At 43.7% G+C, this 144,179-nt stretch overlaps 1 long non-coding RNA gene across 1 annotated transcript; it reads right to left on the reverse strand.

Annotated features, from left to right (window-relative positions):
* Positions 1-2,242: 2,242 nt before the first annotated feature.
* On the reverse strand, positions 2,243-89,200 carry LOC128897292 (uncharacterized). Its single transcript, XR_008462301.1, has 4 exons — positions 88,638-89,200; positions 87,554-87,642; positions 45,537-45,623; positions 2,243-2,344 (listed from the first exon to the last, which is right to left on the reverse strand). It is a non-coding gene; the product is annotated as an uncharacterized LOC128897292 (long non-coding RNA).
* Between the last annotated feature and the right edge of the window lie 54,979 nt (positions 89,201-144,179).

Below are 144,179 nucleotides of genomic sequence, written 5' to 3' on the forward strand. Positions count from 1 at the left end.
CCATGCTGAAAGCATAGCCAGCAGAACTAGGGAAACAATGGTCTCCCTGTGCTCAGAACTGGTGCGGCTGCACCTTGAATACGGTGTTCAGTTTTGTGTCCCTCACTACAAGGAGGACATTGAGGTGATAGAACATGTCCAGAGAATGGCAATAAAACTTTTGAGGGGGTTCTTGAGCACAAGTCTCATGAGGAGCAGCTAAGGGAACTGGGGTTGTCTAGTCTGAAGAAAATGAGGTCAAGGGGAAACGTTTTCACTCTCTACAACTAACCCAAAAAGAGGTTGTAGTGAGGTGGGTGTTGGTCTATTCTCTCAAACAAGAAACAGGACAAGAGAAAACAGCCAGAAGTTGTACCAGGGGAGGGTTAGATTGGACATTTAGAAAAATTTATTCATTGAAATGATTGCCTGCCCAGGGAAGTGATTGAGTGACCATGCCTGGAGGTATTTACAAGATGTTTAGATGTGGCACTGAGGGACATGGCTTAGTGGTGGATTTGGCAGTACTAAGTTTACAGTCAGACTCAATGTCTTTGTATTTTCCAGCCTAAATGATTCTATAATTTTATGAATTAAGTGGTGACTTGGGTGAGGATGTATGTTCCAGAAGGAGATAGACCATATACAGGCAGGATGCTGAAAACAAATGTTTTGTCTTGTTCTGAATTTCTAATTAGAAAACCTTCTAAGAGCTTAGATTTTTCCAAGCCCTGATTTCCCTTATTTGCCATAGCTGAGATGTCCCACTACTGACAGTAAATGGGTTCTTTTTTCACTTCATTCACATTAACCCATGCAGAACTGGTCTGGTAGAGCAAGGATGAAACAGCAAACAGTGCATCTGGCAGGTAACTGCTGGCAAAGCGGAGACCAGGATTTTTCTCCAGCACAACCTCACCCTGATGATCCATAAATAAGAAACCTATTCCAAAAGACTGACTGAAACTACTTTATTTTTGTGTTTGAAGGACTCAGTGATTAGCATATTTTTATCTTTTAAAATATAGTTTTATATTGCACAGCAAATGTGACCTGTAGAGAATTATTTTTGCAAGATGCTAAGGAGTGTGAGCAGTCTGTAGATGCTTAATCTGATGTCTCAGTTACTAACTTTCACCTTTGCTCCCTGGAGCAACCATACTATGAGAGGCCATTTGAAGGGAAATGCACTCAAGTCATAAATACTTGTCATAAGCTGCATCAGTAGCAGCAGGAAAAAAATGGAAGGCAATATAAAAAGAAATGCAAGTTGTAAAATTTCAGGTCAGAAACATCCCCAAATGGAATATGCTTTCAAAAGGAACTGTACAAATGATGTGATGAAGGTTCCTTGGTGTACCCTCTTAAAATTTTCTAGGATTTCCACCATGAGTGTGGTGAGACACTGGAACAGGTTACCCAGGGAGGTGGTAGAAGCCTTATCCCTGGAGGTTTTTAAGGCCAGGCTGGATGTGGCTCTGAGCAACCTGATCTAGTATGAGGTGTTCCTGCCCATGGTAGGGGGCTTGGAACTAGATAGTCCCTTCCAACCCTAACAATTCTATGAATCTATGAATTCTATGATGTTATTATTTTAAAGTGCAAATGTTCTCACTGCTGTAATCAATGCAATTGGCTTACAGCATGAAATGGGATCTTTTTCAATGACATGCACTCATCATGGAGACAGATGCAGCAAATCCACTGCTCTTCACAGCCTGCTGAGGTTTCCTAGTCGCACACACAGCATGTCTGAACAGACAAACCAGTGATCTTTTCAGATCGCTTATGGCAGCTGTTAATGGACTATTTCAAACTGAGTTAAGTAGATCATGGTTTATGAAATTCTCTACAAAGTATTTGCCCTATCAGGGCTATACCAGCACAGCTAAAACGCTGAAGTGTGACAGTCCAGGCATGGATGAAGACTCAAAAAAATGTGTGCACCACAGAGTGAATGGCAAAATAGATCCACAGCTATGTTGCCATAGTTCTTTCTAGGTTTACATGTAGCTGCCTGCTCTCAGAAGTGTTCAGTTACTGTGCTGGGGAGTTTTAGAGCAAGTCAGCAAAGAGCTTTGAAAGGTCTTTAGCTCTGTGCTTCAGACGTGGGAGTGCTCATGTTCCCACATACAGTGATACTGTCTGGTAGATGTTGGGAGTAAAACTATGAAATCATAAGGAACAATCAGAACATCTAAGAAGTGCCTCAAAACTGAAGAAACTATTTGATGCTACTCTTGCAAAAATACTTACTTAGAATGTGGTCCTGGAAGCAATTTCCAAGCAAGTCAACGGCTGCTCTAGACGGTCTACTGGATGGTGTGGCTCGGCTCTTTCATTCAAGCAGCACCTATAGTTGTATCTAGAAAAGGATACAAAACCAAAATTCTTTGTGAGCAAATACATACCTTTCCTTTTAGAACCATAACCAGGTTAAAACTAGCTTTAGTGGAACTCAATAAAGTTCTCATTTCAAGCCTCCTCATGTGCTGCCCACTTGCAGGAACAAGCTCCAAGGTGCAATCAAAGCCTACTTAGGATGCTGAAGCTGTGAGAGCAACTTTGCTTGAGAAAAAAGCCCCATGCTGGGCATATCAAAGCACTGAACAAATGCACACAGCTGTTTTTCTCATCGAGTTCTACTTAAAACATTTGCAGGAAATGCAAGATGAAATACTGGCCTTAGCACCAAAAAATGTAGGTGCTTTCAGCAAGGCCAGGAATTCTAGGCACCAACTTCTTTCTTTTCTCTGTTGAGTGGGTGTTCACTTCGAAGTTGTAGACATGTTAGCAATTCAACAACTGTGCAAATTAATATTCAACTTAACAGTCATTGCTAGGTTGGGAGCTTATTATTGCTTGTTCTGCTAAAGTGTCAGGTTAAAATAGTTGTACTCTGCAATACAGACCCTTTGGCTTTTTGTACCAAATAATTTCCTTCCATCTCATCAACTCCCATTGTATGAACCATCATGCTCCACCACTGCAGCTAGGATAGGCAAGGAGAAACAGTGAGGGGACAGGTGAGGAAGAGAGAGATCTCAGCCCTCATAATTTCTCTTTGAGCTGCATATTTTATTCACCCCACCCCAGGCATTTATTGCTGTTTATGTGACTTCTCAAGAAAGCAGCATGCTCGCGTTTGCAGGACATGGTCTGCTTTTAAAGCGAGCAAGTAAAGGCAAAACCCAGGAGTAAAGAGAGGGCTCTACATCTAGCCATGAACCTCAGAAAGCTGTTTCCTATCAGGCACAGGATGGACAGTTGTGATTTCCCAGCTTTGCAGGTGATTATCCTTATGGAAAACACCCTGTTTTCCAGGTTGAGCTGACTGGTATGGAGAAGGAAAAAAACACCCAAACCGCCACATGTTGAAATTTTGCAGACTCAGATCCATTTTGTAACTAGTAAATGAGCTTGTATCCCTCCCTCCTTTGCTTCTTTTTTTTTTTCCCCTTTTTTTTTCTTTTTTTCTTTTGGGATAGCTCACAAGCTGCTGACAACTCACACTGTACTAAGAGCTGTTCACACTGCACAAAGTGTTTACCACTCACAACTGATGCTAAAAATTAATTTACAGCACCACTACAGCAAGCTTTGACAAACTGTCATGTGTTGACACAGTCATAAGTTGTTGGTTAAAAAAAGTAACACTTCCCTCTTCTGCCACCTCGTATTTAAGACCAGGGATGGGCACATTATGCAAAGTTTGAGGGTTTGTAAGCTTCACAAATGTTTGGGCTTAACAAAACAAGCTTAGTTGTGAAAGTTTTTTCTCTTACAGTTAGTCGTGTGTTTATTGCCAAAAAGACTCCAGTAAGGGGGGGGGGGGGGGGGGGGGAAGCAAGCATTAAAACCAGAAAAATCTTTTCCCATCTACAAGATCTGAGTGTGTTATGCAGAATGAGGAGAAAAGGCTGCAAGATAAATAATCTAGAACAAGTATCATTCAAGGTAATATCAGACCAGTGACAAATATCCTGTAACAACTACTCAGAGCTGCAGACACCACCCACCTACTGTAAAAAAAGGAAGGAAAAGAAAAGATATTGCTTCGAGTAAGGGTTTTAATTGTTCTCAGCTGTCACACAATGTTATCTTGAGCAAAGCCTTTTACTTCTCGATTCTTCTGTATAGCTCCATATGGAAATAAAGAGCGGCGGCACTCATCAGACAGGGTCCAAATTGATTTCTGTGTACTCAAGATAGTAAGTGTTACTCAGCACTCGTGCCCTCGAGTGGCAGCTCTTACATTTTAATGCCCCTTCTTACTCAGGGCAGGTTAAACAACCCGTCTAGTTTACACCCTGGAATCAGTACAGAACACAAAGGTGGGCTCAGCTGAAACGCCCACTGTTTCAGTGGTCATGCTAACTTAAAACATTAGCCCCACTCTAGCCAAATCAAGATAAGGAAACAAGGCCAAGACTGGAGAGAACAAAACCAGCAAGAGAAAACCACGGAATCCATTTGGCTGAGGTGCCAATAACTTCAAATTATCTTCATTTTTCTTGTTTTCTGAGGTTTAAGTTCCTCTGCACTTCTGTAGAGACACCCAGGTAAGCTAGGGACTGTCACCTAGCAGCAATGACCCTGCTATTTGCAAGGCATTAGAAGGAAGACATAAAGATGACACTTGCCCCTGCAAGCCCTCACAAAGATTGCAAAAGAGAATATATGAAGCTGTCCTACTCTCTTGATAATGCACACAGGCAACCAATGGGATAAATATGTATCTATATCTCTATCTATTTATCTGTACCTGCAAAACATGTGTGCTGGGCAGTCAGAGCCTGCATGGGATGCAGACTGTGTGAAACAAACTGTCTGGATAGAAATTTAAAAAAAAAAAAGGAAAGTTGCAGCTTTCTTATTCTCTGCACCACTTTTCCAATAAGCCAGGGCAGGACACTAAACCAAACTCTTCAGGGCTCCTCGGGTTTAAGAGTACCTCTCCTCTCCCAAAGCAAGTGGCACCGCTGACTAACCACATTAACTGTGGGCAATTTCCCTGTCTCTGCTCTATGCCTGCCTTCACGTCACTGCAAAGGTCACCACGTCATATCTGGTACACTGAGGTCTGCCGCCCACCAGCAAACAGGGAAGCAGCTTATTTGGACAGTCTGGCAGCATCTCCTGTGAGTATTTGGGGGTGGGGGGAAACTTTCAGCTTTCCACTTGGGGAGGGGCACTCCAAAAATGGTTGCAGTTCTTAACCTTCAGAATGGGCTGAGGTGCTCAAATTGCCTTCATTTGAAGGGATCTCAGCCTGCACCAGCTTTACACAGCAATGCCCAAGTCCTAAAGAAGCTATTACTTTCCCGGCTCTGCCTCTCTGGTTCAGGAGAGGAAGCAATGGGAAGCAACATCTCTATAAGCATGAAACAGTGTGAAAAGGTGTCAGATCTTTCTCTGTGGAGCACACCTTCACTTTCAGCCGTTTCAAGCTGAAAATACTTGGTGGCTCTACAGAGACTTTAGCCATTTGAAAGCCAGCATCTATGTTCCCCCTTTGCCATTCCATCAAAAAAGAAGTGCAAGGACCCCTCAGGAGGCAAACTAGGAACTGCCAGCCCCGTGCACATGGGCATCCCTCCCTTTTGCTTTACCATTTTTTCTAACTGTATACATTAACATATTTTTCATTGCTTTCTTAGCATTACATCTGCTGCATGGTTCATAACTATCACTGCCAGCATTACCTACAGCATCAGTGCAGAAGCATATGATTATCTGAAATAGGACTTTCTTCTTGTCTGACTTCTCATAGCCAGTTTTGTTAAATAAATCCATCTGGTTTCTTGCTTGTGTCAAACCCCAAAACATGTCCTAACTCAGACAATGGGCTAAGCATATGTGAATGTGGGAACCTGGACGCTTCCTGGCGTCCAGTTGGTCCAGATAAATGTGTAGCACATGCAAGTAACCTTGTAACACATCTGTGAACTGCGTGTGCCCCTCGCCATGTTTGGATATGCCCCATTCTATAGGTTCAGCTATCAGGTTCCTCTGTTACCAAAGGGCATTAATTGTCATGGGACATTATTCAAACCAGCAGAGAAGACAGGCAGTTTGCCTTGTTCACACCAAGCAAGCAACAAGAGCCAAATGCTGCCAGATTTGCAGCTGAAGAGCCTGCACCAGCAGGCCAACTACACCCGTGCTTTGTCCTCACCTAGACAGCAAAAAGAGCCAAATACTGCTGGAGTAGCATCTGCAGAGGCTGTCCTAACAGGCCACAAATTATTCCTGGGCCTTGTATCTGGACCAAGGCAGAAAGGGGAAAAGCTCCAAGAGAACCGAATCCCCGAAGAGTCACAGAAAGGCTACAGACTGGCGATGGAGCATGCGAGAGAGAGGCCCCTTAGCCAAGGAAAGCTACAACCTGTGAACTGGGCATGAGAGGAGAGAGGCCCCTTAGCCCTCTCCAAGCCAAGGGCAAGCTCCAGACTGTGAACTGGGCACAAGAGAAGAGAGGCCCCTAGCCCTCTCCAAGCCAAGAGCCGCTTGAATTATAGTCACAGCGTCTGGGAAGATACCAGACAAAGGAGCAAGCTGTGAGTTCCCGGCTAATTTTGGTACAGAATCCCGCTTGTGGGAAACCACAGACTGCGGCACCTTTATTTCCAATCTGAATCTCTGTATTGGAAAGTCTTAGATCTGTGCTTCAGTTGTTTAACTGTCTTCACATGTGGAATGTAACCGAGTAACAGAACCTATAAATATGTTTTGTAACTAAGCTACGGCAGTGCTTGAAGATACTGCCATCCAAAATACTGAATAGTAAAGTATAGAAATATATAGCTTTTATTACACTTGGCCTGTGTCTGCTCAGATCAAACCTTTACCAAAGCTAGAAGCATTTTGTTTCTAACAAATATATTCACATCCTCCCAAATTAAGTCTACTTCTGGCTGAAAAAAATCATCCAACTTTTACTACAGTGCAATGCTTTCAAACAAATGAACTTAAAAATTTAGTTACAGGGCAATGTGCACCTCAAAGACTTTGGAGGTTTATCTATCACATGGCAAAAATCTCTCCTTGTACAGCATTTGTATAGATGACCACAGGATTCTCTGGATGTTTTTCACAGAATCACAAAGGTTGGAAGAGACCTCGAAGATCATCAAGTCCAACCTGTCACCCAACACCTCATATCTAAACCATGGCACCAACTGCCACGTCCAATCCCTTCTTGAACACCTCCAGGGATGGTGACTCCACCAGCAACCTGGGCAGCCCATTCCAACGGCTAACTCTCAGTGAAGAACTTTCTCCTCACCACGAGCCTAAAATTCCCCTGGTGCAGCTTGAGACTGTGTCCTCTTGTTCTGTCACAGGTTGCCTGGGACAAGAGACCAACCCCACCCTGGCTACAACCACCCTTCAGGTAGTTGTAGACAGCAACAAGGTCACCCCTGAGCCTCCTCTTCTCCAGGCTAAACAATCCCAGCTCCCTCAGCCTCTCCTCATAGGGCTTGTGTTCAAGGCCTCTCCCCAGTCTTGCTGCCCTTCTCTGGACGTGTTCAAATGTCTCAATGTCCTTCTTAAACTGAGGCACCTCAGGCCAGAAAGGTAACTAGATAACAAATTACATCATACTAAGTTTTATGAGATCTTTAGCAAAAATGTTTGCATCAGACCATGGTGGTTAATGCATTCTCTCGTAGACAGGATATCTAGCAGATATCCTATCTAATCAGTGTGGCATTACCTTGGGTGTGCCACCTGGTTACGAGTCAGGACAAAGAAACAGCTTGAGTTTTTCAGAGATTTGTCTCACCAACAGCATTGCAGATGGAAACCTTGCTTGACCTCCTGATCCATAGTCACTTCTACAGGAGAAATCACTGCAGGAAAGGTACCAGTTAAAGTAGTTGACTAGTGGTGTATGATCCATCTTTTACACCCAACAATGAATCAACTCAATTAAAAGATGAACATACTCCCTGTTTGAGGCATATTTTTTTTCAAGGGGTGATCAAGGAGCCACTACCTTCTTTATCAGCTGTTTGGTATTTCCCCCCAAATTACAGAAACATTCCAGTCTGCTGGGCTGCAGTAAGGATGTGCTGAAAGCAATGTCTGTTCAGCAATGTAGATGCCAGCACTGGTAATACAAATGTTGAAGTGGGTGTGTGCAGAAATGTATTTCAGCACAAAGCAAAGCAAGACCAGGACACAAGGATCCTAAATAAATCCAGTTCCTGTCTTCCCAATGGCTTCCTTCACCATTGGAAAGACTTTGGTTTGGATTTTAGTCAAGTCTGGTTTACAGTGCTCAATTTCAGCTGTCAGAAAAACAACCCCCAGCCCTGCTGGAACGCCTTACTCATTACGCAGCCTTGCAAAAATTATTAGCTATGTTACAAGGCATTTCCCTTTGGGGACCAGAAGGGGTGAAGAAAGGGTATGGAGAGTGACAGTCTGTGGTTTCTAATGTAGCAGCAAAAAAATAAATAAGTAAGAGGAATACAGGATATAATGTGTTTACATTTGTCAAAACAAGTTTCCTGGAGACACAGAGGGTTCATGCTGCTGAGCTGTCACTTCTGCTACAAACTGCTGCCTCATGCTATCAGGAGGTCAGTCGCTGACCTACTTTCTGATAGAACTGAATTAATTTGCTACTTCTGTACACAAACCTCTTTTTTTTTTTTTTTTTTTTTTTTTTTGAAGGAATACTCAAACCCATAAAAAGCTGCCTTCTCTCCAACTTGGAGCTTCGGCTGATGCTGTGCAAGGCTATTACATACCTTGGCATGGGTCCCACTGCGCTTGGTCTGCTTATTCTTTTGGAAAAAATCTCTACAGAATATTTTTAATGAGTTGACGCTGCAAATAAAACCTTTCCTTTTTGAACTCCTGCATTACACTAATACCAGAAACATAACCCACTACAGACTATTGTCTGCAGTCTATAACGGAGACTGCCTCTCGAATATGCTGTGCTTTGTCTAGGCTGCTCCTGAAATAGAAGCCTACTACAATAGGATTAGCTCCCCAAACAGACAGATGCGTGGCACAATATATATTTATCGGATTAAAATACAAAGTCAGTAATAGAAAGTAAGATGAGTAAGTGAAACTTATAAACTGAATACCTATTGTTTTGATCATCCCTTGCACAAAGACAGTTAACAAACACGCTTACCTGGAGATGGTGGTATGGTAGAAACACTGAAACTAAAGCACTATACTCAGAAAGTGAAGTGACAGAAGTAGTATCATAAGAGATGCCACCTACTTGCTCTCTTTGCTTAGTGACTACATGCACATAGATTGAATGTTGCTGCTCTAATGTCGCTACACAAATCCTTTCATTAAAAATAAAACATCCTTGCACCACCAAAATATCAGAAATCAGCTCTTGAAATCATCCCTAGCAATTACATAATTGAAAGCTTCATTGCTTGGGTGGATTGACCTTTCCAGGTCTCTCAATGGTAGCAGCACTGCTGTTTGGAAAGAGAAAAGCAGTGCACCAATCTGTGAAAGGAGGGTCATTCTGCATCAAGGCTCTGGACTAACATCTAGAATATGAGAAACCCCCAACTAACACTTGCCTCAGACCTCTTCAGCAGCTTGATCCAATACATTCATCTCACCCTCCATCTGCAAAGTGAAAATAGGGACTTTCTCCAAGTGCTTGGCTTGCTTTGTACCAAAACACTGTGGGTGAGACTTGCACTTTCCTTTGCATTACCCCAGGGTCCAATCCAACAATGGCAGCACTGACTACTGCAGTACAAGACAACTATCAGTATCACAACAGATTTATGATCACTTGAGTTCCTGGGCTTGATGAGGCTCATGCTGCCAAAGATAACGCTTGCAAACGTAGCCCTTGGAGCTGCAAGTGCACTTTTGCCAGCTTTTTTTAGCTTTCTTCTGTGCATATTTACAAGCCTTGAATCTGAAGTTCAAGTAAATCAAATAATTCACTCAAACCCACCAGGATTTGAAAACATTAGGAAGGTGTCAAGATGTCATCAAGCTTGTTCTGCAGAAAAGAGTGTTTTATAGTTTCAGAAAGAAATAGACAAGGGAGCTATTTAACAAGATGGTAGCATATTGAAACATGGATAGATAAGTAATTAAGAGCTACCTTCTCTAAGTGAAAACTTTTCTGAGTGAAATACCAGTTCACATGAAAAACTACAAGTCAAATGCTGCCATTTTTGGGTGGATAAGAACTGTCACACACATCAGTATCTCCATTACTATGAAGGATTTTACTCCTTTAAGCAACTCACAAAGACCTTCACATAAAAGAGTATGTGGGAAGCAAGGAACTCGCAGAAGGAGACACCAAAGAACTGCTGACGTTTGTGACTAGTTCTAATGAAATGTGTTACCAGGAATCCATGAAAATGGGAGAGAGCTTCTGCCACAAGAAGCTGAAGCTAAAGGAACAGCTACATTTTAGTCCTTCAGGAGCAAGACTAATTGCATGGTTGTCTAGGGGCTTCCTTAGAATGCAGAATATCAGCCAATGAACTTCTTTGTGGTGGCAGCCCAAAACATTTTTCTGTTAAAAAGGTCCAATATTCAACTGGCAGATGACCTGATTCTGAACCCTCTTAACCATGACGTGTGAGTTTCTTTACCAAATTTCTATACAGCTTTAAGTGCAACATACGGCACCTTAGAGTAAACAAAACAGGAGAGACCAAAAATAATCATGCTCCAAGAAACAGGAAGTATAAATGCTTTAATTAAGCACTTAATTCTTTTCATCCCTCATGTCTGTCTTCATAGTTTAAAGTCTCTCTTGGCAATCAACCAATTTTGGGATTCACTGCTGTCATGCCAGTCGTGGCAGTACTTCAGCTAAAAAAGCACTGTCAAACATAATGAAGTTTTCCTTCAGCTTGTACCCACACTGGTGCTGTGCACAGACACATGCTGCCTGGTGAGGGAAGATGGGGCATAGGACTTTATCTGCCCTAGTTCCCAAGGACTGCAGGCCAGCCCTGAGTGGCAAAGACACAACTGATGGCTGAGACTACATATGACGGAAATCATCTCACACCCTCCTATAGCACCCAGTGGTCTTTCGAAACACATTGGAGAATTTTAAACTGTGTTCTTGTACTTTCTTTCTAACTTTCCTATTTTCTTTTCCAATCCATACACATCTAGGACTAAGGCATACTATAAACAAGGAAAAATTTCCTAGCACTTTGCTGTTAGGAGCTCAACCTCTCCCTTTGCCTACGGACACCATTCCCTGCCTTTCACCCAGGGATGCTGTGCATAGAGCACAGGGAAGGATAGGGCAGAGAGATTCCCCACTAGGAAGAAGACAATATATCTCTCCAATCTGTATTTCTGTTTCTAACAGTTTGTTTTCACACTGGCCCTACTGGAATTGGTGCTGGCAGAGACCAAATTGTAGGCCAAAGCTTATAGGGCTTTGCAATATATAATGATAGCCACTGACACAATGGGCTGTACATTCGTATCTGCTGACTCAGGCAAAGAAGGCAGCAATAGACATGTCCTGACTGTAAACTACATTTCCAATGCACATTTGGCTTCCTACCCTGAATTACTACCCCTGCTGTATAAAACCCTGCTAAGCTCCAGCCCAGCAGCCAATGCTCCCGAGCAGCTGGTAGCAAGAGCCATCTGAAACCAGTAAACCAGGCTGCTGGCTCCCTGGGCAGGGGCTGTCACTATGCATTCTCCCAACACATAGTGCAGCAGTGCCCCAACCTACTTGGTTTCTGGGCATCACTGCAACATAAACGAGGATAACCAATGCCAAAGAAAGGCAAATACTCAGTTCTGGGAACATGGCATGGCCCAGAGCTTGCAACAGGAATTTATGTGAAAAAACTTCATGACACATAAGTCTGCATCAAAAAACCTACAAGCTGCACTGTTTGGCATCTTGATTTCCAGCCCTTGAGAAGTTCAAATAACTCAAACACAAGACTGTAATACCACTCTCTGAGTAAAAGCTATTTTAAACCTATTTTGGCAGCCACTGATAGTCATAACCAAGATGCCAACTGTATGGTTTCTTACCTCCTTCTTCTGGCTCCAACTGGCCAGCAGTGGTCAGGGGACACCTGACTGCTCTGCTAGGGAAACTCTGATGCTGTCCAAAGACAGACAAAGAATATTACCAATAAAAATCAGAATCTTCAAAGTTTCAAAAGTTCCCTTTCCATAAACCAAGCTTTAGACAGAGAATAACTGCTAATGAGGTGCAAAGCCCTTTTTTATAGGCACCCACTTGAGATGACCCACATTACTCATCCACTTTGCCTCTGAGCATTTCCACATTTACAGCAGCATAAGCGCTTTTACAATCAAACATGATCATATCATCTTTTTTTTTCTCCCTGTGTATAAAAGGGTTTAGTTTATTTTTTCATTTTTCAGCAAAAATTAACATGTCCACATAAACATGTGGACTGTGATATCTATTTATGAATGCCCAAACATCTAGCATTTGATGATCCTGGTCCCGTCTGTGCACCTCCTTACATTTACTATCAGCCTGCCCTGAAAGATCTGAACATGTTTCAGCTTTCCAAACACCAGCCAACACAGAACTGCAGCTGGAGTACAATCTGCCATTTAGCAGAGCTTCTTTTCCTTGGCTCCTAGGCTACTCAAAGTTCCTGTCCTGGTTTTCTACCTGGGAGTGCCTGATGAGAGGGCAAGATTAAGCCTCATGACAGAGGCCACAACACACTAAACTAAATACAACAAAACATAAACAAACATAAGGAAAGGTCCACAATAAACAAATTCCATTTTCCCAACATACACCTCAGGAGCATACATATCTGCTGAGGGGGGCAGTGTACTGCATCTGTGTTAGAAGAGTGAGGTGGCAAGATCACGTCAGGAAATTTTGGGAAGCAAAAGCCAGGCTACCTGACATGGAGATGGCCCTGCAGAAAGAGAGGAACAACCACAGTGAGGCCTGCAGGGCCAGGAACGTGCAAAGAAAGCGGTGGGGGTGGGAAGCAATGCTGTTCAAACGACACTGCTGGCAGAGCATGAGGCCAGTCAAAGGAGGTTATGTCATTCCTGCAGAAAATCCCGCCAGAATTATCCTACTGGGCAAGAATAATTATCCCTCACAGAAAGAGCACAACGCAGAGGCTTGGTCAACCTAAGTGACCCAGGACTTGGGCTATGGAAAAACAAATCCTAGGAAGCAAGGCCATTACCAACTAACTGGACAACATAGACTGCAGCTGCTGAAACACATAACCAGAGTGACATAATATTAGAACATATTTTTATGCTTACTGACACAACAACAGACCGAATTCTGAAGTTGTATTTTAGGCACACTAGCTCAGACTATCTTTAGACAGGAAAAGTGTGTGTGTACAGATGTTCCAGCAGGCACGGAGAGCAGAGCTGGAAAAAGCACTCGCTCACTTCCGAGCCTCATAAAAAATGCCTGTTGTAAATAAGGGTGGGAACAGACACACCAGGCAATGCTGAACCAGAATCATTTAAAAAGCAGGCATGAAATCAGTAGTCAGCCAGGGACTGCTGAGGTTTAGCGGCTGCATAGCTTCCCCAGCTTTGCTTTACTTTGCTGATGGATGTTTTCATGTGTTACCCTCTCCTGCAGTCCCCCCTATGTCTTACTCCTCTTGCCAGCTCTTTCATCCGGCTTTCTATCTCACTTTCACACATGCTCTCTTGGAAGCATAATTGAAGCTATAAATTCACGTCTGCACATCTGTAACAAAAATAGTTTTTCTAAGAGCTATTCTTCTTACCTATTGATGGTGACACAAATGCTACAGAGTTGCTGGCAATTCAGGGGGCTCGCTGCAGCTTTAAACACTGACAGAGAGCTATGCTCTGAAGCACAAGGAAAACAAGCAGTAATGCAACTTCTCTCTCTCTCTATATATATATATAATATATTGTTATTTATGTATTTATACAAATATATATTTATGGAGCTGTGATTCTTGGAATAAATTCTATTTGTGAAATATCAAAAAACACAAGAAATAGCTTCAAAAACCACAAGAAATAGCTATAAAGCTCTTGTTCTGTGAAACAATCTTTATTTTTGAAGTAAAACATAGTTAGCACTTTGCTCCAGAAAAAAACCCCTTGGAGTCCATCAATGCAAGGACAGATTTAATTTACCATGATCACTGTCCAGCTTGCAGTAGTAGAAAGATGAGGGTAGCAACTATGCAAAGAAGGATTTAGACCTCCTTGATCCTATATAAATAAGACATAGAAGACTGGGATGCTTCCATGTTAGGTTATGACTGAGCCCTGCTTTTAGCAACAAAATCCCTAATACTGCGTGGCAAAGAGCTGAATTAAACCTCAGACACAGAAGGCCCTGCACCTGGGGGGCTTTCTGCCACAGGCAGGACACCTCTGCTGCAGTCCACAGGCCCAAGGTCCAGACACAGCAAGGACAGGGTCTGTGCATATGTCATGCACATGTCTAGGTATGTTTTCACTTGCTCCTTCTGGATGAAAGGAAATCCTTGGTGCCATGATCAAAGCAATGCTTGCAATGTCTCAAGAGGTGACCTGAGTGTACTAAAGGTACAAAAGGCCCTGCTCACCTCACAATTTCCAAATTTTTCTCTACCCCAAGCCTGTAGCAAAGCATAAGCCCCAAAGTTTGTGCTTTGGGTGTGACACAGAAGTGACTGCTCCTGCAAGCAGTGCTTGTACAGAACAACAGTGATTTCCATGGAGACTCATCTCCTTTGGGCTCAACTTGATTTCCTTTATGGCAAATAAATGAATTGTAGGCAATTATTGGGTTAATATCAGCACTGCAAATTCCAGGCATGAAGACACCGCAGAAAGAACACAGGTTTGGGTGACAGAGACAGGCCACCAGCCTGCTGGTGATAGGGGAACCAGACACAAAGGAAACCAAAAAATCTGTGAAAAGGAGCAAAGAGAGAGCAGAGATTGAAAAGAAAAAAAGGGGGAAAAAAGAAAGCAAGCCAGAAGCTTGCAGACAGTGTCAGCACTTGTGGAGGAAGCTCTACACGGTATTTTTGAAACAAAGACAGGGAAGCAGGAGCAGAGTTTAGCACTGGACCTGGAAGGGACTGATGCACCCTGGCGAATGCCTCTGTCTCCAGGGCAGCCTGGGAGCCTTCCTAAGCTCCTCTCCTTTATGTGAAGCCAGCACAACAAAGCTCTGCTTGCAATGGGCACATGGTGCCACTGCTACTACAGCATGAGAGCAGCTTTCCAAGATGTAAGAAGGTGCCCATCATTCTCTCTTTGCCATGGTTTTTTTTATATTTAGCAAAGCTAGTACTGTTTTTATTGAAAGTCACACACACACATGGTGCTTAGAAAGACTGGGGGGGAGGGGGAACCAAAGCTAAATTGAAAGTTCAGCTTCTTTCAGCTGAATTTGTTAGTAGGTTCATCATCATTTTTTGACAGAATAATCTTTCCATTGTGAATTATTTCCACTGGATAAAATAGGAGACCAACAAATTGCTAGATATAATTTGTGCCTTAAATAATAAAGCAATTAATGGCATTTTAGCAGGAACACATTCTTCTCTTCAGAAATAAACCCCCTATTTCATCTCATCTAAATTGCTTGGTCAGCTTCAAATGAGAGCAATATAAATCTCCTTCCCATACTGCTTCTGTTATCTATGATAAAGGGAAGAGACAGAAGGTAATCTTGTGTTCTGTATTCACTGACACATCATTTTCATGCTACACTACACTGTAATTTATTTCTAATGGGATAAACCTCTTGTAGTCTTCCTGCATTGTTCAGCCACACACACGTCCCCAACTGGTACGGAGATTGTGGAACTGTCAGGTGCAAGATCCAAGGGCCGCGCTCAGTGGAATTAGGATATCTGCTGCACATTTCAGCTGTGCTACAGCTGTGAAAATAAACAGCTAGGCTGTGTAATTAAGGTATGCTTTTATTCCTTCCCATCCCCTGCCTCCTGGAAGCAAGGCACTCAAAGAGTACAACACTTTTCAGCACTTCTTGCAACCATCAACTAAACTTTTAATTCTGCATCTAATTGGTTTGATACAATCCAAAAAGACTTGCGGAGCCCGGCAAGACTATAAGGGCACGAAAGCCAACTGAAACTGAGAAGTCCTTACAATCTTTGCCATAACAGAGGAAAGTATCTTTAATGAAAACAAAGGAAATATCTTTAAAGCTCTTTCTGCTGTCCTGATCAAGGAGGATACAAGAAATAAGTAAAACAACATAGGAAAATCAAACTGGGGCTCTGAAGCGCCCCATGTATTATTTTTCGTTTACAAACAGTTATATTCACAAGATTTAAGAGGACAAGAAGATGATAAAACCTGTGGCTTTCAGTTTATGCAAGCTTTCTTCAAAGTGAAAAAGCTTGGAACTTCAGGCCCAACTGAGGACCCAGTTATTCTTGATGCAATCATGCAATGGCTAGATGCAAACAGAAAGTTACCCGTGACATTCCTGCAGAACTCAATACACTTTCAGAAAACATTTAGGTTTATTTACAAAACACACTTCCTTGTTAAAATGTGTAACACTATCACAGAACAGCTAATAAACAGTTATCAAGCACCAAAACTTAAGAGAGACAAGCATCTCAGCACTACTATGCCTTCCACACTCACCTCTCTACTTCAGCTGATCACTATGCTCGCTGAGTGCACCTTACAAAGGAAAATACTATCTAATGAGCTGTCTAGTTATCTAGCTAGTTCTATGGCCCCATCACTCCAGCAGTTTACAATAGGATTAATCTCATCTGAATCAGATACAAGGTAGAAACTTGCAGCCAAGACATCTCTCCAGATCTTCTTTACCACTGATATAAAGTGACAATCCCTTCCAGGGCACACGTCACACCATTTCAGGTACTCATCCTAAAGAAGGTGAACAAACCATTTTGCTGCCTACAGAAGGGACTAAGAGCTCCACTGTGGCCATCTGGACAAATTCCTGCTCTAAGGCAGCTGGGCAGCAGAAGAGCTGGGTCTGGTGGCATAGCCCAAGGTTGTTTGCAGTAGCATTTCAACAGCTTTGCCCTCTCCAGCTGGACTGGGGTCCTCGGTGTGCCCCAAGCCCCCACGTAGGATGGTGACAGCAAGTGTGCAGAGAAAGGGCAGAATAATCTATCGCCAGGCACTGGCAGTGGGGTTGCAGCTGCTCTATACAGCTCTCGCTGCAGATTACGAATCTGCCCTGTTAGCTCTGGTTTACCAACAGTTCACGCTTCAGAAATTTGACAAAATACCCCAAAGGCTAACTCTGGCTGAACTCCATCCCTGCTGCCATGACCAATTTGCATTACGACTTTGTTCTAGGGACGTATCTGCAACCATTTACGCCAAGGGCCCAAATGATTTGATTCAGCCTAGCTAGGCAAAGCAGCGCTGCTCATGTCCATGTTGGGTCATGGGGGAGGAGAAGTGGGCTCAAGAAGACTGGCTGCCACTTTAACAGGGTTTCCAGCTGAGATCCTGCAAGCGAACCTACCCGTAGATACCATCAAACAGCTTCACCATACACTCCTGTGGCTCTGGGCAAGCCCTCGGGGGATCCAGAGATGCCCTCTGGCAAGCTCCCAATTCCCACAACTGGCCTCTGCAGCATCTCAACCTATCTACAGGGTTCAGTGCCAACCCATATTCTTATGTTTGCTAATGTCCAAATTTCAAATACAGTAGGTCCTGTGTTCATTCAGGTTCCTCTCATCCAAAACTCCCTCTGAAGTGCAACCCACCTGAGCTCCTACATGTGGATAGCACATGAAGTGGCTGCCCTCACTGTCTGCAGCCCCATTCAGCAGATTGCTTTCAAAAGAGAGCAGAAGCATCTTAGATAGACTGCCTTTCACTGTGGTTTGAAAGGGGCTGCTTAATCATGTTTCCAAGCTCGGAGCCTGTTTTCTGAGTATCTCTGGAGAGGGAGGGCACGCCACTAATAATGCAGGAAAACACTGTGCATTCACTTAGCTGCTTCCAATGTTTATCCTTTCTCATGGGGAAAATGCATGACTTAGCTCTCAGCTGGCAAACAGATGACTCTACATGAAGGATGGTGTCACATGAAGTGCAAAGGTCTAGCTGCACCTACTGCCATGGCTCACCCTGCTGCAGGGGTGCTCCACTGCACAGAAGAGGGCAGACAGAAAGCAAACCCTCAACAGCCATGCTCAGTCACAGGCTTCTCACTTGCAGAAGCCACAGTTATCCTTCAAGGCTACTGAGGAAGACTGTTAGAGGAAGAACTAAAAGGACTAAACCTGACTACATGAGAAGATCATGGTAAATGGTAATAAATGCCCTTAAAGCAAGCAAACCAGCAAGATTAAATCCAGGAGGCAGATACTAGAATTCTCACTGGAAACAACTCCATGTCAGAAAGCTCAGCAATGGGTGCTAAAACTTACTCCACAGGGATCCTACCTCAGTATTTTAAAGTTAGGTTTGGATGAGAAATAATAGAAGGCTGGCAGGGAAAGCATGAACAGGTGATCAAATAAGCCTTTTCTGCCTTAAATTTCTAACTCTGGAAAAAAACAGCTTCTGGTTCAACAGGCTGCTTCAACCATGGTGCGCAAGAAGGTGCTAAGCTGCAGTGATAAAAACAGGGAGAATGAACAGGGTCTGTCTTTTCTATGAAAGTAGAGTTTGCATAAAGGAACCAGAGTTATAAAGAACAGACAACTGAACTGCTATTTGTACAAATGAAGAAAGGATTAAAATAAAAAGAGCTGGGGATGTTATTGTTGCCCCTGTGTTCTACAAAGTGGTCTAAACCTCAGCAATCTAAATGTTTTGGGGTTTTTTTACTGTAGTAACTGCCAATGACCATCAAATGAAAAAGCCACAGAACTAAATCAAGCATGCAAACACCCATAAATGAGGAAGATCAAGGCCAACATTCACCTCTGAAGATGATCTGTAGCCCCAGTTACATCATCTTAGGTCACTTTTAAAATAAAGCTACAAGTTCTTCACTCGTAGCACAGTGTGTCAGACACGTGCTTGTGCTCTTTTCCTATTTCCACCTACTAGTCCCTGCAGACAGCTGTGAAATCAGAAAAAAAAGTAGAGTGTTGTCCACTGTTCCCAATTAAAATCCCATAGTCTTGTGGTCAGAGAGCTCTGGAGGACTGGCAGGGTCGCGTGATTTGCTTGAGGTCAGACAGAAAAGGCATGCTAGACCAGAGATGACGGATCTCTTGGCTCATGTGTGCAATGCAGCACTCCACAGCCAGGGCCAGAAAAGCAGTCACCAGGAAGCTCTGATTCCTTTCAGTAACCCAACCTTAAATAGACTAAATTTGCAAAAGGGGAAACACTATGTAAAACCCCCCTCACATCAGCTGAATTAAGAGTAACTTTTTCCCCCTTAATGCCTTCTTGCACCCTGTTGTGGGCTTAAGACTGGGCTTATGACCATTGAGAAAAGTCCTTCAAGACTACCAGAGAAGTACAAGGAGGTGGACACTGGAAAAGTGTAATCAGGTGGAGAACTGGGCTGAGGTTGAACATGAATTTGTGTGTTTTGCATTTTTGTATATATTTGTGAATAGTATTTCCATTTAAATTTCCAATTGTGTGGAGTGCTTTTTACATCTTCAGGGATGTGTGTCTGTGTAAAATAGCCCTCTGTCTGCTCAAACCAAGACACACCCACAGATGCTGCTCTGGAAGCCAAGAGGGCTCTGCAGTCTGTGTCAATCTCTAGTAGCTCTCTGCAGTTTTTCTGCATCATCGAGTGCCAGTAAGCGTTCACACTCCAAGTAGTATCTGGTCTGACCATTTGCATGTTCCTCCAGCTGCTCAAGAGCCCATCTGCTTGGACAGGCTTGCTGGCTTCACTCTTTGCACATGACCCAAGCAATTTCATCACTGACCCTGGAGAACTTGGGGGACACACTGGTGACAAAGTGACAGATCTTTGCATTTGTGACAAACTCACTCCGTCTGTTACCTACTATTTCCCCCAGGTATTTACTTCTGGAGGCATGAGGCGTCTGTGTCTTTGGTGAGTTTCCAATACTCACATCCACATGTTAAAATGGAAATAACATCTGAGTGGAAGACTTGTAGTTTGGTCTTTACATTTGTATTTTCAATGACTAATTTTGTTTAAGTTGGTAAACGCAGCTGTTGCCTTGCCAGTTGGTGACATTTCCTTTTGGACTTCCCCACTGGTTGGTGTGTTTCTGCCAAGACATGTAAATTGACTCATTCCTTGTATTCCTTTGCCTTTTTATACAATGCTTCAGTTAGGATTTGCCAAAGGTCTCCTGAGATTTGTTTTCCCAAGTAATTATTAGCCCTTCAATGCCAGGCAGTCTTTACTTAGATGTTTTCTGAATCGTCACTTAAGCATCCCATGCTCAAGGTGCTGGAACTAACTGATGTAACGCTTCACAGTATTATACCTAGCTGTACTTTTTCTCATGGCGATTTGGTCATGTCAACAAGTCAAGAGCAACCATAAAGAGGTGACAGAATGCATGCCCTTTCATACAGCAGCATTATCTGTGATGAACCATTCACTCAGCTGTCCACTTGCTTCAATGGCTCAAGCTTGTTGAGACTGAGCAATTATCCCTCAGAACCACCAAAACCCCAGCTGTATCAGATTGGCAGGTACCCTGCTTCAAGCTACAGAGCAGGAGAGGCTGTCCAAGACTCTGGCCATTCCTTTACCTCCTGAAGAGAAATGGCTGAGCTGAAGCTGTAAATGAAAAACTGGAATCTGTGGTTTTGGTTTGTTTTTTTTCATCCATTTTCCATGGACTGTACCACTGAAAGGAATAGAGCTTCCCTTCAACTGTTGCAGTCACTTATATTATCTTTCCAGGATATTTTCACTGGAATGCAACTTCTCCATCAGTCAGATTGTTATGTTTTTTCATAGTCTGCTGTTTCTCAAAGAACTCAACAACTACTCATTCAATAATTTTCCAGAAATACTCTCTACCTGTACCTTTTTGGTCTTAGTGAGTTATGGTTTCTGCCTTTGTTCTGTGAGACAGCATCTCTCCTCTAGCATTTTCAGTACCTTTGGCAAAATCATAGTGCTCCTCCCATCAAATCCTTCTCTCCGTGTCACTAAACAGTTTTCAACTCTTCAGATAACCCCAGGCAGGCCCACTGGGTGGTGGCACCTTACCTGTTGAGCTGATGCAAACAACAGCAAAGGGGAAAGCTTTTCTGGGAATTATATCAGCTTCTTGAGCAAGGCTTTACTTCTCTTGATCTGAAACCGACTAACCTGCTGCTTTCACTGGCTGCATTCAAATGCCTGGTGTTGCCTTTGATATATCTATCCTTGGAAAGCTCACTACTTGAGCTTGCTTAGCTGAAAATCAGCTACATTTTTTGCAACCTATGCTTTGTTCACTTGGTAGTGAAAACAAAAGAAACACCTCTATTACTATTTCTCCTGTGGAGGTTTTTGCTTTGTTCTTTTTGGTCCTGTCACAAAAAATAGCCATCACTTCCACTGCATGCGGGTATCTGCTGAAGATATCCACTGTGTTCTCCTCCAATACACTCAGACCACAACAATTCCACCAGCTGCTCTGGGGACATCTTTACACTATGCCCACACATCACCAAGAGCCTTGATAGCAGACACGTTGAGCCAGGCCCCACGTTACTGCTTTGGATGATGCTTGGCCATTGATTCCTCCATTCTGTCACCATCTCTAACTCCAAGAAAGAAGTCTCCCCATTAGTAAGCAGATGTCAGGCTGAAGAATGTGGTCCAAATCTGCTGACAGCTCTTATCTCATCACAGTAGTTGTCTGTTGGTAACACTGTATAATTGTCATTTCATGTACTGTGCTTGAAATCTAGTTCAGAGCAATTGACCACTAATTGGTTCCCAGTCTATAAGCTATTTTTCTCTCTTGGAAGTAATAATTAACACTACACCCTCAGAGTTATAATCATCTTGCTTCATGAATATATTATAGCTTTGTTTTCATTCTTAGATTGCACTTTGTCAATTTCTGGTCACAGGCATTTTGCTTACTCGAAAGATTTTACTTCATGTATTCATCCATCTCGTTCACCTCCACCTCTTTTAAGGTTGCAACCTTTATTCTGGTCTTCTAGAAACCTGCTTGCAGTGGTTGGGTTTTTTTCCAAAACCTTCTCTGAGGAATTTCTCAGAGGCTTGCCTTCCCAACAGTTTTCACCAAAACAGGTCATACCATTTCACCTAAGACAGAATCTGTTACTCACCTGGCATGTGCTTTGCTGTAACAGCTACTTCGCTGTCTTCCTCTAATTGCCTCTTGTCCAAGGACAGATTTTTACCAGGAGCTGAAGCCAAAACACCGAGTGTTGTATTACTGCCTTGCATCTCAACCATGTTGCTTGGCTAGGTCAGTTTGAGCCATGAGACACTATAACCTCAGCCTCTGCAAGTTCAGTTGCAACCTTGGTTTTGGTCATTGGGTTAGGTGGTACACACACACTACCAACAACTGAGAGAACACAGCAGTTTTTCTGTCACCTACATTCTACTCGATAAGGATGCTGCAAGATGAAAAGATTGCAGAGTACTCACATTTTACAGTAATAGCAGCCATTTCAATACCTGGCTTAAAAAAGAAACCACATCTTAGATTTCAGAAGCAGCTGTGTTCTGTCTCCAGAGCTGCTGTGAATTGTTCATACATTCCTCAGCATGACATTTTGCTTTGTCTCCCACCCTCATCCCCAGCACACTAATACGTTAGTAGTTATCACCACTCAAATCTTATGCAGGTTCACATTAGGACTCCCTAGATCCAGAGAAACATAGAAACTGAACACCTACCAGAGCTGGAGAAAAAAAATTCAGGAAAAAAAAAATTTTGGCTGCTGAGCTAGCTCAGATTCATCTGTACTTATGGTGCTATTTAGTTCAGCAGATGGAGAATGAAAGGGAAGGTGTCTTTTGCCAACGATTTATACTACCTCACGTGAGAGATGTTATCTATACTCAGGCCCCATGTGACAAGTCATTCTGGACCTGACAGTGGGCAAACTGTAAGGGAAGAGAAGACTTTGCACTTGGATAGCCAAGCCACAGACCTGAAATACTAACATTCAAAAGTCAGGATCCAGGAGAGAACCCAAAATGGGCCAGAAAGACTGAAAAGAAGAGTAGATCATCACTGCAAAAAGCCCAGTTCTGTAGGAAGACAGGCTCCACACAGGGGAAAATATAACCCAGAGGACCAGTACCTAGGACTTGCTATCTTACTTTTTCAGAGTAAAATTATGGGGGGTACCTATCAATCAAACAAGGGATGTAGGAGCTGGACCAAACCTGGATGTTATGAGCTGCTCTGCAGGATGGTCAACTGATTAGATCAGTGCACTATTTACACTGGTGGTGTCATCCTGGGGTGGGAGATGGGATAGGGAGAGGGGAGAAGGAAAAAAAAAAGAGTTCAGGATTACAAGAGTCATCTGGTCAAAAAAATTAGACCAAAAATGCTTTTATCCAAGATATTGAGAAATCAGTGCCAGCCTTTCAATCTTGCTAAATAAAGACAGAAGACACTGACATGGAAGACAAAGAAAAGACATTCAGAAGAACATAAAAATACAAATACAGCTTTAGGATGTTTGTAGATAACCAGCTCTCAAGCAGTATAAATACAGATTGAGCAAGTGCAACCAACTTATAGCTTGCCTTAGAAAAGACAAACCATGTACATTTCACCATTACAAACAGCCAGCCATGTAAAGGCTAAAACAAACAGCAAGGGACCTGGGTTGTGTTAGAAACCTTCTTGTATAACCCTGAGCAACTTTGTGCTTCATCTTGCAGACAAGTAAAAGCTGTCTATACAGCAGCAGATGCCTGTGAGATTTGTTTGATACACTTTGCTGAGAAAGAGCCATCAGAGGTGGCTACAGGACATAGCTGGTACTGCTCTGTGCTACCGCACCAAGTCTCCATGAGAGACCTTCTAATGTACTTTTTTTTCTAGTGAAGAGCAGGTGCCTGAGTAAATAAGAGATGTTACAAAAATCTGTAGCTCTCACAAATCTGTAGGTCTCAGGTGAAGAAAAGAGGAAGCTGAAGGAAGACTGAAATAACTACCTCAGATTTGCAGCTAGCTTCTGTGGCCCCAAGCAATGACAATAATGCTTCATTTGCTTTGATTTTGAATTTTAATTTTTGTGATACCTAACTTTCTTTGCTTGGTCTTATAAAGGCTAGACAACAAATCTGTACACGATTGCGCTGCGGTTTCATTTCTGCCTCTTGAAAATTAACTCTCTTTGACGGAGCATGTTTTAATATCACCTGTAGTTGCAGATAAGATGGGCTGCCACTGCATGCAAGATCGGGTTTGCTGTCAGCTTTTGATTTTATTGCTGTGAAAAAGCAGTATGTGCAGACACAGAAAGGCAAGAATTGAAGCTTCAGCTCAAACAGGAGTTTGCCCCAATCCCTCTTCCCAACAGCAAGCACTGAAGACACCTGGGAAGCCCAAAAAGCACACAGGGTCATCTCCTTAGTTTAACTCCCCCACTTCTGTATTTCTTTTGTCTTTCATAGAAGTGCTTGCTTAGCATAGAGAAGAATCACTCGGGGGATGAACACCAAGGGAAGACTTCCTTGCTGAACATTTTTGTTTCATTCCTCATTAGCAGGTGGGCGACAGCCATACATACTGACGTGGGTGAGCACATGGGGGTTTCATGGAAGACAGAGCACCAACGTTCATTCCCAGGAGGTTCAATCTCACTTACATGACGCCTACATTCACACTGCAATCACAACTGCACCAGCTACAATCTTGTTAGAGCCTCTGCTCACAGGATGCTGGTTAAAGATATCTTAAATCCTGAATGTATTTCTCATTATACCAAGTACACTGACAGCAGACTCAAACTCAGGCTCTCGAAAGCTTTACCAACAGCTTTACCATTAATATCATCTGCAAGAAAGTACTTTTCATTACGTGCTTTTAACAATCTGATAATTTATTCCTTACCAAACTCATAAAACAACAGCACTAAAGATAACCAGTGGCACAGGAGCTTTTGATGATGGCTGCTTGCTTACAGGACCCAAATCTAGAAGACAGCATCACTGCACTGAGAAATGTCACATCAAGCTTTCCACTAGTTTCAACATTTCCCATTCCATTAAATAAAAAAGGGGGTGGAGAAAGGAGGAAACCATATTTCTGCTCCACTTACTTGACAAACGCAAGAAACTGTGCATAGAAGAAATCATCTGTCATAATCTCTCTGAGTCTTGCTGAAACACACAAAGTAACCAGAATTTGCCTCCACGGTTTAGGCAACTGGTTTCAAAATCAGAGTTTCTGGATACCTTGGCTGAATGCTTCTAAATAACAAGTACCTGCATGTGAGGATACTCACCAATAAACAGCAGGTTTCAGAATTCAGAGCCTCTCTACACCACTTCAGTCTTTCAACAGATTAACTCCATATGACAACTTAGCTACAAGTCTCAGCCTGGAAGCACTTCCCTTCCCCCCTCCACCTAAATCACAGTCAGAAACGCTCTGAAGGGAGATTAGGGAGACAGTTTTGCAAAGCACAAAGCACTGACCTAAATGTGTTCCCGTTTAAGTAGGTGGAGGTTCTGAATGTTCGGTCCAGCCCTTTGTGTTTTTCAAGATCTGCGTAAGCTTTTAAAGCCTCTCATTTCATTTAATGCAGGTTTTACCTTCTCTGGAGATGTTTTCTACTCTTTGCCTATTTTGCTATAAATATACTGACAGATTGCACATACGCATATTCTGCTGAATCTAGAGAAATGAAAGGTTTTGTGCTTCACCTGCTAGCTCTGAAACAGCAACAGCTGCACGCGATGCACTGGCTTGTGCCAGCGTTTGGTAGCGGTACCCCGGCATACAGGAGGGATGGCTGCTTCAAACAACGCGCTCTGTAAGCTTTCACACTAGCCAAGGCGATCGCAAAATATAGGCCAGCTGCGTTTCTTATTTTTATGCACACAACACTGTTAGATCAATGGGATTTGCATGGATTAGCAAAGGACAAAATTAGCCTATTTTAGTAATGGTAAAAATGGCATTAAGATTATAAACCATCTCACACTCCCAAGACTAATTACTTCCCAACTTAATGTATCAAAAGGCCCTTTCTGTCTAACGGAGTCATGTCAAATGAAAACAAAATAGTTCTTTCCTTTTCCTTTTCTCTCTCTTAGACATGATACATTTTAAAACTGAAAGAATTAATCACCTCATTTATTTTAAAGAGTGAAAAAGGAGCACAGGCTGCTGTGCTGCTTGATTAGAAACACTGGACTGGGAGGCTTCTGACAGCTCACTGAACACTGAGCTATGATATCACAGTTGGCATGATGTAATTCCTTTCAGAAGATGGAGCTCTCTTATACATCAGGGAGGTTGCTCTTCCTCCCAGTTACTCCTGAGATTCTCACATGTGAATGACAGCACTTGTATGGGAACATTCAAATAACACATCACAAAGATTTTGCAATGATAATCAGTTCTGCTAAACATTATAAAAGCCTAAATTTTAGGTTCCAGTCTGCAAGGCTGACTTTCCCCAGAATGAAATAACTGGTGTCTTGAAATAAAAAGAAAATAGTTTTGTTGTCCTCTCACCAATACTTTATGTCCCTGTCCTAGGTCAAGCTAGGACTTCAAGCTTCCAGGGCAAACACCCACTGGAGAGAATGTGTATTACCCCCACTCCCCCTCCTTCTTCCCCTGTAGGGAAAAGGTAGGCTGGGGAAGGTAAAAGGAGTAAATAAAACCATTTGCACAGAATTGGAAATTAACAAAAGGAGTATTAACAAAAGTACAAGGTAGTAAGGCAAAAGGAATACATATACAAAACACGGTTTGCTGGATGGAAGTGGAATAGGCCCCACAGCATAATAAAGCAGCTCCCAGCCAGCAAGAACCTCCCCAACAGCCAGCAAAGTGAAAGCAAGATAGAGCTCCCTGGAAAGCCCTGCCTCTTATATAGAGGATAAGTGGGAAAGGGAAGGGAATAACATGATGCATATTCCGGTGCCACCCCTGAGTAGGGTTTTCCACCCTAGGGTCCAGCAGTTAACCCTCATCCTACAATGGTCCAGTACAACTGCTTTGACCAGTGGCAACTTCTGCTCTCTATGCTGGTCCTGGTGCATGGCTGCCACACATTCAGCCAAGCCCACCTTAGTCTACAGATGAAGCAGGCAACTCTGTTTGTAGCTGCTGACAAAGGAAGGGGTTATTTGCTTCTAAGGGAGCAAAGATTACTACAGGCAACACATTATTAACACAGACCCCACATGGATACTTGTGCAACAATTGCCTCTCCAAATATCTGTCCTGAGATGATGGTCTGGGGCCATACCTGCAGCTGTGGCAAACCCCGGGATGGCTCAAGCTGGCCAGGGTCCCACTGCAGGTCTGCACATTGCTTAGCCATCCCAGGGTGGGCAACTCCAACAGCATCCCGAGCTGAACCCCAGACTGACGATTTGCACAGCATTTTCCTCCAGAAGGCAGTTTATTCTGGCTGCTTTGTTCCAAGCTGCTCACTTCCACAGTTCCCTGAAGCCTCAGCAAATGCAGGGCTGGTTTACAGCCTCTGTTCAAGGGACTGCACCTCGACTGGGCTGCAGGCATGCACTGCAGTTTCAGTGCTCTGGGACTCCTCAGAGTGAAATGCATAAAATGCTAATGTACTACAAGACTCCTACAAATATTTTTAAACAGCATCTCCAGTATATGGAACTATTTTACAGGCAAGTCAGTGTTCTATGACACCAGAGATTATTATTTTTTTTTTAGCTTTTAGAGTTTAGATTTCACAGAAAAGTGGGTGTTGATAGGCTCTGCCAGCAGCACAAACAAAATGTACTGATCCAGACTACAAATGAAACAATCTCTGCAATGAGCAAATTAAGGCAAAACAATGGGGGAAAAAAAAAGAATCCATAATATACAGCACTTTAAAAGTATTGAACAAGGAAGCAGAACAAAGATTTGGACATGTCCTTCTTCAGGCAACGTGTCAAAACCGCTTCTTCTCCCCTTCTCTTTGACAGACGGTCTGACTGGGCCTGAAGCCACACCACCAACCTGTGAGCCTGGCAAAACCCACAAGGTAAATAATGTTGGGCACAAAGTGCAATTGGATGGGAGGTATGAGAGTGCTGAAGGATGAGATGCTGGCAACTGAGCACAAACTTCTCTGAAACAATGCTCCAGCACAATGCCAAGAGCGCTCTGGAGGTAAATGCTACATAGCCAGGGCTACATCCATCTCCAGTTGAGGCCCTTGTGTATTTAAAAGCTAAACACTCCAAATTTCTTGTGCAATTCCCAATTCTGTCCATTTTGATTCAGCTACTAAAAAAAAAACCCTAAACCAACAAGCCTTCAATTATTTAGCTAACATTTAGTGATTTTTGTTTTCTTTTGTGATGTTAATATGGCATGAAGACGCGAAAAAGTGGTACCCTGCTCTTTTGCAAGGCAGGATGTATTTCACAAGGACCAAACCACCTATATGCGTGCTTTGTGAGAGCAGATGATTCCCTCACAGCTAAAAAACACTGAGGGGATGCCAAGTGACATTACTTGGGCCTTTTCTTCTGTTTTAGCATTGTGTAGTAGAACCATGTGCGCGAGACCAAATCGATAATCAAAGCCAGTCACAGCCAGTGACAAATCTCTCTGATTCTACAAGTTTAAATGTCAAATTACCGATGCCACTTGAATTCTGGTTTGCTTTTAACTTCAGATCAAAGCTAACAGAGCTGGGAAGACAATGCTTTCCACCCTCTGCCTTCCCCCCTCCTTGCTGCTCTGAAATCATCTGTCTCCAAGCCAGAAGTCTAAATGGAGTGTAGGGCGAGTTCAAAACTGAGAAGGTTGATGAGAGTCTACTGCCAATTCCGCTCTGCAGTCACAGCTTGCTCCCACAGCTCCATTAGCTGCCTGCAATCAAGGGCAGCCGACTCAGTCCTGCTTGCTGTCCAGGTTTAATAGGTTCAGCTAGTTAATGAGCAACAGCTAGATTGCATTCCAAGACTTCACATCATTCACAAAGCAATTAAGTGTACACTTCTTGGTCCCCTCCAGGAGCCCAAGAGGAGTGCCTCATTCTACTGAGAGGATAAATGTAAGCTGCAATTTTCAAAACTGAATAGCGTGACACAGTGGGGAACTGTCAGAATGTTCACCTTCTCCGAGTATCACACTGAACACACCACTCCTTTTCCAAAAGGCCCTTACCTGTACAACCTTGGATTATAGATTGCTCTTGCCAGATGAAACCGAGAGCTGTACGCCGCTGGGGGAAGTATCTCAGTGAGCTACTGACAAAGCAGGCTAGGGAGTTGTCGTGTTAGCAAAACAAAAGATACTTAATTCGAAAGCCACTTGTAAAGGCTGGAGTACTTTTTGTATGCGTATGTTTTACATGTTCCCAGTGGAGGACTGCAAGGCACCTTACAAACAACAAAATGCTTATCCCCAGATTTACAAAGCTCAGGAGCTAAGTGGCTTTGAGCCCTGGGGCATCCCTCTCAAAACTAGGAGTGCGTCCCCAGAGGATAAGGCTACGGCTACCTCCAAGGGCAGAGCTGAGAGAAAAGCAAGCATTTTCTTTTTCACTTGCACAGGCCCATTTCCCTTCTCCATGCTCTCACACAATTTTACTGCTGCCATTATATGTACCACTACTGCTCCAAAGCCCCTTCCAAATGCGTGTGTCCTTTCAAGCTCTTGCTTCCCAGCCAAGCATCCTGCTGTTAGAGAGTGGCAATTTCTCCAGAAGTGCAAAGGATCTTCAGCCTTGAGTGGTGTGGTAGTACGTGTTGGGGGGAATTTTCAACCCACCACAAGTGGTTTATTCACAGATGGACAACTTCTTATGTGTGCAGGCTGCATTTTCCAGGGTGTGCAGCTGAACCCAAGGGAGAAAGGACCTGGTTTTGCTCTCCACAAAAGGACTGAAAAGACATGCTGCTTCTATCTTACACCAAACGTTAAGAGCCAGGATCACAGAGCCACTAAGCAGATCACAGCCACATCTAGAGAACAATGAAAGAGAAATGCTGGGCATACGCTCTTCTCTCCTCATCTCACATACAGTGCTCACATATGAAATTGAAAAAGGTTTACTGGCTTGTAACACCATTAATGAAAAGGAAAGAATAACCAAAAAAATCCCCAAATACTCAATATCCCTTCACAACCTATTTCTGTAAACCAGGAATCAAATAAAACTACCCTGGACAAAGGGATCTTTTGAGTTTTAAAGCATCAGATTACTCAAATCACTAAATCCACACAGATTTGGTTTCTTTGAATGAAGACACACAGAAGTATCCACTGTCTAAACTGGAGATGAGTTTAAGGAAAACAAAACAAAACAAAAAATCAATCCAACCCTTCATTCACTTACCAAAAGACTCATCACTGAACTTTAAAAAGACTTACACAATAACACAGACTGGTTGTTTTAATTTAAATGCAAAACCTTGGTATGGAAAGGAAGCACAGCTCAGGAGTTAAATTTAAGTGTTTTCTTCTATTATTCTCCATTTCCTTCACGTATGCCAGTCAAAACTATAAAATACTTGTGGGAGAAATGCAGAAGGCACGGTTTCACATTCCAGAAGATCTGTTTCCATGTGCTGCATACAAGCCAGACGACCACCCAGGAAAGTCAGGCAAACATGATTTGGCCCAGCAGTGCTGCAACTGCACACTAGCAGCCTTCCTCCACCAACAATTTGTCCTGGATTTGCCATGAGAGGTAACCACCAAGCACTATGAACGGCTAAGCCTGCGACATGATCACCTCTGCGCCTGCTCTGAAACAATACTAATGACAGGCTCTGCATTTTCTCCTTTAATAAAGCTGTGCCTAGTTCAGATGCACTGCTAAAATAGTTTGAATACATCATCCACCACAAATAAAGGGTAGACGATACAGGAGTCTGTAATATCAACAGCTCTTTGCTTTTCATACTCTTCCATCCCCTGTCCCTTTGCCCTCTATCATAATACTTTCACCTCAGTTTTACTGGGGAAAGGAGAGCAAAGTTGGGTCATCTGCAGTCTTAGGAAAGGGTACGATCAGCTGTTTTCTCTCCTTAGAGCCCATGACTATTACTGACTTTTCACATGTTGATCACAGAAAGATTTGGTAACTGTTTCAAAGTCACTAAAAAGGAATCAGTCCCCTGGAAGCCAAGCTGGTTGAGAAACTTTGCTGGCTGGAGCAACAGAAGTAGGCATGGCTAGCATTTAACAAAGCAGAAGGCATTTGTTTTTACTTAACTGGGTAAAAGGCAGCACAACTCAGCCAAGGATTTATTTATCGGACTGGAGTGCCTGCAGCAAGAGGAGGGTGAGATGTCTGTAAGGTTTCTGCAATCCCTAACTGGGAATGGAGGTAAGTGAACTTTGGTTTCACTGTTTGAGTAAGATAGTACAGAATGCCTGTGCTATGTGAGGTGGAAACGCTGATTTATAAAAGGGATGTCCTGGGGGCCACGTGGAGGGGAAAGCAAAAAAAAGGTCTTTAGAGATCTCTGAAGACGATACCTTTTCGACATCTGTTGGCCAATACTTTCCACCAGTTCAAGACTGTCACCAGCACGAAGGGACAACAAACCGTTGGTGAGATTCTTGCTTTGCAGGAACTATGCTTTCATTTCAGCAGTGAGGAATGCTGACTTGAACTCTGGGTACCCCTCTGACCTCTTCAGCAGGAGTGCCAATTAAATTAACAAAAGTAACAAGTATTAACCTAGCCTGGACCCAAACCTACACTCAGCAGTGTTACTGCAAGACCATACCTCAGACTGTGCTAATAATTGGCTCCACCAGCTGTGAGCTTATTTGGCTCTCAGTCGCTACTTTCAGGCCGTGCAAGGGGACACATGAGAGGGGTGGGCAATGAGACCTCAACTTTGGATTAGTATCAATTCTGCTCTGGTGAGACCTCAACTGGAGTACTGTGTGCAGGTTTGGAGACCTCAATATAGGAAGGACATGGACCTGATGGAGAGGGTCCAGAGGAGAGCCATGAAAATGATCTGGTGGTTGGAGCACCTCTGCTACGACATCAGGCTGAGGAAGCTGGGGCTGTTCAGCCTGGAGAACAGGAGGCTCTGGGAAGACCTAATAGCCTTCCAGTACCTGAAGGGTAGAGAGAGACTGTTTAAAATGGCTTGCAGTGACAGGACGAGGGGCAACGGCTCCCAGCTAGAGAAGGGCAGATTTAGATTGGTTATCAGTAAGTTCTTCACTATGAGGGTGGTGGAACAGGTGGCCCAAGGAGGTGGTTGAGGCCCCCTCCCTGGAGGTATTCAAGGTGAGGCTCAATGAGGCCCTGGGCATGCTGATCTAGTTGGGAACGTCCCTGCTGACTGTGGGGAGGTCGGACTGGACAACCTTTGGAGGTCTCTTCTGGCCTGGACCATTCTGTGATTCTATGACACGCATAACTGACTCAGGTCATGGCAGGGCAAAACCATGGAGAGGTCTTCCAATAGGGATATTAGTACCTGGAGCTGCTGCAGAGTCTCACTGGGTGTGGAAAGGAGAAAAAAAAAAAGGGTTAAAATTGGATGACCTTGCAGACTTATCTGGAGTTGTCAGGCAACAGTTAATGCTGAGGAATCTTGCAATTCTGTTTATATTCTTTCACCACAAGCAGGTGTTGGGAAGCCCAGCATGGGAGGGGCATGCAGATAAAAAAAGAAAGAGGAACCACTCTTTTTCTCTGATGTGCATGATCTATTCAGATGAATCCCTTTACCGACAGGCTCTTTTCCTGGAATCAGCACGGGTGCCCAAGCCTTGCTCCCAGGCTCTCTGATGAGCAGACAGCATGCCTCAAATGTTTAGGTTGTTACCTTTTTGTGGATGATGTGGTTTCGGTAGGAGTCTGGAGGAATCAAGTAATTTTTCCACAGAGATATTATTAAAAACTCCAGGCTTTTTCAAATTTGGATTAATTTTGCCTCTGTGAGTGTTTTTTGTTGTTGCTGATGTTATTTTCATAGCATTATAGTCACATGCTGTCGTGTTTACCATCTGAAAAGCGAGGAATAAAAGACAATTGTCCATTGACATCCATCTCATTCCTTTCTTTGGTTACCTCGCATATTACTGTGCATCTGATTTTTACACTGATGGATTCTGTACAGAGAAATACTTAGACCAGCAGATTTCCCCACGTGTGCTGCTGCTCCTTGTCCAGTGCCGCAGCCACCTCACTCCTTCCTTTCTTCTGCAGCTCTTTGTTGCTGAATGTCAGGGTCATCAGTGCCACCGGCTGACATGATTAGTGTGGCTGACATTACACCACTGCTCTAAAGGAAGCAGGCAGAGGGCAAGGGTGTGTGGGGGGAAACCCTAAAACACCCAAAACAAAGACTGCAGTGATTTTAGGCAGAAGAAATCAGGCTCAAGCAGACATTAACAGCCTCACTCTTTCCAATTAAAGAGGTCCTCGCGCCGCGATGGATGTATGCGGCATTTCAATGTGGTCCCATGCTCGTACAAACAGTTCTTTTCTGTCTGCCCCAGCACATATCCTGGAGGTATGCTCCAGGTCTCAGAGATCATAGGCAAAGATTAGGGATGGAGAAAAACAAAATGGCTTTATAAAAAAGCCAAACCAAACCAAACAAAAAAAACCCCAGCGACAAACCCCAAACAAACCAAAATCCAGCATCAGACAGGAGATAAAGCCTGACCTGTGATTCAGCAGATTCAAATGCTCAGAAATACAACAGCCTGTGCACTACTGAAAGACAGCAGCAGTCCATTACACTTATTGATTTTCAGCACTTTGTCAGCACTAATGATGTTACCTCATTAAAAGAGATAAATGCCCTACTGTTCTACCAAAAGCATCTGCTCCTTCTTGCCTGTTGTCCTCCAGCAGCGCCCTCAGCTGCAGCACAGGGAAACAGAACCAAAATCCAATGCTAAACTCACTTAGAGCTTGCTAAGGTTGCTCTTTTGTCTTACTCTTTCAGTTACTTATTTTTGATGGGGTTATTCCACATTTCTTATCAGTCATCTCTTCTCTTGGCACCGAACAGGTGCATCAAAGGCAAACAAAGCCCTGTGAGCCAACATGGCCTTCCTGCCAGTAAAGTCTACCTGAAACAACTCATTCACTGTTGGTAAAACAATACAGGCTGCAACTTGGACTGCAACAGGTGAAGAGCTAGGTAAGGTAGTGATAATGACTGCTGCCCCTTAACACTCAGCAATGCGATGCCACGTATTGCACATCTGTTTTATTTCAACAGATTCCTTGTTACATGCAAAAGTAGCAGTTTACCATAATGAATGTTTTATGCATTATTCCTTTGTGTACAGGGTCTCTAAAGCACACATTATTAGAGTCTATTAAACTCTCTATTTAGCAGAATTACCAATGTGCCTTTGGGGAAATTACTACGATGAAGCTGCACCGGTATTTAAATTCCAGTTGTTTAACAATCTTTTCTTAATCACCAATTCAGGTATCTACATTAAAGTGCAGGCAGACTTCTTCCAGCATGGTACAAACCTGTCTAGGAGCTGCTTATGGAAATTAATATATTTATTTTTTTAAAAATAAATGCAATTTGGCATGTTTTTCACAGCTTTGAATGGCTACTGCTTTAAAATAACAGGAACTCCTGATCCTCTTCACTGAGCAGAGCGCTTCAGAGTTAAACCTGGTTACGGAAACAGCTGACTTAGTTTCAAATTTGTAATTGTGTGTCCATGCCTCCCACAATAAGAAGAGATTTTTTATTTTTAAATTTTTTTTTTTTTATTTCAATAGGAAGAATCTGGTGCATTCCAAGGGAGATAAATGTAACTTCATCATTAGAAATCACAGGATCCAGCTTCCTGGGGTGGGGTGGAAGAAACCTAGATTCCAAGCTTTTACATTAGAATAGAATAAAGCAGGTTGGAAAAGACTTTCAAGATCATCGAGTCGAACCTATCATCCAACACCATCTAATCAACTAAACCATGGCACCAAGTGCCCCATCCAGTCTCTTCCTAAACACCTCCAGTGATGGTGACTCCACCACCTCCCCGGACAGCCCATTCCAATGACCAATCACTCTTTCTATGAAGAACTTATATTCAGTATTCAGTATCACTAAGGTTCTTCCGAACATCCAACCTAAACCTCCCCTGGTGCAGCTTGAGACTGTGTCCTCTTGTTCTGTTGGTGGTTGCCTGGGAGAAGAGACCAACCCCAACCTGGCTACAACCTCCCTTCAGGTAGTTGTAGACAGCAGAAGATTTCCTCCATGACCTCTGATAAATCATTGTGTTCCTGCTTACATTTCTCATGACTTCAAGGGCATAATCTCAGATGCCTGGAAGTGCTCAGGTTCCATCTATGGGGTAGTCAGGCTCTCCAGCAAAGACAAGTGAGCAAGTACCCTAACAGATGTCTTGTCCTTGCCACTATATCACAATAACAGTTTCACAGTTTCAGCACCAGTTAAATTTTCATTCACTTTTAATAACAAAACCAACAAAAATCTTAAGAAACCAGTGGGCACAGAAACAGAATATAAGTAATGAAGGGGAGTTGCTCAACAAGGCTTCACATCAAACACACACACACAATTTAGACCACCATACGACGTGTGTTTTGATCTGCCAGAATTCAAAGTTTATGTCCAAGTACAGATGAAAGGAGGATTAAAGTCATCATTGGCAGCTGATACATATAGTAAAGGCTCCTCTGACAAGTATAAATCAAATACTGCCTGCTCTTTTTTTTTGCTTTAAGGTAAATTCAATGCCCTCTGGCAGGCCTACACAGGGAATGTTTCCATCACGACCAGAAGTCCTTCAGAGAGCAATCCTTGGGAAAAAACAAGAGCAAACGTGTGGGCTGATTTTATCCATACACTAATTCCCTATAAATAGATGGAAAAAGTACTTCCTTTCTTCAGTTACAAATGCTGAGCTACATCACCTTCTTTGTTTCACAACTATAACCTTATTGACTTTGCTCAAGTTACATGTGCACCAGAGCAGATTTTGTCCTTGTGTGCAATGGGAGGCCAAATCTTCCACAAGTAAGAGAGGAAACAATCCGTTCATCTTAAATGAAGTAGGATAAGGAACATTTCTTTCACTTTTAAAAAGGAGATGCATGTCTATGAAACAGAAGAGAAAACACCACTAATTTCACTACTTCAGTCTGCGTCTCCAATAGGAACGACTTTTGTATGCCTAGAAAAGACCTCTTTTTCAGGCTTTTGAGATTACTTTATCTGACTGCAGATCAAAAGTCTGAGAGTATCAAAGTTGGCTTAGAACAGTCTCCAGTACCTACTTCGCTATCCATTAAAAAAGTACCTCTTCCAACCCGTTTGTCGGGAGTTTGATCAAGAGTGCAGCTCTACTCTAGCCTGAAGCTTCCAATCCCTTTTTCTTATCACTTGTTCCTTTGCCTCAAACCTTGGCTTCATGACCATGAGGTGAGATGATTTTGTTGAGCTGCACAAAATTCAGTCACGTCTTTAGTTGGTTGATGGCTGGATTCACGCCATCACGCAGCTCATGCCACGGCTTGATAAGCACCAGCGCTGGCGCAAGAGGAATGGGGAAAGTCCTGAGCAAGGACATTGTGTGGAGAGAGAGGATGAGCAGCGCTAACTGGGACTGGTTTAGGTTTCCATGAAACCTCCAGTTGCTGACACCTATCAGGAGATGTCACAGAAACACAGGACATATTAAATGCCACACTGTGCACTATTGGCACTGCAGTATGTGTATCCAATGTTCCCATCTTATTATGTCCTTATAGTTATCGTGCCAGATGACAGACCTCACACAAGCATCTGGCAATACAGCACTACTTCTTTTTCCAGGGTATTGGGTATAGATGTGATACAGCCTTCATTTGTTCTTGAGGCATCTGGGCAAGCAGCTACCTCAGCCAAGCTGTCGCTTTGCCTCTCCTGCCACCTACTGTACTGAAAATCAAAATATATGGCACCAACTCACATGCATCTTCACTTCTGTTTGGAAAGACCAACCTTTGATTCTTCTAGAAGTACCATTGCACACATGTGGGAACTCTCTGCTGTCACAACTTCTCCAGTGATGCTATCCAATGTTTCCTCACCAAGGGTAAATGCAGCGCTTTGGAGTCTACTTAACGCACCAGTGATTCAGGGTTAAAATTGTCACTGAATACTTAAAGTTCTCAAGAGTTTAAGGAAAAGAAACTCTTCTCCCCTTTTGCTGCATGGACAATTAATCACAGAGTGTTTATTTCAAACAATGAACAAACCATGATGACCCATAAACCTCTACCTCTTTATTTGCTGTTTCTTCCAAAGACAACACTCATAAGGGCCAAGACCCAGCAAGAAAATAACTTCCATAGAGTGTGCAACTGTCAGCATGTGCACAGAGGTAAAAATCCCTTCACTTGAGCTGCATGACTAAATGAGCATCACCTAAGAACTGACCCATCAGATGGAAGAGTCTGCTTCAGACCATAGTTCACCCTTGGTTTAACCTCTTGCTCTTGAACAAAGCCGATCGAGACTGGCTGTGCCACTCATACACTTGGCAGCAAAGTGCTACCCACATGAGATGTCCTTCCTCAGAAGCAGCATGTGGGCCTCCTGCCTCTGACATCACCGTCTGCAGAAAGCACTTCCCTAACATTTGTGCCCAAGTGGCACATCCAAGGGGAAGACAATTATTTTGTCATAACCATCTGGGTTCTGCCATCCATCCAGACATTGTTAATCCCAGTGAATGGCACTAAGGAGGACAGCAAAAAGCCTGAGCTTTTCCAGCACAGTCCAAACCCACTGCAGGGGCTCCAAACCCATTCACAGTACTACGTGGAAGCTAATAAGCAATCAACCCAGAAATGAACAGACAGATATTTCACGTTAATTATTTATGCCATCCTCCTGGAAAGCATGACAATTTTATTTTTTAGCATCTTATTATTGATTCCAAAGAAGCATTCAAATATAAACCAGCAAGCTGAAGTCACTAAAAGAAACCTCATTATTTTCTAGTAAGAAGCTACCGTGTGAGTGCTGGTTTATCTTCCCCTATACAGCATTCCCTTCTACCTAATCAACAACTTGGGGCTCTATGACAGCAGAAACCTTTGATAAAAGGAGTATTCTGATGAAGGTATAAGACAATCAACATTTGCATGATCAAGTAAGCTATCAAATGTATTTATTTATGCTGTGACCATAGCAATCAAGGGGCATCAAATGTGGAACTGAATATCAGTTAAATGCATTTTAAATCTGGTTTTTGCACTGTGTAAATTGTTGACTAGCAGGACTCTGGGGTTTTTACAGGCTGCAATTACAGAAGCTGATACAGAAGATAAATTGCTCTACTTCTGCAGAAGCAAGTCTTACTTTTGCAAGCAACAGTGGGCCTTTCATCTCAGCACTCAGAATTTGAACAACTGAGAAAAAATATTAATGTAATTCCACTCACTCGCAGATAAACATCTCTGAGACATGAGGATGTCTCTTTTCCTTAAAGAAATCTGGCAAGGGTGTAACTAAAAATATTTGTGTAACACACATAGTTTGGTATGGACACAGGAAAATAACTGGCATGAATAACCAGAGTGTCTAATCCCAGCTATTTACCCATCAAAATGCTTCAAGAGCTCTGCTATGTCCACTTAGAGTCAAATATGGCCAACAAGTATCTATTAAACATGGATGAATTTATCAAGGAGCAACAGTATGTCCCCATTAATTGCACAAAGGCTGCAAACAGGTCCTGTGATCAGAAGTGGCTTTTGCTGACATCAATTTAATTTATAACTGAATCAAACCAACCAACCAACCCCCATGTTAGCAGTTAGTAAGACTGCAGGAACTGTCACTGAGAAGCTAATGGAGTAAACAGAGCTTTAAAACAACTTCATATTTAACACAGACTGGAAAAACTTGCTACTCCAAGGGCAGTGCCAGAGGGTGCTTGCACATTCTTGCTAGAAACTCTGACAACTCTCCAGGATCCCTAAGGATGTTCCAAAGGAATTAAAGAAGCCAATGTTATACATGCTATGCTGTCTGGATTGACATCTCACTAAAGCAATGGGCAAAGTTTAGCCTCCAAAAGGACTTCTACTTCTGCTGCACTCCAACCAAATGAAAGGGAACAAGATTTAAGCTTGTTTGCTGTATGGCTGACAGAGACTTTCCAGCAGAAATGGAAGTCAGCTGGTGAGCAGGTGATAAGCCTCTCAGAGATTCCCTTGTTTTGAGAGGAGTGGAGTGGCTGGGAGATTTTCAGAGCAGATTCTCCAAACAAGCTGTTAAGAGAAGCCACTATCCAGAAGGCTTGACAGGAGGAAAAGGAAGCAGGGAAATCACAGTTAATGGGATTTGGCCACAACTAGAAAACAGCTATGTTTCCGAATACATTACAAACAGTCCTGTGCTTCACTACTGCAGTAGTTCATTGCTGGATAAGAAACATTTACATAGATTCAATGCTTTAGAAAGCTCCATGGAAATTTTGATTAATCTGTTTAGAACAAATTTCACCTCTCCCCTGGGATGCTCTCTAGATGCACTCATGAAGTGGAAATTGCCACCACTCCACCATAACTTCTATGATTTTCTGCTAGGGAGAAGCTGTTAGGCTAGAGATTTCTTTTCAGATTATTTTGTTAGTCCCATAAATGAATGTTCGTAATACAGGCAGGTTACCATGCCTCTCATCTTAGAGACCACCACAGAGAACTATACAGTCTGCCCAAGTTATCTGTAGGTGGGAATTGCTATGTGATACAGTCAAGCAAAATAGTTTGAGCTCAAACATAGAGGGTTACCTCGCTCCCAGAGCATCTCTTCTTGGCATAACTTCAGATCAAGGAAGGTTATACAATTAGGGCACAGAATAAGGTCTTTGGAAGAAAAACAGAGCCTTTATGCCTGGAGGAAAGTAAGCAAACCCCAGGCTACGGGTTGCATCACTTTGGAAATAGTAACCTCAGCAGGAGGTTGAGCAACTGCAGCAGGACTCTACTGCCTTGATGAGGGAGGAACTAAGGACCTCCTGCTCATCCTCCAATCTAGGTGGAAAGTTGGTTGCTTAAAGTGGCAATGAAAGAAATATTATACAGATGATGCCCTCTACCTGTGCAAACTGAAGCCAAGCATAGAACATGACACAACACGTATGAACTCTGAACTCATCCTTCCTCAAATCCCAAAGGAGGCAGCGCCACAGTATGTGCAAGGAAGGAAAATGCCTGCAGCAGAGAAATTTCTGGTCTAATTGTGAGACAGAGGAAGAGGAGGTAGGTACAGAAGAACTGAAACGATAGGAGAAGTGAGATAAAAGAATTATGGGGCTGACAGCATCTTACAGACAACATACTTTTAGAAGAACAGGAGGAAGCTGAGCAGCTCTAAAAGATGGGGAAGGAAGAGTAGGCTGATTTTCTCAACAGTCAGGTCATGAACAGTTCCTAAAACCTGTGCAGTTGGGCTGGTTGTCCAATGTAAAGATGCAAAAAGCAACACAGGCGGCATCTTCAGAGGGCAAAAAGGAGCTACTGAGGAGTGGGGCACTCTGCAGGGGAATGAAAACACTACAGGTCTGCTAAGGGCCATACACAGAGATGACTATGCAGCTCTCAGCTGGTGACAAATGTAAATAGTTAACAGAGGAGTTAGGCAGAACTGTCCACGAAGGCACAAAAGCTTACAAATTTTGGCTCCTCACAAATGTCTTGTCTTTTGGAAATCCCACAGTCACTGCTGGGAGATTAGCTCTATCAAGTGAGAATTTAACTGAAATTGCAGCTCTGAGTAACCACGGGAAATGTCGCTCTCAGCAACAGCAAATGTAGGATAATTAGGTATTCTAAGGAAGAAGGGAAAGAAAGTCACAATAACTGTGCAAACAAAGTAACAACACTGTCCTTCTCTGGGACCTTTCGGAGGATCTCAGAGCAATCTATTGCCACTCCTCATTAGAAGTTGCCTTTCTACAACCAGAGCCCATTGCATGGTTCTAGGTCCCATGCCTGACCATATTTTCATCCTTATTATCTTATCCTCCTCCTGCTCATCCTCCTATCAGACAATAGCTACAAGCTGAGGGGTATGGACCCCATCAGGAGTTCACGCAGTGCAGGACCCCAGCTGGGACTCAGGGTGCTGCCAAGTGCTCCTTCAACAGAATTACCAAGATCAAGAGACACAGGAGACGAAAGATTCCCACCAAGTGAGAAAACTATTACGCACGAGAAATGAAGGCTCTTCCCATGCTGAATGTGCTCGGCAGCACCGCCTGGCAAGGCGAGGGGACTGAGAAAGCCAGCTGTCTCTCAGACAAAAGTGTAAAAAAGAAGCATGAGAAGAAAAAAAGGAAAGACAAGGTCAAGCAGAGGGAGGCAGGCTCCAGACAAACCCTTCCCTCCCCACAGGAAAGCACCTCAGTGGACACCACTGTGGAGTCTGCAGAAGATGCTGCTCAGCAGGGAAAAGGTTCAAGTTAAAATACAAACCCACATTTACACACTCCCACGAGTTCCTTAACTGCAGCTGAGAATTTAATGATATGCTTTGCAAAGGACTTGTTTGATTGCACATGTTTTCCACCAATTTCCAGTTCCAGTTTCTGCTCCTACCCTGCTTTTTAATCATCATTGGGACAAAACATTAATATGCAGGTATTGCCTTGCTAAGAAAATTGGAGTAATCGGAAGTTTTATTAGCAATATTCAAAACACAGTCCATGTCTATTTAAAGGTTTGAATGGATCTCGTTAGAACACTGCATAAATTAACCCAACCCAATTCTCCAGGATGCATCAAGATCTAAAAAACCCCAAGTTTGATGTTCTCTCTTACCACCCACTTAAAAAACTCAAACGCAACACACTGGGGTTAGCTTAGGTTGCAAACAGCAACAAAATCAACGTTCATCTGAATAAATGCAATTTACTCCTCGATGGAATGAAGATCATACCATAACCAGTTCAAAACCAAAACAAGAAGAGGCTCCCCCACAGCCCCCCTCCATGCACAACCGCCCTCTCCTTCTCGCTGTTATCAATGCCCCAGCGCAGCCTGCCCGCTCGGGGTCCCGCATCATTCCCTCCATCCCTCCCCACCGCCTGAAACCGTCCCTGGACAGCACGAAGCACATTGCTGCCGCCGCCACCGCTGCCGGGCTCCCTGTCCCCACCGCCCCGCTCGTGCTGGCGGCCAGACAAAGCAAACTCTGGTTGCATCACGGAGCAAACTCATTTTCCAGCAACCTCCCAGCCCGGAGTTTACCGCTACTGTAATCCGGTGCTGTCAACAACGCCGCCTTTGTTGCGCGCTCGTGCGCACAGCTTGCTTGTTGGCTGCTTTGGTGCTCTTTTTTTTTTATTATTATTTTTTAAAAATCATTACTATTATTATTTATTTTAAGGAGAATTTTTGTTTAAAATGAGTAATCTGTTTTCAAGTGATTTCTCCTCCGTGCTGGCTCCACCCTGTACTGTAAACGAGACATTACCTTATACAAGAATGAATCTGCTGCATTCCTCTGTCTAGCTGCCTCGCAGCACATTTCCTACGCTCACAGCAGCCCCGGCAGCGCAAGCTCTCCCACCCCTTCCCCCCCACCTTTTTTTCCTTTTTTTTTTTTTTTTCCTTTCCTCCCCCCCCCCCCCCTTTTCTTTTCACTGCCTCGCTGTGTTTTTGTGTAAATGATCTCACATGACTCAACAAATCCATCTGCCTGGAGCAGGCCAAGTTTGGAGCCTTCCCAGGAGGGAGGAGAAGAATTGCTTTGTGGAAAGGACCTGGAGCTTTGCCCTTTCTCTGGCTCAAATTACCCGCCTGTCAGGCCTGACGGATTTGGCTAAAAATAAAAGGAAGCGGGCCATGAAAAGGAGATGAATGAGCTCAGCAGTTCCTTAGATAACATGGGCCTGGTGTCGCCCAAAGATCCCAGAGCAGGAACTTCAGATGCCAGGCATGTAAGTGTGGTGCTGCAGCTGAGGCATACTTGGCTGTTTGGGGACCAAATCAAAAAGGCACAGAAAAGGGGCAAACCCAACCATACGTTGCTGGAAATAAACAGATAAAGACATGCAGAATGGCAGAACTGTCTGCTGGAGGGTTCAGGTTGTAAAAGGCGAGATTTACGGTGTTTCCAGTGGGGAAAGGGGACGTGGGGGGGTGTGGCAGGGGGATGCACGTGATGTCAGCCTCCCGCCCTGCCTGTGGAGCCTCAGCATCCTCCCTGCAAATGCCTGCCCAGCGCCCGCAGCGGGTATTAAGCACTTAGTTTGGCAATGTAATGACACACTGCAACAATCTGTAATGCGAGGCAGTCAGCAAAGCCCTGGCTTGCAAAGCTCTTTCTCCTAACCATTAACCATATGTTTGGCTCCGCCACCGCCTGAGCGAGCGGGTGTTCCAGCGCACCATCTGGTTTCTATCCACACAAGCAACTGCAAAGCACAGAGTATTTCCCTCTGGAGCCGTGTCTTCCTCCCCAGATCCCCCTTCCCTGCCTAGCCCCCTACTCCACTGCTCCCCATCTTCCTCCTTCATCCCCTTTCAAGCAGCAGCCTCACTCCCACAGCATGATGCTCAAGCACTGAGGACTGTGGTCACCCCACTGAGGGTACAGCAGAAGAGTGGGGATGCTGTATCAACCACCCCTCCATGAGCTTGCACCCCCGTGAGTGCGCACGTAGATGGAGGGACTCCATGCCTCACCACTGAAGCTTGGGGTACCAAGTCAAAACCATGGGATACCTTGACCCATCCAGGAGCTGCCGCAGCGCCCATCACATCTCACTCACGCACACATGCGCACAGGGACTGTTCAGTTTGGATTATAGCAACTCCATGCCAACACTGCAGAAGGACTTCAAGAATGAACCTAACAACAGGAGGACAATTAGCAGTGTTTATCTCCTGCTTCCAAGTAGGTCTTTCTAGGCACACTGGGTGTTGGTTCCCCATCCCACCAAATCAAGAAGATTCTGAGGAGGAAAAAAGGGAGGAAAAGGAGAACAAAGGAGATAGGTGAAGAAAAAGAAATGAAAATATTTACTTTTCCTGTGATAACTAAAAAAGCTCTTTCTGAAACTAGAAAAAACACACCCTTTCAACTGCTATATTTCAGAAGACCTTGCACCATATGTTTGCTTTATGATTTTATGAATTCCAACTACTATTTGTGTTTTTAAAGCACTTCCATCCTTCTGTTTGTTTCTGAAGTCACCTATGGGAGACCAGCAGTAATTTTCCTCTCAAGTTGGCCAGTTTAAGATTAATCATGACCTAATGCATGTATTCAGGGTTGCAAGCAATAGGATATTCAGCAAATCCCACACTTGCTCCTTTAAAAGAAGTTTATACTCTACAATGAGTCACACATACAGTGTTTATCCAAGTTACCAGTGCTACAAGGGGGAAAAAAAAGCGCCCATTACATTTGCAAATACATACAAATCGCAGCTGTAAGCACCCAACTGCTTACACCATGACTTGTTTCTATGACTGGATATTGATTTTTTAATAATGTGTCATTATACCAATGTTGATACAGCAACTATATTCCCAGAGTATGCAATTTAATACTAAAAAGAAGCTGGGTCTAGGAAATAGCAAATCCACACTTCTTCACATGATATTTAAATGTCCTTCTTGGTCATGACTGTAGCAAAGCCACAACTGTGTTTTTCCCACTGAGTGATGACTTCAGTGGGATTGCCTAGGAAGTCTGAGGGTAGGATCTGGCCCCAGCTATGAATGTGTAGTGCAATTAGCGCTGTAAACTCCTCATCTTCATCTTCCACTCCCCCTCAGTGAGGAAAATAAAATGATTAAAAACATAAGAGGTGCATTTAAGCCAGGAAATTAAACTTCCTACAAAATAGGACCTCAATATGTTAAAGACCACTGTTTTCATGTAAGATTGTTGCAAATGTATTAGTGGCACGGTTAAACGTCACATACTAGGTTTTCTACAGCCACGGAACAAATTGTCTTCATTCACACTCAAAATAACCAGCGGTAGTCCTCTAAAGCAGTAAAGGTCTAGGTCTGGGCCTTTTAGCAGATAATGATCTGCTCTGATCCAAAAATCTTTTAAAAAGGGGGAATTCAAGTGAAATATTCATAGATTCAGCGTTGTGCAGTCCAACGGGACAGCTAATCATTTGACCTCCTTCCATAAAACAGACATGGAGCTTCCCTGCCTACATCGATGCAGCTGTAAAGAGGTTAGGGTAAAAAAACCCAAACAAACCCAAAAGAAAGAAAGAAATTACAAAAGAACAGCCTCAGATTCAACAGCCTGATGTAAGGAGGGAAGCTACTGCACCACTGGTGCTGCTGGAACATTCACACCCTCTCACCTGGTCTGAATTAATTTAATAGCCAGCCACTAATTCTTGTTATACCTTGTCACCTTCCTCTACTCCTCAATCCCTGACAAAGGGCCACTGCCTCAAGCCTAGGCAGTTTGTAAAGCACAATAAAAAGCAGTGCCACATTATTACCTGAATCCACCGAGTCCTCCTGCCAACAATGATGTTTATGCAATCACATTTTTCTGCTTTTAAAAACTTCTCTCTTGCCTCATCGCTCTATGTGAAAAAGAAAACAACAAAAGAGAAAATTGATTAACTGCACACAAGTATCTATCAATTGCATTACAACAGTTGGCTTTTCCAGGAGGTATTTCAGTCTTTTGATTTCCGCCATTTGTCATAAAGATATTAAACAACAAAACATCCTTTTCCCCCCCCCGAGAACTGCTCGTTGACCAAACGAAGCAACAGAGGGCAAGGTACCACAGCCCATCTCTTGTAGAACTATGCAGGAGAATGCAGCTCTTCTGCCTCCAAATCCCCTGCCTGCCCCCTGGGACATCCTGCCTGGTGGTACAGAGACCAACACTAAGCAGACAGGACCACCAAAGGCAGAAATATGGGGGAAGAGAGAGGTGCCTAATTTTCTTTCAGTTTCAAAAGGAAACCCATGCCACTAATAACTGCTGCAGCAATGTAAAATTAATACTTGCAAAATGACATCAACAGTAAATTCATTGTAGGGTTTCCCTGAAATTTGCACCTATAACATTATTTAGTGACACCACTTAAAATTCTCAAAAGGGTTTTTCAGTGTCTGTGCTTAGTCCTCACTCCACATATTAGTAGCTTTAAGCTTCAGTGTCAAATTCTCCTGCCAATATATCAAATGAACCAAAATGTACAGTTCACAGAAGATGTTTTCACACTTAAATAAGGAAGAAAAAAAAGCCCTGGTGGTAGAAACCCAAGTGAAGATAAACCTCAAAAAACCCCACCAGCCTCTCTGAATGGTCAGAAAATACATTATGAGTAAAGAAGAAATGCAACTGGATTTTCAGTACTGGAAATACCATTAACATCACTACTTCATTGCTTTCCCTGAAAGCAAGTAAAAGAAACCCCTTCACTTCAGAAGATGTAACTTAGAGATCTGTATGTGATATCTTGCCTTCTTCCACAAGGGCATGCAAATTAAACCTAGCCACACAGCACAAGGTTGGGGATATGGCCCTGAGATTTCAGGGCTTGGGCATTTGGCATACTCTGTCCATCACTGACATGCCATGTCTGCCAGGAAGATTTGTTGCAAGGTTCTGGTCACAGCAGCCTGAATGAGCCATTCCTGAAAAAGTGGCTGGAAAGACTCAGTAAATTCCAGCAACATCTGGAACGCAGTTTAAACCTGGGACTAGCCAGGTACCACCCAAAGCAAAGAGCACAGTCTAGTCCAGGGCTGAGGAGGACAGAGATGCCCTTTGCATTTGCTCCTGACTGGGCATGGCCACCTCCCAAACCAAGGCAGGGATCAACTCTCTCTCCTGCTCCAGGTGACCTCTCTCCTGCAGCCCCAGCAGCCTGGAGCCATCTATGTTCAACACAGAGCAGGGAAGAACTGGGCCAGGGGATGGCAGGGAAAAACACATCAAAACTAGAAATGTCACCTAATGGGGATGGAAAATTTGAGGTAGGATGGGGAGAAAGTGACACACTGGTTAGGCATGGAGGGCTGTATCGTGGCTTTGCAGCTGCAGCACTGGCACTGAGTCATGCTGAAGCCTCTACGATGCCGGTGGGCACTGTTTGCCATTTGTTTGCTTTCTGCCTTTTGGTGTACCAAAGCTACGTTGCAAGAGCAAACACTGAACATTGATGAGTTGAAGCACTGAAAAGGGAGAGAAGTGTGGCAGGAGAGCACTGCCTACAGCAGCTCTCTTCACCTTCTCCTGCTGCACTCAGCACAAGAAACATACCTGAGCCATGCAACACAACTATGAGATTAAAGCCCAGGACAACTCTTGACAGCTGTTGGCAGTGAAGAGGGCAGCCACCCCGCTGCTCCCTGCCATCCCTCTCGGCATTCAGGCAGATGAGCTGTGCCTTGGAGAGCTGCCATGCAGCTCTGATGCAGCATCACTCTAGTCATTTAAACCTAGCATTTCCCAAGGGACCATTAATGGCAAGTTCCTAACCAACCTGAAACCCTGGCTTCTCTCAAGCACAACTAATGAACACTCACAGCAAAAGGGAACTGCATTTCCAGTACATGAAATACTACACAGTATGAAGACAACTCAGCAGCAAGGCTGTAAGGCCCTCAAGATCCTTTGTCCTCTTGCTTTAGCTCTCTTCCTGTACAGAAGCGGCGACGCTTCCCAAATAATTTGTCAAACTCCCAAGCCTGACACTGATAAACAGAAAAAGTTCGAGAGGAAATGACAAACTTCTTCAGTAGGATTTTAGTAGCGTGCCATAAATAAAAGCCTGAGGCCAGACAAGGAACAGCAGGGGGAAAAAACAAGATGCTGAAGAGGGCATTCGCCCAGGGCTCGCAGCTACAGCTACACGGCGGTAGGCAGCGAACTTGCAAAACAGAGAGGAGTGCCATCACGTAATTGAAAACTGTCCATGCATTCACAAGACTTACAATCAGGTCTGTACAAATCCTTTCTCTATCTCCCTGAGTCGCACTCTGACCTTAGTTACAATGTAGTAGTGTTCATGTGTACAAAAATAAAATTAACAGCAAACAGCTGGAGCCGCCCTGGATATGATGCTGCCTTGCGCATTCACGGCGTGCAACAGCACAGGTCTGCAGTCGACCAAATGTCTAAGGCAGGAAGACAGACCTTAAAGGTAAATAATTCAGGCCTTGACTTCTTTAAGGTAAATAATTTAGAGCTCTAATGTACTCACTGACTGCAAATAGGGAGTTCCGCTCCTAGGAACCCTCCAAACTGTCCTACATCCAATCCTCAGGAGTGCAGAGCAGAAGACTGTCAGCAACAACATGCCTCAAATATTCCTGGGTAGGGCAGCAAGGATGCCATCTAACACAAAGGGAATCTCAGATATGAAAAGGCAGCTTTGCAGACTGGTTCCAGTGCTCTGTACCATGCTCACGCGCTGCTGAAAAGGAGGAGCAATTTCAAGAACACCACTTGAAGCAGCAGTTAGGTGGTCTGTGAAGCAATGTGTGCCATGGAAGCGTTGGAGAAACTCTTCAAAGACAGTCAACACAGTAGTTTGGTCCAGAGGTGCTAAAAGCACACATGACTACGGGTGAGGCTGTAAGCTCTTGGCTAAATAAGACAGGCTGTACATGAAATGGAACCAGACAAACCTTTGACTCCTCACTTCACAGTCTCTCTTCCCTTTCATAAAATTGGCTATGGTCAAATGCTTTTATCAACACTTGGGAATTCCTGTGCATGTGCCAAAAAAACACCCCAGTCAGACAAAATCCATCAACAAAACACAGTATCAATCTTCATCAATTCTTAAATTACCAGCCTGCATCCTCTAGTTCCAAGGAGACATTCCCAAGCAACAGTTATTCCTGACCAAGAAAAGAAACTGCATTAAAATGCACATACAGCAAATTGTCAGTTATACAATGTTGTTGCTGCTGAAAAAACTCAGAGGGTTTTTATGCTGTCTCACACATACATAAAGTGGTGGTACATAAAAACACCCTGGAGTTGCCTCACACTCTCTTAAGAGACCTACATGAAACCAGACCAAGGAGGAAACCTCCACCTTTCACCACCAGACACAGCCACGTCAGCAGCAGTAGCCAAGGTGCTGCAAGGCTGCTGATGAGCCTGGAAACACCGTATGGGAACATGCCTGAAGATTAGCAGCTGAAAACACTATTACTGTTCTCACTCCATGCCCAGTGGAGATGAGATCTCATCGCCAGCAGAGATGTGGGTCACCATCAGGAAGCTGGCGTTATTCCAGCCCCATCTTCTAGGTAAATCTCCCAACTGGGGAAACAAATCTGCAGTGAGGTTGCATCTGACAAGATCCTGGGTGCAAAACAAAAACAACCATGGGCAGTTTCTTTGCTCCCTGGTGATACCATCCAACTGAAAAGAAACAAACCCCATCATGTGATGTCTTGGATGCAAACTACTTTGCAGAAAAAGCTTGCTGTAAATGTAGGGTTCAGACTGCAGTGTCTCAAAAGCTGGTAAAACCATCTTGATTGCCCAAGTGTGCCTCCTAAACACCCCAGAAGAAACTACTTGTTCACCTACCCTAAACTCAAATGTAGGGAAGGAGAAAGTATGAAAGACCATGAAGTATCAATTTCAAACCCATGATGTTTGGGGGTCGGGGGGGAAATAAAATGCTGATTTTCTACACAATCAAGAGCTGATACCCATCCAGGGGCAGGACTGAAAACCAAACCGGCTTCCCAACCTCGGCTAACCAAAGCTTTTGCAATCTTCCTGCACACCATTTCCTTGTTTACATCTCATGGCACTGGAGTTCAACTTTTAGAGAAATACAAATGGCAGACCTAGAGAGTGAAATGTGGTATTATTTACAGAAAAGAGAACACGCCGTCCACAAGAATTCATAGCCACACACATCCCAATCCTGTTCCTCAGTCCAACACCCACTCCTGAAATTCTGTACCAACCAGATTAGCCGATGTGCACATGCTTGCACTCTTGTGGAAACAATAGTCTCTTTCAGTCCCTACAATCTTCTGAAGAACCAGGCGAAAACGTCATGGGAAAAGTTAGGAAATATCTGCAGAAAACAGTCCACGAGATGAAAGGCAGAACAAACCTTTTAACTTGCACAAAGTACATAACATGGTTTAGAAAATAAAACACTCCAGTGGTGGAACAGCTCCCTTACAAACAGCACTGTGGGCGAAATCCAGCTTGGGGAGCTGCAAGGCAGATCTGGGAGCTGATACCTCACACACAGGAGGGATCTTGGCAAGCAGGATAGGTCCTCCTGCTCCCAGTGCACAGCGCTCTTTCCTTTGCTCCCCTCCCAAACAACGCTCTGCTGCTGTGGAGGGCATAGCACTATGTTTTAATTAATTCAGCACAAGGTTTGAAGTGCCTCAGGGTTAAGCTAAACACTTCTTCCATAGTGGTTAAAGACAGAAAATAACTATACGGAATAAAGCTCTGCCGTAAGTTTGGGGAATTGAGGGCAGGAAAGAAGCTGCAACGGAGCCACCCCTGACCTCTCCAAATTTCATATCCAGAGGACTCAAAAATAAGGAACCAAATTTTTAATCAGCAGGGAAATGGGGCAAGGACTCTTGTTTTCAGTGGCATTATGGTTGGGATAATCGCATAAAAGGCACTATGTGGTTGTAACACCCACTTTCTGTTCCAAACTGCAGGTCTCCAAAAAACCTATCAGAAATAAATTTCCCTCACCCAACTACCAGGACAGCACTAAGCGCTCAAGAGACATTTAAAATGAATAAACTTCTACAAATCCTTGTTTCTCCTCTTCCAAGGGGCTGCATAACTCCAGCAGGAAACAAATGCAGATGTTCTCTGAATGCACTCACAGTACTATTTTTTTTCTCTAGTATGCATCTTCCTAAAGGATTGCTTATAGTAAGGGAAATGCTGATGTAATCTTGACAAAAAAACACTGGGTCCTGCTCAGTGCAAGCACTACGAAGGTCAATAGCAGCACCATGGCTTGAACTCTGCCTTTGCCCTTTGCTGAGCAGGCCATATAACCATTGGCATCTTACCTCTCACTCATGCTTCCCCTCAAGTCATGCTCACTTTCTACAGGGTTTTACTAAGCAGTTCATCGAAACGTGATGGTAAGTATTTGACAGACTGGAGGAGCAAGTCAAAGTACAGTTTGATGTGTCTGATTGCACAGGCACCATATGAGAATGTGAGAGCTGATTGCAGAAGAACACACAGTGGTTTCTCATTTCACAGCTCCAAAAGAAGTGTGTAGGACCCTGATACATAACAGATGTTTCAAAGTAAAGTGGAAAGTGGCGTGGACACATTTGTCCATTGTGAAAGCTTCCCAGTGGCTACCAACTGTCCATGCTGTAGTGAGTGGGCTTGCCCTGCCTTTGAGAGATTACAAGCCTAACGGAACAACAGCACTCACAGCTTTCATGCACATGCATAATCCTCCTCTCAATCTTGCTCAGTTTTCCTGAAAATAAATTTGACAAGTCCATCAGTATGATGTGAGAAAGCCTCAAAACAGAACTCGCTTTGTTACACATATTCTTGTACCTATTTAAGAAAAATGGATTATTTTAAAGAAAAAAAAGTCTGGGCTGGAACACATCCATGGTTTCAACAAATTCCACATTCAACCCAAGAAACAAAAGAGCAAAGTCTTTTTCAGTGTTTCTGAGGAACTGGAATACGTATCTATTGTTTACATTGGCCCCTTGGGAGAAGCCCATTGGAGAGATCAAAAGTTGAAATTTGGGATGAAGTCTGGACAGCTCAAAATATTGCCAAGAAATTGCTGTCCTTGACTGTGATGTGAGGGGGTGTGAAGGTGAGACTCCTCCACCAGCTATAACGCCTCCTGGTACAAGTAGCCTGGGCACTGCTGGAAGCACGCTGGTACCACCACAGCTCACACTCATAAGAGCTTTCAGACAGTGTGGTGATACAACTCAAGATGCAGGGAAACTGACAACTTTCTTGTTGGTGATTCTGCAGCTCCTATTTCCACAGCCCATGCTAGTTCAAAGAACACCATAGAATGTGCTTGAAAGGAAAAGGAGTATCTCAGGCTAGGGACATGCAAATATATACACAGGTGAAGCAAGCCTGGGGGCTGGGATCTCACAAACCTCCCGTATTCAACCCAAAGCAACTTTCTTCACACAAGGTCTGCAATCATAAAAGGAGGGTTTGGAGGTTTACCTAGGGCTTGTGAGGTGCCAGGGTATTTTGCTCACAATCCAGTTGTTTTTATATTTCCTTGTGCATAAACACTGCCCCCTTCTTTCAGCCTGCCTCTGCCTGAGGAGCAGAAGCATCAACTCTTCTGGCTCTCAGAGCAAATCGCTGCCTATGGCAACCTCAAGCCCACCCACCGAAATCACTTACTCCTGCATGGGACCACAGAGATGATCCTTTGCCCACTTGTTTACTGCTCTGGAAGGATAGGAATGAATGAACTGCACTTTTTCACAGTATCACAGTATAACTAAGGTTGGAAGAGACCCCAAGGATCATCAAGTCCAACCTGAGCACCACCTTTTGAGTACTTCAGTTACTGGTTCCAGCTGCACCTCCTGGTCCTTCAAAGCATCTGTTAAGGTTGCTGGGTCTGATTTCCAAGTTCCCAGCTATAAGTCTATTTGAGGAAAAAAGGTTGGATGATCTTAGCCCTATGAGAATACATGCATTTAGTCCATCACCATGGGCTCCTGAAACACATCTGTTAAGTGCAAATTTCAGTTTCTGAAATTTTCTTTCTGTTGGCTCATTCTCTTCACTACATCCCAGCAGAAAGCAGAGTCCCAGCAGGCAGAGGGAGGAAGTCTTTATGCTTCCAGCTGCATCTAATGCTGGCTAGTCAACTAGATGCAAAATGTTGTATCAACCTCATAGTTCACTTTAGAGGTTTTTTTCTGTTACTACTGGGATTAGGTGCTCGTGGTTTGAGTGACCACTGGGGAAATGGAAACTCACAGCCAACACTTCAGATTACTTCCCAACACTGCCAGGCTGCCCTCAAAAGAAAAATCAACCAGATGATGTCAGACACAGAACTGCTTAAATCAGATGCCCAGAAAATACTCTGTAATAAACAAAGTTAATTGCAATTCATTCAAAAGAAGGCTGAAGCTCCTATCAAGCCATTGTTTTAAGAGTAGAACAGGATCCCTATGAAGTAGGAGGGAGCCCCTAAGAAGTCAAGGGGTCCTCATTAGTAAATTTAGTTCTGCAGGTGCTGACTTCATGTCATCGTTGTCTCCCAGCCAGACCATTCCAGTAAGCAGCCTTTAATATCTTCAGCAGAATCCATAGACTGAAACTCTACTTTTTAAAGTACAGTTATGCATGGGAAAAAAGAAAAGCTAACTTTTCAATGAAGAACAAAAATACCAGATCAATGAGCATACAGTCTTAGAAATAGAATCCTAATCTCTCACTTGCTAAGAAATCTCTTTCAAAGAAATGTTTATGTTAAAATTTAAACTTATGTTCAACATTAATCTTGGGGAATTTTACAACAGAACATACCAATTTTAAAAGGATTCTACAGTTTTAATGAATTCCTAGAACTCCTAGACAGAAATTAAATGGGGTTGGGGGGTGGGGGTGGGGGGACCAACAGTGTTGGCTAGACATATTTCAATATTTGTTACCATAGAAACAAGCCAGCAGATTTCGGTTTTGGAGTTATCCTTGCTATAAAATATTAAACTTCTTATAGTTTTTGCATATGTATATTATGGCAAGAACACTGACAAGTCTGATAAAGCTCAAAGCATCTTAATTATTTAACAGGATTTTATTTTTCTTTCTTTCTTTTTTTTTTTTTAAGAGTGTATTTTAATTATTTTTTTTTCCCCCCCTTAATAGACTGTATTTTAAAATCTTCCAGCACTTCCAGAACACCAAAGAGACACTTCTGGATGACAGAATAATACAAAGATGCACAATAAATAACAACTTATTTGTCCATGATGCTGTGGGGAAGTGGTAGATAAATGGAACACAAATGTATTCTGATAAAGAAGATTCAACAGTAATGATGAAAAAGTGATACCAATTAGCAACTGTGATAATTTTACCAGGTAAAAGTACATTCAATGTTATATGTAATTTGAAAGAGAGTTTGTACTTCAAATTTGCTGGTTTTGTTTTCAGCTCTAGCAACGGAGAAATGCTGAAGTAGAGAATTTAAGTGATTGAGATAACATCTCGACAATTGAATGCTATCAAATACTTCTGGCAGATGCCTGAGAAATGAAACAAGCACATCATCCTTTCATGCTTCAGAAGAGCATTGACAGTTGTGTTCAATCCACAGCACAACCAGCAAGCAAAAGGATCAGCAATTCAAATGAAGAAAAAGGACAGATGTTTACTCCAGTAAGATCCCTCAGAAAGGAAGGAGAAAAAGCTTGTTGGGACAGCTTAAACAGCAGAGGAGATGGAGAGCTCAGCTTGCCACCCAGAGGATTCCTGAACACCATTCACTGTTAGAACATGAGCTCAGCCAGAAGCAGTGAAGAAGATCAAGACTTGGACAAGCCCAAGTTCACTGCTGCCAGGACTGGATGTGTGCAAGTGACTTTGACCCCGATTTCACAGCCAAAACTGGTTGCATGTTGCAGTCCTCACTTTTTGTTTGGATTCAAGAGAATTTTACTGGAGGCCCAACATGAGGTTTCCACATGATGAAAAAATGCAAAACCATAAACAACAGAGTTATTTCAGTACCGTATTCCAGCACTGAAGGTGACCCACAAAAACACCAGCAGCTAAGCAAACCAGAACACAGCAAAAAAAAAATAGAGTGAGATTGAAACACCCTCTTCTTCCAAGAATTAAACAATGCTTTTTATGAAGTGTAAAGATAAGCAGTGGGACTACCATTTCCTAATGCTTCTGAGGTCAGCCCTCTAACACAGGTTCTCAAATAGCCAATTAAATGCACACAGTCTTCACACTTGCACATACACCATCATGTAGGAAAAAAAAAAAAACCAACAGCTCAAGTCTCCTAAAAAAGAAAAAAAAAAGAAAAGGGAAAGAGAAAAGGGAAAGAAAAAAGGCACAACTTAATTCTTAGAATACATAGAATAAACCAGGTTGGAAGAGACCTTCAAGATCATCGCGTCCAACCCATCAACCAATCCAACACCGCCCAAACAACTAACCCACAGCACCAAGCACCCCATCAAGTCTCCTCCTGAAAACCTCCAGTGATGGCGACTCCACCACCTCCCCAGGCAGCCCATTCCAATGGGCAATCACTCTTTCTGTATAGAACTTTTTCCTAACATCTAGCCTGAACCTCCCCTGGCGCAGCCTGAGACTGCGTCCTCTTGATGGCTTGCAAGGCAGACAACCCCTTAACTAATGGAAAATCTTCAACAATTTAAAAGAGGAAAATGGTAAGACTGCTTGATTTTAAATGAGCAAGAATTTAAATGTCACTTCCTGCATGTGACATCAATTTAAAGAACCTTGCATTTTTGTATTCTTTGGTGTGGTTAGTGGTGGAATCTTTGTAGAGTACATTTCTATGGCATTTACTGTTGTATGTTTATGTTTGGCAACTGCTTTGCATAATTCTGAACACAAGAAAAGGAGAGCGAGTCTTCCTCCATAAAGAGAGTGATCTAAAATGTAGCATGCTACTAGAGCTTTCAAAGAAAGAAACACTGGAGAAAAACTACCCCAGCACTCAAGGGAAAAAACCCCCACACAATTTCCTTTCACACTGACAGCTGCAGTGAGGTACAATGAATTTATTTTATCTGAGCACTTACATATACATGCTAAAGGCACAGCAATACTAGGTACTAGAGAGAATTCACCCATAAAAGCACCACTATCAACCTGCAGTTGAGAGGTAAGAAGGTATTTACATGTCTGTCAGTAAGTCTTAGAGTAAGAGATGCAGGCAGCATGCTGTCAAAGATAAGGTGCTGCACACACTCATTCAAAACAGAGCTATAAACCTCCTCGACACATCCTCTTGTAGGCTCTCTGGGTCAGATTTGTCCCTTAGTGAGCTGTACACTGCTGGACACAGAGCTCCAGGTCTTTCATTTCCAACTGCTGCAGCAGATGTCAACATCTCAGTATGCTCCCCCCCATCCTTCTCACAAGCATTTTTAAGTAAAAGGCTGGTTCAAAGAATCACTTAAACACAATGTCGCTCTTATAAAGTTTTCTGTACAATTCATATCTACACATAAAATGAAGCAGACAGGATCTATGCAGGTACTGCAGGCATGTTTTGGAACAAGAACTATCATTCAATCAGACTGCTCAACTGACAGACACATCTCCGGTGCTTTATCAAACTAACTTCTTTGACAGTTTGTGGCAGCACTGGAGGTGGCTTAGGTTGCCATCCTGGGATGGCAGGACGGCACATGGCCAGTGATCAGTCACCCCATACCAGGGCTCTGAATGAAGGTACCCCAGCACCAGGTGACAAAAAGAAAGGAGAGACAGCAAAACTCTGCAGCACTGCAGTTCTGGATAACATGCTTCTGCTGGACTGCTAAAAAGAGGTGGTAGAAGCCCCATCCCTGGAGGTTTTTAAGACCAGGCTGCATGTGGCCCTGAGCAACCTGGTCTAGTGTGAGGTGTCCCTGCCCATGGCAGGGGGGTGCAACTAGATGATCCTTGAGGTCCCTTCTATGATTCCATTATATGTTTTAGAAGCTAAAATAGGAGATTGCATTCCTGTGTCTCGTAACAGAAGAAGAAAATTAATTTCAAACAAATAAAAACACATGTAAAAGGAAACTCTACACAACATGCAATTTATACAATAGTAAGTCATTCCCCTTTACACCAGGAAGGCCAAGAATCCGGCTGGATTCAAACAGGGACTGGGCATGAATTTCCCGTCTCAGCAAAGCTTTGCAAAAGAACACAAATGTCTCATGCTCCAGTATTAACCCAATGATTAAAGGGTTAAAGGCACCACAGGCTGTCAGGATGTTCTATTTGCCATTTGAGGTGGGGCAGGAGCACTGCTTCTTCCTCTGGAGCATCTTGTAGCTGGTCACCAAAATAAAGAGAGGAAATTAAGAGTATATGGACATGGATCTGAACTGGCACAGAAATGCATACTACTCTTCTAATATTGGAAGATTAACATGCAAGAGAGTTGATGAATAGGAAGAATTAAATATAGAACATAAAAAAAATAAGAAAAATGATTAATTGCTAGGAAAAGGAACTGATGATTTATGGCAGAGAAAATTAGTGAGGATTTAGGAAACTGAAGGGGATAAGCAGCAAGTGAGCTGCAGGGTGGGACCATCTGGTGCATCCGAGCCACGGCAGTAGAGGGCACATGTCCCCAGCTTTGGCTGCCCCTCTTCTCCCAGCCTTGGCGTGTGGAGCAGACACAGACAAAATAGGCAGAGTTTAGAGGTTACTGGCTGAAAATAGCCAACTTCCAAAAAAACCCCAAAACCACCACCAAAAAAACCCACCAAGCTGCAATTTGTTTTAAATAATATCCTATAATCTGAAACAAAAGCGACTAGTCTCTCCACTCAAACACTTCCATGTGGGCTTGCAGCAGACTGGTAGCAGAGTCGTGCTCATGACCTCTTATTCCAGTGCTTTCTAGAGATTGCTAAAAATAAATGGATACTTCTTTACCTCTGTTTTAATTTATTTTAAGAAGGGATAAGTAGGAATGGAAGACATTTTCAGAATGTTTAAGCTTTGGGTTTTAACATCTCAATAGTAACACACGCTTTTTGGTCCTACGCTTCTCTGCTTTGCAGCTATTAAAACAGCCCAACTCTTTTGCAGCAGGCATGCAACCAACAGGCACCCCAAACCAGCATACTCAAGCAATATTCCAGCATCTTAAAGTCCATTATGATCAGCTGTTTGCTCAGTGTCTTCAATCCATTTGTTTTTGTAAGGAATGATAACATGAAGAAAACCCACACCAACATGCTATGAAACTGTAAATTAAACACTTCACATCCTGGCATGACACCTGCTTGAATTTTTTTTTCCTAACTTAATGCCATTTTAAAATCACTTACAAAAATATTTTTTCAGTTCAAACAAAAACCAACCAAACAAAAAAAAACACCCAACACACAACTGACTACATCCTCTTTGGGTTACACTCATGAATGAGCTACTGTCTGCATGAGAAACAAGCACCTGGATCAATTCATGGGCATCCAGCGAAGCCTGTCTGTTTCCTTTCCAAACGCTAATTTACAAAAGACACCACCAAGTCCCAGCCTGCAAGCAGCCTCACTACTAAATACAAAATCTCAGGGGTGGAAGTGATGACGTGCAGGCAGCAGAGGGGCCACACAGAGTAGTGGAACCCAAGGCTCTTGCTCACAGCAGCTATGCATGGGAAGGAGACCACTCCCTCTCCCAGAGATCTTAAGACATTGAGGCAAATACTCTTCATACTTTTCTGAAGGTTCATTATGAAACACTGTACCAAGGACTCATTAAGAAATAATTCTGAGCTATCATTGGGAGATCTTGCATTTCCTCACACCAGTCTCTATGTAGGCTCATCCTATTTACAGCTAAACACTTTCTACATAGAAGAAACAGCAAGACCTGGATTTGCACAGTCAGCCAACCAGGAAAGAAGTGGTCTGAGGCTGTGGGGAAGAATCAGCACATTTCAGTTTGAACACAGTCACTTTGCAAAACAAAACATCCAACGTTTCAGCAGCAACCCTTTCCAGCACCCTTTGTTTCACCCAGTCCAGCTCCCACAAAGTCCTAGGCAGAAGTTTTCCATCCTTCACTGCCCAGTGGAAAGAACAAGCTCAGAAGAGCTGTCCCTGTGTCACACACTGGGGTACTTCAAACTCTGTAAGAAGGCTGAGATAAAACTCACCACCAGTTTTCTGTGCCAAGCACTACACAGTGCCTTGCACCTTCTAAATTTTGCACCTTCCTCTCTCCCCCTCTGTCCTCCAGGAGTTTTGTTTTGGACATGAGGACACAGTACTATTTCAGAAGGACTCCAGCAACTGCTCCATCTCCACTGAAGGAAGATTTGCCTACACTTCAGAGTCAGGGTTTGAGAGACACACTACTCTCACACATTTTTCTTGCTGAAGTCCACTTTTATTCATTTACCTTTTGTAGGTGCATCTTTTCCTTCAATGCAAGTATGAAGAACTCTAAACCCCTCCCCCTATACAAAGGCTAAGATGTAGAGTAGCAGGCATGTGATGAAGGTCTGGATAAAGAGTGGCAATACATTTTTTTGAGAACCTGATATATGTAAGAATCAGCACATAAACCTCAAGTTTCAAGAAATACACCACCCTCAGTTTACTGCTATAGCCTTCAACAGTGTATTTTCACTCAGTAGCGCTATACAATCCCCCTATTAACCAAACTCCTGTATTTGATTTAATGGGAATCTGTTCTAAGCAAAATCTATAAAGCCAAAAAGGCTTACTGAAGTGACCAAGCACTTCAATGAAACTGAAAAGAAAAAAAAAAATCAGAACAGGCACAGCACATTTCACAAAAGGGCAGCTGTAACAATCATTTAAGGTGAAAAATGGCCAAGAGATGAGACACTGGAAAACTGGAAGCAATTAACATGTAATATTCAAGAAATAGTAAATCCCTGCTGCAGAGTCAACACAGCATTCCCACGACAGGGTGATGGAAAGCAGACACTCTGCATAATCAACAACAGGGCATTTCAAATGTAACCATCAAAATAGAGGAGACTCAGAATGCCACGCCGAGAAGGGCTGGCTGCAGAACAGCAGCACTGGTAGCGTAGGCAGGGAGGGACAGGGCACGGATGCCTGTGCATCACCTCTACCATCACAACAAGATGTAACAGCTACACACAGCCCTTCAGCTCTGCCCAGGTGACAACAGTATATGACTTAAGCAAGTACCCTCTCCCTGAAGAAACACCTCTTGGTAAAACCAGGAGAACCACAACCTGTGCAATCTGCAGAATCAAAGTGCCTTACCAATGCCCACACTTGCTGCTCTGGGAAGCTAACTTCACCCTCTAAGTTTGTCTTGACCCAAGTAGGTACCAACACTGGCCTCTCTTCTGATGACTCCTGAGGTCACTCTCCCCACTGGCCTCCTTCATAATGGGACAGTCCATACCTTCTCCATCCCCAGACCAGCACTGTCCTTTCAGGCTCCTGCCAAGCTTAAGCATGTGCTCAGCCAGAACTCAGTCCTAACTCCAGGTCCACAAGTTTACTTCTTCCAAGACACAGAGGTGTAACTCAGATGTAAGTTACACCTCTAAGGGGTTCTAGAAAACAACTTTTACTTCAGCAGACAGACAGAACAGCAGTTCTGCTGCACAGCAGACAGAACAGCAGTTTTCTACATGCTCTACCCTTTCATTCAGCTGATGTGAAGGGGGATATAGTGAGCACTCTTTGAACGGCATTTGTTCATCCAGAATCTCTATGTCAGGGATCAACATAGTCTGCCCTTCATGCCCTACTTCTTGCTCCAACAAGCCCTTAGGCTCAAGTGAGCCTGTTTACTACAGAACCACACCTCACAGCTCCAATTTGGACTCCTGCAATTGCTTGCACATTCTCCCAGAGCCTGTGAGCTGCAGTCTCTCCATTTATGCCACAAGGGAAAAGTAAGGAGCCTGCCAACCGCGTTTGAAAGAGACAAGAAGAAGCCTAATGATAATGAAGTGCCAGGGGTTTCTGTCTCACATTTAGGTAGAACTTCAAGATAACAAAGCAATCATCTGCCCCATCGCAGATGCAGCTGCCAAGAGAGCCTCTTCCTTTGTTTTTCTCCTGTGCTAATATCTCAAGAAGACGAAATTACGTCGTCGTCGTTTTTTTAAACTGAATTGTCAAGGGCTTTGAAGTACCACCACACTTATAGAGTGTAGGGCCTGGCAAACTCAGATGAAATGGCTTATGAATTTCAGATTTTTTGTTGTTTTGTTGTTCCTATGTTTGATGTTCACGTGTTGAAACCTGAAAATGCTGGAATGCGACCGCCATTCTTGCGTGATAATAAAGGCTGCTCCTTCCACAGCCCTGAAGTACTGCAGGGGTACACACAACGTGCACAGCTCTGTTACTTTACAGTATCAAGCCCAGGAAGTTGCTAGCTGCAGAAAAATCAATTCCTACATGTTAGTTATTACAGAACATTAATTTGCACAAGGAAAAAGGGTGTTCTCCCTAGACTTATAAAATGATGTTTTATTACTCCAGCCTTTTGTCTCCTTGGGAGAGATGAGGAACATTGAAAAAAAAAAAAAAAAGAGAGAGAGAGAGAGGGAAAAAAAAAAAGAAAAGGAATGAAGGTAATGTGAGAACTTGCTGGCTTTTAAACCAATGGAGGCAGTGCCCTGGAAGGCAGGGATGTGCTTGGGCATCTCTTCAGTCTGCACAGTGCAGGAGCTCTCTGCACCCCAGTTGTAGACCCTGCTTTATCTGTGGGCATTATCCAGCCTAATTACATAGAGTTAAATCTAAGAGGATGCAGAGAGGAATGGACAGGAAGGAGGATAAGCCCCTGCCAGAGATACCATGAGGAAGATCCTTAAGCAGAGATGGGGAAGACATTAATCAGGAGGGCAAGCATGGGACTCTGTCCTCTCACTGAAGAAGTAACAGGGACAACAGGGAGCCCAGGAGAAAAGAAATACCTTCAGCTAAGTGAGAAGAGGCAGGCAAGCATTCCCACCACTGATTCTGCTCTGTAAGGGTAATATGTCCTAAACCAGGTTTTTAATTTGTCTAGAAGCGAGCATGGAGCAGAGTTTTCCAAGGGAACACCGAATTTATGCTGGATCATGCTAAGTGTCAAGGATTTCCTTTACCAGGAGGCTTTTCAGGGGAGGCCCTGTCCAGACTGGGAGAAGGCTGTCCAGTGGAGCCCGAAGCCAGCATCCCCCACTCCAGTGCACGCACCCAGGGAGGACACAGGGACATGCACATGCGCACACCCACCCCACAAGCCCTGCACGTGCAGCTCTCAGTTCATTTCTCCTAAGCTGATTAAAGCCAACAGGTTTGTGCTCGTATTTACTGAAATGCTCTGGGTATTCTGCCTCCGCCTGTCTCTGTCTGCATGCTTTACAGAGCTGGCTGCAGGCATCCCAAAGGAGTGAGCCAGCCCCACGCAGCTCTGGTCAACCTGTGGCCGCTGGTGGCCTTCCCTCCACCCTCCACACACCCACGCAGGGGCTCTCCTGACCCCATCCTCACCAGTTCATGCTCCTCCCTCTCCCCAGCACTCCAGGGCCTCCCTTCCCATCTCTATCAGAACACATACGTCACGCTGCCCTGCTTAGGGCTTCTCCTCTCCAAAGCCAGCCATAAGGAGTAACTAATCCTCTCTAAGCCCTGGGAAGACAGGTAGCCTCCATTTTACACGTACAGAAATGGAAGCAGGGGTGAAGAAGGTCAGCCCATTTCTTCCAGTAGATCCCCAAAGATCAAGCACAGCACTGGTAAGCATTTTGACTTAAGCTCTTAGGCAATATAGGGTAGCCTACCAAGTAAACCCAACAAGCAGGCACTGCATGTTTACGTTACATTTGTTTACATGACACACAAAAAAATTTACTCTGGGCAATTTCTCTGGGTACATTCATTGCTCTGTAAGCTTGTGTGTGCATGCTTGTGGCTGTATCCTCTCCTCTAATCTTCAAGTTAATTTCAGCCAAAGAATTGACTGGAGGCAACAGGAGCAATTCATGCAGCCATGTGAGCTTTCTTCAGAAATCTCTGCATGGACTACATGAGCCACACTTCCCACTTCTGCACTTTCATTGCTATACAAGAAAGTTGGGAGGGCAAAGTAAAGCTGGAGAACATCCTTTGCAGAAACCATGAGGCAGCTAGCTGCAAACCTCTCTGGCACACTCACCAGCCTGCTGCCAGCATCAGCACTGGACATCCCATGGACTACCTGCCCTCTGGGCTTCCCACATGCATGGTTATTATGTAAGGTCACATGGTCCAACACGTGTATTCCTCGAAGTGATAGGCTCTCTGGATTCCATCCAGAGGATCAAGGAAAGCTTTAAGAGAGCACTGCCGTTTGGTTGGTCATATCCTGTTTGGACACTTAACGGAGATGACCCTGCTCTTCTAGGAGGGTCATCCAAGACCTCAGTGGAATTAATTAATTAACACAGTGGAACTCCACATCCACATCATACATTACAGAAGAATGATTTCCAGTACCAATACTGGTAGATATTATCCAGATGGAATATAAAAGTTCCTTTACAGAGATATGAACCTTTTAAAACGGCTTCATAATGAGATTTAACGTGACTGAAATAAACGCTATCCACTAACAAAAACATTTAAAGCAGGTGGCAATCCTGGTTCCAGCACACTTAAGCTTTGCATCAGAACAAAACTATCACAAATTGGTTAAAAACCACAGTGATATGCAGTTGACACCCACGTACGTTATACTGGTGCCCAAGAACAAATAATATGGTTATAATATATCTCAATATGCTCCACGTAGTCTTGCTGTTAAGAATAATGCAAAGTACTTTAAAGCCAAGGAAAAAAAATAAATTCTAATGCTGTCAAAAAAACCCCAAATAAATGTAAGCCTCTCTTGCACACTTATTCCTTTCCATTCATTATAAAATTGGCATTGTTTAATACAACATTCGATAGCAAAAGATTAACAAAGGATGGTCAAGTAAGAGAATATAAATGAAAGCATATTTATCACACAGAATCACAAAGAATTCCAGGGGCTGGAAAGGACCTCGAAAGATCATCCAGTCCAACCCTCCTGCCAGAGCAGGATCACCTACACCAGATGACACAGGAATGCATCCAGGTGAGTTTTGAGTATCTCCAGAGAGGGAGAGTTCACAATCCCCTTGGGCAGCCTGTTCCAGTGCTCCATCACCCTCACAGTGAAAATTTTTTTTCCTCATATTTAAGTGCAATTTCCTATACCTCAACTTCCACCCATTGCCCCTTGTCCTGTCATTGGGTACCATCAAGAAGAACCTGGCTCCATCCTCTTGGGACTCACCCTTTACATATTTATAAACATTGATGAGGTCACCTCTCAGTCTCCTCCAAGCTAAAGAGCCCCAGCTCCCTCAGTCTCTTCTCGTACGGAGATGTTCCACTCCTTTAATCATCCCCTCAGCTACTTTCAAGTAGCTCACTGTCTTTCTTGAGCATTGTCTTCTTGGGCCCATTATAACTATGATGTCTTCCAGTCCCCTATGTTCTCAACGTAATACATATGCTAAGAAATGAAAACGTTATTTACAGATACAATACATAGATGTGCAAATACCACCTGATACAAAACATTAAGCTGCCAGATGTGTCCTCTGAATAACAGTGACTCCTTTGGATATTCCAAGTAACTGCAGCAACTGGAAACCAACTAACAAAAATCACCTTGGTCAGAAGCATCTGTGCTCAAAGGCAGTAAATACTATGGGTTTGAAAATATGGTACATCATTCCTTCCTTTTTTTGTAAAGAAGTAAGTCTTGGCTGACTGCTCACCTGTGTCTCTGAGATATTGCTGTTCTGAATGACAAACTCATCTGATTTCCAATCTAAAGTTTGCTTTATCTCAGGCTGCAGAATTGCAGAGATGCTTCTCCTATGAAAAATTAAATCCAGCCTGCGCAGCTGACGCTTAGCTGGTAATCCCAAAAGGAAGAACAGTGGACCCTTTTCAGTTTAGAAAACTACGCCTTCCTGCTAGAACCTAAGTATTAGTTCTGACAAAGTGCTAGATGAAATCATCCATCTTGCTTGAGGAAGAAAAGCTCTGCAGGCTTTACTCAACACACACCCCTTGGAGCGGCCAAGCAGCCCCTCACCTGCTGGTGCAGGGCATCTGCTAGGGGGAAGGTTCTCTGCCCTCATCTGCGTGCCAAGGGTTTCCAGTGTGTCAGCTTTTTTCCTTCAGGAGCAGTGAACAGCCCCTCAGCAGAAGATGCAAGTAAACTAACAGCCTTTATCCCCCTTCGTTATTTGTTTTTCTTCTGCAAAGCACACTCCAGCAGGTGATACTGCCACTAAATTTCTCTGTGTTTTAACAACCCGCGAACACATTAGCAAAATTAATGAAGAGGAAATGGCATTTCAAATGTCTTGTTTCCCTGGGATTCTTTCTGCCACAGAGTAACATTTCACTAGGAAAAGAACATCTGTATCAGTGTTTGGAACTACAAGTTGAACTAAACCTCAGAACTAAACTTGGACAGAAAAAAACCCAGATCTTTCAGCAAAATCTTCATGAAAGGGAACTGATTATTAGCTTGCATAATCTCAAACCTCTGGTTAAACAAGACATTTAAGACAGAGCACAGGCAAAAATCAAGACACCTACTGAGACAAAAAGCAAAGGCAAGAAAAAGAATCTTTTAAGACAATTGTATTAAATGCACATATACCCCCTTCTCTCAAAGCCTAACACTTACATTCCCTGCATTTATTTCCCCACATTTAGCAGATAATTACCCTAACATCTTTGAAAAGATGAACACTAATTCTAGACATTATTAATGATCACTGACTACAATCATTCTAGGCTGAACTGCATGTAGGAAGCATTGCATTCAGACTGATGAGCCAGCTTTCAGATAAACATGCTTACTTAAATATCAAGTATTAACACCCTATGGCAATCCAAGTCCACGCACAGTGACTCAGAGCAATTATTTCAAGTGTAACAACAAGTGGGCAGTCATGCAGATTTGTACCTTATTGGTTTAAGCATGAAATTAAGCAAGAAAAAAAAACCACTAATGAAAACTATTCAATTTTAGAGCGAACTGGGTTAAAAAATATGAGTAAGTATTTATAAATGTGACATAATCTCATTTCAAGAAACTGTATAACACGTAGGTTTTACAAATATTTACAGACATTAATCTTGTTAAGTTGATTTACAGAGTTTTATTCAGTAACAGGATTGATTGGCTGGAGAAACACAGGCTCAGGGGAAAAAGAAAAAAAAAAAAGAAGAAGAAAAAAAACCCCAACAACACAACAGCTGAAAGCTCTACTTTTGTCAGCATGATGGATTCTTTTCCTAAGTAACTTGTTTCGTTGTCTTTTGTTCCAAGCCTATAAACGTTAGTAGCAGTTCTCCAATTGGCAAGAAAGGCTGAGATGTTTTGTCTTCACTATTCTGGATTGCTTTTTGTTTTCTTCTGGTCCAAGAGTCACAAGAAAGGCAAGAACCTTGATCTCCCTTCCCTGTAAGATCACCTTTCTTTTGCCCCAAACTGGATCTTGCCTCTGAAGCAGTGCATATACATCTACTCCATGGGCTCACACTTGCTCTGATAAGAGATGGGTTGCAGATCCTGATAAGCAGGACTATGGCAACCAACATGAGTTTACATATCTGATACAACCAACATTAACATCCAGTTCCCTGTTGTTTATTTGCTTCCCATCATCGCTGACTTCCCACAGCCAAGCCTCCCTACAGCTTTCATGTGGCCACAGTTATTTCTGTTTGCATTGAGAAGTCATTTCATATGCTGCTAGCAGAAGGGATACTGGTTTCTTCTGTGACTTCAGGCATCTTTTAGGAAACACAGATTTCCTGCTCCCTTTCCAACTAAATACAAAGGTCAGAGAGTTTAACAATGAAGTGCAGTGTTGTAGCTTGATACTTTAGTGCTGAAAAATTTACACACAAAAGCAAAGAGGACAATCGCTTTATAAAACTCCATTCACGGTAACCAAAACACGTCCTGTTCAAAATGTGCTCGTGGCCCAAGCAAGGACTTGTACTCACTAAAACAATGCTATTGTGTATAGGTTTTCCCAGAAAGACAGTATGTTACCTAGCAGAGGTCCAGGATGCTGAAATTGGCACATCTGCTTTTTTCAAAGACATTAGAAGTACAATATATGCAATACGAACAACATAGTCTCGTTGGACTTTCATGTTATGATCTGCCCCAACCTCTCTGCCTCTCTATCAAAATCATTACACCAAAGTCACTACTTTTTCTTTTTCACATCTACATTGCTAGGACAATTACTGTTCTCTTTTTGCTAATAGGGCAACATCTAATGTACAATCCTGGCTCTATAGTGTTCCCATGATATTCAGGATCCAAGGGGAAATACATTGGATGTGCTTTGCCCTAAGTTTCTCATAGCAGTGTAATCATAGAATCACAGAATTGTTAGGGTTAGAAGGGACCTCAAAGATCATCCAGTTCCAACCCCACTGCCATGGGCAGAGACAATTCACACTAGATCAGGCTGCTCAGAGCTACATGCAGCCTGGCCTTAAAAACCTCCACGGATGGGGCTTCCATCACCTCCCTGGGCGACCTCTTCCAGTGTCTCACCACCCTCATGGTGAAGAATTTCTTCCTAACATCCAATCTGAATCTGAATGAAGCTGGAGGTGGGGAGATTCAGGCTGGATGTGAGGAGGAAGTTCTTCACCATGAGAGTGGTGAAGCCCTGGAATGGGTTGTCCAGGGAGATGGTTGGGAGATGGATGTCCCTGGAGGTGTTTAAGACCAGGCTGGATGAGGCTCTGGCCAGCCTGATCTAGTGTGGGGTGTCCCTGCCCATGGCAGGGGGGTTGGAACTAGATGATCCTTGTGGTCCCTTCCAACCCTGACTGATACTATGATACAACTACGTGAAGGGAGGTTGTAGACAGGCAGATGTTGGTCTCTTCTCCCAGGCACCCAGCACCAGAACAAGAGGACACAGTCTCAGGCTGCATCAGGGGAGGTTTAGGCTGGATGTTAGGAGGAAGTTCTATACAGAGAGAGTGATTGCCCATTGGAAGGGGCTGCCCAGGGAGGTGGTGGAGTCACCATCATTGGAGGTTTTCAGGAGAACACTTGATGGGGTGCTTGGTGCCATGGGTTAGTTGTTTAGGTGGGTTGGATTGGTTGATGGGTTGGATGCGATGATCTTGAGGGTCTCTTCCAACCTGGTGTACTCTATGCTATGCTATGCTATTCTAATTCTCTTGAACAGCTTCTATCTGGGAAGGCCTCACTGCTTTGGGTCAATCTCCAAACTGCAGAAAAGGCTCATGCAAACCTCCTAAAATGAAGCTAGGCCAGCTTCTCTGCCCCAGACATTCAGGCATGCTTCATTTTGCAGCCTCTGCGATAAGCATCCAGCCACTCACACAGGTGACAAAACCCACCCTGTCAGGTGCTCACCACAGCACATCCCAAACTAGTCAAGCGTGGGGTGGAATAAGGACATATGCAGAACAGAAATTCAGCTGCTTTTCCTGAATGGGTTCAGTGGAATTAAAACTCTCCATCTACTTGCCAGCTTCCTCCAGTTAAGCACAACTGCTTAAAATTACCACACCAGAGTAGCAAACAGGTGTGTCATACCCAGGGGTTAGAGAAAGACAAAAAATATTTACTATACAGACAGACTGCCTGCATAAAAACAAACTGGTATAGACTGCTTATGCTTGAATAGCCAAGAAAGAATAATTAGGAATGAATGGGGAAACTTTTACGCTTGCCGCTTCAGCCAGGCAGAAGTGTGAAGAAAGGCCTCTGGCAGGTTGATCAGATGACTTCTTTTCTGACTACTCTCCAAGTAAGGAGAATGGCAGGAAAGGAAGCACAAAGCCTACTACCAGAAGAGTAAAAGCATGCTCTTTTCATGCTCCACCCTCTGAAGATCTGCTGCCTGTCCTGCAGCACACCATTATTTTTAGTAGTACTCCATCTCCCAGCTCTTGCTCTACACAATTACTGGCTCATGCTCAAGCCCTCCATCCTCACATTTCTTGTCCAGCCCTTCCACACCTTGGTCAGAATGGCAGAGGAAATTACACAGATGGCTGTAGAGTGGTTGCAAAGCTCCTAGGATTCCTTCACTGAGACCTAGCAACTGGGAATCCATTCTCCAGCCCAGGCAAGCCACTACAGAGTGGTGGCATGGGCTCCCTGAATGACTGGAAGGCCTGCCAAACTCAAACACTACTCTAGCATATTGTTGTTCTGCCCAAGGGAAATAATTTCCCCTACAGTGATTCACTGGTTTACAGCTGGTTAAATACTCTGCCCCTGCCTCCTTGGTGAACATGCACACATACACATACATGGTCTGCAGCTGCAGGGAGAAACCCCAGGGGAGGCAGAGCTATTGATGTGCTATATATGGTCTGCCATCAGTTGAGAAAGTTCCCATCTGAAAGGACAAATTGATTATCTTCAGTGTCAGATGTTCTTAGCAGTGTCTTAGATGAAGGACCAGTCCCATGTGCAAGCCAAACCCCTCCCTATCCACAAAATTCACACAGATATATAAAGAAAGCAAGCTCCACGACTGCAACAGGCTCCGCTGCTTGGTCCATGCAAGACTTTCCCCAGCCTTGCTGCCTTTCTCATTTAAGTACCAGGAACCATGAGTTTTCACCTTGGGTTTCTCCTCTTTCGAGGCCAGAGAAGGGCAGTTGAAGAGCCCTTCTTCCTATCACCTTTGTTTTGGCATGGGACAGGCTTACACTGCTGCCACAGCGGCTGCAACCACAGAAGTGCTCTGCATGGGGGGCAGCCTGGGCTATGCAAATCTGACTCCCGCTGAATAGCGAGTATTTTGGTTGGACCTCCATGGTACCCAAATCAACCTGGTTTTGGTTAGGCTGGCAGCTTCAGCATAACACTTCTCACCATCTTAACTGGATACTGATTTCAAGGTGGGGGTGATGGCTGGTTTGTGGCAAAGCAGAGAACAAAAGACGCTATGGTAGGAACAGGACAGGAATACGACAGCAACACTAACCCACTTGACTGGTGGAGTCCAAGCATAGTAGACTGGCCCACATCCTCACAGCCAGGAAGAGACTCACTGGTTGAGGGTAGATTCTTGCATCTCAGGAGACTACTGATGAGAATGCCAGTAAGAGAAAAATGAATTAAAAAGCTAGGTCACTGAGACTACTAAATGCCAAGAGGCACAAGAAACATATGCAGAAAGACTCATTAATTATAAAACACCCTCGCTGCTCCCTCCTGCACCTTGCATTGGGGAGCCAAGATAAACACTGGAGTTTTAATCTCTTTTCATGAAATTGCACCAAATGACACAAATTCTTCATTTCTCCATGTTTGGCTATCTAAGCAGTAAGACTTCAGTATAACTATTCCACACCAGGTACTAGTTTTAAAATGGAAGTCAGACCTCCTTGAGATCTACTGGCGGGAGGTCTGAGATACCGCAGGTGAGAAAATAAGTCTACGTCTCCAAAGATGCTGTGGGATTTCCCCCCTCCCCATTTATATGAGAAGTAGCTGCTTCTTTTTGTTGTTGGTTGTGTGTTTTAAACATATTTCTCCTTCTCCAGAAAATGTCCCCAGGGTATCAAGGCACTCTGAGAATAAGTGTTGCAGTGCATCTTGCTTGAAGGGAAAAAACCAAAGCTTTCTCCTACAGAGAACTGAGGAGAGTCCATGGTAAGGATCCTCTCAGAGAAGACTAACAACATGCTTCCAGGGCAAAGTAGAGGCCAGGGGCTCAGGAGCGACCTCAGGATTTTCAGGCTCCCTATGTAATTGCTACTATGCTAGCACAATACATTGCTGCAAATCTGAGATGTAAAAAGAAGGTCCCTACAATCAAATGCTGAATTAAGCTATGATGAAGCATCTAAAAAGAAGGATCCCACTACATCAGAGTTTTGGACAATTACACAAGTGCATGGTTCCTTATACAAGGTCTACTTTTAAAGTACAGTTATCACACAGAGACATAAGAACAGTTTTCTTTCTCTCTTTTGCCCTTAATGGAGACTCCAGGGAGAAGGTTCTTTTCCCCAGGGAGCAAATGGCATTGCTGCAGACTAAGATGACAAAACAACACTGAATGGTGCAAGCCCCTCTCCGGGTACCTGCAGCTCAACACATTTCCATCCTCCCCTGCCTGCTTGATCCCATTTCTCCTCTACCAGTACTCACTGACTCTACTTTTTCCACTTTAGATTTCTGCAGCCTTGGTGATGAGCAACACAGTGAAATGACTGAGTTTAAAATATCTTTTAAAAAAAGTTGTTCTTTCTTCCTAGCCTGAATGTTTTACTGATAGGGGCTTTATTAGAATAATTGAATCATTTAGGTTGGAAAAGACATTTAAGACCATCAAATCCACTCATTAACCTAGCACTGCCAAGACCACCACTAAACCATATCCCTACGTGCCACATAAAAGACAAGTCTTTTAAATACCTTCAGGGATGGTGACTGTATCACCCTGTTAGGCAGCCTGATCTAATGATTAACAGACCCTTCAATGAAGAAATGTTTCCTAATACCCAATCTAAACATCCCCTGGCACGACTTGAGGCCATTTCCTCTTGTCCTGTCACTTGTTACTTGGCAGGACAGACCCCCATCTCCCTACAACCTCCTTTCGGATAGTCATAGAAGGCAAGAAGGTCTCCCTTGACCATCCTTGTCCCCACACTAAACTTCAGTTTCCTCAGCCACTTCTTTGGACATGCTCCAGATCTTTGATGTCATTCTTATAGCGACTGGCCCAAAACTGAATACCGTATTCAAGATGTGGCCTCACCAGTGCTGAGTACAGGGGGACAATCACTTCCCTAAGTCCTGCTATTAACAGCTATTCTGGTACAAGTGGATGGTTGCAGAGAGGGCAGGGTGAAACAGGAGCCTTGAGATGGACAACTTTTTGGTCCCATATGAATCCACATTTTCAGCGCAAGTTATCAGCTATAGATGACTGCAAAACCATGAGATTTTGGCTTAGCCTAGCACTAATACGACTACCCTACCTAAGGCTTCATAGCAGCAGGTATGCCTTAACACAAGGCATATTAAGGTTCCATCAGAAGATGTTCTTAATTCTGGCACAGACCAGCATTGCCTGACCACAGAGGAGTGGATCAAAGAGGAGAAAAGGCCTTTTTTCATCTCCTGGAAATCTACCAGAAAAATAACCACCTCATAAAGGGCACCACACAAACTTTGTAGCCTGTGCTGTCACGCTTCTGGCTGCTGGTGCCCTGTCTATGCGTATTTCAGACAGGGCAAAGCAGATACTCCTAGTCTAGTGACTAGCTCAGTTACCAGTACAGGTACCACCTCTGTTCATCACAAACCTCCTTCGTATCTAGCGAGCACAACTGGGAGGGCAGGGAATAAAGAGGGGAAGATATTCTGCATTTACATTTCCACTAATTCAGCAAGAGAAACAGATCAAACATTCATTTATTCTGTGTTCCAGAACACTTCTCCTAGACATTATATATAGTTTCTCAGATACCAGTGTCTCCCTCACCTACATATTCACACAAATCCATATAAAACTATGAGTCATTACACAAAGTTCCATCCAGAAGAGTAAGCCATTCATCCTTTGGGGGAGGAGGAGGAGAGGGGAAATTAAGAGCTGTTTCCAATTTAATTGGCAGACTTTACATTTTTGTTCTGCTTCCACTGGAAAGTGTGGTGCTAATTTTTCTGACACAGCTTGCAACCACAGTCAGATCTCGACCTGCTTCATTTATGTCTACCAGTAGGGTCTCTAAAAAAAAAATTAAAGCAAATTAGAAATGTACATGTCACATGCCTCTGATCAGCATGCAAGTTCTGTATGCTGAACTAATGCTTGTGTTGCTTTGAGGACGTACACGTTTTAAAACTCCCTGCAGCTGTTAAGTCCCCATTTCACCAAATGGATGGTAGAAAGGTAGAGTTCAAATGGCACACTGTCACTCTCGAACCAGCTGCTCAAGCCTTGGGGTTGTATCTTGTCATATTTTGAAAAAGGCAGAGAAGTAACATGGATTCAGTCATGATGCTCTGCAGCATACTCTCTCCTTTTGCTTTCATAAAATAAAGCACACATATGCCCCACCCTGCCTTTTTAATGTATCTTGTAGTCAAAAACATGGTTTCCTGTATGCAAGCAGCTCTTTTTGGGGGTAGAATTAATTTTGAAGTGAGGTTGCATAGAAAACAACCAACTTGGAACAGGTACATGTTTTAATTCCCACATTGCCTACTCCAACATGGGACTTTCAATTTTGTTCTCTTTTCCAATGTGACAGGAGAGAGGGCTTTGACTGTCTTCTCATTTTTCACTCTTTGTATATATTTCTGTATGTTTTTCTTAGCTGCTTCTTGGCTTTGCACCACTTTCTCTCTCATTTTCTAATCATACAATTCCATCTTGGCAGCTGCATAAAACTTCCACCGCTATTTCAACTCAGCCTCCCCTATCTTGCTCCTTTTTGCACACAGCCTCTAAATCAGGGTGGCCAGTCTGCCTCCCAAGCAGGGGACATTCCAATGGACTGCATTACTGAAGAGGTGCAAGAGCTCTGTTAGTGCAGAGACTGGCCATCACCCTGCTGGGACTGAGATGGATGAACTCTACAGGAGATGCTGAGGCCCCAGAACCACCAGCAAGGTAGCCCTGAGTAGCATATCCTCTGGAGAAGGACTGGCATCTTCGACATGAGCTACTCCAGGAGCTCCTGCAGCACACAAAGAGTGATACCTGGGAGATGTGATTTTGGCAAGTGGACTGCAGGATTACATTGACTATCTACCTCCAGCCAAAGCAAATAATACATGAGAAACAACAGCTAGGAAGTCTTTCTGCAGGAGATGAACTTGAGCCAAAGTGCTGTGAGAATTTCAGCACCTTTTCCCAGATTGAATTAATTCTGTATGACTTTGCTAATGATTCACATACCTCACTACTTCTTTGTGGGGCATCAGATTTCCCTGCAGTTATTCCTTTTCAAAACATGTATCAAGCTTTAACACTTCCACAATGGTTGCATATCAACACTTTCAAAAGTGTCAAACACAGGGTCTAGAACTACTGTTGGGTCCTCTAGTTGCAGTCTCAATTAACGACGAGATACAAGGTGGCACAAACATCAGAAAGACTGCTCTACACTTCTGCTTAATATCTAATAGCTACATTTGACAGCTCAACTCACTCAAGCTCCCCTGGAGCAGAGCACTTGGAGCTCCTGTCAATCATGAGCTGATATCAGATATTCCAGGTACCTCCATGGGGAAAACACCCTTTTCTTCAGGAGGAAGTAGGTAAACTCTATCCAGCTCCATGGCAGAAGAGGACACAAACTGAAAAAAATAGGTAATCAGTAGACACTAAAGCTGCACAATCTGCTAAGCAAGAGCATCACAACAATCAGATGCAGGTATTAAGAATAGATCCACTCCCTTCCATTCCCACCTCCTCCCCAACCCAGCACATGCGATTTTATCTTCACCATTAGCATGATGGTGCTGTAGCTTGCTAGGCTACATCCTTCAGTCTGAAACGTAGGGGAATATGTGCACACATGCAATACACTCAACAAATATCTGAGGCATTGAACAGCATCTGAACAGTTAAAAGAAAATGACAGCTCCTCAAGTAAAGGCTTCAAAAGTTCAAGGAAACAAATCTGCACTTGCAAATGTTAACAGCAATCTTCTTGGGGTTCAGCTGCAGAAGAAAGGCATCTTGCCTAAAGAGATTGTCTCCTCACAAATTCCAGGTATTTAAGCTTTCCTTTTCTTCAGCTTTAAGATTCACCAACAGTTTGTATTGCATATTTAAACCTTAAGAGATTATTTAATCTCAAAAAATGATCTTTCAAAGGCAAAAAAAAAAATCCACACCTGTATCTGACAAGTAACCATCTGGGAAACCTTTTCCTTCTTCTTTTAAAATAAAGTTATGCTTCTTACCTTCAAAAAGTTATGGAAACTTTTAAAGGCAGAAAAGGCCATGGCAAGTAACAAAGAAAAAAAAGAGGGAAAAAAAAGAAATGCAGCACTAGGTAATTTTAAACACTTTGCATACCTAAAAAGGGCATATTAAACCACAACCTTAGTCATAAACCTACAACAGCAAATCCGTAGGAGCAAAGACAAAGTACCGCAGGCGCGATCTGCAGCTGCCTGGCTGTCGGCGAGGCGGCTGGTTCGAGTGCATGACAACACACACCAGAGGAAGTGGGTGTCATACCTCGCCCCGAGCATCTCCTCCTTTGCCCCCCACCCTCCTCTGACCACCTGTAGCAGCCTCAAAGGAAGCAGACACACTCCCACATACTTTCCAACTATGCTGCACCAGCCGCAAAGTACGCAGCCATCGGCACACATGTGAAAATGCATACGTGGAGTGCAAGCGTTGAGTCTTTCTGCAATGATTAACCTACTTAGCAGGCAGACAGACTTTTTCCTTTTTTTCTTGCTTTTAAAAAACAAACCAGAGAAGCAAAAGAGACTCCTTCCTCTTGTTCATACCCATGCCCTTTCCCCTTCTCCCCACCACACACACCTACCTACCCATGCCTCTGCAGCGCTGGAAAAAGGCTGTAAGCAGGGCATTAGCACTAAGTGCATCCTGAGTATCGGGAGCTGTGGTTTTGAGATTAAACACCCAGCAAAGAAATTTCATCTTCTGATGAGAATTTTCCATAATCAATTAAACACGGGTTAGGAAAATGAATCAAAAACAGGAGAGAGAAAAATGTCTAAGTTCCCTCTCACGCTCAGATATGGCAGTGTAGCCGAGATCACTTTTCTGCAATAAACTAAAATTAGGGCAAAAAGGGCACAGAACAAGTGCCTCAGAAAGTGCCCAGCTGTGTCAGTTACACCAGGAGCTGATGCCTGAGCAGCAGGACCTGCCAGAAGGGCACCCTGCCTCTAACAGACTCAGCTATGTTGCTGTTGGTATCTTTTCACCAGCTGTTAGCCCTTTAAAAAAAAAACACAAACAAAAAGGCGGCATGCAATGACCCACAAAAAACCTCAGCAACCACAGAAAATGAAGTCTTACCCCCCTAAAGCCCCAAATAAAGGAAGGAGCAGAAGGAAACAGTTGGGGCTCGGGGAAGGAAAAAGTGTGAGATCTCTACCATTAGGAAATCAACTTGCTTTCCGAGGGTCCTCTGGAAACTCTTGGGGCACTCTGCATGTTCTGCAACAATGATTTTCCATCCCTGAGCCACTGCAGCCTTGCCAGTACGCAGGAGGAGGAGCCCAAGGGTGGAGGAAAGAGTTAAAAATAAAAACAAACACTGAAAAGCTATTTGTAAACTGTTTCACCCTGGCAATCATTTAAACTCGTGGTTTCTTTAACCGACTGAGCAGTACACCTGCAGAGCAAGTTGGGGCAGGAGACACCCCTCCATAAATAGCTGGGAGAACCTTTGCCTGGCTGCACCTCTTTGGCACCTCTCTGTGCAGGAGGATGATGCTGGTGTACCCATCTTCATGGGAATATCCTAAACTTTACAGTCAGGAAACAAATGTGGTAGAGGGAAACAAATACAAACAAAACACACACACAAAAAAAAGGAGAGGAAAAAAATGCTCAGATAAAAAATGCCCTAAATAACTGAATACAGCCTCAGGTTTGCACAGTCAATACTGCCTTTATCTGAGTTTCAACTACAAGTCCTGGGCACCTGATCATCTTTCCTTTATCCCATAGTCTCTTAGCCACTCAAGGAATGCAGCTGTGCCAGGTTTTAGACAAGTACAGTCATAAATCCCGCAGCCTTCTCTGTCCTTCCCAGGCGACCTGAAATCCAAAGTGCCAAACACAGTGATTAAGCAATCCCCTGAAAGCTGCACACCCTGTAAAAGGCAGGTGCCTGTCTCCTCCAGGCTCAGTTCAGCGCTCAAGGTCTGTCACCTGGCATTGACTGCTCTAGGTCAGGAACAAAAGGCTGGATGCAAAAGCCTTCCTCACAGTTTTGGTTTACTCATAATCCAATGGAACAGCACCAATTCTCACCTCTGGGCAGATTACTTCCTTAAAAAAAAATCCTCACAAAACCAAAACTCAAACCCACTTCAGGGACTGAATCAGCTGTTGCTTAAATTACACACAGAGCCCATCAAACCCAAACAATAGCTGCATCACCAACCTCAGCCTTTGTTCTTCTCTCCCCACCCCAAAATTAGCAAGGAGGAATGCTTCTTCATAATGCTCAGGAGGTTTAAATCAGAAACCTAAAAGCAACGCTGTTGTGAGCACAGACATTCTATGTGGGGGAGAGTGGAGAGGATTTGGCAGTCAGTGCCTCCGCCAACTGGACACCCATCAGCAGGTCCCTCTCCTTTGAAGGCAGAAGAGCCACAGGCATGGTCACCCGCACCATCAACCCCATGGAGCTGCAGCAGGCAGCAGAGTTGACTCTATTGGTTCAGTGCCTCCAAGGAAGGTGGAAATGTTGCTTTTGGAAAACAAGGGAGCAATTTCATAATATGCTAATCTTAGAGAGAGTTTCTCGACCTATTTTGGTACAACTTTTGGGTCTCTCTATACACAATCCTACGTGGTTTAATTTTTTTGGTTTGAAATCAGACAGAAGAACAACACTTGTACAGGTTGGCTCCCAGATGCATTTCAACCAAAAACAGTTCAAAGGTCCACTCACACTTGAGCCAACTGAGAAGCAGACATATCCAAGAAATTTTCCAGCCAGCACTGGTCCTTCAAAAAAAGGCTCAACAGCTGAAAACCAAGACCAAAGCAGAAACAAGTACATTTTGAAATGACAATCAGTCTAAAGAAGCAAGTGCATTAACTAATGCTGCTGATACTTGGGAAAATTGCAGGTCAATCAGAATGGGCATATTTCCAAGGCTCATATTCAAATATGCACCCCCAGTATTGCTGTCTGTCCAAAGCTTAACAGAACTATTCAAACCTGCTGGCATGCAAAGTCAGGTTGAAAGGAAAAACCCTTTCAGAAGCCTTCACGCTGATGGTTAACATGGGAAGTTTAGGGTATTTATGTGGTGTGGAATTTGATTCTAGAGATAGCAAAAGGGATCCTTCCCTGTCTGTTCCTCAAGATTAAAAAAAATAATCTTTTTTTTTTTTTTTCTTATTCTGTCACAGTAGAACAAAATCAACTACAGCTTTGACCCCATTACACTGCAGCATGAGGTGGCCAAGGGCTGGCTACAGGCTGTACAACCAAATGCTATTCCTTCCCGTCCACAGGCTTTTGCATTGCCACTTTACAGAACTGAGGCTCAGGGGACACCCTATAACCATCTGCACCACAGGATAATCACAGACAGAGACAACGACTTCACTGTGAGAAATGGAGCAAAGTTGTGGGGGTGGGGAAGGAGAAGCAACACACAGGTGCCTGCAGAGGGAACAAGGGAAGCGTTAGGTCAAGCAGAACACTCATGTTTACCACTCTCACCTCACCCTACCTCCTGCACGCACACACACACCCTCCCCATAGCACTCAAATCTCTCCTGCACTTTGAATTCCTTTGCTGCTCAGCACTGGGGTAGTCAGCTCTTTCATGTTATTTTAAAGCAGACTGTAAAGACCTTGGTCCTATAAATTTCTCATGGTATTACTGACCTTGCTACTCTTCATGCTACTCTAGTTTCCATAAGAAAGAAAAAAATAGTAGTTAAAAAAATCTCAAATGATTCAAACAAGTACTGTGTTGATCTTCAGAAATTACTGGCACCACCCTGAGATCAAAATATCTACCCAATAGCTACAGAAAAGTTTTATAGCTTCAAGCTCTATTGAGCTAAAACTTCAACAGAACAATTTTTTCCCCCCTCAAAACAAAAACACCACCAACCAAACAACAAAGGAAACTAAGAAAATCACAAAAAGCACCAGAAATATTTGCAGCAACCAGCTAATACAAATTCCAGTGCTCTTTGCAAGCCCTTTTCACTAAATTAGTCTGATAGCATCAAAATTTGTTGAGGTAGGGAACAATACAAATTAACAAAGCTGAGGAAATCTGGGTAGGTAAGTAGGGAAATAAGGAGGCAATATTTATCTGTTGAAAGTAGGACTTGCAAAGAAAAACAAGAGGCATTACACTGATTAAGTAATACATGGGTTGGTATACAACAGAACTTGTGAATTACATTTGCAGCTCTGTGTTTTGCTTTAATAACTGGGGCTAGACAAAACAATTGGACTATAGCTGCACCGCAGAGAATGCCAGAACTTACTTGCTTTGATCTTGCAGGATGGTAAAAGTTTTGAAGGGAAAGTCTGGAGACTAGTTGAACGATGCTCACAGCTTTTTCAACTTGGAATTTGGTGGTTAGTGCATTAAGCATTACTCACTTTCAGAACCAAGTGGAAAGTTAACACAAATTGGCAGATGACTAACTGTCCAAGAAACAGATTACTGAATGAATCACTGACTCTACTTTTAGTCTAATAATAAGGCAAATGAAGAGGAACAAGAAGGGGGGAAAGAAACAAAAAAAAATTTCCTTGCAGAGTGCTTATATTTGCACTGCCTGTGAACTTCCAGCTACCACAAACTACTCAACAATTTTGTAATTCACCATGAGTTTCACACTGGGGTTAGCTTACTGACATGCCTCACGATTACTTCACACCATCAATCAATCTGGATTTCTGTAAAAAGAATCCTGCACCACGCTTCTCTTCAGTACACATTCAAAAACCGTCGCAAGAATTAAAGGGTTTGGAAATGAAGTTAAACCACTGAGTAGAGTCAGAAGCATTTGGTGGGTTACAAGCTTTACACAATGAAGTACCTCGAGCACATCAGACACCTGAAGCTGACCTGAAGCAGAATTTAGGTTTCCCAGCTCAAATGCAGGACCTGACCAAAAGTCAGCAGATACTTTGATTATTTTTTCCCTAGTCAAAAGTTTGCCTAATGTGCATGGCTCGGCATTCAGCTTTGCACAAAATCACCACCAGTGTTGCTCAGGAACAGTGGCGGCACCAAACAACAGCTGACCACCTCCAGCAGCCACAGAGGTGAAGCTACGTGCAATGGTTTGATGTGATATGGGTTGGTTTGCCACTTAGCAAAGGCTCTGAGCCCCCCACTGCTCACCCTGTCTTCCCTGCTTTGGAGCTGTGGAGCTGTGGTCTTATTTTGCAATTTATCTGGAGAATTAGATAGGGCTACAAAAATGGTAAATTCACATGTGCTAGGTTGGAAAACTGAATCAGCTTGAAGTTCAACAAAGTCCAACAATAGCCAAGTAGGACCTCCTAACTTCACCCTCTCATTGTGGATATGGTTAGACTCCCTTCTTCAATTGAGAAAATTCAAGACACTCTGATCATCTGCTGAACCTGTCAGTCAACAAGTCTTAGTAAGCACTACTGCCATCCTCCCCAGTGATAAAAGTTTGCAAGGATGACCAGAGTCTAGGATTGCAGGTATTGGGATCAAAAAATTCCCCACAATCACCAGGTCTGATCATCTCCTCAGCTACAACTTGGGTTTAAAATGTAAATTCACAGGAGCTCATCACAACTGGGAGATAGGCAACATGACCAGGGCACATCAGGCCAGGAGCAACCAGAATCAGGTGCAAAAAATGACAGTTGAGTATCTGCAAAATATAGTATGTACGCATTTTGCTAACATAGAAGACTTGCTTGATTGAGTTCTGTTTTCCTCTAACGTTCCCTTCAGTTGTCTGTGGCAAACACAAGCCAAAGTTAAACAAGCCAAACCCCTCATGCCCTGGCAGCAAGTTCTTACTGCCAAGCTACAGGCTAGGGTGAGTACAGGCAAATTGCACTGTCACATAGCAAAATCTAGACATGGCTGAGCTTCAGGATATGGAGCATGATGCTGTGATGGCCATTATGCTTTGGTGGCTGGGTGTCCCATGGTCAGCCCTATGTCCTCTAACAAATTGTGGTTTAATTTGATCCCTCACCCAGGGGTCCTTGCCAGAACCTGCAGTAGGTTCAGCCAGCAGAACTACATACATAATTAATAATCTTCTGCCAATTTAGCTCTCAGGGCTGGCCCATCACGGTTTGAGACGGTTACCAGGGCAAGCACAAGCAAAGAAGAGAAGAGGATGTAGAGCAGAATCACAATCTGAATATTCAGTAGCAATGGTGTCTGTGGTGATTTTGGACATAAGCCCCATTTCAGAGAAAGCAGAGCTCAGAACATAGATGCAATTTAGATGTTACTCATATGTCATGACCCAACTCTCATGACAGTTCTGACAGCAAAATTTTCTAAAGACAAACTGAAATCAGAGCGCTAAACCTACGACCACTTCAACTCTGAATAACCACTTATATTGTATTTTACCAATTCCTACCAATTATTCTCCTGTGAACTTCGGTAAGAACTGTCCACAAATACATCCCTGAAGCTGGCCTTTTCTGCTGTAACAATCTGAAACATGTAAAATCTCTCTTATTGTTGCCATGTAACAAACAACTGGATTTTCACATTTCAAAGTTGTATCTCCACAGGCTTCTGTGCCTCCATTTTTAGTATGCCTCTCCAAGTAAGAAGCTACAAAGATTCTCCATCACAGTCTGGTCATACAAGAAACTAACAAACATATCCAAGGCATTTCAGACTAACTACATAAATATATCTAAATATTTAGTGGTAAAAGATGCCTGTTGACACCGAGGGAGCAGGGATGGGTCTAGATTTACTGAGAATGTATTTTAGAAATAGCACATTCTGCTTTTAAAATAGAATAATAAGAAGCAATGAACCATCACATCCTTATAAGGAGCAACTTACTAGTATAAATATTGCAATGACAGGGAAAGTAAATACAGAGGTTTCTTAAATGTTGGGATTTTCAAATGGGGAGGAAAGGAATGGCTCTGCCTCATTCAACGTCTTTAAATCTTTTAACAACAGGCAGGGCCAAAGCAAGGCAGCAACAGGAGACACTGAGTGAGCTACCATTAAAAGCAGAATACCTTGTATAGAAGAACTGAAGTCTGATACATTAAAACAGCGGGGTTTGGAGGGGGGGCGGGGCGGGAGGGGCACATGCTTTGCTTGTATAAAACCAGAACAGGCTTGCGTTCTACAAGGCGCAATTTCAAAGTACCTGCCCTTTGTTGCGCTGAATGCCAGGCAGAGCCTTTACAAAAAGATTTCAGCCTCACAGATACACAGTTAAAAAGACCCCAGCACATTTGACGGCTCTTAAAAAAAAAGCAAAAAACCAAACTAACAAAAAAACTGACAGAGAGAAATAATTTAATAGATCACTTTCTGATATGCTCTTTTTTCAGTATCACTTTCAGTACTGGAAGACATGCATTTCCTCCCAGGTAACGACAGACACATCCTGCAGTTGTCGTTTACTCTAACTTCTGTTTTCTGTTTGCTTTCCTCTCCAGATCCTCTGACCTCGGCTCAAACAGCAATGCAGGTCACTCAACAATCTTACTGCCCTCTCTTTACCAGAGTGGGAGAGGTGGAGAACGGCAGTTCTGCAAGTTGAGGTAGCATGCCAAGTCTTCCACCACTCAACATAAATAGATTACATTTTCCAGATGCACATCTCTGACATCAAGGCTAAGTATCAGCAATACTCACCGCATTGAATCGTGAAACGCTGATGATGAAACAGGAGAGGGGAAGACTTTAGCACCACAAGTGGTGGTATAATTAGGTTCTTTTTGGAAGGTGCAAGATCTTTCACCGTTGCACAGCAAATCAGTAAAGCTTCCATAAGTTTGGGGGGAAAAACAAAAAAGTTCCAAGTAATATTTTCCAACCTTTCACTGAGAGTAGGGGCCAAAACCACACATTTTAAATGCCTTCCACAATTTTATTATTAGAAGTAGAAGCCCTACTGATACTGATGAGTCATTTGTATTGGCGGAAACCTAGAACACCCATTTTCATGTGTTAAAAAGCTCTCAGTGTGGTTTTCTACTCATTACTGGTCAAAGTAGTTGACTAAAAACAGAACAAGTAGCAAGAACTCACCTTATTGTTATTAAAGTCTGTTTCATATCAGCCAGTTTTGTTTATCATACTTTTAGAAATGGCTTATTTTTTCACCCCATTCCACGAAACCAAGAAAAATACACAAAAGATGACTACAGATCTAAACTCCATGACAGTAAATCCAGAGAGATCCAGTAAATGCAGACAGAAAACTCACTTCGCTTCTGCAAAGGCTTTTGTGATCAACTAAGACAGGAAAAAGAAAGCAGGGAATAAAAAAAGAAGGGGGGGGGGGGTGTGGGGGTGGGTTTGAGAGAAAACAGCAACAACAACAACAAAACCACAAGATCAGTTAAGAATCATCAGTCAGCAGAAGCTATGGTTTTAGGATCCTTATGAGTAATCAGAATAAGGTCTGTAAATAAAGAAGCAGTTGTACAAGAGCATAAGCTTTCATCTTCATGCAAATGAAGGAATCCTTTCACGCTAACAGCCAATAATACTGCCACACAGGAGATAACAAACAGACCAGGAAATAGCAAATTTCTGAAAACTAAAGATAGCTAAAAGCAGTTTCATCACAATTCCTTAAAGATGATTTCTACCACAAAAGGGGTGGAAGGTAGGAAACTATCCAGCTTGCCATTGGCAAGGGAAAATACGATCATACGCAGGATGTGGTGTATCCAGATTGGGAACAGTCATCAGGGGTTTTTGGTGTTTTGTGTGGGTTCCCCGTCCCCCCCCCCCCCCCCCCCCCCCCCCTCTCATTTATTTTATTTTGGAAATGTCCCATTAAAAAAAAAAAGAGAGAGAGAGAGAGAGAGAAAGCAAACTCCAGAGATTTATTCTGGCCGAACATCCGTAGCATCTAGATGCACTTCTAACACAACCTCCACATCAGTGAAATGAGTACCTACTCTACACTATGCACCTAGCAGAACATCAGCCTGGCAAAATGACAGTGTATTTTGATAGTACTGCAGAAGAAAACCACAGCAAAGCAGTGACCAGAGAACTGGAAATAACCTTTGAACGGCTCGGCGCTGATGGTCTCTCTGCCTGCGCCTCCTATTGTGGATACTTTACAGGAAGGGCAGCTCCAAGCTGCACCAGACACGTGAGTCAGCAAGAGCAGCTTGTAGGAAACTGCTGACAAGTTCAAATGCTCTCTCACACACCGTGCACACCTACCCACTAAATAAAAAACAGGCTGCATTCAAATTGGGGTAAAGGAACACCTCCACACCTACAGTTCCTGTTTTCCTAGTTCAGGTTTAAATTTTAAAGTGATCGCTAATAATAATAATAAAAAACAAGAAACAGAAAGTAAAAACCAACGAAAAACAAACCTGAGTGGATGCCAGCTGTAATAAGTAGTTATGATTAAGTCTCAAGGGTCATTTTGCTTATTTAGACATAACTGCTTTTCCTCTTTTGAAAAAACAACACCGCTGCTCTGCAGCCCAGAAGCCCTGCATGGTGACAAGCAGTAGAGAGTTCCTGTTTTTCTTAGCAGGGAGACACCTATGCATCAAAACTCATCTACTCAGCACAGTCCAGCTGAGCGCTTTCAAAGCTCAGGAGCAATTAAAAAGAAAAAAAAAATAAAGGGAAAATTCCCAGATCTTTCATTCCTAACAGCTTTTCAGGCACCTATTCGGTTGATACAAGAGCAGAGAGAGTTGTAAGCAAATTATAGGTCCTGGGAATAAATCTGGCAGGATCTCACACTGTAGGTCACTTCTTTCACTCAAAAAAGAAAAAAACATACCTCAAGTCCTGGTGCCTCTTGACCCTGCAGCCAGCATCATCTCCTCTTCGCCCCAGCTTGCCTTGAAGGCAAGTTTGCACCAAGCAGATGTAAACTGCAAAGCAGGGGCAGAGGAGATGAGAGAGCAATACATGTAGAGGCTGCATGCCTGCCAACCCCCTCATCCATGTAAAAGCTGCAGTTCAGCCCACGATGCATTAGGAGCTGTAGCAGGCAACCTGCTTCAAGGCAAATGGGCACACATCTATGCATCTGCTGAGATGCCAGTGCAGCACCGTTGGTGCTCTTCAGGTTGTTGCTGTGTTGCTCTGTCTGCATAAAGATCAATACAATCAAGCAGAGGAGTCTTTCAAGCCTGATTTTTGACAGACTGAAGTTCTGCTGTACGTGTAAACTTTTAGCATAAAGATTTTCCTAAACTTAAACACTCGTTCCTTTTTATTTACCTGTTCTGAGCACATGGTTGCTCTCTGATCAATACCATTAGTTCCAGCAACTCAGCTTCAAGTCCATCACTGGCCACAAAAGCATCTGTATGCATTCCACTGCTTGCCTGCTTTAAAATTATAATTCATAGTCCAAGAGTGGCACAGTAAGTAGTGCTCTTTTCAATCCACTATAAAGACGTTTCTGCTTAACTAAAAAGCAAAACAAACACACTGCAACTCAGCTGGCTATATTCATACATTTTACATCTTCTTGAGGCAAGCTTCAAATAAATGCATAATATTCAGGCAGCTGCCAAGGTTAACGTCTTTCGGCTGAATTTAAAGGAACGATGAGCATTTTTTTGTGAGAAGCTGAGTAAGCAGATTAAGCACTATTCTGGAAAACCTTACTGAGTTACTAGGTCTAGAAATCTACTGCTCATTCAGCTACTACAACAAAATCATTTAGGCACCTACTCAAATATTAGTAAAGAACTGCAGTATCAGGAGGGCTCTCTTTCCGCATTCTCTTAATAGTGAGGAACAATACTGAAAGCAGCAGGACTAACTCAGACTGAGAGAACAGCTTGAAGTTTAAATCCAAATTTTCTTCAACACAGTAATGGAATGACTGGTATACTTCCCCTAACACAGTTCAACCCAGAAACCACTAATATATGACCATCACGTCCAAAATGAGCCAAGCTGGAAATTCAGACCCAGAGGTGAAAGGCGGAAGCATGCATGCCTTCAAACCTAAGCCAGATCTGCTAAACACTACAGGTATGTTCATGCAACTTGTAAACTGAGAAGCCATTCAGAGAGCATTCCTTCGAGTAAAGAGGCACGTACATTTTGATCTGGATGTATAAACCACGTTAAAATCACCAGAGACTCTGTTCACGCCACACAATAAATGCTATTCAATTTATACCAATAGTTTATTACATAAAGATGTCATTATTACCAAAATTATTACTTTGCATGTATTAGTGCTACATATCTCATTTTGCAGCTCACTACCATAGATGTCTTTTGCCTACACTCTAAGAGGTCTCCTCTGTATCTGAAGTCCTAAACAAAAAAGATCACAGGCTCACAAAGAAAAGAAATATAAATTCTATTCTTCTTGAATGTTCAAAGAAGAAAAAAAAAAGTAAAGTGACTGCTGCATTTATTTTTTTTCCATGGCTGATGATACTTTTAGAGAAAGCCTTAAGGAAAACAACTAATTGGCAATCACAGAACAGCCTCGTTAAGAAAAATAGCTATTTTACTTCAGAAAAAAAATCAAGCAAGGGAAGTTTTGAAATAAGCAAAGGCAAAGCAACTTCTGTCACATATTCCACACTACACATTATCCATGAATGGTTTTATTTTCAGCTCTTTGTCATTAATTATGTGCACACAGAAAGATATACACAAGATTCCTGTATAGTACAGGGATTTTATTAAACTCATTAATTTCAGTGAGTCTCTAAGGCCTTCTACAATGCTGAAGATCTACCAGAATCTCCTCATATTAGAAGCATCATGTCAATGCTTGTTTATTGGGATTTGGACTGTTATTCCCAGCTAGCTACTTGGGTGCTATCTCTAATTTTCCCTCCTGCCCAGCATAGAAGAGCCAGCAGCCAATGTTTTCTGCAAAATGAACAGCAAAGAGCGAAGAGGGGAGAAGAGGAAGGCATCCCACCTACATCAGCAACACTCCTGCAAGTGTGCATGACATCAACACCAATACATGTTCCAAATGTGCCTCCAGGTCAGAAAAGGACTAGGAATACCTTCCATAGCAGTGCTTCCTAGTGTCAAATACCTGGGCATAAGCAATTCTGATGATTAACTAGTTAGGATCTGTCAGCATGTGCATCAGTCATGCACCTTCCATATGCACTTTTCCCATCTGATCCTCACAACTGTAAAAGTTTTCCAAAAATGTAGCTGTTTAAGCAGAAAATGCACAGCAGAGTTGCTCAGCATTGCCCAGAAAGGCTCACACTGCTTCTGCGGAGCATTCCTGCAAAAGATCTCTAAATATTCTGACAACCACCCTATCTCCTAAACCATTAGGGACCTCTCTTGTCCACTTGACAGGTCAGCATACAGGCGCACCTCTGTTTGAGTGGCTCATCCAGTGCTATAGAGCAGACTAACACGAAAACTAGACCTATGATCCTGATTTTTCAATCTTCCACTTTTCCAATTAGTCACGGCTTTCTTGCAGAGCACCTTCAGAATAGCCTTTGAAGCTGGAGGGTCAAATGTGAAAAGCGATGCTGAAAGCACAGGTTCAATACACTGCTGGGAAGTACAACGCTGATTCATTTTGCTGCACAAGTGCCCAGATCCCAGTGACAGGGGGCCAGGCGAGTGGATACAAAAGGCAACACAGGCTTTTAAAAGAACAAGCCCACATCTGAAGTGGAATTTTATTTCTATCTGTCAGATGTAAAGGCTCCCAAACCACCAGTTTCAGGCTGTTGCTACAACAGCCCCGTAGACAACAGCTTAACACACAGCCTTATCTTTTAATTCTATCCATCTCATCAAACGCAATTATCTCAAATTTCAGTATTTACATACCTGAAGAAGTCAATTTACCCAAGCACCACCACCCTCTTCAAGCTGCAGAGCATTCCACCGTCTACAGCAGAATCTCATCAATTACCAGCCTGCAAAAAAACAACTTGTCTCCAGCTCGAGCCCCAGAATACCAAATTAAAATATGCACAAGTTTAGTGACAGTTCCAAAGTCTTTGAAAACGGGCTTTCATCATGAACACACTGACACGGTTTCAACTAGAGCAAACAGCAACACGGTAATTTCCCAACCTTTCCAACATCCTAAAGAGTAGTTCTAATAAGATGTCATCCCAGCCTCACGTTTATTATTAAAGAACAAAAAGGGGGGGGGAAAGGGGGAGAAAAAGAAGGGGAAAAAAAAAAAAAAAAGAGTGCTTTACTCCGCCGCTGCCGGGGCTTCAACAACAAGGGCACAATGATCTCACGATAGCTGAAGGGTTTTAAGCAAGACACCCGCTGCATTACAAAAATAGCCTGCTCCACAAAAGGAGAGGCATGATTTCACACTTAGCGTCTTTCATGACAGCCAGCGTCTTGGCGGCGCGCTGCCTTGCCTACACGCTACGCGTTAATGATCCAAGAAACTGTTATCGGAGTTCACAGCGCTCTCCAAACCTATACAACCCGGGGGTGGGGGGCACCGAGCGGACGGCGCACGCCCTGTGGTGCGGTGCGGTGCGGTGCCCGCTTGCCCCGAGACGTTGCAGGTGGCCGCGGCGGGGCCCGGGGAAGGCGGCGGGACAGCCCTTCCCGGAGGGGGCTGCCGGCCCGCCCGGCGGTGCGGTGCACGGAGGGGCCGCGCACACGGACACACGCAGACTTCGGCGCCCGCCGTTACGCAACGCGCGTGTTTCCCACTTTATTAAGGAATAAGCAATAAGCGCTCCCGCACAGCCCGCGGCCGCTGCGGGGGCCGGGCTGCAGCCCTTCCCCTAACGCCGCGCAACAGCTGCTCGGGAAGGAGGAGGGGAAAATCACGCTGCCCCCCGTCCGACCAACCTCCTCCCCAAACTTCGCCTCCCGCCCGCACCGCCCCGCTCCCTTCCCTAGCGGGGCTGCCGAGCCGCGGAACAGGCGCACTCACCTCGCCTCCGCGCAACTTTCGGGGGTCGCCCCTCCTGCTGCAGCCAAAGGTGGGGGGGAGGGCGTGGGGCGGGGTGGAGCGGGCCCGGGGGTGGGGGGGAGGGAGGCTGTTACGGCTGAGGAGGTTTAGGGAAGGGGGGGGGGAGGTGTTGCTCTTGTTGTTGCTGCTGCTGTTGTTTCGGAAATTCTTATTAATAAATTTCTCTGCGATCAGAAACCTGCACCCTCCCCCCCCCCCAAATGAAAAAAAAAAACCCGACCCAGACGCTCATCACATGGCGATTGCTTTGAACCAGCTGCTTCCAGAGCCAAAGTCTTGCGGAGAAAAATAAAGGGGGAAGGGAAGGAGGGAGGGAGAGAGGGAGGGGGCTGGCAGAGGGGCCGGAGGAGGAGAGAAAGCCGCAGCAGAGGGAGGGAGGCGGGAGGGGGAGAGGGAGCGGCACCCCGGCGGCTGTGTCGCTGCCGGAGCGGCACCGGGGGCCGGCGGCGGTAACACCCGGCGGAGAAGGGAAGGCGGCGCTGCGCTGCTGCCGCGGCCGCTGCTGCCCGGCTCTGCCGCTCGCCCGCCCGCCGCCGCCGCCTCGCGCGCCCCGGTCCAGCGCCGCCCCCGCCCCTCAATCGCTACATTGTTGACATTCGCAGGCTGACATCATCCTCCCCGCCCCGCCGCCCGTTCGCTCCATTCACAATAACGCTACGCCAACGGCGCAGCGCCCTCTCCCTCGCCTGCCCCGGCTCCTACGCACAGAAAGCGGCGTACGGCCGCTCTGCGAATAGCGGCGCCGCTGACACTCCAACAGCCCCGCCCCGCCCCTTCGGCGGAGAGCGCATGCACAGGGAATGCTCCGTCCCGGAGGGTTCCCTCCTTCATTCCCCGCGGTGTCTGAGTGTGTGCATGTGGGAGCGTCTCTGCTTGTCCCTGTTTGTGTGTGGTTGTGCATCTGCTTCTCTGCGTGTGCATGTGCGCGCGCGTGTCTGTGTGTCGGTGTGCGTGCGTGCGCTCGTGCAGCTGCCGCTGCCTCCGGACCCCGTGCAGGGGCTCGCGCTCGCGGCCGCAGTGGGCGCTGGGAGGCGTAGTCCGCCTCCAGGCCCCGCTGGCCGCCATGGAGGTGGGGGATGGCGGCGGCCTGAGAAGGCCCACCGGGGCAACCCGGCCCCGCCGCGACGGCGACGGAAGGATGTGCGGCGGTGTGTGCCTCCCCGGGCGGCGCGCCTTGTGGGGAGGCAGGGGCCCGACACCGCAGCCAGGCTTGGCTGTGCGGAGGGCGAGCAACGGTGTGTTGCCCAGGGTTGGCTGTGGGCAGAGTGTGATGAGCAAGGCAAGAAGTACCCTCCCAGCCACCCCTCACTGCCGGCAGGGCCACGGTGTTGATCCTGATGGTATTTTACACACTCCGCCCCCGGAGAATCCTTGTCCTACTTCACTGCCGACCGCAAGCGTCCAACAGTAATGAGTCAGCCCCGACGAACATCACAGGAATAGATAAGCACGCCCTAAACTAAAAACAAAAACAAAACCCCATCAAGTGTTCCCAGAGCGAGAGGGTTGTTTGTGCTTTGCCTCGCCTCGGAGGGTGGAAGGTGCCTGTGTTTGAGCCCTTTCCCATCCTAAGGCTTGGCGCCATGGGTCCGTTTACCAAGTGGAAAGCTGCGATTCCTGCAAATTATCCTGGTGCCGGCAGCCAGCGCTTCCAAGCAAGACCCCAAATGTCATGAGACGTGAAATGCGATTGGGAGAACCAGTAAATGAATAAACTGCATTCTACAAGCCTCAGTTATTCAGCCCTGCTAGGACAGAAAAACATAAAGATGAAAGACAGCCGATAAAAAGGAAAGTTAGAAAATAAATGATTCACAATAGGGGCTGTGAGTGAGATTATCTCTGGAGACATCGCTAATTAAAGGGCGTTGGATAACTAGAGGGTTGTATTTTCCTGGGTCAGTGGTCTTGAAAAAGAAATTGCAGTTGCAGTAAATGTCAATAAAGAATGATGGTGACCTACTGCTAACAAAAGCATGTTCAGTAATTAACATGTGCATGTTTGTTATTTTTTCTGTGTTTATGTCAGGTTTTGTTGTACATTTCATCCTCTGCTTCTCTCTTTCACTACAGACCGATGCTACGTGGTGTTTTTCTTTTACAGGGGGAGCAATTTCTGTGAAGTTACTTCGCTGATGTCTTCTGAAATTGCATTAGCTCCATCAGGCTCCCTTCAAAGTCTACTAAACTAGAGAAGACTATGCAAATACTGTGTGCCAGCACAGAATCAGCTCGTTGTAGGTAATGACAAATATATTGTCACTTTTCAAAAGCATCGCTCTCCCCCGGCATGCATTTTGCACGGTTGTCCGCTCATGTAACGTAAAAGCTTTTTAGTTCAGTAGTGTTTTACCTCTGCTTTTCCTAGCTACATGTGGCTGCAGAATAGCTCCCCACTGGAGAATCTGACTCATAAACTTCACTTTCCCTTTCCAAGTAATGCTCGTATAAAGCCTTGCTCACCAGTGCCATTTAGGTTCTGGTTCTGCAGACATATATAGTGTTAAGTCCCACAGTGTGTAAGGGGATTTGTCACATGTTTAAACACTAGCAGAAATGAGTCTTCTTCTTGCCTTGTTTTTCCTAGAGACACAAAAATAATTTTGTGTTGGCATGAGAGATAAAAATACTATACTGAGAAGGATGGAGAGATAAAAATAAGCCATGCAGTGTTTGTAATGCTTTAGTTAGCACGCTACGTGCCTATTATGCTACTGCGTTCAAAGTGCACATATTCTGTTATTTACAGCACGCTACAGGAGATACAGCTCCAGGTAGTCCAAGCTGGCCGAAAAGAAAACCCAGCAAAGCTCTGCATACACCTCTGCCCACAGCACACATTTCCAAAAGGTACAATGATTGCTTTTTATCTCATTGGCCCTCATCTTAAAATGAATTTTACTATTTGGCTTGAAGGAAGTACGGAGTGAAAACATCCATTTTAGATTTTATTATTCTGTTTACCCTGTGATAAAATTTGCAATGACTTCAGTGTGAACCCAATCATGCTCTTGCAGGATGGAGATCGGCACAGAAGGAATGAAGCTACAGCTGAGCTGGAACTGGACACATGGGCTTTCTGAAAATTCACCCAGTTTCCCAATTAATAATTGAGACCAACTCATAATGGAAGACAGAGTTCAGATTCTTGTGTATCAGTCCCATTGTGTTTTCATTCTCTCTATTATATCTCTACGTAACACTAGGAAATGGGGGGAAGAACCAAGAGAACTGATTTGCAAAGACAGAAGGAATATTACATTAATGGAATGAAGCCTAGTGTTTAAAAATGCTATTTTTATATAATGTATTTTAATACATTTTCATGCATTGGCCTCCCAATTAATTTCCAAACTGCTTATATTCCAGCAATAAATCCAGTATGATCCTATTTCCATTGCAATCAGCTATCTCCATGCCTCAGTTTTTGTATTTGTGACTATTTCTGGACCATTTTTCTTGAAGTACAGCCAAACATATATTCCAAACAAACACGAATTATTTCAAGAGATGTCATGTATGGTCTCTCAGAATGATCCACTATTTGTCAAGACATGACAACAACAAAATAAGGCAAGAATAAACACGAAGTTACCCCATGAAGACTTGAGGGATCGCTTGCCGTGAATGCCGCAAACGCTATCCTCCAGAAGAGGCTACATCCACACGTTCAATGACTGGTTTTAGCTTAGCTCTATGGAGAAATTTCCTGGTTGCACATTACTTTTACTAATGTCTTAATTAGGTGATTTCTCCACACTGCAGTGACTTCATCCCTTTAGAGAGGACCGCATGGTTGAGCTCATTGCGCTTGACCTACTTCTCAGTGTTTTCATTATGGATAACACAAAACTTTCCAGAAGATCTGAATTATGAATATTGGTTTCAGTCATGTTTTATATGTAAAATTAAAAGATTTTAAATGGAGTCCAATATTGTAAAACATGTCCCAACATCCCTTTCTGAGATCTCATTTGCATATCAATCTCATAACTTGAGTAGTCTTAATAGTGCCACTTGTTGGAGAGCTCTGTGTATTGCAAGGTATTTCAGTCGTGTATTTAAAGCGCTACAGGAAGGGACTGAATGTAGTGCACAGAACAACCTTTGTTGCAGTCTTGGCTTCAACCACTGACTTGAAGACTGCATGAATAAGCAACACGTTAGTGGATCTCATGAAACTTGATCTTTACAGTGGTAATGAAGGAGTGAAAAAGGAAAAATGAGGACACATCTTGTGGTTTTTAATTGAGGAAATTGTCATTTCCTTCCAAAGTACATTTCACCCTGCAGCATTTGAGTGAAAAAAAGATCAGCTTCCTTGGATAAGCCCTGGTCCTGTGCACAGATCTAAGTCATTATTGATAATTATGCATATATTCTCCTGGGTTGTGCAGGTAGAATTTGTGAAATTGCATCATTTTCTTTGCAGTGATTAAGAAATCCACAGTTGATTAATGGGTGCGCTACAGGCACCGTATGTCTCTTTGCAACCCGATTCTAACACACCCCAGGTACATGATGTTTCCGGGAGCACTGACGGTAGGAACAGCACGCCCTGAGTCAGTGGCTGTGACGGCTATGAAGGAGACATTGTCGTGGCGTGTGATATCAAAGATCCACAAGGTAATGTCTCTGCAGCGTGGCTTGACGTCGCATCAAAAGCTCCACAAAAGAACATTTGCCATGTGCAGAGCTTCAGATCTCTGTCATGATATTTTTTGAGGAGCTAGTGAGGTACAATATTTGAAATGTATTGAAGTAGTAACAAAGTGTGGTTGCTGGGACTGAAATCATAGTGTCACAAAGCGAGGTAGGAAAAGATCACAGGCACTGACCATTAAACAAATCATAGAATCATAGAATTGTTAAGGTTGGAAGAGACCTCAAGGATCATCTAGTTCCAACCCCCCTGCCGTGGGTAGGGACACCTCACACTAGATCAGGTTGCTCAGAGCCACATCCAGCCTGACCTTAAAAACCTCCAGGGATGAGGCTTCTACCACTTCCCTGGGCAATCTGTTGAAGAAGAACTTCTTTCTAACATCCAATCTGAATCCACCTATTTCTATTTGTGTTCCATTCCTCCTAGTCATATCATTACTTGACTCCCTAAGAAGTCCCTCACCAGCTTTCTTTATAGGCTCCCTTAAGATACTGGAAGGCCACAATAAAATCTCCTTGGAGACTTCTCTTCTCCAGACTGAACAACCCCAACTCTCTCAGTCTGTCTTCATCAGAGATTAGCTCCAGCCCTCTGATCATCCTCATGGCCCTTCTCTGGACACACTCCAGCATGTCCAGATCTTTCTTGTAATAGAGGCTCCAGAACTGGATGCAGTACTCCAGGTGGGTTCTCACCAGAGTGCAGTAGAAGAGGAGAATCACCTCCCTCGACCTGCTGGCTCCACTACTCCCAATGCAGCCCAGGATGTGATTGGCTTTCTGGTCTGCCTGTGCACACTGGTGGCTCATGCTGAACTTCTCATCCACTGGCACCCCCAAGTCCTTTCTTCAGGGCTGTTCATTATTATTTATCATTTGTAAGGAACATTTTAGAATTTGCATTTGGAATTATGTCTTAAAATATAATGTAAAACTTTTTGTTTGATTTTGCTTGTTCGTTTTTCATTTGTTCTGAAGGTCAGCTCTGGCAATTTCCTTGATTGTGCAGGTCAGTGTGATCCCAGGGTCTGCTTCCAAAAGCAAGGACATCCATAATGACATATATAAACTTCATGACATATATAAACTTCAGTTCATATTCCCCTATCACTAAGAATCAGCACAGGCAAATCAGCTCCAAAAGTCATTTGAGGCCAGTTGTGGGCAAAGCTCAACCTTGTTTTAGCTCAGCTTGCTCAAGGGCCTTGTAATCAATTTTTCAACAATGCTCCATCTTTACAGTCATCCAGAAAAGTGAAAACATCTTCGGCAAACCATGAGAGTGCAGACAAAGCATCTGCCTGGACAAGATTGTCCTTCTGCAAAGCAGGGGATGCACAAACAAGGTTAGGCAAAAGCTTGTTTCTTGTCAGCACTGCTGAGGGAAAACAGTTGGGACTGGAGACCAAAGATGGTATATAGAGCCTTATCCAGGTGTGACTGAGAAATGTTTATGCTCTAGACAGTAAATATCAGGTGGGAGACTATTTCCATTCAAGAGATATTTCTGTGCAGCCTATGTCCCACTTCTGACATGTCAGAGGACAGCAGTAATCTGGCATGACTTACAGAGGTAAGAAAAAAATAAAAGCAAACACTATTCCCTGGGGAGAAAGCACTATTTCTAAGAAATCTTCTACTCCATGTAGTCTTTAACATCAATGAGAGTTTATGCACAGGAACCAGTGGCTGACTAGACCCAAATCCACTAATTAAGAGTAAAAGCCTTGAGTTAATTATTACAAAGATACTGAGTTGGTAACAGCTCTGACTTCCTAGCACCCATGGTCCTGCTTTCAGTGGATAACTGTAACAGGCTTCATGTGGAGAAGTTTCTTTCCTTCCAGGTTGGACTGTGCAGCTACAGCAGAGGACATATTGCTGTTGCCTCAAGGAAGTCTCAAGGAGTTTCTTCAGAACTGAAAGTGTTGGTGGGACATCCAGCTGGATGGCCTGGCTGCCTCTTGTGCCCCCAGTGACGTCTCCCTTAGTCCTCAATGCCAGGCTGCCACAGTGGTTGTTGTGTCCTCCCTTAGCCTCTGCAGAAGGAGGTATACTTTGCTGAGTGCACTGCTGCTTCAGTCAAGGAGGTATTTACAGAATACAGAATTAGCCAGGTTGGAAAAGGCCTTTGAGATCAAGTCCAACCTATCACTCAACACCATCTAATCAACTAAACTATGGCACCAAGTGCCTCATCCAGTCTTATTTTAAACACTTCCAGGGATGGTGACTCCATCACCTCCCTGGGCAGCCCATTCCAATGGCATATCACTCTTTCTGTGAAGAATTTCTTCCTAACATTCAGCCTAAACCTCCCCTGGTGCAGCTTGAGACTGTGTCCTCTTGTTCTGTTGGTGGTTGCCTGAGAGAAGAGAATGACCCCCACCTGGCTACAACCTCCCTTCAGGTAGCTGTAGACAGCAATAAGGTCTCCCCTGAGCCTCCTCTTCTCCAGGCTAAGCAACCCCAGCTCCCTCATGCTCCTCATAGGGCTTGTGTTCCAAACCCCTCACCAGCGTTGTAGCCCTTCTCTGGGCACCTTTGAGCAACTCAACATCTTCTGGTGACGAGTCATGCAGGATGTAGCAGGTGGTGGGAAATGTGTAGCCATGAAGACAGAGCAGTGCTGGTGGCACTATGAGATGAGACTGGGGCACTGGGGCTGAGCAGAGGAGATGGAAGGGAAGAGGTAGAGTGCAAAGCCACAGCTCTGGCAGAGCCCAGCAATGGTAGGTACTGCTGTGTTATGAAGCATAGCCAAGGTGCCCATCAGTGTGCCTTCAGAAGGAGGGCTGGGAAGAGACATGCTGCAATATGTATGAATTTAAAAGGTAAGAGACAAGTCTGATCACTGTGTAATTTAATAATAATGTGTTCTTCATGTAACTGAAATGTGACTGGAGCCTAAGAAGGTTTGTGGACGCTGGAGATGGCTTCTGGCTGAACAGAAGCTGGAGAATGGGGATGCAAATGTACTGGCACTCAGCTGGCACACAGTGGCCAAACTGGCACTGTAGCTCCTACTGCATCTGATGGCCTTGAAGAGATGTTGGAGGATTTTGGACTTGTTATTTCAGGCTAAATCGCTGACACTATGCCATTCTAAGGGTCTGTTGGAGTGCTTCAGCACTATACTGAAAGCTTTGGCATTTGCAGGGGCAGTTTATTTTGCTTTTAGCTCTAATACTAACCAAAGAACTTGGGACTCTAACAAGCCTGACAGTTTCCACTCATGTAACTAACAACTGTTTGATTCATTTACTTCACACATCCACTAGTTCTGCTTTTTTTTCATAAAGGCTGCAGGATGTTCTTTAAGCGAGGATTGGGACAGAAAACATATTTCTGTAAGGCTAAAGATGGCTCTTTACATGCAGAGGGATTTATAAGCTGCATTCATATAGTTTTTGATCAATAGATAGTGTTGCTGAATTGTTAACACTTAAGACAGAGGTCAAGTCTGTTATTTTTCTGTCTTAGAGGTGAAAGGAAAGTACATTGGCTTGCAGCATGTGTGTGATTTTACGGTTTTTCTTTTGTAGCTATAGCAAATAATTGTGACCCCTGATTACTGGAGTGATTTGAAAAATGCTCTTTGCTATGTTAACTCGAAGTTGTGAACTACAAAGGTCTGCAGTGAATAGCGTATGAATAGAAAAGGTACTCTGTTGGAACTTGCTATTGTATTTGAAGTTGGTAGAAAGGAGAGATTGAGAAGACCTAATAGTTCTCTGAATGAGTTAATTGCAAATGCAAGAGAGAAACTCCTTGAGCAGTGATATCCTTCCTCCACGTCTCAGGAAAAAGAAAAGCTGTTGACATATTTCTGGAGAAAATGCGTTGACACAATGCATTTTTGACCTGGTCTGCTCTCTAGGTAATTTTTGCATCAGTGTCACTTGCAGAGTGACTGAAAAATTAAAGCTCCATGCAGAAACAAAGATGACTTATGTATTTCTTCTTCTTATACTGAAAGGAAACACTCTTCTGTAGCTGTTGCAGTTCTGGTCTTCTGTGAAAAACTGTCATTTTAGTCTATCTGTAAAGGAGCAAACATAAGTGAAACACAAGGTTGATTTCCCACCCTCCCCCTTTTCTTTTAAATATAAGTCCAACAAAACATTTACAAGCAGCTGGCAACCTTCAATGTCTGAAATTCAATATGAGTAATAGCTTGAAAGTGGTCAGGAAGGAAACAAAAAATTGTTGATATTTGATGATTACACCAAGCAATAAAGAAAAACATAAACAAAGGCTTGTAAAGAGCAACAAACAATTTCCATTAGAAGAAATTTAAATCCTCTGATAATTGAACTTAATTTAATTTAACAAGACACATAGGGCAAGAAATCTTTTTCTTTTCTTTATGCTTTTCTTTTTTAAATGGACTTCCATGGGAAGCTGATAGAGCTCCTCAAAGGAACAGACTTGCAACTGCAATTTATGTATGGCACAGCCTGCTTTGGCCTTTAGCTTATGAAGTTTGGTCTAGTTTGTCATGACTACTTTCTTTGTTAAAAGGTAAAATGCACATTGGGCAAATGTTCTATGGCAATTTGCATAAAAAGTGATGACAAAGAGCAATTAATTCCTCATTATTATGCAGCGAAATGCTACTTTGCTCCTAAGTGACTGTAGAGGATTTTTTATTTTCTGTGTGTGTAAATCTGTTGCAGCATTGTTCTAAAAACAGTACTTAAGAGCCCTCTGCGCTCTTTATAAACCAGGGTCTTTGACACTCCATTCTATCCTTCACAGAGAGATTTTTCTCACACATGCTGAACACTACAAGTATCACCCCAAATGTTCGCCACAATAATAAGCATCATAATTTTGTTAGATAAGGCAAGACAGGAGATTTTTAATATTTTGTCAAATTAGATCTCTATCCTTTTTATCTGGAGATCAGTATTCAAAGTACCCTCAGATCACACACAAATAGAAACATATTCCTACCACACACAGCTAGTCTGTGCAGAACAAAGAGTCAAGATATCGTTTTCTATGAAGGCTTGATTCTGAGTACAGATTTCATTACTGGCTCACCATAGGATAATGAAATTCCTTCAGGGCAAAGATGAGGTACATCAAAGAGGCAGCGTGGAGAGGCAGACTTTGTTAGTGCATGCTCTGTCACCTGTATTACTGGTCCTTGCCTGCCTTTAATTTGTAAGGAAATGCTGGTAATTCAAAGCCTTTTATTGGGCCAACTTATATTTCTATATATACGTGCACGCATTTATGTGTAGATATGCACACGCACACAGAAATATATGTATTTTTAAAAGACAAAACCTGATGCAAGGGTTGCGACTTCTTTGCAGGTGAAATGAAGTATGGAATGTAATTAATTTCTTGCTAGTAAAAATGATCCATGCAGGTCTCTGCCCTTAGTGACTGAACGTCGTCTGCACCACGCAGATAAACGACTCTTCATGCAACTTTGCCTTTTTATTTCTGTAGCAATTCAGAGTGACTCCAGTGCTTATAGAAATGAGAGGCCAGTGTTCAGTAAGACCAGGAGCTGCTGAAGACATGAATCACTGAAGCTTTCCCACAAAGCTTTGCCAATATGGGAACAAAAGGGTTGCCCTACAGAAACACATCATGCATCTATCTAGTCCAGTATCCCGCCTCTGGCAGCGGCCAGTAACTGACGCTTCAGAGCAAATCAAAACCACAGCAAGCACCTAGCTAATTATGAGATGCTATGAGTAGAGGAAAAAAAAAGGTTGATCCTGACTCACAAGAGAGCAGTTTATGCCCTGAAGCATGAGGTTTGATTTCCCTTGTATCCGTTTGCTTAACTCACACAGTTGCAAATGCTATTTATGCTTAAAGGAGTTTCTAATCCTCTCTTGGATCCTAATCAACAATCTGCCTCAATAACCTGAGTTACAAGGAAGCTGGAGCTGAGCACACACTGCGTGGAAGCTTTGTGCTTTGCTAGTTTAGGGAAAGTTTTCCAGCCCTGGTCTAACACCCACTGCCCTGAGGATCACACCTAATTGTCGAGATGAAAAAATACCCGGGCTACCACTCCCTTTCCCTTGAGTCCTCCCTATCTGAAGCAGTTAATTCTTTCCCACCCCACACTTGCAAAAGTATTGCTTTGAGTAGGTTCTTTCACTGGCTCAGGACACTGCCTTCTGCTTTCTACCCTTCTAGGAGGTTTGGACAGGTTTTTCTGTGCATCTCACCTCAGTGTGAGAGAGGTCTGCCTTCAGGCAGAGAATGTTGCTTGTCTGTGCTGCTTCCCACTGCTGCAAAGGAGAGGGCAGTGACAGGCAGAGGAGCAGGGCAGAGCAGAGGCTCACAGGAGGCATCAGTAGTGCCAATTCTCCTGATCTTTCAGCATTTCCTCATGAAGCAGCCGGAGCTCCTCTTGGGCTACTCCATCAAAACATGCAATGCCTGTGAAACTTGCTCTCCTTTCCAGCTTACTCCAGATTTTCTGCTCTCCCAGGCCAGCATGCAAACAAATTTTCAAATCATCCTTTGATGATCTTGCATGACTGTGACCATCATTGCGGAGTGGTTCTGGCTCCATTACAGCAAAGCAATCATCCTCTCTGCTCTCTCCCCATTGAGTGTGGGTTTCTTCTATGTGCAGAAAAAATGGCTATTTAAATCCAGTACATGGACTTTAACAGCAATACCAGAAGGTAAAGGAGATTTAAAAAAGGCTTAACTATTCCTTGTGGGGCCTAAGTGCTAAAACCTAGAGGTGGAACCCTGAGCTCCTGAACCGAGAAGTGTGTCCTAAACAAAGAGGTGCCCAAACTCTCAGAGCTTCACCTTCTTGACCTGAGGCTGTCCTTGATGTGCAGACACTGAGAGCCTCTGTTTTGATGGTGGCAAGCAGACTGATGGTTAAGGAGGTGCTTCTGAGACAACTCCAAACAGCCCTGATGGAAGTGCTGCCATCCCATCCTTTTTCTTATCCATTTTCCCATCTCTCCCCTGCTATTTGCCCCTCAGGCAGGCACTGATGTTTGTTTGACCTTGCAGCAAGCTGGTTCAGGAGCTAAAGAGGCTGCACATTTCTTGGCAGGGTTAGTTTTCTGCCAGCTTCACTTCCTGAACTAGCTAACCAGGGGATTAGACAAGACCAGGATGGGTGCAAAGGGAGAAGTGGGAATGGGATGCTGGGGACAGGGTAGAGCACCTCAGACTTGCATAGATCCACAGCCTCAAGAGGCCAGCAATATGGTACCTCTCCCTGGCCCCCATAAGAAGGGGCTCTTCCTGCTTAGTGCTCCCAGTGTGGAGGCTTCCCAGCATGTGCTGTGGGCCAGACCTGGCAGCAGCTTTACCTTACAGTGAGGAACAGTGTTACAAGACCAGGGAAGAGCAATGGGTCAGTGGGCTGGGGAGGGGAGGAACGAGGGTACAAGGGGGTGTATCAATGGGCCCAGACTGCAAAGAAAAAGTGATGGGTCTGGTGTGTCATCACAGCTAAGAGCTGGGAAGCTCTTAAGCCCTGTGGACCCTTTCAAGCAAGGTAGAGGCACTGGACAAGTTAGAAGCCCAGCAAGGGAGCAAGCAGCCTGTATGAACAGTAAGGATGTCTGTACGCATTCTTTTCCGGATAGGGCCCATTTCCTTTCCTGCTTTCTCTATGCCTGATGTCATCTGTGCCTCTTTTTCCATCAGTGTTCCCAGGACCACTTCAGCTGTCACTCCAGCTATGGCAAACAACAGAATAAAAGCTAAATCAGAGCCCTTGTTTAGCAGTGATCTCCACACAGGGGACAGAGCCTGCCAAACACAGAGGTCTGATACTGCCTGCAGTGTGTCGGTTTGTTTACCTATCATGGCTCATGCTATTTTATTTGCTGAAGTGTCATTGCCTGCATCCTGGGAGAGGTGGAAGGATGTCTTCCTTGAGCTGTACTGAATCTTCCTGAAACCACCAAGTAAAGAGAATGCCATTTCACGTCAAGAAACTGCTATTTCACCAAGGTGTGCGTTATGTTGTATTCTTCAGACTACACTTTACATGCCTGGGGTGTATGCGTGTGAGCTACTGAAAACGTTCGCCGTCTTCCATAATTTATGCTGCCCTTCAGTCCTAGCACCATGCATAAACTTCAGCGACACATTGTCACTCGTCTCTAAATCACTGTGAAAAAGCATCTGAGGAGCAGCACTGGACTCGGCACATTCTGCCTTTTGCCGGCTCTCTGCTTTCCAGACCAGGCTCTGAGGTGGCAGGATGACACAGCAGAAGAAAAATCACAGCCAGAAAGGTGTGGAATAATGTCCTCAATAGTGAGAAATGAGAATGGATAATGTGTTAGCACAAACCTTGGCATGGCTGTTCAGCCTAGCAGTATTGTCCTGGGAGTGGCTGAGTCAAGGAGAGCCCAGCTTCCCTGGAGGCAGCTGTTCATCCTTTTGTTCAGATGGCCTCTTCTTAAAACCCCACCATGAGCAAATAGTGTAATGGGAATGAGAAGATGTGAGGCTTAACATTTAAGTCACTAGGGGTTTAGCATTTACCGTTGTCACACGGGACCGGACCGATATTATTTGCTTCCTATCTCTTAATCCATTTATAAGGCAGTGCACTAATCCACAATTTGTCATCTGACCCATGGATTGCTATGAGGAGCTTTGTCAAAAGCATTTTGAAACCTCGAGGACACTTCCTGCTCCCTTAATTCGCCAGGACTCTTCTGCAGGTTTGAGGGGCCCGGATGGCCTCATCGCGCACACCCAAATGAATCTTGGTGGCGGTTGTACACGGCGGACGTTCTTGGCCCTGGGGTCGGCATTACCTACGTTCATTTCTGACTCATATTTTGGAACAGGGAAATTCTTTAGTCTCGGGAAACACCCTTGTTTTTCAAAGTTGCGTTGCAGGCTCTTGCCTGTCACTCTGTTCTGAAGTTTAGCTTCTGAACACTCCTTGATTCTTTTAACTTCATCGGCTCAGTTTTTCTCAACTTGCTCCAGTACCTCTTCTTCACAAATGTTTATCTTTATAATATCACACTCCACATTTCCATAAATTTCCAAGTCCCCCACTACAGTGAAGACAAATGTAAATAATAAATTCAGCTTCTTGAAAACGTCTTAATCCTTGTTAATTGCGCCCTTAATTCCCTAATGACCCAGAGGGCCTACACATGCAGCTTTATTTATGTTTAGTCAATTTGAATAATTATGTATTGTTTATCTTAATATCTTTAGCTATTTACTCCCTCTCCTCCCTCTGCATTACTATCTATTTACCGTTTACTTGTGACTTGTGCTGAGCTGGTTTGGGCAGAAAATCTAACAAGCCTGTGTGAAAGCTGCCCCAGTATTGTCCTGGAGGCAACATCTCTGAAGTTCACAGCACCACACTCTTCTTCCACTACAGCAGCTCCTGCCCTGAAAGGGTCTTTAAGGCTCTGGAGTTTCTTGTAAAGGTTTTGCTTTGATTCAGTGTGATAATCATGGTAGCATAGTATCAGTCAGGGTTGGAAGGGACCACAAGGATCATCTAGTTCCAACCCCCCTGCCAGGGGCAGGGACACCTCACACTAGATCAGGCTGGCCAGAGCCTCATCCAGTCTGGTCCCAAACATGCAGTACGATGTGATGATGCAGTGAGGTATTAGAGGTCCTAAATATTATTAACTGATATTTGCCAGTACAGCAACTTTAACCTAAGGTTGTCAGGTACCTGCTTCCTGTCAGCTGCTCATAGATTGCCCCATTTTAAGCACTGCAGATGTTTTCCCCTATGCTCTGTGTCAATCTAATCTAGTAAAAGTGTGGGTTTATTTTAAAGAGGAGAATTGGTGGGGTTAGAAGGAGATGAGTTGGGAGGTGAGGGAGGAGGTGAGAGTGGGGCTGAATGAGAAATACTGAGACTGCCAGACCCGAGGACCACAGCTGGAATAAAGCACCTGCAGCCAGCAGCCTCTCTTGGCTGCCTGTGTGGGTGACTTACAGCATGTCCTCTTGGAGCTTGTGATTTGTACAAATGAGGCTCAGGACGAGACCGCATACTTAATTTATATGTCTGTTGTGAGCTAGCATTGAGCCAAACCCATAAAGATGCATGGCTAGTTCACTACTTACCCAGCCTCTGATTCAAAGCAATTTTCATTTTAACTTCTCACTGAGAAGGTCATGAGACAAAGAAATCTTTTGACTAAGTTATCTTTGCCTTCCTTTCTTCCTTCCTTCCTTTCTTTCTTCCTTCCTTCCTTTCTTTCTTTCTTTCTTTCTTTCTTTCTTTCTTTCTTTCTTTCTTTCTTTCTTTCTTTCTTTCTTTCTTTCTTTCTTTCTTTCTTTCTTTCTTTCTTTCTTTCTTTCTTTCTTTCTTTCTTTCTTTCTTTCTTTTAATGGCTTTGGTACAAAATAGGTTAATTAAATAGGAGAGGAAAAAAAATATCCCTTTCTTTTCTCCTGTCATAATAACCACATGTGCTGTGTAAAGTACAGAAAGAAAACAAGTAAGGGATTATTTTATGTACTTCATGGGAAAAGAGTGGCCAGCACATTTCAAAGCAAATTGTGCCTATGGTGTTTTAAAGGGAAGTAAGAGGAAATGATAACAATTGTGTCTGAATTAGCTTAGGACTAAAATCTGTGGATGAATATGGGTGTGACAGGGCAAAATATTGTCTTGCTGTTATACCTGAAGGAAAAATTAACACAGATTTAGATGAAAATGTGTTATCTGTGTTACTGTATACCCTTGCAAGGATATTTGACTCTTCAAATTTTCTTAGCTATACATGCATATAGCTTACTCCTTATCACCCTTTCTAGGAGCATGCTCATAAGAAAAACTATGACAACTTAATCTCAGTATTTCAGTCTTAAAGATCCAAAATGGCCAACATAAATGTTGGGAAGGGAAAAGAGGAAAAACAATTGTTTGTGGGTTTTGCTCTTTTGTAGATGGGAAAGTGAGTAGGGACCAAAGAAGGGAAAGTCCAAAAAGCTTATCTTTGTCTATGGAGTTAGTGATATCTTTAGGGCAGATTTGATTATATTATTGATCAAGGCCAATAGCCATGATCATAGAGAGTCAAAAACAAGGAACTTTGATCACAGAATCACAGAATCAACATGGTTGGAAAAGACCTCAGAGATCATCACGTCCAACCTATCACCCAACACCTCATGACTAACTAAACCATGACTTCAAGTGCCATGTCCAATCCTTTTTTGAAGACCTCCAGGGACCACCACCTCCCTGGGCAGCCCATTCCAATGGCCAATTACTCCTTCTGTGAAGAACTTTCTTCTCACCTCGAGCCCAAACTTCCCCTGGTACAGTCCGAGACTGTGTCCTTCTGTTCTGCCACTGGCCACCTGGGATAAGTAAAGCATTCTAAACAAACTGAGAACAGACTAAAGGATGAAGAGAGTAATAGAATCCTAGAATGGTCCAGGCTGGAAGGGCCCTCCAAAGGTCATCTAGTTCAACCTCCCTGCAGTCAGCAGGGACATCCCCAACTAGACCAGGTTGCCCAGGGCTCAGTCTTATGTGGAGGAAAAGAGAGTACCGCTGCATCTCTTAACCACAGCAGTCCTGGTGTTACTGAGACGAAATTTTTGTTCAGCATCTGGAAATGTATGAGTTAAAAATTCTTTATCGGCTGACAAGGGCTCAGCTAAACAGATCAAAAAGAGAAGGAAAACCAAAACACAAGCTCAGAAGTTGCCTTTGCCTTGTACTGGGAGTCAGAAAGTGTCAAAAGATGTGTCATATCTTAAAAGGCTAAATGAAAATTTATAGTTCCTCAGTACATGAAGAAAGAAAAGCTTTTTTTGAAATGGTTTCTTTGTTGCCTCCTATGAAAATATTATGAGGACAGCATGTATAAAGGAGTAAGAAAACCAGAGGTTACTAGAAATCCATGTAAGGACGAGTTTCTCTGCTTTGTAGCATAATGAGAGGAAGCCATCACTCCAAATGCTACTGTTTCTAATTATCTGGGAATTTGTTGTTGTTGTTGTTATGATTTTGAGACTTTTCTGCTAAAAATCTATGGCACTTCCTGAGAACAGACTGTTACAGTCATTACCAGAGGAGTTGGATAATCTGTCCATCTTTCCTAACTCTGATTAGCAAACAAGAACATTCATATTCTCCAGAAAGGTGGGGGGGTTTAAGTCAAGGGCCAAGGTTTTCTCTGATGGATTTTGACGTAGCATCCATGAGTGGCGATGTACCAACAGCTGTTCTTTCAGCAGCAAGGTGCTTTACCCTACTCAGCTACAGGATGTGGCTGCGGCTGCAGAGCTGCATGGATACACATGCACAGTGGAGCTGCCACTGCCAGTTCTGGACAGGGTTTCTAGCAAGCTAGACCTTAAAAAAGGCTGGAGAAAACAAGTTGCCTCTGGCAGGTAGTGGTCCCCAAGAATCCTTCTGCCAGCTGCAGATAGATGAAGTTTCAGCAATTCCAGCAGTTTATTCTTCTGTCCCACTTGCTGAGCTGATTCCTGGTGGGTGTCAGGTCTGGATGAAAGTTGATGGAGATGGCCTGTACATCACTTCTGTAAATCCTAGAGATTTGCTTACCCTGCCTAGTTGGCCTGCTGGAAGTACATGGGTAGGGCCAAGAGAACTGAATGAAACTGCCTTTAGTGCTTTTATATGGGCAAGCACTTAATTATTTCCCATGGAAGCACCAGTTACAGGTATTGGCTAGAATATCAACACACAAAGTTACCTTCAGTTGGATGGAAATGTAGTGAAAGTTTGAATGTGTGGTAAACAATGTAAGTGGGAACCATTTAATCCTAAATATCCCAGATAAGTCTACACCTTACTCCAAGAGAGTTTGGGATGCTACTGTTGAGGCTAAGCTTGCTGGAGAGCTGCAGTATTCATCATGACAGCTGTGGTGAGGTGAAAAATGACCTAAGCAAGTGGGCACTCAGATGCATTGCTGCACCAGTGGCCTTCATCTTGTGCATGGTGTGGCAGCCTCTCTCCTGCCAGCAGCTTCTGCAGCCATGTCATAATCAGCACTGGATGATGAGAAGACTTAGAGTGTTTCTTAGACAGCACAAGGTTGCTAGTAGAAGGATATGCAGAGTCTGTAAGCTGCCACAGCCTAAATTCAGATTGAATACAAGCCCAGCAAGGATTTTGGGGACTTAGGGTATAAGTGTCCTCAAGAATCCTAGCTCAGATACAAAGCTAGGATTTTTCCTGACCTGTGACTTGGCTGAAAATACCTAAGTTTGGTTAAGCAAGGAGAAATGCTGCCTTCAGTTAGATAAATTTTGCCTTCAAATTCTTTTGGCATTGCTTCCTCACTGACAATAGTGCAAATTGGTCATCAGTCACTTCTGAAATGGCAATGATTGGTATCAGCCATGAAACAGAGAAATTACTTTGCAGGCTACCACAGAACCTGTCCCATTGACATCACTATCAATTACATAACTGTAACTGAGACTGTTGCTGACCCCAGATACCCTGATGGACACCATCTATCTACCATGTTAGCTGCCATGCTTTATTAGTTTTTGCAGTGAAATTAGAAAATGCCCTATCTGAAATACTATGTTGTTTCCCTTTGAGCACTGCAAGCTGTTTGGTTCTTCTTCTCAGCCAAGGAAATATTGTTCCAGTGCATAACTGAAAACAGGTATTTCTGCTATTTTTACTCTACAGAATCACAGAATTGCAGAATGTTAGGGGTTGGAAGGGACCTCAAAATATCATCCAGTGCAGCCTGCCTGCCAGAGCAGGATCACCTACATCAGATGACACATCCAGGTGAGTTTTGAATATCTCCAGAGAGGGAAACTCCACAACTTCCCTGGGCAGCCTGTTCCAGTGTTCTGTCACCCTTACAGTGAAAAGATTTTTCCTCATGTTTACAGGGAACTTCCTATGCCTCAGCTTCCATGCATTGCCCCTTGTGCTGTCATTGAGTATCACCAAGAATAGCCTGGCTCCATCCTCTTGTCACTCTTTATGTATTTATAAACATTAATGAAGTCACTCCTCAGTCTCCCCCTCTCCAAGCTAAAGAGCCCCAGCTCCCTCAGTGTTTCCTCATAAGGAAGACGTTCCACTCCCTTCATCAGTTTTGTGGCTCTGCGTTGGACTCTTTCAAGCAGTTCCCTGGGGTCATTCTTGAACTGAGGGGCCCAGAACTGGACACAATATTCCAGATGCAGCCTCATCAGGGCATAGTAGAGAAGGAGGAGAACCTATCTTGATCTACTAACCACTCCTCTTCTAATCCACCCCAGAATGGCATTGGCCTTCTTGGCCACAAGAGCACATTGCTGGCTCATGGTCAGCCTTCCATCCACTAAGACCCATAGGTCCTTTTCCCCTTCACTGCTATCCAGGAGATTAGTCCCCAACCTGTACTGATCCATGGGGTTATTCTTTCCCAGGTACAACACTCTACACCTGCCCTTGTTGAATTTCATTCAATTTCTCCTCAGATATGTAGACTGGGAACAATTGCAACATGTTCTTCTCCCAGCTGAAAGCCAAGGCCTTAACCATAATACTGGTAAATAAACAGCTACGATTTCTGTTAACAAAACTTTTCACACACAGTGAAGAAGCAGCAGACTGGGAGTGTTGTTAGCAATACATTGTCTTCTCACTACTGTTAGAGTGGCATTTCATCACCTCATTTTATTTCTTCCATCTGTTTCATGCCAGGTTTGCTATAAAGCTACTTTGAGAAGATTGTGATCGTTTGTTTGTATTGATATCAGAAATAAACATAAAACCTTTTTGAAGGTACCATAAGGATGGAGAGTTTGATGGAATTACAGTAAAAACAAGCCAGTTGGAACAGAGACACAGACTGCTGCAAGACACAGAATCCGTGGAAGAAATGGGTTAGAGGTTATTAAGGGAGACTGAGAAGAAAGAAAAGACAGAACATCTTTGTGACTAAGGCACTGGACTGATACTAAAGAGGTCTGGTCTTTGTTCCTGGTTATATTATTGGATTCCTTCACTACCTGTGACAAGTCACTTAATCTCTCATTGTCTCAGTTCTTTGCAGTAAAATTGAAGTAAATAAAATTTCTTTACCTCACTGATCTACTTCAGAAATAAATCCATTCAAAAGTTATGAAATGCTTGGCTGTTAAAGTGATGAGCACAGGGGGAAATGAGGAAATCAATGCATTTTAACTGTTTGCTTGTTACTAGTTTACCAAGTAATTTCTCTGGCCAGTGGAGCCGGTATCGAGACAAACACTGTCTTTCTCCTGGTCAGAGAAACATCAATGACCAGTGTATTTCTGTGAAGTCATAACAAGGTCTGAGATACTTTCAATAATATGTCAGTAAAAAGAAAAGGGAAAAAAAGGGTGGGGGAAAAGAGGAGATGAAACCCTCTTTTTTCTTATTACTTCAAGGAAGAAAAGACCTGAGAGAGGGAATGATAGATGTCCTAACTGCATAAAATGGAAACTTGAATAGAGGAAATGTACAACTTTTCTACCACTGGGAAACTTTCAAAGATTAAACTATACATGAGCTTGACTTTTCACTGCCAGGTACCTTGCACAGTCAATTACATCCACTAATAGTGAGAATAAAACACTTCACATATATCTAGTTGCATTTTATATTCTCCTTCTACCTGTATTAATGACCACACAAGGCACCATGCATGGAGAACTCATTTTCCATAGATTTCCAGCATATCACAACCTGAAGATGTTGATACATTGTTCAGTACCATGTTTGCCACCAAAGCTACAGAGATATGATGTAAATGCTATCAGTGAATCACACCCAGAAAGTTTCCTAATCCTAGATAACTTCAATGTGGTACTGTATGTGTTTGGAACTGATAAGGAAATATTATCAATTTTCTGTTATCTTTGATTAGATATGGGTTTCAGTTTTGATTTAGTGTTTAGGCACCTGCTGTGAGGAACAAAGGAGGTGTCACAGATAACGGAGAGATAATTGTTTTCAACAGTGAGATCCCTAAGAGAATAAAAAGCAGGTTGTTGAATTTCTTCTCATTTTATTGATTATCCTTTCACTACAATTATCCATCTGTGGAAACATATGCTTTCAAAGGAGATGACAATATTATCTGTGAGGTGACTAACAAGCATCTAAATTTTGCGTTGTTACACGTGTTGGATTGGTTGATGGGTTGGACGCGATGATCGTGAGGGTCTCTTCCAACCTGGTTTATTCTATGTATTCTATGTATTCTAAATTAATGACAAGTCATTAAACCACACCCTTCTCCTGAGCTTGTCAAACACCAGTGACACTGACTGGTTTTCCTTTAGGAGGAGGACAAGCAGTATTCCTTTAGAATAGAATAGAAGAGAATTAACCAGGTTGGAAAAGACCTTTGAGATCATTGAGTCCAACCTATCATCCAACATCATCTAAGCAACTAAACCATGGCACCAAGCACCCAGTCTCATCCTAAACACCTCCAGGGATGGTGACTCCACCACCTCCCTGGGCAGCCCATTCCAATGGCCAATCTCTCTTTCTATGAAGAATTTCTTCCTAACATCCAGCCTAAACGTCCCCTGGTGCAGCTTGAGACTGTGTCCTCTTGTTCTGGTCACCCGGGAGAAGAGATCAACCCCCACCTGGCTACAACCTTCTTCCAGGTAGTTGCAGACAGCAATAAGGTCCCCTCTGAGCCTCGGACAAGCATTTTGGTTTGAATCACTGTGTTCTTCATGGCTCACGTGTTTGAAAATTATTTGCAGGCAGATGCTGACAAATTTCCTGAAGAAACTTCATGGTTCATTACCTCCCTTTATGATAGCAGCAAAATAAATTGCTGTAAAGTCAGTTAATGTGATAGAAAATGTTCAAACTTCCAATAATAATAATAATAATAATAATAAAATCTCAATCCTGCTCTCTAAACTCTTCCAAAATACTTTCCAAATCACTTCCCCTTCTGCATTCGCATGCAGATACTGAGTGTTACTCTGTGCTACGTGGAATGAAGGCTGCCTCTGTGATGCAAATACTGCTGTTTTATGATGCTGCTTAAAGATATTCTTCAGGGAAAACAACGCACATGATTTAGTGTGTCTGCTGGATGAGCAGAGGAGAAACAAGGAGTGAAGCTTGTTGCCTCTGCTGTGTGTTGCTTGATAGGTCCCTAACATGAGCTGGAATTACAGCATACAATGGGATATTGGTTAAATACATGCTCTCATTTTCCCTAGAGAGAGACTGACATATATGTTATATAGTGTATAGCTACTGTGTATATTCTGGTGATCATAAAATGACTACAGGCAGTGTGGTAAGCAAGAAAAAGCAGATAGTCAGGCTTTTCCAAATTCCAATGCCTTTACCATACTTTGTATTAGCATTATTTGGAAATAGCTGTGCTGGCTTATATTTTGCTGAATGGCCTGGTGGCCAGGTTTCCAAAGAGGCTTAACTGAGCTGACTCTCATATTCAGAGGGAAATAACAACAGAGTTGCTTGGGGCTCATTCCTGTCAGTCAAGAGGGGGATTTTCTCCAGGGCTAAGCTTGGATTCTGGACCATGTTGGCACAACCCTTGTGTGTTATCACGGCTCATGGCTCTCAAAAGGGCAAAATGCAAGAAGTGGAACAAAAATAGGAAGCGGCAAATGGGCAGGGAGCAGAGGTGTTAACTGAAAGGAGTTCTCTTGACCAACACAAACAAACAAAAGTTTGAGGGTGACCTGAAGCAATACAGGAAAATGCTCTTGAAAAATCAGCACTAAAGAGCTTGCCTGAGAGTCAAACAGGTGATAGCCCTCTATTTTCAACAACAGAGCAACAGATCCTGTAAGTAACTGTGACTACAACCAGGGTGGGCAGGTGGCTATGACCTTTGTAATGTATGTTTGTGTTGATAAAGCACACAGGTAGCAAATCATAATCTCATAGCAATCAAATCATTCTAAAGAGCAGATTTGCATCCTAAAAGCGTGCCTTAAGCCAGAAGATAAGTCGTCCAAAGCTTGTATTTACCACATGTAGCACATGTTTAACTCTGGGTGATGTGATTTTACATACAGTTAGAGCTAATAGCACAGCTCAGACACCAGGAGTATGCAGAAATAAGCATTGTTTCAAAGTGTCTACCACTGGACAGACAAATCATTTCAGATGGAAGAAGGAAATAGCATTTCTTGGGACTGGATGGATCCAGGGCTTGTATCTTGTTTCTTATTTTTCCATTAAGCCAGATCAGTAAGCAAAGGAACAGAACTGAAATGGAACCTCTAAGTTCATTGCTAAGATGAAAGAAGGTACTCAGCGTGAAGGCACAAAGGCACAAGAAAGGGAGAGGGGGAAGTAAAAGAGGAAGCAAAAGGCAAAGCTTCAGTAGAAAAATCCAAAGCAGCAGAATGGCTGATTTCAGCTTCAGAGAGTCGCCCTGAGCATACATTAAACTGGGTTCAGCTGCTCTATGTACCATCAAATATTTCATATTAATAATTAACAAGTCAATGGCTGTCAGAGCAAGATTCAAATGGATGGAAGGGGAGTTTGGGTCACCTTCCCTAGGACTGAGAGTCTTAATGAAGGGATAGCTTTACTGCTCTGTTGAGGAATGATGATAGACTAGACAGAAGGATTAAGGGATATACATCTTGAAGGCTCCCTCTATGCTTGCTCCCCTGTAGGAGAGTATTTCATTTCCTCTTTTTATTCTTTGCCTTGATACACTGCCAACGTGTACACATAAAGGGCTTGATCTTGCCTGCCAACGTGTGATGTACCCCAAAGTAAAGCTCTGGAAAATTAGCTTGCATATTTGCAAACTCAACAGCAAAGGTGCTGTGTATCAGGGACATGACTGTATTCAATGATGGTTATAAATCAGAGTGCTTGGTGTGTCTTTCTTGGACACAGTCTCATTTATCAAGGTGATTTTTAAACCCATGCCTAATTCCCATGCGTGAGAAATGGGAATTCATTGAAATCTCTTGCAATGCCTTGTTCTGGCTTTACATTCTCTCCCCAATGCTCCTATTCACCTTCAAACCTATTTGAACATGAACATAAATGATAGACTACAAGGCACTGGGTTTATTGCCTTCCCATCAGTCACTCATGGGTTGTTACAACTCATGCCATCACATGAATACCTCTAAATGGCACAGTCAAAACTCAGGTTTTCCTTGTTGCTCTCGTGAAGTGGAGGTCTAACTTAAAGACACACCAGAAGACCTTTGCAACCTTGGCTGCAGAACTGCTAGTGACCACAGCTAAAGGGAGTAGCCACGTGGAAAGCAGCAAGCAGGACACGAGAAAGAAACTGAGGTAAAAAACAGTCACTTAATGGAAAACTGGAAATGTTTATGAAGTCAGGCTGCCATTTACACCTCTGGCTTGGGATGAAAAACAAGGATAAAAACTGTGCAGAATTACCTCTTTTCCAGTCCCACAGAAGGACAAACACACTGAAAAACTCTGAAAGCCCAGAAGAAAAAGTGGCACATTTCAAAGAGCTAATTACATTTTTTTTGCCCCCTTGGAGACTAATCCACTGGCTGTAATTAAGCTCCCTCTATTTTTGAGATCTTGGCAAGATCTAAGAAAAGAGCGAGTGAGTAAGAGAGTGCCCTTGCTAGCCAAGCAGATTTTTCACTAAGCTCTATCAGCCCTAATTAATAGACCTTTGTGTAAGACCAACAAGAAATCAGATTTCCAATAGAGCTGAATCAAATGGCCTTGGCTACCCCTGCACACACAGTTTGTTAGGAGTCAGGCCAGAGCCAGGATTTACACATTCAGAGGATGAAAGGAGGTGTGGGGGGAGGCAGGATGAACAAACTCTCCCCACCCCAAATCCTTCTTCTCCTTTGCTGCTGCTTTGTTCTGTTTGTAATCTTACCAGATGGCTAAGGCAGCCTAGAGAAGAAATTGCCTGAAACAGGCAGGTGATGAGGCCAGCAGCAGGGAATCCAACAGCGACTGAAGGAACTGATACAGTTCTCTAACCCTTGCTGCTAACAAAGTGCTTTGTTATTCTTCTTTTGCTCATGGCTATGTTTCGGTTTGTGCCTTTCTGATAGCCAGGAAAGGTCCTAGAAACCAGATTCTCAGCTGGCACAAGTGAGGATAGCATCACTAGTATCCCTAGAGTGTGGCTAATCTGTGCTAGCTGCAGCTTTAGACCTTAATTTCTACACAACCAAGCTCTGCTCTTCTCCTTATGTCTTCTCCTGCGAGTATGCGGGAATGCTCCTCTGAGAGCAGGGAGGACCTAACCCTTTCCCACAGCTGTACCTGGCAGACAACATGTTTTTCTTTCCACCCACACCAGGGTAATGCTACGGGCAAACAGTGGTTGCAACAAAGACTGAACTGGGTCATGGAGAGCATTCAGACATCCCCAGAAATCTCTAGAGAGAATATTGACTATGCCAACACCACCCTCAAGAGCAGACTTGACTGTTTTCCATATTGCAAGCCTGTAAGTGCAGCCCCTGCTTGGGTTCAAGGTGTGTTCTCTGCAGCAGCTGCAGGGTCTGTGCTTGCCCAAGCTTGCTCTGTGGTCTAGGATGCTCCCAGGTGCATTCAGACAGGCCAAGGGCAAACTATTTGTGAGGCAGCTGTATGGACTGAAAGTGGGTGGGATGTGGGGCAAAATATGCTCACATCTACTCTGGGGCTTGTTTTCAAAGCCATGAGATCTGTTCGTGTTCAGTGATCCTTTGTGATACAGATCAAAAGCCCTGACAGGCAGTGCCAGGAAAGGTTGAAGCAGCTCATGCTCTGCTTCCATTGCATCTCCCTGCAAGTTGGTGTGAAGAATGAGCCCTTTGAGAAAAAAACACTTGTCAAGTGTTTAATTCCATGCGATACATATTCTGACCCTACTGTCAGAAAATTTAATAGTGAGAATCCTGCTGACTTTGAGAGGAGCAGAACTGGGTCCTATTACTGCACTGATTAAGCTGTAATAGCAAAACAAGGCTCACAACAAGCTTCCACTTATTCTAGTCAAAGACCTAACTTTGTCAGTTCTTTGGTTTGTGGATCATAACACTAATTAAAGTATGTTTAAAGGTTTAATATTCACCTACAACGAACTAAACAACAATACAAAGCTTGTCTTTGTAGTTAAAAAATAATCTGAAAGCCATGGAACAAAAGCTGAAATGCCATAGAAATAAGGTAAGCATATTTTTCATAGCTAAGCTATGCAGTATAAATATCTTTTGTCTCATTTTTCTTTTCTTTCTGGAGAATTACACATTGGATTAAAAAAATGAAAGAAAAAATACTGTGTCTTTTCTTAATCATTGTAATTAGCTTTTAATCCTTTTTGAAACTTCTTTTTGGAACAGACCTTATTAGTCTCAATATCTCACTCTATATCATCATCAAACACTGCTAAGACCTTTTGTATATCTTTTAGAAGTGGAAGTCGTTTCTACTAGAAAAGTAGAAGTGTTTATTTGATCACCTTCCAAAAGGCCAGAAATAAGAAAGCTGTTCTGTAAAGCTTTCTTGATCTGGCCAGTAGCATGGCAAATCTTTCAAGCTTTGGCAATGGAGTTAAGTTGCCCAGGGAACATGAGAAACAAAGAAAGAGGCTGGCAGATTGTCATGACCAGAAGCAGAAGAACCGGAATGTTATCATCACATCTGGAGGTGCTGAATCAGACATCTGAATGAAGAACCTGCAAGAACCAACTGGAAGGGAGGACATGCAGGTGGTGGAGTAGGAAGCTGAGAAATGCTGCTTGTATCTAGCTGGGCAAACCTCAGAAAAGCCCATAAGGACCTCCCAGCTGATCCCAGTCAAGACAGTCAATGCAGACAGTTTCCTTTGCAATGTCAATCCAGAGGGACTGGCAGTGCCTATGGCTCTTAGAGAAGAGTAGAGTAGAATAGAGTGGAGTAGCATAGAATAGAACAGAATAGAATAGAATAGAATAGAATAGAATAGAATAGAATAGAATAGAATAGAATAGAATAGAATAGAATAGAATAGAATAGAATAGAATAGAATAGAATAATAGAATTAACCAGGTTGGAAAAGACCTTTGAGATCATCAAGTCCAAGCTATCATCCAGCACCATCTAATCAACTAAAACATGGCACCAAGTGCCCCATCCAGTCTCTTCCTAAACACCTCCAGTGGTGGTGACTCCACCACTTCCCTGGGCAGCCCATTCCAATGGCAAATTACTCTTTTTATGAAGGACTTCTTCCTAATATGGATCCCTCAGGTTTCTGCTTTCCAGAAGTGAACAGTGTAACCACAGTAATAAAGGACACTCAGCGGGGCACCTCAGACTGGTATATTTGGTGGGAATTTACACTGGTGACATTAGCTTCACCTAAGGCTTTGCCCATTAAGGACATTACTGCTTTTTAGACTGTTACAGATCATGGTGGACAACAAGTTATCCATGGGACAGCAATGTGGCCTTGTGGCCAAGAAGGCCAATGGGGTCCTGGAGTACATTAAGAGGAGTGTGTCCAGCAGATCCAAGGAGGTTCTCCTCCCCCTTTACTCTGCCCTGATGAGACCTCACCTTGAATATTGTGTCCAGTTTTGGGCTCCCCAGTTCAAGAAGGACAAAGATCTGTTGGAGACAGTCCAATGAGACAGTCCAATGGAGTGCTACCAGGATGATTAAGGGATTGGAGCATATGCCCTATGAGGAGAGTCTCAAGCTGCACCAGGGGAGGTCTAGGTTGGATGTTAGGAAGAAGTTCCTCATAGAAAGAGTGATTGGCCATTGGAATGTGCTGCCCAGGGAGGTGGTGGAGTCACCATCACTGGAAGTGTTTAAAAAGAGCCTGGATGAGGCGCTTAGTGCCACGGTTTAGTGGATTAGATGGTGTTGGGTGATAGGTTGGACTTGATGATCTTGAAGGTCTTTTCCAACCTGGTTAATTGTGTGATACTGTGAGAGGCCAAGAGCCCTGGGGCTTTTCAATCTGGAGAAGAGAAGACTGAGAGGGGATTTAATAAATGTTTATAAATATCTGGGGGCTGGGTGTCAAGGGGGAGGGGACAGGCTCTTCTCCATTGCACCCTGTGATAGGACAAGGGGCAATGGATATAAACTGCAGGGCAGGAGGTTTCACCTCAGCATGAGAAGGAACTTCTTCACTGTGAGGGTCACAGAGCACTGCAACAGGCTGCCCAGAGAGGTTGTGGAGTCTCCTTCTTGGGAGACTTTCAAGACCCATCTGGCTGTGTTCCTGTGTGGCCTGCATTCGATTCTATGGTCCTACTCTGGCAGGGGGGTTAGACTTGATGATCTTTGAAGGCCCCTTCTAATCCTTAACATCCTATGATCCTGTGGCCAGGGTTTCTGAATGGTTATAGGCTACACTCTCAAGTGGTGAATTAAAGAGATGTTGGTGAGTGTTCCTTAAAGCTCATCTAATCTTATGTGCTCCTAACCTTTCTATATCATGTGCAGTAAAACTGCATTACCATGTGCACCTTCCTCTTAGGACACACCGACTAGAGTCCTCTGACCAGTAGCAATGTTTCCTGAGTCTCCACAAATGATGAATGATTTCTTAATGCAGAAGTGCTCTAGCTTCACTGCAGTCACACAAGCAGATTAAATTAGTATTGACCTCTGTGCTGCAGCAGCCATGCGGGGATCAGTAGAATGTATGACAGCTCTGCATACTGGTTCTTATTCTGCTTGAAGAAGATGAGATCATCACTGACCTAAAAATTGGCAGCTGCCCCGCGCATCAGTGAAAGCAGCCTGGTTTCACTGACCTTGCAATGAAAGTACCAACATCTATCACATATATTTGAAATTTCAGATGGGAGAGTTTTCCAAAGCCCCCAAACTTTTGCTGACATAACTGATTTGTAATGTGGGAAGCATTACCTCAATCCGAGGACTGTTTCATGCTATCCTACTGGCATCCCTCAGCCTTGCTTCTGCAGTCACATGAGGAAGTTGTGCTGACATAAAGATTTCCAGGCTGAAAAGATGGACACACAATGAAACTAAAAACTGTAAATTAACTCACAGTGATGTAGAGAGCTAAAGAAATCACTCACATAGCTTGGGGTTAAATGAGTAAAGACAATAAGGAGGTATTCCTCAACACAAGACATGGACCTGATAGAGGGGGTCCAGAGGAGGACAACAAACATGATCAGAGGGCTGGAGCACGTCTCCTGCAAAGACAAGCTGAGAAATTTGGGTTTGTTCAGCCAGGAGAAGGCTCTGGGGAGACCTTATATTGTACTTTCACTACCTAAGGGGGTCCTATAAGATCACTGGGAAGGGACTGTTTACAAGGATATGTGGCAATAGGACAAGGGGCAATGGGTTTGAATTAGAGCAAGGTATATTTAGACACGACATTAGGAAGAAGCTCTTTACTATGAGGGTAGTGAAATACTGAACTAGGTTGCTCAGAGAAATGGGGAAGACCCCATTCCAGGACACATTCAAGATCAGGCTTGATGGGGCTCTGAGCACCTTGATCTAGTTGGGGTTGTCCCTACTTACACAAAGACTTGAACTAGATGTGAACTAGATGTGAACTAGTGATTGCCCATTGGAATGGGCTGCCTGGGGAGGTGGTGGAGTCACCATCATTGGAAGTGTTCAGGAGGAGACTTGATAGGGTGCTTGGTTGCATGGTTTAGCTGATTAGGTGGGTTGGATAATAAGTTGGATGCGATGATCTTGAAGGTCTCTTCCAACCTGGTCTGGTCTGGTCTGGTCTGGTCTATTCTATTCTATTCTATTCTATTCTATTCTATTCTATTCTATTCTATGTCTTATAGTCCTGAAATGTTGGAAATAATCACATTTAGATGACATCTGGAGGTCCCTTCTAACCCAATGCATTCTATGATTCTTGTCATATTAGGAGTACAAAATTTGTAGGTCAGGCAAGAGTCCACTGCTGCATGCAAATAGTGGATGTGTAAATCAGATCTCAAACAGGCAGACATTTTCAAAGAGGATTTTTTGCTCTAGATGTGGTTGAACAGGAGGATATGCCCAGCTCAGATAAAGCTTCAAATCAGCCTGTTCAGATTACACATAGCCAAGAGACTGAAAGGAATGAGTCAGGGTGCTTGGAGTTTGGAAAAACTCAGATGCTTAGGCAAGGAGGGAGCAGTGTGATTCAGGAAAGTATAAAACCCTGACGAAGATTTTGGTCAAGACAATAGGACAGCAAAGTCAGGACTCTACAAATATTAAATGAAACTCTAGTTAAATCTAAAATGATAATAATGTCAGTGAGTATGGTTTCAGGGATGGTATGTCTCATCACACAAACCTGTTGCCCGTTTTCTGAGAGGATTGCTGACCCTCAGATCTGCATTGATGTACACTCTCCTACTTCCCAAAGCCATTTGACTTAATACTGCATTAACTTTTGATTGAAAAACTTGCACAGAATGAGGAGCACTTTCTTGGAGAATGGTATGGAACAGAAGGACACAGGGGTCATTCCAAATAATTACCCAACCACAAGCACTTAACGCAATGCTGTGGGAAAAAATTGGCCAGTGCAACCCATAGATGTATAATAAGCTAATATGAAGTAAAAGAAGGAAAGTGATTTTGAATTAATGACTGCTATTACAATACTTTGTCCACTTCTCATTTTCATGCTTCAAGAAAGACGTGAAATACTGCAGAGATTTCAAAGGACAGCCATAAGAATGACCCAAGGGCTGGAAGGCAAGCCCCGAAGACAAGGCTTATGCAGGTGTCTCAGTCTGTGTTTGTAGATATTTACATAGAGAAATGAGATCTAGGACAATGTGTTAATGTCATATATAAAAATGTAACAAGATCCAATATTTGTAAGCCGAAGTTAAATGAATTCAACCTTGAAATAAAACTAGCTTTTAGCAGTGGTGGTAAACGGATATTGAAACAGCTTGCCACAGTGGTGGTGGGATTGACATTGCTTCATGGCTTTAGGATGAGATCAGTTGCTTTTCTGAATGATGTGTCTTTTTTCCCACTACTGTCAGAAAGTCTTCAGTGATACAACCATTTTTGGCTTTGAGAAGGAGAAATGTAAGCCCCACAGCTGGGACCCGCTGGAGCTGTGATGGAAGCAGTGTGAGGAGCGATGCAGCTCTTGGGTGGCACAAAGCTTGAGAGCCAAGTCAGCAACTTGGGGCTTTGCACTAGGGGCAGAAGTCTGCTGTTGGCCATCTCTGGGCATAAAACCCGTATTTCCTTTCCACAGTGGTGGTCACAGGCATTGGGGAAAGTCAGTATTTTTCCTTCACTGAGCCTGTGGCTCATAGTCCCAAGGTCTAATTTAAGTTTTAGGCTTTACCTTACATTCTTTAGGCTACATATGGTTTACATACAGGACAAAATTATTATGAGTGTCAAGGATTCAGACCAGGGAGCACAATGGTTTTCACAGGCTGACCTGAGGGTCATCCAGCCAAGCAAGCCAGGGCTCAGTCTTATGCTACAACTAAGCCTTGCTGCCTCTGGTGTTTTGTAGTCTCACTGCTCCCTGCACCACTACCAAGTGCAATTTGCTGACTGGGACCTGCAGTGACCTGGCTGGGGCAGAAAAACAGCAGGAAAGTAACCCCAGATGACAAAGTGAGTTGCTGCCTGCTGGTTCAGCTCCTGTAGTGGAGGACTCATTTGAACACTAGTGCCCTGGAGAAAAGAGGACATGAGCAACTCAGGGGGATGATGATGAGGTGGAGGAAGAGTCATTCTAGCAGTGGTTTGCCTTAGGTGTGATGCCAGGTTATGCTCAAAACCACCTGAGTTCATCTACTAACTAGGTCTTCAGAAGACTTTGCCATCATGGGGCATTTTCTCAGTATTTTCACAGCTCAGAGGAGATTGAGAACAATTGGAGTAAGTGATATTGTCCTGTCTTCTCCAGTTCAACTTGTCTTACTTCTGTGGTAATGATGGAAAAACATCAGCCGACAGAAGGACAATGAGAGCAGAAGTAACAATGCATCATCTCAATATCACATCCAATATGGAAAAGTTTAGCTCCAGCTGTTGGACAGGGTACCAAATAAGATTAGTGCCAGTCTGACATGTTATGGACAGGCCTGGCTCAGTTAACTGAGTTCCTCAAGTGTGTCTTGGAACAGCTCTGCTTTCTTCTATTATTTCTGGGAACTGTACTGTGTAATATTTTTATCAATGATATAGACAGTGGGACCATGTGCACCATCAGCAAGTTTGCAGATGACACCAAGCTGAGTGGTGCTATTGATATGCCAGAGGGATGGGATGTCATCTAGAGGGACCTGGACAAGTTGGAGAGGTGGGCCCAGGTGAACCTCATGAGGTTCAACAAGAGCAAGTGCAGGGTTCTGCACCTGAGCCAGAACAGTCCTCACTATCAATACAGACTGGGGGATGAGGTGATAGAAAGCAGCCCTGTGGAAAAGGACTTGAGGGTGCTGATGGATGAGAAGCTGGACATGAGCAGGCAGTGTGAGCTTGCAGCCCAGAGGGCAAATCACATCCTGGGCTGCATCAAAAGATGCACTGCCAGCAGATCCAGAGAGGTGATTCTGCCACTTTGCTCTGGTGAGACCTCACCTGGAGTACCACGTGCAGGTCTGGAGCCCTCAATACAGGAAAAACATAGACATGATGGAGGGGTTCCAGAGGAGGGCCATGAGAATGATCAGAGGGGTGGAGCACCTCTGCTAAGATGACAGGTTGAGTGAGCTGGGGTTGTTCAGCCTGGGGAAGAGGAGGCTCTGGGGAAGACCTAATAGCAGCCTTCCAGTACCTTGAAGGGGGCCTACAAGAAGGATGGAGAGAGACTGTTTACAAAGGCCTGTGGTGATAGGACAAGGGGCAATGATTTCAAGCTGCAGAAGAGCAGATTTTGATTGGGTGTTAGGAACAAGTTCTTTGCCATGAGGGTAGTGGAATACTGGAAAATGTTGCCTGAGGAGGTGGTTGGGGCCCCATCCCTGGAGATATTCAAGGTGAGGCTTGACAAGGCTCTGGGCAGCCTGATCTAGTTGAGGATGCCCCTGCTGACTGCAGAGGGGTTGGACTAGATAACTTTTGGAGGTCCCTTCCAACCCAGAGCATTCCATGATTCTACAATTCTGTGTTTCAATGATGTTTGTATTTCCTATGGAGTGAAAAACCAAACCAACCAACCAAAACCCCTCTTTCTAAATTAAAATGACCTATGTCTTTACAGACAGCATTTTCTGGTCCAAAAATGGCCAGATTATTGGTACCAGAGAAAGGTTAAGAACTCAGTTTAATACATAAAAGCAATGTGATGCAATTCTCTAAAAAGCATTGACAGAGGTGTTACAAATACTCTTTTTGCTCAGTTATCAATTTCAGGATCAAACATTTGTTTGGATAATTGACATAAAACACTTTCTCCCCCTTTGTTCCAGGTGTGTGTGTGTTTTTTCAGTATAGATGTGCAAAGAGATTAGGTCAGGAGAGGACTTAATGGTCCTAACAGTCATAGGGGCTATCAGACATAACCATATTTGGATCTGCTCTGTTTGCCTGCATTACCTATATGTACATAAATGCACAAAGATACCTTACTCTGTGCTATTTTTCTACCAGGATCATAAATTTATATTAGAGTACTTTTATTATGGTCTGCTTTTCTTGGCTTGAAAATATCAGAGTATAATTTAATCCTTCATTCTCACTGCTTCTCTTTTCTGTTCCTCCTCTGAAGAAAAGGAGCTTGCAGTAAGTAGTGGCCAGAAGATGCCCTGAGGAAAGCACAATCCCCCATAAATAGGAAATGAAACAGAAAGCTGCAATCATGAAAGAAGGGGCTAGAAAAGATTTTAATAACATTTTTCAAAAGGTGTCTTGTGAACACTCACTATGATTTAATCCTCAAGCGTTTAAGTGTTCCTGAAACATTGCATCTTTTAAAGAGGAATAAACCCAACCCTTTCTTCTCTAGTGTTTCTCAACTCTGTGATTTCTTTTTAGCAGCCCATTTTCTTGTAAAGCTACTACACAAGAAGGGGAAAACAGTCCTCATCCCTTGCAAAAGGTTTACACCAACACCATCCCGAATTGTTTGCACCGAGAATATCTCATGCTGCTTGCAGTTGTTATTAGTGTTCCCCTCCTAAAGTCAATCAGAGTGGCATTTGTGCACTGACTGCTGTTATCCAAAGGGATGACCAGGAGATTGGTACAAGGCAAATATTGCAGGTTTGACTGTTCCACAATTTGCTGGTAAAGCTGCACAGCTGCATTGTGCCTCCAGATATGACCAGACTTGCTGAGTAAAGGCTTGCTGTCTGAAAGATTACTTTCTAATCCTGAGCTTGCTGCTTTCCAGAGGACAGTACGTGCTGTATTTAAGATGAGGGAGGCTAATAGGCTTCAGTGCCTTTCCCAGCCCTAAGGTGGCCAAGGATCTGCTGCAGGAATTGCCCTGGTAGCCAGACTCTGCACTCCTCTGGACTTGTCTGGACTCCCAGCCCTGCAGTGCTGGACACTGCAGGAAAAGAAAAACCTTTCAGGAAAGGCACACGCTAAAATAGCCGAGTGAGGAAAGACGCTCTGCAGCGCAGGAAGCAAGCATGTACTGGTCAAGGAATTAGATTACTCAAGGTGGTGACTCACCCAGTAACTATTCAGTGTTTGTGGTTAAAAGAGAAACCTTTGCCAGAGAATGACTAAAATCCATTGGCACGGGCTCTGAAGGAATCATGACTGGGCCTAAATGACTGTGTACGCAAGTGAGTTATTTTTCCTCCCCTTTCCACTGAAGCAAGGCAAAGAATGAAAAAAAAATAGACCATCCCTGTTTACGTAGGTTAGTACAGCGCTGGAGTTGCCTCAAGGGGCCTTTCCAGCAGCCGCTCTTGCTGGGGCCAAGTTCAGGCTTACATTTCCCTGCTCAGGCTGAATTTTTTGTGTTCGTTTTAAAGGCTCGAGTTGGCAGTGCGCAGCTAGCTCTGGGGCATTCGTTCTTGCTTCGTTGAGTGGCATATAGGAGAAGAAAGAACAAATTCCAGGATCTTGCAGTTTTGCCACAAAAATGAAAACCAGGAAGAGTGGCTTTTGCAGGCAGCACTGGGGTAAGCTGGGGCTAATCTCAGTTCGATCGCTGCAAGCTTCTGGGTCTGGCAGTGATTTGTCGCTCAGCGTCTGACAGGATCAAACCAAAGCCCTCTCAAGTAACTCACAGGAAGCACCACTAATTTATGCAAAAAGCCAGAAGGACGTGGTGTGATGGAGGATAGAAGAGATGCCTGTTTTTCTTCTCACTGGTCTCCAGAGCTGTTTTCATGTTACCATTTTCTTTGTTTAATTCTGAGATCTCCCTGATGTCCTGATTTCTTTCCTCCTTACAGCCTAGCAAACCATATTTACTGTCTTTGTCAAAGGTCAGTGAAATATTTCAGTGGTATGGGCTGTCAGCAAACATGCTTAGAAGAACTTGAGAGTATTTGGTTGCTTTTGTCTTCTTTTTTTTTTTTCTTTCTCTATTTTTTTTTTTGGTGGCTGTGAGGGCAGCAAGGCGATAGCTTGGCAGGCACAGATGTCTGTTTCCCTCCACTAAAGGTTAAAGCACAGCCCTGGCATCATTCAGGAAAGCCTTCCCACACCTGCTTTTCATTTCCTTTTGCTATTTCAGGTAATGAAAATTGGAAGTGTTGCTATAGATTTGGGGTGCAGAAGGCCTTCTATGTATTTTCTTTATTCTTAAAGGCAAGCCTTAGATTAAATGAATGTTTAAGCCTCAAAAAGATGAAACCAGAGAATTTCTGTAAGGAGGAGAAGAAAAGGAGAAACACCACCCCCCCAGCTCTCTTAGTTATTATTTTTTACTACTGATCCAGCTGGGAAGCTGAAGTTGCCTTTCATCTTTTTCAAGCCTCTGCTGTTTTTGCACCAGAAAAATCCTCTGCTAACTGGAGCTGCCCCTTTCTAGGGTTTAACATGGAAACAACAGCACTGCAGTCTGTTTTACAACAAGCCATTGAGCTTCCTGTAGAAACAAATTCCTTTCCAGCACTTTCTTCCCCTGCTCGCCAGTCAGCCTTTTGTTCTCTCTCTTTTCAAAGCTTGGCTGAGCTGCCTGAAGGAAAGGGGCTAGTCTAGCCAAATCCTCTTTTTCGCTGCTCCTCCCCACCCTGACTGCTGCTGAGACACCCCCACTAGATGCTGGCAGTAGTTAGGGTGCTGTAAATCCTCAGGGAGATCCTTATTTATGTCTCCCCCCTCTGCTGTCATCACTTGGCTTCAGCGGGACCTTTGGGTGTGTTCTGTTTTTTGGGTGGGATTTCTCAACCCCCTGAGGGAAAGCAGTACCAAATTGCCACTGGCCCTGGCAAAAGAAACCGTTGCCTTAATGGTTCTGTAAACAGTGCTAAGGAAAACAGAGCAACACTGCTTGTAAGTTCCTATCTCACCCCAGTGTTTAGTCTTTCCCCAGAACATGCAAAGCCCAGGCCTCACTCTTCTGCTGCCTCATTTAGCGCTTGCATCCTATGGAATCCCACCTCCTTCCCACAACAGAGTATAAGCCATAACAACTTAATAGAGGAAGTCAAGACTCACCCAAAGTGGTCCTAGTCTGGCATCGAGGGCAGTCTATGCACATGGTGGGTGTCCTGGACTCATAACCTGATCCTGTCAGGTGTGTGGAACTGTGAGCACAGCTGCTCTCCTCAGCCAGTTCTCTGTGGGCTGATGGGCATACAAAGCTGGGACAAAGGAGCAAAGCTCATTGCCTCCAGTAGGAAATGCTCAGGCAAGTTTTGGCAGCCAGCACCAGATAAGAATCCCCAAAAGAGTAAATGACATGGCTATCTTTGAGGGGCTTTGCAGAGTCCACTCTGTCATGACGCTAGTGGCCACTCACTTTCACAGGGCTGGTTGCTTTCTCCCCACTCACCTTACCAGCTTTTCAAGAGCCCACTGCTAAGATTTTTCGTCCTCTGCATGCAGCCTGTGGGGAACGAGGGTTTCTGCCCCGAGGCTGCATTTCCTACTGATCTGAACCACTAAATCTTGAAGTGCTGAGTCACGAGGAGGTTTAGCCTGGGGTGCGTCGATGCCCTCAGGCAAGTTTGCAGATCTCTTCCTATGACTCTAACCTCCTCTTTTCCTGACCATGCTTTTGCTGCTTGAGGGGTTTTGGTCAAGTGATAACGTCGTGATATCTGTGCTCATAAGTGCCATTTTGAATGCATGTGAATGTGCAGATTTGAATGGTTTGTTTCGAGAGATGGATGAGACAATCCTGATATCCAGAGGTTCCTGCCTACCTCAGCATCTTTGTGTGATTTGGGATGTGGGATTTTATATATGCAGGGACATCCCTGCTCTTCCCGCTCTCTCCACTTTTAAATCCCTTTGGGTGCCTCCCATACTTCTGCACTCCATTAAGGTTATTAGGAGAGACTTAGGAAAGGTGTAGTTTGGTCTACTCAGTCTGAAAGCACTTCATATAAATGGGAACTTTATAGGCAGGTCTCAACCCCTGCAGATCGGTTTAGTGTTTCTAGACACTATGCCTTCTCTTTTAGCATTCATAAAGCAGACTGACACCATCACATTATCTCCTGGTTTGGGAAGGGAATCTCTCTGCTTGCTAGTATCCTTATTTTACCATGTAGGACAGAATCTCAATGGCCATACACAAAGACTGAAACCGAAGATGACTGGCCTTGAAAAAATGAGCAGGATCTGGTACTGAGTTAAGTGCAGCACTACGCTTAGCTCCAGGGAAAGCAGAAAAGATGCAGGAAAGTGATCTCCACTGAGGCATTCCTTTACTACAGGTTTTGCATCTCATCTTTATTCTCTGTCAGGGTTTCCTCTGCCTTCTTTAAACCATAGTGGATTGCGTGTGCTCCTTTGAAAGAAGCATGCAATTGTTAATCAGAATATGTGATGCATGAAGAAATGTAGCCAGGGCTTTTGACTTTGGCAGTATCAGATTGTCCTGATTTACCCGTGGTCTCTTTTTATTTTTTCTTTAGGTAATATATGCTGAAAGTGCTGTAACATTCCCCCATCACCATAAGGATTCAGACTTAAAACAACAACCCCATCCTTTCTGCCTTTGGCACTATTTGCTGATTAACCATCTGCTGTCATCAAAGTCCTGGTGAAGAAATGTGTGCTCTGCAGTGCTGACTGAGTGGGCGGCGTTTGGCAATACCAAGCTGCAGAAATACCCAAAGCAGTGTCCAAGCAAAGACTGGAGCCCCAGGCAGTGTATCTATCACAGGCCAGGCAGAAAGCCAAGGGAAGCACCAGGAACCCCAGGTGCTGTGAAGGGCTCTGGTGATGGGCATCAGCATTGGCAACCTCAGCTGTGCTTCCCAGACAAAACATTTTCCTCGTGGGGTGTCCCATGGGATTAGTCTTGCTTTGGTTCAAAACTCCTCATATCTCACTGGGATATGACATCAGCTTCTGTGTTTGGCCTTTCAAATAACATTCTTGGGAAATAATTGCTGTGAATATAAATTATGTTCTATCTGCCCTCAATTTTTAGGAGGAAAGATTACTGAAAAATCAGGACTTGGCCAAGAGCACTCATTTGTGCCAATGAAGAAGCAGAGGTGCTGTGTTTGAAAGAGAGCTGACCTGCAGCAAGGGGTTGCTGCTCCTTTGTTTCAGGTGCTTGTTGTTTTCTATTTGCTGCAGCACTTTTAACTCATTACTTTCCTCAAGAAAATTACTGCCATTGGACCTAGTGATGCCAGTCTAGGCAGAATAGCAACGACATCACGGTACCACAGACCATAACAATACTTTACATGAAGACATTCTCTCTATCAAAAGAGACCCTAACAAAAGGACATTTATTCCCTTATTTCTTTTTTATGATGTACCATGCACTTAGCTTTGAAGAGTGGATCTGTGAATGAGACGTATGGATGCTTCCCTTGGGCACTGCACTGGCCCATAGATAAGGTGAGGGGATGCTAGTCTGTGCCCCTAGGGCAAGGTGCATCAATGTCTCCTGATTCTGGGTGGGCAATGACTTTTTTTAGTCCCAAATATGTGGGACCTCCCACCACCTGGGTAGGGATGCATTTCACTGATCTCCTCTGATGCCATTGGTCCCTACCGCTGCAGAACTAAGCAGGGTCCATTACAGCCTATTTAAACACCCATATTTCAAGACCGAAGGCCCTAAGCTGCTTCTACATGAGACTGACTCAGGATGCAACTGGCTTTGGATGTAACAGTGGCACCAGCATAATGAGGTGCAGAAAAATAATGTAACAAATTGAAACAAAAAGGGGACACTTTCTTCACCCCTGAAATTACTGGGGGAACTCTAGAAAAAAAGAGTATCACCTTGTCCTTGTCCTTGCCTGGCTCAGGTACAGCATTTAATCCCCCTACTGAAGATGTACCTGATGTCCCTTTTAAAGTTCTGATTAGCTCTCAACGAAATGTCTGTTGCACTCAAATCTCTACCTAACTGACAGACATCATCTCCCAAGCCCAAGAAAACAGAAAGCCAAAAGAACCAACAGTACAACCTCTATAGGTCAGCAGAAAATCTCCGTGGAGCTGTTAGCTAAAGACAGACCCCCAGGACACATAATGGGATGAATAAATGCATGGTGAAAACCTGACACACTCTCTGCAGCTGTAGAAACAGGCCCACAAATTTTAAATAATTCTCTAGTGTTTCCAGTGCTCCTCTTTTGACCAGTGGATTTTACAGGATTTTACAATCCTGTTTAAAAAACCCCTGTGTTTCAGGGCATGGCTGAGTGACAGTAGGGAAGCCAAGCAGCACAGCCAGTCTTACATTACCATACACAATAGTTATTGCTATTAGGGGATAAAGGGATTCAGCAATTGCCCTTAATTTAGAAACAAATAGCAGAGGGACAACTAGCAGCTGGGGGAGTCTGCATGCATGTGCACTAACAGAATCTATAGCACAGGAGGAAAAAGGATACATTTTCAGCATAACATAGAAAGCACCCACTTTGAAGTTTCAGGCTGAGTGAAATCAATATCTGAATGCTTCAGTGAAACATGTTTGATGTTGTCTACATGTAGAAACCCAGTAGAAGCCACTTATTATTGAATAGTACTAGACTGAGTGAAGTAGGTCATATTACAGCTTTGTTTGGGAAGCAGCATCATACCTGCCAGAACAGCATCCTTAATGCAGCGGATCTGGCGCTGGAGAATAGGTAGGATACTCACCCAAACCACCTGCAAGAATAAGTACACAGACAAACAGTTCTCATCTGTAATTGTTTTCTGAAATAATCCTTGGTCAAATTGCCAGATTCTGTCAAGTGGCTACTTGAACCCATCTCATGTGCCAGGCATTTGCAAAGGCTATTTATAGAGGTACTGTGGCTGTGGTGGTGCTGAAGGTCTGTCAGCATTTCCATTACAGGCTCCCATAACTTGGCAGTACGATACTCACTCCAGGCTACAGCCTGACATGAAGGGTGGGATCTTGTTTTAAAACAAACAATACTTCTCCTTACCTTTGGATTCCTTTCTCTGAATACACTGAAATTTGTTGGCATCTGTTAGACTTCAACATCCCCATTGCTTAAAAAATAAAGAGTATAAGTATTTTTGATTTTTTAAGCAAGGTTTTGTTTTGTGTTTTTTTTTTGTTGTGGTTTTTTTTTTTTTTTTTTAATGGCCAAAGATCAAGCTATGTTTTCCTGTAGGGAAAACAGAGATGTCTGGAGAATTGGAAATGGCAGGTGGCTGCCCCTGTGCATTATTAACACCGTCACTGGCTGATGGCTGTATGTGACACAGAGATATTGTGCTCCTGGGGAATTTGCATGACTCCCTCCTCTAACCATGTGGAGGACTGTCAGGTGTTCCTCACAAGGCACAGTGAGCTGCTCCACTGTTGTGCTTGACACTCTCAGACACCATCACATGTTTCAGGACACAGTTGTTCAAGCACGTGTGGGTCTGCCCATGCCCATGGAAGGACACAACCACTGCCCATGTGGGTTTCTGAGGTCAAGGAGAGAGCTTGCTATTGCTTCTCCTGTTACTCAGTGCCCTTTGGATCTCACCTCAGGGAGAGCCTGGGAAAGAGATGACCCAGCTCTCCCAGCTGTTTTTGCTGGGGCAGCTCCACCAATGTGCTTGCCCAAGCTGTGGGTGACCAAGCTGTGGCGTGAGCATTGTGCACACAGATGGATGGAAACCTCCATGCCCACTCGTTCAGAAGCTGCCCTGTGTGTGTGTCTGCTTGTTAAACATGGAGCTACTTTCTTTACAAACAGGAGGTGGTTTGGCAGGACAGAGTTTGGAAGACACCTGGGGCACTGCCCCCCTCTTGATGCTCTCCACAGCACTGCAGGAGATGTTTTGCCAATGTGCCCTTCCTGGATCGTTGCCTTGCTCTCACTGTCTGGCCCAAGAGGGACTGCAGATCCTGGCAGCCCCAGCTCCTTGCCTGCTCTCCTATGGAGTCTGGACATGCATCGATTTTTCCACTTTTCTCAGACTGCACTCATCTGTCATTTTATATTACTGGAGTTACCATTAGCCATAAAATAAATGATGAAAGGTACAGAATCCATTAGAGTGCTTACTTCATGTGTATGAGAGAGTGAGTGAAACAATTAAAAGCACATCAGCTTATAAACATGCTGATACAGTTATTAGCACAGTGAGTAACATTCAGAGCATGATACCAAGGGATAGAGATGAAATCTCCCCTTTCCTTTCTCATTCTTTTCCCAGGAAGCAGAGGGAGGAATCTGATATTTCATAACCATGCTGAATGTGTGTAGCTGAAGATACTGTATGTGAGCAAGATGAAAAGAAGATTAAATAATAAAATCAAGGGACATTATACAACAACCAGTCCACAGCTGGCTTCTACACGGATGAATCTCAGACCTACAGTGGTAAAACTAGAGTGACAAGAAGGTTAAATCTAAGGGAAGAGGCAGCAATACTGTCCTGAAACTGGTTTATGGTTATCTGAGAAAAGCTTCAGCAAAGAAAAGAACAAGTTTTATTATTCCCATTCACAGGATGATTTAACTAAAATCCTTCTGAGAGCTTGATACTCTGTGAGGATGATATGAATAAGAATAAAATGTGTATAAATATTAGATGAAAAGCAGGCACTCATCCACCTTCCTAAACACTCCAATGTCATTTGCAAGGAAAACCATCTGCTGTGTGTGTTTTGCTGCTTCTGTTTTTACTAGCTGCCTTTTTCTCTCAGCAACCTCAGGTGACGTGCCCAGCATCTGAAGCCCCAGGTGACTTCATTCCCATCACCAAGAAGGGAGCACATCTCCGTGGTGACATCACCTTTCTCCCTCCAGGTTTTAAACTCAGTTACTTGGTTGTGGGTTAGTGGTCCCCGCTTCCAGATAGTGTCCCAGATAGTGTCCCAGGAGGTCAGGCCAGGGTAGGACGAATCCATTTTGGAGGCGAATGATGCTTGAGAACAGAACAGCAGGTTATTGAAGAGTTGCACTCCTATTTGGGACAGTAGTTTTTATGAATGGTCTTTTTGGTGAGGTCAGTGTTGAAAAAGCATGGGCTTTCTTTATTTTTATGTTTCTTTTCCTTTTTTACTCTGTGACATGGTGCAGAAAAGAGCTCCTACTGTGGTGATGTACTGAACAATAAAGTACCAAAGTGGGATGCATGAGTCAAGCACCATAGGGGAGTGGAGGTGACATGGTTAGCCCAGCTGACAGCACCACGTGGTGGGCAAGCCAGTCTGCTGCTGCTGCACCCTTGCCTTTGCACGCTTTTGCTGCCCTGAGGCATGCTCTCATTGGTCAGAGGCTACCCAGTCCTTGGTCCTGTTGATTGCTGTTACATGTGTTTGTGGCTAAGGGTTCAAGAAGAGCTGATGAGCCAGATGAACTCAGGGAAACCTATGCCAATGATGTCCACAAAACACTTTTCTGAGGCAGCCACCCTCTTCCTTTCTAGAAAATGGTTTGTATGAACACTGATCTTAACTCTGCAGAAACATAATTGCTAGGAGTTAGGGAGTTTGTCCACATCCGCACCGCTGTGAGTTTAATTTTATAAGCGCAAGTCTCTCTGGACTGATTTAGGATGTGGTTGTGCTCATTTACCTTGCTTTATGTGTAGAGGTTGAGTTAAGTCCTATAAAGGATATCCGTTGTAGGAAAAATCTATGCCAGGTTCAGTGAGCAAATGTATTCACCTCACCTATAAGCTGAATGAAAACAGCAGTGTGTTTACACCAGGCTTAGCAACTCCCCCTAGAGTAAAACCGTGGTGCCTCGATGCGTGAGCTCAGTCATGTTTGTGCTTGACAAAGATGGCAGAAGTTGAAGGTGAAATGAAAGAGAACAAAAAGTGCCCTCAAAGTTACTAGTTTGGTAAAAACAGACCATTGTTTTAAAAAAGAAAAGAAAAAACAAACACCAAAAAACCCACAAACAAACAAACAAAAAGTAAAGGGAAATTATCTTCTCATTTTGTCCTGTGTAGCGTCTTAGATATGCTCTGAACAACAAGCCCTGGAATCCATCAGTCTGATTCCACACAAAGTTTAGAGCAGAGCTAGAAAAGACAAGATGGATCCTGCAAGCCTGAGTATGTTTGAGTGTCAGGACATTTCCATGCCCCCAGGGCATATGACAGAGTTGTAATACTCCTCTGAGTGGCATGAAGGCTCTTGTCTCCCTCGGTGAGCAGGAGGCAAATGTGCATGGGGAAGGTGAAACACAGCTCTGGTACACACAAACCTCAATTCCTGTCGTGGGATCAGGAAGGAAATGCTGACTAACAGAAGAGCTCTCAACTCCGTTTTTTTTGTCACTGATCACCTAGCATTCAGCAACAGTGACTTTGCATGGACTGACTCATTTCAGGTATCCCAAGTATGGAAAAATAACTGCAGGATCCCAAATGTGTCAGAAGGATTGATCTGATTCAGGCATTTGCCTACTCAAATACTCAGCTAGACCACATCAGAAGAGCTGTGTACCCTTTCTGGATGCTTCAGTTTGTGTTCTCAGGGAAACTGCTGAATGTGATTGCGATTTCCCTTTCTTGTGTGAAGCACCAGAGGCCAAACTTTTCAGGTCACTGGGCCACGTGGCTTATCACTGTGGCAGGCAAAGGTGTGCCATGCAGTGCCTCCAGTGGAGTACAGCCCCAGTGAGCTCCTAGAGGTGCTTGAGCATTGTCTCCAGGGGAAGGGGCTTCATCAGCCAGTGACACTTTCCCAGAGTAACTCTTGCAGTTAGACCTGAACCAGCTGCTTCTCTGGGTGAGCTGCTGGGCAACAGGCTGAGTCAGATGATTTGAGGTGGCAAGAACCTTCCCTGCTTCCCTGGGGCATTGGGACCTTTCTCTGCACCTCTGTCATGCAGAGGTATGTGGCCACACCAGGGCTATGCGCCCAGGGGACAGGGGAATTTGAGCAGCAGGCTGCTGTTGTTGACACCAGATTGAGTCTGCTCCTTTGGATTTCTGGGAAGGGGAGTGACTAGGCCATGAGATGTGCAATGAGGCTGTGGCCAGTCATATGGGAAGTGCTGCCACTGCAAATGGACTATGCAGTGAGGAACACACAGGTCCTGTTAAAATGGTCAGGTGCAGATTCTCAGAGGGCATTTTTGTGGTGCCTAATGCCCTGAAAAGACTGTGTTTAACTGAAAAGATCCTTTATTTACATTATTCTGTTCTTCTTCAGAACAAATGAGATTGTTGGAAATAGAAAACCACCAAAGAGAAAACCTTGTGAGTGGGAAAACACAGAATATGAAATAATGAGAAGCCACTCATCTCTTTTCTTTGCCACAACTACTTCCTGACCTGTTTACTGCAGTAAATGCCTATTAATGGACTGAGTCGAACTCTCAGATGTATGAGCTCCTACCCCGATAGTTATGTTGTGGTAAAAACAAAGCACGAACAACAACCCAAATCCTCCACAACCAGTTCTTGGCATTGAAAGTGTTAGCAAGTGATAATGTAGTAATTAAATGTACCCAATGCTTTCTGACTTCACAGATGACAGTCTGTGGTTTGCCTGCCCACCCAAAATGCGTGGGAGGGCAAACTCAAGTCTTAGAGCTCTAGCTTCGCGAGTGTCTCATCACTTTCCTTATCAAGATTTTCACAGTCACTGGGAAAGGGTTGCACCCATCAGGAGACATTCCAGCACAGGAGATGAGATGACTTTCCTACAATTCAAGCTGCACAGGATTCCTGCATAATTATGCTCCGTATCTCATCTCTTTCTGCTGTGCACCTTTTCCCTCCTGTGAAATTTGACATCACTTCATCTGAATCTAGAGGAAACTCATGGGAGAAAGCAGGAGCTTAAAGCAAAAAAAAGAGAAACCACTACAGCTCCAAAGAGACTTTAGGGGCATGGCTGAGATTGGTGAACTTGTTCCTTAATACCTGCACTTTCAGGAAGCCTTTGACAAAGTCCCTAACAAAAAAGTTAATAAAACAGATAGTTATAGGGTGAGGGAAGTTTTATTTGACGGCCGACAAGTGCAGGGCAGGAGCAGGCTGGCATTCTCAGTGTGGTTAAGTGCAAACAAGGAGAAGCTCCAAGTATGTTCTCTAGAGCAAGTGCTTGAAATATGTCAGCCTGGAAAGGAGGTAAAACCACTGCAGCCACAATGATGTACACAACCCATCATTGGTTCATGACTCAAGAGAGAGGATGGAGCGAGACGGCAGGAGGGAAGCTGCTGCTGACAGCAGTGGTATAACGTACATGGAGGCCTGGGTCTGCTGAGGTGTTTGCTGGGCAGTTGTATGCAGAAGTGAACTTTCCTTCACCATGCTCTTAGGTTTTAGGGCCCAGGTATTTTAAGTAGTATTTCTGGCTTTGGAGCTGTGAGCATGCACTTTTGCTAACGTATTTTGAAACAGACATATCACAAACATTTTCCCATCTCCTTGCTGGAAGCCCTCTGTTGTCTTGGTGCTGCTGACAGATGCCATCTCATTCTTCTTCTCCCCTCTCCTTCCTCTCCCTGTTGCTGCTGACCACACGCTGCTTCTGACACACACTGCTTTGATTGTCAGGCTGACTGTGGACCTGATCCATCAGAAATTTTTGGTTTCGGTTGGGTTTTTTTTTTAGGTTTTTTGTTTGTTTGGGTTTTGGGGGTGTTGTGTTGTTTGTTGTCTCTTTGTTTGGTTTTTTTGGTTGTTGTTTATTTGAGGCTTTTTTTGGGTGTGTTTTTTTTGTTTTGGTTTGGTTTGTTGGTTTGTTTGTTTTTTTTTTCTGAGCTGATTCAGCTTAGAGAGAGATCCAAGAAACACAGGTGCTGCAGAATGGGAGCCAGCACAACTGCAGAACTTGATGGTTGGGTTTGATGATCTTAGTGGTCTTTTCTGACTGAATCAATTCTATGACTCCATGTATGACTGGAGTGTAGAAGTCTTGGGAAGAGAAAGCAGGGCAATAAGTCCTGGCAGCAGTGACCCTGTCTGACTACACCTCAGTCATGATACACCACCAGAGTCCTACCATCTCTGTGACCCCTCACCAGGGCAGGGCTGGGCTGGTTGTTCAATTCACCATGTGCTGTACAGCTCTAGCCCAAACTGGGGTTTTCCAAAAGAACCAGAAGAATGCATGAGTATCTTTGTAAACAGCAGTATCAAGATGCCACACAATATACCATATCTGTTAGAAACCAAGCAAGATGCTTTGGACAATTGAAAACAATGAGTGAGAGGATACTGTTTACATCTGCAAAGGCATTATGGTAATCTGTCATGCAAGGTATGCTCACTTAAGTAGTAGGCCAGTCTTTCCAGAGAGGATACAGAACCCTGGTGATGAAACAGCTAATGTGATCAGAGACTTCTCAATAGAAAGTCAACAAAGTGTCTGGGCTTGTTCACTTAGACAGGAGGTGAATAAAAAGAGACAGAGAGAAGCATCCTATGGCATTCAAACAATGCTTATAGCACTGCCTGAGTTGAAAATGAAGTGAAACTGAAAGGTAATTATTTTCAGTAAATGGTAAATACTTTTTCAACAGTTTGTCAAGTTCATTGCCACAAGATGTGAAGAAAGTAAAGACCCTCTTAGGCATTTAGACACTTACATCAATAAAAGGGTATGTATTGTTATGCTGTGTAGCATAGCTCGAAAGTCTAAGGGGGTAAACGCATTGCAGATGATAAGCCACTTTATTTTCCTGGTGTGGGTAAACCAGAAATCGCTTTGGAGATCACACTACTCTGCAACTACTGAATAAGATGCTGGCACCTTTCACAGGAACATCTGGTACTGACCGGTCTCAGACAGGATGCAAAATGCTTTAACCTTCTGTGGAAATTTTCCTATTCATAGCACAGTAAAGAAATGTCCTGTGAACACAAGTGCAGTAGCTGTTGAGACCTCATTTTTCTGACACTAACAACTATGAAAGTTTGAAGGAATGGGTAACGATGTGACCCCATACTTGCTGGAATGTGTCCAGAGACGGGCAACAAGGTTGGTGAGGGGCTTGGAGCACAAGCCCTATGAGGAGAGACTGAGGGAGCTGGGGTTGCTTAGCCTGGAGAGGAGGAGACTCAGGGGTGACCTTATTGCTCTCTACAACTACCTGAAGGGGGGTTGTAGTCAGGCAGAGGTTGGTCTCTTCTCCCAGGCAACCAGTACCAGAACAAGAGGACACAGTCTCAGGCTGCGTCAGGGGAGGTTTAGGCTGGAGGTTAGGAGGAAGTTTTACACAGAGAGAGTGATTGCCCATTGGAATGGGCTGCCTGAGGAGGTGGTGGGGTCGCCGTCGCTGGGGGTGTTCAGGGTGAGGCTTGACAGGATGCTTGGTTGCATGGTTTAGTTGATTGGGTGGTGTTGGATGATAGGTTGGACATGATGATCTCGAAGGTCTCTTCCAACCTGGTCTGGTCTATTGTATTCTATGCTATGCTATGCTATTCTATGCTATTCTATGCTATTCTATTCTATTCTATTCTATTCTATTCTATTCTATTCTATTCTATTCTATTCTATTCTATTCATACGCTCATCTCTGTCTCCAAACCCAGCAAATTACAAGGTGCAGTGGCAGCCTCTGAGCAGCTGTGTAAAGGCACTCAGGGCAGAGCGGAGAACCCATCAGCTTCCCCTCAGCTTTCACCCAAGAAATATTCAGCAAATTGTGTAATGCAGAATTATAACAGATTCCCTCAACAAATAGCGTGGCAGGCCTCTGAGGGTCTTCTGGTGTGTATCACCGTAGTGGCTAAGAGAAGAACAACACCTACCCAGGAACAGCATGAGCCAGGAAGCTGAAATGAAGAGGCCTGTTTCGTATTAGATTAACAGCTCTTAATGGCTTTTTGATCTGCCATGCTGTATGAATTTATAGTAAAGAACTGACTGGTTTTTGGATCCATAAATAATCATAAACAAATGTTGGACCAGATCATCTTGTTCCCCCTCACAGAGGAGGATTTTGCAAACCTTTCAGAAACATCATGTCTTGTTTCATTTGGGTACAGAAATTAAAGTTGCCTTGAGGCGGCTTTAACTTGTTTGACCGACACTTACAAAGTGAATCACAGTAGGTTTTACTGACCTTGGCAAAATCAGAGGTCATATTTTCACAGATATAAGCCCTTTTAGACATATTCCCCTGATGTATTCACTGCAAAAAGGTTTCTTTCTGTACCTCCACAGAATGTAATGCATGTCCTCACCTTCATTCTTCTCTCTTCAAAGTATTACTGAGGCCATCGAGAAGGAAATTAAGTTCCTTTTAGAACATTTCAGTACAATTATTCAGGGCAGGATTCTCTGCCATGCTCTTGGGTATTTTTATATTTATGAGTTCTCTTTAAGGTTTTAATGGGGCAGCAGCCACAGAAAGATGAGCCAAATAGGACTCTTAAAGAGAGATTTGGTACATTAGGGGCAGGGGCTCATTCTCATTAGCCTTATAATTTTTAATCCTCTAAGCAGTGGCAGTGATTGCAATATGATTTGTATTTGGGGGGAGGAACAATGTAGAGTGAATCCCGTTTTCAGAGTTGGACCCTTCCTTATTTCACTAAAAAAACTCACACCAAATGGCAGTCATTTCCTTCTGAAGAACAGCTGATGGAATTTTGGTTTCTGCTCCTTTCCTAATTGTTCCTGAGATGCCATTTGCTCCTTTGGTGCACTGCTAAACCTTGAACTAACATACTTGTAGAAAAGGCTGTTGGAATGCTAGGACTCTTTTGAGAGGTAACAGGTGCTGCAAACCCCACCACTGTATTGCTGAAGTTAGGGTTGAAGGGTAAGTTTGGTAAGAGATGAATCCCCTTGTATTCTGATCAGTCCTCAGAGATCAGAGGGGCCAGGGGTAACTAGATTTATCTTGTAGCAGATATGCCAATTATTGCCTTGACTGTAAACCTGATGTTAGATGCACCAACAGCCCGTCTGCTGTAGGTCCAGTCACATGCAAAAGAAGCAGGCTGAAGAAGCAGATATAGTGTAGTTTATTTACATGCAGGATACACAGATTCTTTAAGACTGCTGTGATAAATACACTAAACTGCAGAATCTCTCTCTAGCTCTAAACTAAGCTCTGTAGCTATAAACAATCACAAGCTTAGCTTTCCGGGAAAGCACTCAGTGTAGCCAAAGTCACAAATCTTGCCAAAAGGGGTCCCTTCTTGAGGGGCAAAGAGGACAAACCCATTGACCTGTCCCTGCAGTTTGGTGTCAAATTGTTGTGCCTCTGTTCCCTCTGTTAGGTAAGAAATTAGAGTAATATTTATAGCCTGTATTTACTGTAGTGTGGAGTGGGGAGGGTGGTCAAGCCATGGTTCTGTATCAGCCATACAAGCATTTCAGCTGTTTTCATAGAATCATAGAATTGTCAGGGTTGGAAGGGACCTCAAGGATCATCTGACATGGGCAGGGACACCTTACACTAGATCAGCTTGCTCAGAGCCACATCCAGCCTGGCCTTAAAAACCTCCAGGGATGAGGCTTCTACCACTTCCCTGGGCAACCTGTTCCAGTGTCTCACGGTCCTCATGGTGAAGAATTTCTTCCTAACATCCAATCTGAATCTACTAATTTCTATTTTTGTTCCATCCCCCCTAGTCCTGTCATTACCTGACACCCTAAAAAGTCCCTCACCAGCTTTCTTGTAGGCCCTTTTCAGATACTGGAAGGCCACAATTAGGTCTCCTCAGAGCCTTCTGTTCTCCAAACTGAACACCCCCAGCTCCCTCAGTCTGTCCTCATAGGAGAGGAGCTCCAGCCCTCTGATCATTCTCTTCTCCAGAGAAGGTCTCTGGATACATCCTGATCCTTCCTGTAATAGGGGCTCCAGAATTGGATGAAGTACTCCAGGTGGGGTCTCAAGAGCAGAGGGGGAGGATCACCTCCCTCGACCTGAGATTATTGTTTTGCAGGTGATCAGTGCAGTGATAGACCTTGGCTCACTCCACATTCCTCCCTGGTGACATGGCAGCATAGACAGGTGGGGGTTGGTCTCTTCTCCCAGGCAACCAGTGACTGAATGAGAGGACACAGTCTCAAGCTGAGCCAGGGGAAGTTTAGGCTCAAGGTGAGGAGAAAGAGTTGTTGGCCATTGGAATGGGCTGCCCAGGGAGGTGGTGGAGTCACTGTCCCTGGAGGTGTTCAAAAAAAGATTGGATGTGGCACTTGGAGCCATGGTTCAGTTGTGAGGTCTTTCCAACCTGGCTGATTCTGTGGTTCTGTGATCTCTACCCAGCCTTTGTGCCTTCATCACCACGGGTTTATAAATAACACTAGTTTGTGCTTCTCCACTCTTTTGTGCTTCCAGCACCTGAATGCGGAGATGTTGTGTTCATAGACACCAAATATTGTCTGACATCTTATTGCCCTGTTGCTTTGTATCATGGCACTGAATTGTGATTCTGCACAGTCATCACTCATTTTTACAGCTTCAGTGGCTTTGTGTCATCAATAAACCTCATTGATTTACTCTCAGTTGCCTTTTCTAGGTGGTTAGTGAATATGCTTAATGACACAGAAGCAGATTTCCCCAGGACCTTAAGGTTTAGTTCTCCTCTTTGTTCCCTTTAATCCATGAGAAAACTTTCCCTCTACTTTAACATCTTTAGGAGCCCGTAGTAAGGGGTATTGTGGAAGCTTATATCAGCCAAATGAGCTACGTCTACATTCTCATTAACACCTTAGGAAGACTCTGGTAGGTTTGTGACATACAGTTTCCATCTACATCTTCTTTGTTACATCATATTTTCCTACTTCTCTACTTGTTCTATGCACTTTGAAAAGTTTCTATTGATTTGCCCAGTGCAGCTGGTGGTGTTGTTTCATGAAGCCACGTGTCAACAAGTGACACCTAAACATCAGGAAGAGAAGCCTGGGAGATAGTCTTTCTGAATTGTCCAAGGGATGCAAAGACTGCCACATAGAGATTTTTAGGCCTCCTTCCTGGAACTGCCATCTGCTAGCAGATATGTGAGCATCAGTTGCTATGGTAGCACACAAAATACTATGTCCAAACCTTGGAAACACAGAGTATAGGTCTAGAGCTGGGCTGTGGACCAAGAATCTCAGCAAGGTCTGGGAGAATGAGTGTTTTATTCCCTTCCTGGCCTAAGCAAAGAAGTTGTTTTTGCTGTTGTATAGTCTTACAGCTGACATGGGTTCAGTGGCTGATGCTGTCATCCTGATAGGAGATGACAATATGTAGAGCCTCTGGTAAAACAAGTCTTACTTTTGTTTTGCAAATCTCCCAGTGTAGAGGCCTGTGCAGAGCAGGAATGGGCTGCAGCGAGACATTTTGGTGACTGTTTCCTAGTAAACTTATTTAACATCCATTATTCTTGTGCAGCCTGTTGCAAGAAATGGATGCTGTCCCCTGAATGTCGGCTGAATATTGATTTAACAAATGGAGAGAAAAAAGGAATGAAATAAAAGGCCATTGTGGATGGTACTGCATATAAATAGCTGAGAGGTTAATTTATGTTATTTATGGAAATCTGGAATACTGGGAACGCTCTCATGCTTATCCCAGCTAGGCTATTAGTTCTTATATGCATGCATCACTATGTTTTCTACATGTCACTAAGCCCCCTTTAAAAAGCAGTCAGCAAGGCTTCAGACAGAGTAGAAAGGGGACTGTGAAAAAAAGTGTTCTTTTTTTTTTGGTAACTATTTATAAGCCTAAAGATGAATGTAATACAAGTGCACATTAGAAAAGCTTTTATTTACCAAACAGTAAGGCTGCAATAAAAGGTGGGAGAAAAGAAAGAGTCTCCCTCCCTCCAAAGAACAACACTTGGGGCTGAGCTTTCAAAAAACATATATGCATTTCTTTCCTAATTCTGTGATTTTTTTCCTGCTGGAAGGGTGCACGTATGACTAACAGATTCTCTCTGAAGCAAGGAAAGCACTGCAGACAAATTATGTTCAACACGACTTTACCTTGTACAGAAAAACCCCACACTCCTCCCTCATTTGACTATGCAAATAACATAAATTAGGGAAAGGGGGGAAGAAAATAGCAAATGGAATATGTGCCTCATCTCTCACAGGGATGGTAACCAAAGCCCTTCTACAAAGGGCGCCGTTATTTGCTCTCAAGCCTTCTCTTTCAGCGGCTTGCAGAAAAGGTGTGACAAGGAGATCCAGCGGTGAAATGACTGTGCTACACCAGCTGAAAAACACTCCCTGGTCAAAGCAAAGAGCCGGGGAGGAAGAATGTGCCAGAGGTGGGAAGGAGGTGAGCCTGCAACGTGTATAAAACAAATGCCCCCAGCGACAACTGGAATGTATACAAAGCCATTGTGGGAGATTTCCTACACCTTCAGGGGCTCATTCTTCTGCTGAAATGCACAAACATAGATGCTTTTCTGACAGGGTAGCTCAAAGAGTGTAAAAGCAAAAGCTACTGCTAAATATAGATGGCTGTCACATGCTGCCTTTAGTCACATTTCAATTCATTGTAAACTGCAGCATGCCTCACACCACAGTTCTTTTAACCTTGGTGACGTATCTGAGGCTTTTTTTTGGTTGTTGTTGTTGTTTCTGCACGTCCCTTTATTCCCCCTCTGATTCAGAGGTGCAAATGTAGATGTGCAGTCAATAAACAGGCAGTTTTGATGGTCCTGTTGAGGTCTGAATGTACAGGCATGCCTGAAACAACACGGAAAGTGCTGGTGAAAGGGGGAGTGAGTGGATGAGTCACTTTTAAAGCAAAGCAGGCAAACTGGAGGGGAAAAAATAAAAAAGGAAAAAGATCTATGTCTTGACTCAGTGCCCAAACTCTGAAGCTGATGCCTCACTGCAGACTGTGAAGTTCAGCTTATTTTTCCTCTCATTTGTTCCCTTATTTTTATGTCTTACATAATGGAGCTTTGATTCATAGAAATCTATTTATACAGTCTAGGATTTGTGCCAAACTCTGAAGTCCTAACTCTGTCTTTCCTCAGGCAAAATGGCCATTGTGGTTAACGATATGAATGAGGTTTGCTAGAACTATGTGTTCAGGGCTGGATTCCTGATGGGCTACACTAGATCACCCTGAGATTTCTCATAACCTTGCTAAAGTAGTGATTTTAATGTAAGGACACCTAGGCTGTGTTGCAGCTGGAGGACAGCTTGCTTGAGACTGACAAAATATCCTGACTTTTATTGGTGAGGACAATATAAGCCTATGCCACCTCCACGTGCCCAAACGCACTTCGGGTCCCAGCTTTTTGCCTCAGTCTCCTTCAGCTGTATCAGTCCTGCACCAGGACAGACACGGAAGCCACATGCAAGCTGCTTGCTGGGAAAGCCCTGATACGAGAATGGGGATGTACTTCCCCTTCCCATGGCCCTGGTATGGGGTATTTGCTGTGGAGGAGAAATGGCTGGACTGTGGGACACCAGCACAACACCAGCTGTAGTATGTATTTCCAAGGGCTGCAGCTAGTTGGTATAACTGAGGGCAGGTTTGCAATTGAATGGGATCTCGAACAGGGGAGTGGAAGCTGACTTCTCCTGGGGCTGCTGTGCTTGGGGTGGTTTGTGTGAGCAGAACACAACACATGCTAGGTCTGTCTGAGGAGCTGGCAGAGCCAACTGACCTTTTATCTGACAAGCTGGCAGCAAGGAGATGGCTGCCAGAGAGAGAGCTCCCCGCTGACATCAGAGTTATTCTTGGGGCTAGATGGAAAACAGTGAGAGATAATGCTCTTTGCTGTAATGATGAGGCTGATTTCAAGTACTTTGCTTGAAAATAGCAACTGAAAGCAAATGAAGTAGGTCAGAGGAGCGTAACAGAGAGAGTTTCCTTCTTTGTGACCAGGGCCTGGAGTTTCTGCTCTCTAATGAAGTGTGGACTCCAAAAGAAGCTCCTCTGGAGGCCAGACCTACCCAGGAATATTATTAGCACTCTTATAATACCTCAGTTCACCATCCAGCATTTCTTTCAGTGCAAATGCTCCTATAATCCTGGGGTTTTGTTGTGGCTGCTTGTGAGAACGCAGCATCTTTGACACTGCTGCCTCTTGGTCATATTTGATGACACTACGTTCATATTTTTAGCCAGACTAAAGAGATCACTGCCATGATTCACAGGGAACGGGGGAAAATGCTTTCAGTTTATTCTAGAAGACACACACACACACACACACATGTGTTTATATATAGCTCACTCTCTCTAAATTTTTGTCTTTTGACTAATTCATCACAGTTCAGGATGCACAGAACACTCCAGTTTCTGGCAATACCAGAGTAATGAAATAGCCAAGCAGGCACTCCTTAGCCCTTCACTCCCTCAACTATTATTCTTTGAATGTTGCAGATAAATGTCATTTGTAAATCCCACACATTGCTAACATTAGTACTATGCATATGTACTTCCTTTGACAAGTAACCCTACCAGTGAAATCTGTAAGGCAGCAAATTTTAAGCAGTTTTCTTTTAAGCATGGATAATTAGTAATTGGGGGCATCTGTCTCTGCTGAACACCCACACTCACTCTTCTTTAAGGTGTTCCAGGTTGGTGACTTACACTCAAAGAGCCTTGAAACATTTGACATCATTTCCCCTAATTATGAACTCCATTATCAACTTTCTCTCTGGAATGTCTTTTCCCTTCTCTCTTCCTTTCTCTTCTCAGTTTTGCAGTGCGAACTCTGCCTATGGGGCTCGAGCTATGCTCCTTTTCACTTATAACTCAGCAAACTGAGCTGACCCACAGGGGCCAGGGCAACCCTGAAAGATTAAATCCCTGTGGCTCAGCTGCTGTTTGGCCACTTGCCAGCTCTCTGGGAGCATCACGTAGCAGAGAGCAGAGCCACTCTTGTATGATGCTGTCCCTTGCCAGGAAATCTAAGGGACCTTGCTTGTGTGGGAGAAAGTACCCTATTTTTTTGACAAGAAAAATGCTGTTCCTCAGAAGCCTGTTTCCTCCATCTGGGCCCAAATGGGCTGAAGTACAGCCCATTGAAATAAATCACCCAGCCTTGTGGGCAGAGCTACTTAAGCTCAGGGAGAAGATCCCATTTTAGAATAGAATGGAATGGAATGGAATGGAATGGAATGGAATGGAATGGAATAGAATAGAATAGAATAGAATAGAATAGAATAGAATAGAATAGAATAGGACTAAACCAGGTTGGAAGAGACCCCTGAGATAATTGAGTCAAACCTATCATCCAACATCATCTAAGCAACTAAACCATGGCACCAAGTGACCCATCCAGTCTCTTCCTAAACACCTCCAGTGATGGTGACTCCACCACCTCCCCAGGCAGCCCATTCCAATGGCAAATCACTCTTTCTGGGAAGAATTTCTTCCTAACATCCAGCCTAAACGTCCCCTGGTGCAGCTTGAGACTGTGTCCTCTTGTTCTGTCACAGGTTGCCTGGGAGAAGAGACCAATCCTCACGTGGCTACAACCTCCCTTCAGGTAGTTGTAGACAGCAGTAAAGTCTC

Source organism: Dryobates pubescens, chromosome 6, assembly GCF_014839835.1.
Source record: "Dryobates pubescens isolate bDryPub1 chromosome 6, bDryPub1.pri, whole genome shotgun sequence".
Classification (NCBI taxonomy): Eukaryota; Metazoa; Chordata; class Aves; order Piciformes; family Picidae; genus Dryobates; species Dryobates pubescens.